The sequence below is a fragment of the Pelophylax lessonae genome (assembly GCF_965119305.1).
Source record: "Pelophylax lessonae genome assembly, chromosome: 7".
In the NCBI taxonomy this organism is placed as follows: domain Eukaryota; kingdom Metazoa; phylum Chordata; class Amphibia; order Anura; family Ranidae; genus Pelophylax; species Pelophylax lessonae.
In genome coordinates, this window is record NC_138774.1 from 54866665 (window position 1) to 55010843 (window position 144179).

Consider the following 144179-nt stretch of genomic DNA (forward strand, 5'->3'; position numbering starts at 1 on the left):
TTCAGTCTTCACAGGAAAGAGTTAACAGTGAACAGTGCAGTCTCCAGACAGTCTATTATGCCTCGTACACACGCATCGATTATTGGCCAGGAGTTTTCGGCCAACATCTGATCGCCCGATTTTCGGCTTGTTAGTATGATGCTTTCGACAGCCGACTCCGACTTTTCGGCCGAATAAAATCTGGTGTGCATGCTATAAAATTTTTGTTGGCCGTCAACACAACGGCTGATTTTCCGTCAGTCAGTACAGATTTTGGCAGACAAAAATCTGATGAGCAAGACTGGGCATGCTCAGAGAAGAAAAAACACACGGAAAGTAAACCAGCACATGACATCACTTCTGAAGTAGATTTTTGTTGGCCGAGCAAATTCGTGTGCAGTCTAGGCACATTCCAACCAACAAAACACCACTCTGGACAAAAGTCGGACGATCGGTCGGCCGATAATCGTTGCGTGTGTACGAGGCATTAGCTTGGAGGTGGGAGGAACAGGGGAGTCCCTTGCTATCTTAGGCTATGGGGCTATGAGCTTCTATTGAGTTACACAGTATAAGGAGATAAAACTCTAGCCCCAGCATGCAAGGGTGGCCCCATCGGACAACGCAGGAGAAAGGAGCCATCCTAAAACAAGAAACCTCGGGCAACAGTCACGGCACCAGCTTAAAACAGAAAAATATGAATAAAAATAAAGAAGCTGCATATTCAGTGATGTGATTGGTCAGTTCTAACTCCTAGATGCTGTACATCAGCTGCTGAAAGTGTTAAAAAAAAAACTGAGGGTTTAATGTCACTATAGCTAAAGCCAAACCTATTTTTTTTTTTTAGATTGGGATAGAATGGAGAGGGATAAAAACATCTTTAAGGTTTTTATTGCTGTTGTGTCCCCGTTAGGCTGGCTTACCTTCTAATTAGCATTGAAAGTCAAAGTGAAAAAAAATCCTAAATTGTGAGTTGTCCAATGGGGACACTAGTTCCGGTGACCTGGAGGGCCCCCAAGGGATAACTTACCAACCGCACTAAAGCCAAATGATGGCTACAGCACAGCCGGCTGGTTCTGGGACGCCGTCATATGACAGCGTCCCATAATCACACCCACTGCGGAGCGGGGCGCACTGTGATCACAGGGTCTAGAAAATACTGCTGATCACAGATTGAAGTAAAGAGCCAATCAGCAGCTCTTTACAATATAATCACCTGTGTCCAATCAGAGCTGATCATGAATGTAAATAGAAGCCAGTTATCGGCACCAGCGAGCGAGCAGGAGAGAGACGATAACCGGCTTCTCTAAAAAGGACGTGTACACTGATAATCAGGACATTGATTATTAGTGTTGCAATTATCAGTGCCTTCCCCACAGTGCTGCCAATCAGTGCCACCTACCTGTGCCACCTCATCAGTGAAGGAGAAGAATTACCCGTTTGCAAAATTTTATAACAATCTATGAAAAAGTATTTTTGTTTTTTCTTCCAAATTTTCAGTCTTGGTTTTTTTTTTTTTTTTTTTTTGCTAAATAAATGAATAAACACCCAGCAGTGATTAAATACCACCAAATGAAAGCTCTATTAGTGTAAAAAAATATATGATAAAAATTTCACATGGGTATAGTTTTGCATGAATTGTCATCCCAAGTGCGACAGCACAGAAAGCTGAAAATTGGTCTGGTAAGGAAGGGGGAAAAAGTGCCCAGTAGGCAAGTGGTTAATTTGCAGGGATTTCTCTCACTTCCTGTTTTGGCTATAGGACAGGAAGTGAGGGGGGATCTCCCCAATGAGACACAGATGGTATATATATATATATATATATATATATATATAACACCTTCCTTACTCTATCCAAAAAGAAAGGTCTATAGTTCTACTTTAAAGTTAGTATAGGGCAATAATCTGTTAATCTGTTTGCAAATACCATTCCAAGTATGGGAATATAACATGGACATTGGATGATCTTATGCATATAATTCTTGTAGCAAGTAAAAAAAAAAAAAAAAAAAAAAGAAGGAAGAAGGAGGAGGAAAGAGATTTGCAAGAAAGTATCTGATCTGTTTCCAACATGACATACCACAACATGCAGACCAATTGATATAATGCACAGATTAGAGTTAGAACAAATCACCAACACACTTCAAAAGGCACAACATAGTAGCTTGGCTCAGAATAAAAAACTTAAAAGTATAAAGCCCCGTACACACGTACCGATTGTCGGCCGTAAATATTCGGCCGACAACCGATCGGCCGATTGTAGGCTTGTTAGTATGATGCTTCCGACAGCGCATTTTCGGCCGAACAGAATCTGTCGTGCAGGCATTAAAATTTTTGTTGGCCGTCACCAGAACGGCCGATTGTTCGCCAGTCAGTACAGATTTCGGCCGACAAACAGCAGATTTGCAAGACTGGGCATGCTCAGAAAAGAAAAAACACACGGAAAGTTAACCATCACATGACATCACTTCTGCAGTCGGCTGTTGTTGGCCGACAATATCCGTGTGCAGTCTTTAGCACTTTTCAACAGACACGACAGCCCTGGACAAAAGACGGCCGATCGTTCGGCCGACGATCAGTACGTGTGTACGGGGCTTAACTCAAGGCGAAACTTTTTTTTTTTAGCTTTGGATAGATTGGAGAAGGAATTAGAGTCCCTGACAGTTTTTATTGCTGTCTGTGCCCCCGATAAGGAGATTCATCCTTAATTTTTCCTGTTTACCATTATCATTGAAAGTAAAAGAAAATCCTAAATTTGGGGTTGTCCCCAGAAAAGTAATAGAGGGGAAATCTTCCAATGGGGACACTGGTTCTGGTGACCTGGGGGTCCCAAGAAATTCCCTTAATGTGCAGGGATTTCCTCTCACTTCCTTTTTGGCTATAGGACAGAAAGTGAAGGGAAATCTCTGTAATGGGACACAGATGGCAAAATATAAATATATATCTTACAGGAGTTTTGCCCATTGTTCCACTTTAGGACCAATTACAAAAAAAACATAGAAGATGCTAATAGATAACCATTAGTTCTGACAGAGAATGGCTTTCTGGAATAGGTCTGCATATCCTATATCAATTCACTGCCATTGGGCCCCGTAATGATCTTCGCCCCAACTTGGCTGACATTAGTATGAAGCACATATGCTGAAACAGACTCATTCCTGGTGATAGAGTTCCAAGATGATGAACAGGTGCCCAATAGGTTTCCATTTACAAATAAAAATACATGTTAATACACTTGTTGATATGCTATCCAAAGCACCATCATAGTGTGAATCCATGCCCTCTATGGTGGCAGCCATCTTGGTAGAGGCAGGGTTTGACTTCCTCCAGTATCGAGGGCAGTAAGCAGCAGTGGTGACATCACCAAATTTCACTCCAAATTTCTGGAAACTAGCAGTCAGGGGCTGCAGTGCCCTAGATCTCACACTACAAATATATGGACGTAGGGAATCTCACATTCCAGGAAGTGCACGGCTAGATTTCATCAAACTCCAGACAACAGTTTACACTTTTCATGACTTCTTAGGCCAAATAAACATTTCTAAAGATTTTTTTTTTTTGGTTTTTTTTGGCAACACAATGGATCTTCAAGTCCACTTTAATAACACTTGGAGATCCTCCATTGAAGGTCCTTTCCTTGTTAAGGCACTTCCTGTTACGGGCGGACAATGCTCTGTCTGTATCTCTAAACTGTTCTCCCAAGGGCTTCCCATAGAGGTGCCATTTCATCACAGGTTTTGCAGGTGTGGTCCGCAGTGGTTACAATTGAGAAACTCATACTGAGAAGTGCCTGAGGTCAGCATTCTTTATAATGGTCTTTGTCCTCATTGCGAAGGATTTCCTTATACTCTGTCCCTGTGACACCAGGACAAGAAATGGTGGGAATGGATGTTCCAAAGCTCCTCACAGACAGGAGGGTCTAACATTTTCCTACTTTTTTTATCCTCAGCAGAACAAGAAGTGAGGGTCTGTGCGAGTCTGTAGACCGCACGGAGGATGGGTTAACATATAGATGTAGCACCCTCCAAGGTAGGTGCTAGGAAAAAGCATCTATTGCTCCTTATGCTTATCAGGATAGCCTGATCTATTAGGCTGCCTGTTGCATGTCTCCAGGTGTGATTCACTGGGTCTGAGGGAGTGTCCCCTCTGTATCCAATGGGCGAGCTTGTTGGACAGTGGAGGAAACCCAGCCAGTGACACATTGGCTTTTGTGGGAGTCCCAGTGGGAGGGCATTCTTGCAATGCCTCCTGGGATTGCTCATAAAAGCTGGGGGGGGAGGGGACATGTGACAGGGCATCTTTGGAGGGAAGCAGAGTCCCAGGAGGAGGAATATGGCTGTCTCTCCTCCTGCTGTGTGTGAGGAAGGTGGTCTTAGGCGGTCAGCCTAGTGAACTAGGTGTGGAGTTGAGCTGAAGAGGATCCAGTGGAGCTGCTGGCAGAGTCTCTCGGGAAAAACAGTATCCGTGAGTACCAGGAGATTTGCCAAAGGGTCTGCCCAGGAAGGGGGACCACTCCAGTGAAGTCAGGGGATCAAGGAGCCAGCTCACACAGAGTGTTACAGTAAAGGGGGTGCCGTGTAGAGAACCCTGAAGAATAGGGACAAAGGGGGTGCCAGGAAGGGCCCTGAAGAGTGTTCTACAGTACAGTACAGCTTATCTAATACAGTTCATTAGTGTCTTCTTCACTGCAAGTGACAAGGTGAAGCAGTGGCCTTGCCGCACTTAGTTATATTTAGTCATCCCAGCAAATTGTGCATAGTTTGTGCAAGTTGGAGTATCCCACTCATTCATTTTTCCTATCCAAGTTCTCAATAAAACCACGAAAAAAAAAAAAAAAAAACTCCTAGACTGTTTCCTGACTGAGCCAATGCACTTTGAAAATGCTAAACTGTGATGTTGTTGCTAGAAGTAACCCAGAGGAATCCGTAACCAGCAGCTCCCACGGGAGTAGTGCTACATATGCAAATTGGATGCTTTTTTAACTGGATTCAATTCCCATAACATGTAAATGTGACCGGCTTTCAAAGGAGCCGGTTCACACGTGCGGGACAGCTGCGGTTTTGAAAAGGGTCCTGTGTATTTTTGGGTCTGCTCAGGTGCAAACTAAGGAAAAACTTTGCACCTGAACCCGGAAATAGAAACGCACCGGACTCCAAAATGCAGGTGACAGCTCCCTCTCCGTTCTGTGTGCGGAGAGGGAGGTGTCAGAGCCCCATGCATCTCTATGGAGGAATCGGATGAGAGGGGACCGCCTGTCCGCTCTCATCCGATCCAATCCCCTGGACGAATGGAAAATAGGGTTTCCATCCCTCCGGATTTCACAGACAGTATCGGATGCGGATGGCAGCGGGTGTCAGGGGACATGTTTCTGCTGACATCTGCTGCCACATAGGGATGCATGGAGGATCCGATCAGATCCGCCTAAAAAACTGACAGGAGTGCTCGTGTGAAAGGACCCTAAGGGCTCTTTCACACGGGCGTTCCTTTTTTTTTGCCCGATCAGGTCCTTTTTTTTTTTTATAACGGACACGGATGACACTTGTGTCCGTTTTTCATCCCATCCGTTTGCGGATGAAAAACTGACATAATGCATGTCTATGTAAATACGGATGTCTGCGGATGACACCACTGACATCCGTTTTTGCTTCAGTTCCGTTTTTTGAAAGGAAGAAAAAATAGGATTCTCCTCCGTTCAAAAAAACTGAACTGAACTGACAAAAAACGGATGTCAGAGGATGATCATCCGATGACATCCGTATTTACATAGAGATACATTATGTCCGTTTTTCATCCGCAAACGGATGGGATGAAAAACGGACATACGGAACGCCCGTGTGAAAGAGCCCTTACTAAACATGGAGCACGTAGAATTTGGTGCAGCTGTGCATGGTAGCCAATCACCTCCTAACCTCAGCTTGTTCAATTAGGCTTTGGCTGTTCACATCGACGTGATTTGACAGGTCAAATTGCAGCCTATTGCCGGCAATGGGAGAGTCCCAATTGGTGCATCGCCAACTTTGCGATGCCGCACTGATTTCCAAAAGTAGTTCCTGCACTACTTTTGGCGAATTTGGGGGAGATTTCTTTTTTCTTATTTAAAATTTTTTGGCATAACAGACAGGTAACGTCATAGTAGGTACAAACAATCAAGTTACAAACATTTTCACTCTTGCAAGGGGGGAGATTTCAAATTACATCTGTGCATGAAGCTGCAAAGAGGTCTTTGAAGTTGCCCATGAAGGCAGACTGAAATGCGGCTTTGATACTGTGCGAGTTCAGAGGAACTCCCATGATTTTAAAGCCGCGTTCAGTGTGAATGAGGACTAAAACCTGGAAGCCGATTTGTTTCTATTCAGGGTTGCACTCTCCATCTTTAGTAAATAACCCCCCCCCCCCCCGATGGAAGTTCAGCTGGTCCAGCAGGGACTTCAATCAGTTGTTTAGTCATCTGTAACATTTTTGCCTCCACTGATGTATGCCCCACATCAGCACCAGCAGGGGGTTATACACACGCACCCAGCAGCTAAAGCCGCCCAATCGCTTCCACACACCCCAACAACAATCCACATTGATTCTAAACTGTTTCTACTCTTTAAAAACACAAATATACAGCATGTGCACACACAATATATGACTAGAGTATTGCATTACCACCAATTACCCAACCAAACATTTATTATATTGCAGCTTACCAATTCTTAGATGTGGTGGTTGCATTAGATTTCTATTTTAGGCTTTTATTTTTACCTGGTGATCTGGCCAGTAAGGTGTTTTTCAACAGAGTAAGCTGTCCTGCAGATGTAGGAGGGGAGCATACAATGGTCAGCATTTATTTAAAATCTTTATACCAAAAGGAACAAAACTGCTGTAACTGCTTATAATGTATTAGCTGGAGTTTAGCTTTAATTTGTTAGTGTATTTAAATCTGCTAGTCCATCTAACACTTCTCTCCCCCCAGGCTGACAATGCTGCTGTCCAAAAGGTGCCCTCCGTGTTCCTTCATCCACAGTGGAGGCACTCTTATGCCCCTTTCCCACAGGTGGACCGTTCAGATCTGCCTGTCAGTTTTTTTGGCGGATCTGAACGGTCCCCCCATGCATCCCTATGGGGCATCGGATGTCAGCGGAGACATGTCCGCTGACATCCGATCGGTCAAATCTGGATGGTTGGAAACCCTATTTTCCATCCGTCCAGCGGATCGGATGAGAACGGACCGACGGTCCATTCCCATCCGATTCCCGCATAGAGATGTATGGGGCTCTGACAGCTGTGTCTCCGCACACAGTGTGGAGAACAGCTCCGTCCAACAGACACATAGTGTGAAAGGGGCCGAATACAGGAGGTGTGTTACTGGCCAGATCAACAGGTGAAAAAACCCTAAAAAAAAAAAAAAAAAAAAAAAAAGGGAAGAAAAACTATCGCAGACACCATATTTATGAATAGAGAAGCTGTAATATATTACATTTTAGCTCCCAATGATGTTAGAGAGCAAGATGACCGCTGCGGACCAGGTGCGAGAAACAGAGCCTGGGATCTCAACAAGACTCCATTGGATTTGCTGGGTGTACAAAGATGCTTATGGAGCATAACCCAAAAAATCAGGTAAGAAGAAAGGGATTGGAAAAAAAAAAAAAAAAAACCACACACACACACACACACACATACACACACAAAAAAAGGAGGGGGGGGGAGGAGGAGGTAGAGTAGGACACGGTTTGATTGCCCACTGAATGGCCCAAGGGATCCTCTACCTGGAGTCCAGCTGTGACAGACATGGCTTGGCTTCCTAATTTCTCTTTTGTTTAGTTAGGCCGGCCATATGCCTGTAAAATTTTGTTTCAAAATTTCAGTTTTTGGAACATCTATTCCATTTTCTAAAGGTTATCGCGGGTCAAAAAAAAAAAAAAAGACATTCGTTTCTAACCATAGTGACAAGTACCAGAGAGCTTGCAATCTAAAACAAGTCTACCACATGAAAATTTGCTTAAGCCAAATGACACAATAAAATAAGCTCATGCCTCGAACACACGATCAAAGAGTCATATAGAAAAAAAATTAAAAAATGGCTTTCAAATTGGTCGCACAATAATCTGAAAGCTTTCGACAGCCGATCCCAACATTTCGTCCAACAAAATCAGAAGGGACAAACACGAAAACTTTTGTCATACAATAGCCTAGCGAATGACAAATCGTTTAATCAGTACAGTAAGCATTCACTAAAAACATTGATAGACAGACAAAGACAACGCATTATCAGAAACCCGAAAATAACCAGGAAATAGCCTGGCTGCCATTTTTTTTGTTTTGCACCGATACGTAGCTACGCAACCAAGAAGCTTTTCCAGACGTTTAGTACGCATACGTTTCATACGTTTAGTACGCATTGTTGAATTTTATATTAGTATCATGCAACAAAATGCGAACGATAATTATTGCGGCTGCGGAGATCGCATGTAATTCGGAGCGCACTGCTCCTTCATTACATGCGATCTCCTGTGCGGATGCGAATTCAGCCATACACTTTGTATGGCTAAATTCGCACCAAAGACGCACAGGACCCTTTTTTTCAGCCGCATCAGGATCGGATCGCACAGTGGTTCACACTTGTGCGATCCGATCCTGTGCGTACTGTCAGATCGCACTGCGGGGGGTGTCGTTAACATTTAATTGACACCCCCTGCGTATCGCATATGGCAGTGTGAACTGCCAGATGTGCGGATGCGATCCGGGAATTCGCAGCCTTCCCGCATCGCACAAGTGTGAACCGAGCCAAAGTCATCGGATTACCTGATCGTGTGTATGAGGCATTAGCCAAAACACTTGCACTCTGCAGAGCTACAATGAAAGGATAACAAGGTGATAGTAAAACAACAAGCTTATGACATCATAACGCAATTCTTTACAAAAACCCATTGATAAATCAAAATGAAGTCATCATTCCGTAGTGTCTGCAATCTAAATACTAAGCCACGATCTGTAAAAACAGTGTCCAATCCAATCATATAGCAACATATCGGACATCTATACCATAGACTGCAACCGAACCGGTCACTACCTGACAAAACTATTTCCACTTTGTAACAACATTGTCAGATCTCACGTCAACGCATCTGATTTTAAAGTGTCACCCTCCTACCAATAACCTGACCATCAGACAATAGTGTCTCGGTCTCCCCTATTAGTAGATAACATAGGTAAGTCCATACCAGGACACTTACCTGTAAAAAGTGAAGCACAATTTATTGATTTCCTTGGTCCTGATTATTCAAGTTGTGCACACTGCACTGCACTCATGTTCAGCAGCAGGGAAGCAGTAACCAGACACCCAGCTGGTACAGATTGGATGAAAACCTTGTTAAGATCATGTCCTCCTCCCCTTCTCCAATCCCCCAACCCATCCATGGCTCAGATCCTCCCCTCTCCCCATTGCTGTAGGCACCTCTTTCTGTCTCATGTTTAGAATGTTTGCTATTTAACCCTTCTCAGACCATGAAAAGTTGTTTGTTGAAATGGTAGAGAAGCAAAATGCTGCAGGGATGTCTTGGAAGCTCTGTGAGCCATAACCTGAAAGCAAAGAAGCTGACTTCCATATGTAATACAGACACGTTCAATTTTTTTTTTTTTTTTTGAATCAATACATTTTTAGTGAAAGTTTTCAGACATGTCCATTCACCAAGAAAAAAAAAATCCCCCCTGCAAATTAACCACTTAGGAGGATTTTCCTGCTAAATGACCAGGGGGTATTTTGCGATTCGGCATTGCGTGACTTTAACGGACAATTGCACGGTCGTGCGACGCTGTACCTAAACGAATTTGACGTCCTTTTTTTCCCACAAACAGAGCTTTCTTTTGGTGGCATTTGATCACCCGTGCAATTTTTACTTTTTGCGCTATAAACAAAAAAAGAGCGTACATTTTTTTAAAAAATAACAATATTTTTCACATTTTTTTATATGAAATTCCCCAAAAAAAAAAAAATGTAAAAATCAAAATTTTTTTAAATTTTCAGCCAATTTGTTTTATGCTACCTATGTTTGGTAAGAAAAATCACAAAAAGCCTATTTTGATTGGTTTGCGCAAAAGTTATCGCGTTTACTAACAAAGGGAAAGATTTTTGTCATTTTTGTTGTTTTTTTTTTTAACGTGTAATGGCGGCGATCTGCGATTTTTTTTTGCGGTACTGCGACATTGGGGCGGACAGATCGGACCCTTGACTGACATTTTTGACACTTTTGGGGTTACCAGTGACATTTCTACAGTAATCAGTGCTATATATATGCACTGTTACTGTAAAAATACACTGGTAGTGAAGGGGTTAACTTTATTTGGGAGGGAGGGGCTGTGTGTGTCCCTAGGGGCGTGCTTTCTACTGTGATTGGCTGTGGCTTGAGCTGTAAGGACACTGATCAAACGGATCTACATAGTAGATCCGTGTGATCAGTGTCTTTACAGCGAGGAGAATGACAGGTGGCTTGTTTACACAAGCTGCCTGACATTCTCCCTCTCCCCCGCCGATCGGCGAGTGACCGGCGGACATCGGGTCCGCTGGTCACATGCGCGGGGGGGTCCGTGACCGCGCGGGAGCGCGCCTCCGCGGGCGCGCGCTCGCTCCCCAGAGCCTCACAGGCGAGCGACGTAGACCTACGTCACTCTGCCTGTGAGGGGCTGACTGCCGCAGTAAATATACTGTGAGCAGTCGGCAAGCGGTTAAGGGCATAATGTGCTAGTATGCACTGCATACTAACATATTACGAAAGACAGGCTGGCCAAACAATAAAGCGGAGTTCCGGCCACAAAAACATTTTTTTACATAAAAATACCCCCCTAATCCTAAACTATCGCCAATTACCCTAATACTAACCCCACATTACAGTACATTACAATTATGGAATAAAAATAAATTCTTACCTTTAAAATTGATTGCAGAGCGTGGCCATCTCCGGAGTGGGCATCTAAAGCCGTTGTGTCCCCCGCTGTGTCCCTCTTCCTGGTTCCTGGCTACCCAGAATGCCGATCACAATCTCGCGCATGCGCTGTAGATTGCGATCGGCACTCAGAGTAGCGGCCGGCTGTTCCCATTGCATCCTGGGATTGATGACGCTCAACTCCCAGGACGCAATGCAAAGGAGGAAGTGACGTCGGGGGCCGCAGCCGCATAAGGAGGAAGAGGAAGGAAGGTACGTTAATTTTTATTAAAAACAAGGTAAGTTGAACAAAAAAAAAAAATTAATTATCCAATTCTTTTTCAGGTTTTTTTACTCTAAAGCCCCGTACACACGTACCGATTGTCGGCCGTAAATATTCGTCCGACGACCGATCGGCCGATTGTCGGCTTGTTAGTATGATGCTTCCGACAGCCGACAGCGCATTTTCGGCCGAACAGAATCGGGTGTGCAGGCATTAAAATTTTTGTTGGCCAACACCAGAATGGCCGATTGTTCGCCAGTCAGTACAGATTTCGGCAGATTAGCAAGACTGGGCATGCTCAGAAAAGAAAAAAGACAAGGAAAGTTAACCATCACATGACATCACTTCTGCAGTCGGCTGTTGGCGGCCGACAAAATTCGTGTGCAGTCTTTTGCAGTTTTCAACAGACACGACAGCCCTGGACAAAAGACGGCCGATCGCTCGGCCGATGATCAGTACGTGTGTACGGGGCTTAACTGATGCTGCAAAGTTCATTTTTAGTGTGGAACTCCGCTTTAATACAGTTTTCTTATTCAATTTTCCTTTAGATTTACCAAATCTAGGGGGGTTGCGCCGATATCGGTTCCGAAACTAAAGGCCCGTACACACGATAAGAAAATCGGAAGTAAAATTTAGTCCGACAAATGATCTGCCGATTTTCGGATGGTTAGTATAATGCTTTCCACAGCTGATTACGAATTTTCGGATGACAAAAACCTTAAGGTGCTGGCTATAAAACTTTTATATGCGAACGCAACATCTAATTTCCGTTTAATTAGTGTAGTTTTTGTCCGAAAAAAAAAAAAACTGTGAGCAAGACTACGCATGCTCGGAAACGAAAGAATACAAAGCAATTCACCACATTACCATAGTTGCCAACATTTGAAAAAAATTTCCAGGAACAGCTATCAATTACTTACCACACCCACTTCCCTGACGCTACACCCACTCCGCATAATTAATCTACGCCTACTTGTCATCAGATTTTGGGTCTACTGTACTCAAAGAGCGAATTACAGGAAATTGAAAAGGGAGGCGCACATATAATGAATTATATCATAAGTGACACATGCTCATTGAAAACACTTGATTACATTCCCCCCCCCCCCCTTAAAGAAGAAGTAAACCCTAAAAAAAAAAAAAAAAAAAAAAAAGAGGAGAAAATAAAAACCTGTAAAGAGAAAGGCATAATGAGCTAGTATGCATCGCATACTAGCTCATTATGAAATAATTACCTTAAAACGAAGCCTTCACAGTGCCGCTTGCTCAGCGACAGGGCGGCCAACATGTCCGGCCGCCCTGCTTCCTTGTTCGCGTCCTCTGGCCATCTGATTGCATGCGTGCGGGAGCCGCCGTTCACGGCACTGGGCTCTGAAAGAACGGCATGGGTGGCCGTTCCTTCAGAGCGCATGTGCCAATGACGTCATCGGCTGAATGCACTGTAAATATCTCCTAAACGGTACAAGTTTAGGAGATATTTATAGTACCTATAGGTAAGCTTTAATATAGGCTTACCTATAGGTAAATGTCAACAACCACTTTAAGGCTGACATTGTCATTTTAAAACGGTTCTTTCAATATATGCTTTTCCAAGTTTTAATGTATACCATTATTTTTTTAAGCGAAGCCTTGCACTCATAAGTCTCCATTCACACTACCGCGACTTGTCAGGCGACTTGTCAGCCTGACAAGTCGCGGTCCATGCAGTGCTACAGGACCGGTTCTAATAGCAGTGACACAAGTCGCTCCGACTTAGAAAAAGGGTCCTGTACTACTTCGGGGCGACCTCGGAGCGACTTGCATAGGCATTCATTGTATGAAGTCCGTGCAAGTCGCGGTGCACCCGACTTGTGAAGTCGTCCCCGAAGTCATGCCGCTTCAGTGTGAATGCGGTCTTAATCCTATGTTTATTTTTGATGAAGGGCAGTAGGTGCAGAATATAAGTTCCTAAAGGTCCTTGTAGTCCTGTTGTTTAATTCCAGGAAGTGCCTCTGCCTATCCCTTACATTTTCTCCTTTGAATGCTTCTACATGTCAGAGCTTGACCCCCAAACCCATTCAAAATTAAAGGCTTTCTCACCTTCCACAGAATATGTTCATCCCCTGCAAGGGGCAAGTAGTGTCCAGCAGCACTCCCGGATGACGGTCCTTCTCTGCTCTGCAGCTGACCGAGAATGAGTGCCTTTGATTTAAAAATGGCGTCAGGCGGCGCCATTACGTAACTGCGTATGCGCCCGCCCAGCTTGTACAAGCTTTTCCAAGCCCGGCAGGCGTCGGAACTGCACATGCGCAGTTACGATGTCGTCCCGCAACCATTTTTTTACGGGCACCGGCTACCCATAACGGTCATTTACAGACAGCCAGGACAAACTAAATTACCAGGGACAGGGTCCTACATCACTTCTGAAGTTGAATTCTGTCATATGAGAATTTTCATATGTTGAGTTACCTCTTTACTTTCCATATGAGACTAGCATGCAACAAAAAACTAAAGAAAATTTGTCTGATAATCTGATCGTGTGTACGAGGCTTAAAGCGGTTGTAAACCCTAAAAAATAAAAAAAAAATAAAAAAAACCTGCAAGACAAAGGCATAATGAGCTAGTATGCATCGCATACTAGCCCATTATGTGTAACTTACTTTAGAACGAAGCCCCGACACGGACCCCCGGACATCGATGCGGGCGCTGCCATGATCCCTCGCCGTCTCTTCCGGGTTCGGCGGCTCCGGCGCGGTGATTGGCCGGAAGAGACGGCTCCGGCGCGATGATTTGCCGGAGCCGCGATGACGTCACTCCCGCGCATGCGCGCGGGAGTGATTTTCCGGCAAGCTCCCGGCAAACTAATTGAAGGTCCCCCCGGACCTTCAGAGCGCATGCACCGCTCGCGCGAGCGGCTGCATGCACTGTAAATATCTCCTAAACCATGCCGGTTTAGGAGATATTATTTGTACCTACAGGTAAGCCTTATTATAGGCTTACCTGTAGGTAAAAGTGTGAAAAAGCGGGATACTACCGCTTTAAGAATTTTCACGAGTACTCGTGCAAATGCTTTGATACCTGAAACCGATACCTTTGCGGTAGAGATGTACTCGGACGTGTTCGGGATCCCATCTGCCCGATCCTGCCAGGAAGCCGACACTGCACACCGCTAATCACAGGCAGTGAGACATTTCCTGATCTGTGCAGCTGCGGACCCAGAAATGTCTCACTGCCTGTGATTAGCTGTGTGCAGTGTCAGCTTCCTAGCAGGATCGGGCAGGTGGGATCCGAAACATGCTCGAACCCATTCCTACTTACAAAATGAATGGGCCCAAATCGCACTGCAAAGAATCAGATGCGATTTGAACAGGAATATGTTGCAATTCCTGTCCAAATCACATTTGGTTTCCCCCACTGCTCCTGTGTGAAGCCAGGATTGTCATAGTGACTTCAGCCTGGGTTCACACAGGAGCGGTGCGGGATAATGCATGCGATTTGGACAGGAATTGCACCGCATTCCTGTTCAAAAAATATGCGATCTTTTGCAGTGCGATTTGAGCCCATTAATTTTGTACTCGGTATCGGCGAGTACTTGACCGAAAGTATCGGTGCAACCATAACCAAAACCATATATTATGAGGTCAAACCTAAACACATTCAATTTGTATGCAATCAGGCAGGCCCTTGCACTACAAAGCTGAAGGCAAAACTAAAGGAAACTAAGCAAGAAAATTGAATAATGTATCGCCAGCTTTACCTGTACACAGGATCCCTTCAGCAGCACGCTGTCACTGCTGGCAGGGATTCCATCTTCACCCAGCCTTGCTTCCAGGTTTACATGCTCCAGCCGCTTGAATGGCCGGGCCACAGTGACATCACTCTCGCACATGCGCACAGAAGCCACGATCGCGGCACAACTATAGGCAAAACGTTTTTTTTTTTTATTTTGGAAAGAGCAAGGAAGGGTTATAACCCCTGTCAGATTTTTTTTTTTTGCTATCTGTGTCCTAAGGAGTTGATATGATTTACAGGGATTTCCTCCAACTTCCTCTTTGGCTATGGGACAGGAAATTAAGGTAAATCTCCCCAATGGCAGCACAAAAAAATAAATAAAAACTGACTGACTTATAACTCTCTCACTTTTTGAAAAAAATAGTGGTTTGCCAGAAAAATGTTACCTACCTTATACCTAGTTCATTTCTGTTATTGGACTGTCTATGGTTGTCCTCTCTGTGAGATCAGTCAGCCAGGGCCAAGGATTCTGCTGCAGTTACACAGTAGGCAGTGACTGTTTTCACATCTGATTGAATTCAGATGATCATCTTATGGATACCTTTAGCGCCGGTTCACATTACCGCGGCGCTACTTCCCGGGGCGACCTCCGAGATCGCGGTGCGAGCAGCGCGCCGCGACCTCGGAGCGGCCGCCACGGACTTCATAACATTGAAGTCTATGGCGGTCGCCTCCTGGTCGCCCCAAAGAAGCTCCGGACCCTTTTTCTAGGTCGGAGCGACTTGTGTCGCTCCTATTAGAACGGGTCCGCAGCTTCCCTATGGGAGGCGACCTGCGGCGACCTGTGAGGCGACCAGATCGCCTCACAGGTCGCCCTAGTGTGAACCGAGCCTGAGGGCAGCTAAGCAAAATTTAAACATATAAACATATCATTAAAGTGTTTGTAAAGTCAGAAGGTTTTATCTATCTATCTATCCTTCTTTGTGTACCCCCGATTCATTAATACTTACCTGAGCCCCATCTTACCCCAGCGATATCCACGCGTGCTGCTCTTCCTCCTGATTGGCTGAGACACAGCAGCGGCGCCACTGGCTTCTGCCGCTGTCAATCAAAGTCAGTTAGCCAATCAGGAGAGAGAGGGGCGGGCGAATCACAGATCCGTTGTAACGTTAAAAAACCCTACCCCGTGAAAATTCCCTACCCTCGTCATTTCCTGTGAGGGTACATCATTCAACAGCTGAGCCGCTTCCCGGTGCGCATGCTCACAGCTGCGGCGGGTAGGGAATTTTCATGGGGTGGTGTTTTTTAACCTTACACCGCGTCATTTATCAGCTGTTGCAGCGTGTCCCACTGCACATGCCCAGCCGTTAAATTAAATCATCTCGGAGACATCCCTCATTAGCAGGTGCGGCATCACAAATGAGTGACTGTTACATTCTAAAACACTGTAGCCGTGATTTGTATTTTCATAGACTCGTTGCCGATTACATTTTCCTGGAGCAGAGATGAGGGGAGTCTGACGGGTTGGAGCCAAGATGATTTCACGCAGCAACAGCTGATTAATGAGGTGGGGTTCCGTGAAGAAACACTACCCCGTGAAAATTCCCTACCCTCTGCAGCTGTGCGCATGCACAGTGGCAAGTGGCTCAGCTGATGTATGACATACCCTCACCGGAAGCGACGAGGGTAGGGAAATTTCATGGAACACCGTGTCTGATGTGATACACAGAGCTGCGCCTCGGCTTGGTGCATCCCATAGCAAACTGCTTGCTGTAGGGGCAGTTGACAGGAGGGAGGGGCCAGGAGCACTGTAGAGAGACCCAAGAAGAGGAGGATCTGGTCTGCTCTGTGCAAAACCAACTGCACAGGGCAGGTAAGTATAACATGTTTGTTTTTTTAAAGAAAAAAAACGAGAATTTACAATCACTTTAAGTGCCGGTTCACACTAGGGCGACCTGTGAGGCAACCTGGTCGCCTCAGGTCGCCTCCCATAGGGAAGCTGCGGACCCGTTCTAATAGGAGCGACACAAGTCGCTCCGATCTAGAAAAAGGGTCCGGAGCTTCTTTGGGGCGACCAGGAGGCGACCGCCATAGACTTCAATGTTATGAAGTCCGTGGCGGCCGCTCCGAGGTCGCGGCGCGCTGCTCGCACCGCGATCTCGGAGGTCGCCCCTGCAAGTAGCGTCGCGGTAATGTGAACCGGCGCTAAGGGCTTTTTTATATTTATACATGTGCATTAGGGTTGCCAATCATCTGTAAATTTACTGACAGTTTGTAAAATCAGTGATTTTTAAAGTTATCAGTAAATGTCCATTAGAGAAATTTGATGTCAGTAAAAATTATTCCTTTTTTAATGCAGGTTAGTGTTGGCTCAGCAAGTGTTGGAAAGAAGCCCTGGACAGCCTGATGCAGCACCAGCAGCCACCTACCCAGGCATAGTTTGGAGCCAGTTGGGATTATTTTTAAATAGAAGTAGGCTGAAGCCAGTGGCAGAAGGATCAGGTGGCCGCATTTGCCGATCTCAACTGTGCTCCGCCTGCCGCCTCTCTACATAGATAGGTAGTTGGAACCTGGGTCTTATCTAATGGCAACAGCTCCTGAAGCCTGTGCCCATGGCCCCACATTTCCAGCAACTACACTACACTCTCCTTCTAAGCAACCTATCCTGCTATTCTGCAGCCAAGGAGGGGGAATTGGGGCAGGACTAGAGCACTGTACTGGGGAGGTGGCAATTTGGGGGAAAAGGGGGTACCCCTGTACTCTGCACTTTGTATGCAGCGCACGCCTCAACCTTGCACTCTGTATGCAGTGCACCCCTGAACCATGCACTCTGTATGCAGCGCATCTCTGAACCCTGCACTCTGTATGCAGTGCATCTCTGAACCCTGCACTCTGTATGCAGCGCATCTCTGAACCCTGCACTCTGTATGCAGTGCATCTCTGAACCCTGCACTCTGTATGCAGCGCATCTCTGAACCCTGCACTCTGTATGCAGTGCATCTCTGAACCCTGCACTCTGTATGCAGTGCATCTCTGAACCCTGCACTCTGTATGCAGCGCATCCCTGAACCTTGCACACTGTATGTAGCACACACCTGAACCCTGCACTCTGTACTTAATACACACTCCTAGTATTTAATGCCTCTTTAAGATCCACCCACTGTAGGTGCAGGAGGTGAAACTGCTGGCTCCTGAATGTGTTTTGTTTTACCAGCCAAATGGGAATTTTGCATTTAAACACCATGTCACAACCGCAAACCAATCATTTGGCTTGTGGCTGCTGCACAGCCCCATTGAGCTCAACGGGAAAGTTTGACAGGCGATGCTGCCTGTGAAACTTGACATGTAGAGTTACAATTGCCATATGAAGCTAAGCATCGAGGCCATGGCAATGTGTACTTACCCATCAGGGAGCGGTTTAATCCTTCTCTTTTAGGCCACTCCCACTATTAGACGCGGTCTAGTCATACCCATTGCTCTCTTTGACATGCATAACAGAACTTGTTTTTCAACTGTATCCCAGCAGGGTGGCTGATAATTTGTCATGCTGTGTTAACTTTTTAAATGTAAACCAAGCTAATTACCTGGTATGGGTGTTGTCAGTGTGTACAGATTGTATTTGTTTTAGTTTTGAATAGGAGTGATGTCATTTTATCGGGCTGTCAGTAAAAAAAGTGCTTTGTCAGTAAATTTTCCATGTTCTGTCAGTAAAAAAAAGATACAGGAGGTTGGCAACCCTGATGTGTATGCTTTGATGCATCAACATGCTATGTAGTACCCAACTGCATTAATTTCATGTCGGTCCTCAACACATGTCCACAGACTCCACACAACAAAAACTATACCTCCCTAAGAAGTAAACACGTTCGAATTACTCCTTTTGAAACCACTGCAAGGGTACACATGTGGAGACTCTATCTACTTATCTCCGTAAGATTGTACCCCTTTCATGACCAGAGCATTTTTTGCTATTCGGTACTTTGGTACCTTAACTGCCATTGACCAGTCATGCAATGCTATACACAAATTAAATGTACGTAATTCTTTTCACAGAACTAGAGCTTTCTTTTGGTGGTACTTAATCAGCACTGGGTTTTTATTTTATTTATTATTTTGTGTGCTATAAATGAAAAAAGACTGAAAAAATTAAAAAAAAAAAAAAAAAAAAACAAATTTCTACTTTTTGCTATAAAACATATCCAATAAAAAAATTTAAAAAATCTTCATAAATTTAGGTCAAAATGTATTCTGCTACATGTCTTTGGTAAAAAAAATCCCAATAAATGTACATTAATTGGTTTGTGTGAAACATATAGTGTTTACAAATAAAAGTATATATATTGGATTTTTTATTTATATATTTTTTTGACACTAGTAATGGCGGTGATCAGCAACTTAAAGCGGGACTGTGATAGTGCAGTGGCCAATCTGACACTAACGGACACTGAGCGAGAATTGACTAACTGCCACTGACATCTCCAGTGACGTGACACTAATACAGTGATCAGTAGGGATGCACCGAAATTTCGGCCACCGAAATTATCGGCCGAAAATGAGCCTATCTCATTTCGGCCAATAATGGGTTAACATTGCCGAAAATAAATATGGCCGCCGTGGGGAAGGAGGAGGGCGCAGCGCAGGGCAGGTTTTAAAAGTCCCGCCTCTGGCCGTCCGTCCGCCTCTCAATGACGTCCCTACTACGATCTGTGCATTAATGAATGGACATACCAGGCGGGGGGGCGGGGCGAGCGGCCGCTATAGATAGAACTATGTGATCCTTCCCTGTCAGGTCAGCACGACTATGTGTGAATGAGAACAGAACAGAACTGACCTGACACCGGGCGGGGGGGCGGGGGGAGCGGCCGCTATTAGCTGTAACTATGTGAGAGCTTCACTTCCCCGACAGGCATGTATCTCCGCTGACAGGGAAGTGAAGCTCTCACATAGTTACAGCTAATAGCGGCCGCTCCCCCCGCCCCCCCCCCCCCCCGCCCGGTGTCAGTTCTGTTCTCATTCACACATAGTCGTGCTGACCTGACAGGGAAGGATCACATAGTTCTATCTATAGCGGCCGCTCGCCCCGCCCTCCAGCCTGGTATGTCCATTCATTAATGCACAGATCGTAGTAGGGACGTCATTGAGAGGCGGTGCCGCTGGCCAGAGGCGGGACTTTTGAATAAAGGACACCCGAGGAGGGGGACGCTGAGGCAGTGGGGGGGGGGGGGAGATGGGGGGGAGCTGGGGCAGCTTACCAATGGTAATTGTATTATGAAGCATGAGGGGTTAATGTATTGTCACTGCTGGTCACTCATCTATTAGTGACCGACCAGTGGCAGGTAATTAACCCTTTTGTGCTGCATTAGTGCAACCAGTATCAGTGTTAATTAACACTGGTTGCACTGGTACTGGTTGCACTAATGCAGCACAAAAGGGTTAATTAACTGCCACTGGTCGGTCACTAATTGATCAGTGACCAGCAGTGACAATACATTAACCCCTCATGCTTCATAATACAAATACCATTGGTAATTAAATTAACCTCTTGCCAACCCATCACAGTACATATACTGTGACAGGGTGGCAGCGACAGGTGTACGTCACTACCTGTTTTAGGTGTATGCCCCTGTTCCATCCATTTTAAAAAAATTTGGGGGAAAAAGTAATTTTCGGTTTCGGTTTTCGGCCAAGGGCATCCTGCATTTTCGGTTTCGGTTTCAGTCCAAAATTTTCACTTCGGTGCATCCCTAGTGATCAAAGCTAATAATATACACTGTCACTGTACTAATGACACTGGGTAGAAAGGGGTTAACATCTGGGGCAATTAAAGGGTTAACTATGTGCCTAGTAATTTGTCAACCATTTTCTATGTGGTGCTTTTACTAAGGAATGTGACTTTTTTTATTCCCTGCTTTGCAGGTAGACAAAAACCGGCGCATCCCCACTGTCAGTAGAGAGATCTCTGTTGTTTACCAACAGAGATCTCACTCCAGTCATCCGCTCTGGCGTTTGACAGGCCCCCACCATGAATCATTGCCTGGGACCCGTTGATCAGCTTGTGCTGGAGCATGTCAGCACAAGTCTGATCACTGGAGGAGAGCAGGCTGAGTTCCCAACACAGCTAGAAAACTGACCACGCTGTGCTCTCATGCCTAATGTAGTCAATTGTTAATAGGAAAACAAACACCATGGATTTCACACAAAGGAAGCAATACAAAGAGAACAGAATACCTTTCCATACAAGTACATGTAGAGCAAGCATATATCGGGCATATAAAATGTTGGGGTAACATATTCTTTAAAATTACAAGATCAATGGATATTTCATGTCATTAGAGACTGTGGAGTGTCTGTTCTTTTCAGTCTGACAGGCCTTGTCTGGGTTCCACACCCCTGGTGTCCACTTGTACGGTGCTTTTTTCCCCCATAGACACCCAAGGAATTGTACATTGGACCTCCCAGACTGCCTTTGAACATACATATTCTTCGTGCAGTGAGGTGCCCAAAAAATTGTAAAAAAAAAAGCCATATATGTGTTTGTCTTAACCAGTTCCTGCCTGCCTACAGTACATTTACTGTACAGGTGGCAGCACTGTCACGCTGGATCACGTACATGTATGTCATCCAGACTGTTCTGTGTTAGAGGCTTGCCTGCTAACCTGCGCTGTCACTGGCTACTGCGGGATTTTGTCAGCAGGTCCCAATCAATGATTTATGGCTGAAACCTGCTGATCGGCTGCAGCCAATCACAGCACAGAGTGCTGTGTTTACAAACACACAGGGCTCTGTACACAGATCAGCAATCAGGCACACAGTTAACCCCTTGATTGCTCCTAGTTGTTAACCCCTTCCCAGCCAGTGTCATTAATACAGTGTACAGTATTCTATCTGATCATTGTCTTAGTGTCACTATTGATGTCAGTTAGTTAGTGATCCTCCCAGGCAGTGTCCGTTAGCGCCAGATTGCCCATCACAATATCACAGTCCCACTATAAGTCACTGATCCATTATCAGTATAGTATTATAGCTGCGAAAATTCCAGTATATATACACCATCGTTTTTAGACGCTATAACCTTCACACAAACCAAATAATATACACTTAGAGCCGGTTCACACTAGCACGACTTGTCAGGCGACTTGTCAGCCTGACAAGTCGCGCTCCCTTGCTGTCCATTGACCGCTACAGGACCCGTTCTAATAGGAGAGACACAAGTCGCTCCGACTTAGAAAAAGGGTCCTGTACTACTTCGGGGGGACCTCGGAGCGACTTGCATAGACTTCCATTATGTGAAGTCCCTGCAAGTCGCTCTGAAGTTGTGGTGCATGGTAATGCACAAGTCGCCCCCGAAGTCGTGTCGCCTTAGTGTGAACCGACTCTTATTGGGATTTGTTGTTTTTACCTAAGACATGTAGCAGTATACATTTTGACCTAAATTTATGAAGAAATTCGATTTTTTTTTATTTTTCTATTGGATATGTTTTATAACAGAAAGTAGAAAATATATATTTATTTTCAAAACTTTCTGTTTTTTTTTTTGTATATAATAAAAAATAAAAACCCAGTGGTGATCAAATACTATTAAAAGAAAGCTTTATGTGTACAGTGTTGAATGACCGTGCAACTGCCAGTTTAAGTAGCACAGTGCTGAAAAGCAAAAAAAAAAAAGGCCAGATGGGAGTTACAAGCCTCAAAAGGAAACACCACTATCATCTCCAGGGAATAATAGCGGTTTGCCAGAAAAATGTTACCTACCTCTTACCTAGTTTTCTGTTATTGGACTGTCTATGGTTGTCTTCTCTCTGACATCAGTCAGTCAGGGCCCCGGATTGCTGCAGTCTGTGTGACAGCACAGCGGCTGTTTCCAGATCTGATCCAATTCAGATGATCAGCTTTATGGATACCTTTAGGGCAGCTAAGCAAAATAAAAATATATAAAGATATCATTAGGGACCTATGCATTTGCATGCCTTGATGCATCAACATGAAGTGTAGTACCGTACTAGGCTGCATTCATGGTTCCCAACGTGTCAACCCAACAGAAAAACATATCTCACTGAGTTGTAAGCGTGTGTAGCACCCTCCTAGATAGGAAAAGCATCGTTTTTGCTCTGCCTGCTTATCAGGGGAGCCTGATCAGTAGTTAGGCCTGTTACATGTGTCCATGTGTGATTCCCCTGGTCTGAGGGAGTGTCCCCACTGTATCCAATAGGGAAGCCTGTTGGACAGTGGAGGAAACCCAGCCAATGCCACACAGGCTTTTGTGGCTGTCCCAGTGGGTTGGCACAAGAGTGGTGCAAAAAAGCCAAGGGCACATGTGATAGAGCGTCTTTGGGGTGGAAAGCCAGGTCCCAGCAGGAGGGTGACGGCTGTCTCTCCTCATGTCAGTGTGGAAAGTGGTCACAGGCAGTCGGCCTAGTGGACCGGAAGTGTGGTGCTGAGCCAGGAGGTCCAGAGGATACTGACTGTGGAGCAAGTGGCAGAGCAACCTGAGGAAAAACAGTGTCCGTGAGTACCAGGGAGCTTGCCAGGGGTCTGCCAAGGAAGGGGACCGCTCTGGTGAGAGTCAGTGGACAGGGACTAGCACACACAGCAAGAGAGAAAGGGGGCGCCAAGTTGAGATCCTGAATAGTACAAAAATGTTTGCTTTACAGGGTTAAATAGATTAGGTTTAGAATGTGGCATAGAGCAGGTTTAGCGTTAGTTAGGTTTTGCCTGAACTTCCACTTTAATGTGGAATGTATGTTCCTTGCTAAAGAACATTATTTTTTATCAAGTTGTTCTGGGTAAAGTTCTGCTTTAAAGCGGAGTTACGGGCACAAAATCTACTTTTTTTTTTTGTGCCCATCCGCTTGGTCTCCTTAACCTGAAAAGGAATTGGATAGTTAGGCATTTTTTTTTTTCACTCACCTTGTAATTGTAGATTGAAAATACTCACCTCAGTGTACTTCCTCCCTCTGTGCCGCGGCTCCGCCGTCACTTCCTGTCTTGCACTGATTCCTGGGAGCTGAACGTCATCGCTCCCAGGAATCAATGCGACGGCACCGGCCCCACTCGTCACTTCCGGTGCGACGCCGCATTCCCTGCTAAACAGCTTCTGGGAATGCCCAGAAGCTGTGGAGGAATGTGGCGCCGCACCGGAAGTGACGAGAGGGGCCGGTGCAGGCGCATTCTGGGAGAAGAAGACGCGGAAGAGGACGCAGAAGAGGATCGCGCTGGCTTCAGTTGCCCACAACAGAGATGGCAACGCTGGAGAAGAAATTTTAAAAGTGAGTATTTCTTCTTGTAGGTAAGTGCGAACCGGGACAGATCAGAGGCTAGCCATTGTGGAATGTACTAGCCCTGACTGTCCCGGGGGTATGTTTGTTGAAAAATGGTTTCTGTGCCCGGAACTCTGCTTTAAGTAAGCCATAGATTATGCAATTTTCTTTCCTTCAACCACAGGCTGAAGGAAAGAAAATCGCTTAATTTCCCCATCAACACAGTCAGTGTTAATGGGAGACTCCCTCCCGCTGCGCTATCATATTCTGACAGCGGGTCCCTGCTGAACCGGCTGAATTTCAATCTGTCTATGGCTGGCCATAGTGGAAAGTGAGATCTGTATATATAATCCCCCCCCCCCCCCCCCCCAAGGCTGACCCCACCCAGACCCAACAACGCACAACAAATTCAGTCAGCATGCATCTAAATCCAAAACAGCAGCTCAAATGACTAGCAGAGCACAATTATTTCCCCAAGCAGAGCTCTGCCACTGATATATAGAAAGGCTCCAATTTCACTACTTGCCCTCTTCCAGGATCCATCAGTGGGGAGGGGGATGTCAGAGGAATGCCAAATCCCTGTAATAGGGAACCTTCTACAATACATTTTCAGAAAAACATGGCTTACAGCTTTCAATGCAAAATAAATCTATAAACAGCTGCGCTAACCAATACATAAATTAATATTGCTCATATCAACATAAACACAAATATTCAAACCATAGATATACAACACCACTAATGATGTGTAGCAAACCAAAAATGAATAGTGTTATTAAAATAAAAAAAAATTGTCCATTAACAAATACATTTCGTGCCAGTACTGATATCTTGCATATAAATCACTTATATGGTGATTCACCCAGATTTAATGTGCCTATATCCACCACCTTCCAAAATTCACACTCACCAGATGGCAGTGTACTAAGAATCTGGTCAATAAGTGGGTCTTCATTCCCTGTTTAGATCTTTCCTGTGGTCCCAGGTGTTTAAATTGATGTTCCACCGGATTTTTAGTCACTTCAACACGCTCCCTTCTCATGCGCTCATGTAATCAGATAAATAGCCATCATTGCGCAACATCCAAATTTATTTAATTAAAAAAAAAACAATAAAAAGTTACACTCACATGCACAAGTGCCCTTAGACTGGCACTAAGTCTATCCAGCAATCCGCTAAACCTGTTTTGCCACCGCTCCGTCTGATTGCGTTCCAAGCCTCGGTTTCAGTGCGGGTCGGGAACCGCTATTCTATCAGAAAACCTCTACCTCAGTGGCGTAACTAGAGCATTTGGCACCCAGGGTGGATCCTATATATCTGGCACCCCCCTCAAACTTTAAAATGTAAAGACACCCACAAAAATTTGTAATGTTTTCAAGAATATTTATTGCACACATTGCACAGCCCCCTATCACAGTGGCCTTTGCAGTCTGACACCCCCCCCCCCCCCCCCCCGGTCAGAGACTGCAGACGTGATACAGGAGATGGTCAGGGACTGCAGACATGATACAGGAAATGGTCAGAGACTGCAGACATGATACTGGAGATGGTCAGAGACTGCAGACATGATACTGGAGATGGTCAAAGCCTGCAGACATGATACTGGAGATGGTCAGAGACTGCAGACATGATACAAGAGATGATCAGAGACTGCAGACATGATACAAGAGATGGTCAGAGACTGCAGACATGATACAAGAGATGATCAGAGACTGCAGACATGATACAAGAGATGATCAAAGACTGCAGACATGATACAGGAGATGGTCAGAGCCTGCAGACATGATACTGGAGATGGTCAGAGACTGCAGACATGATACAGGAAATGGTCAGAGACTGCAGACATGATACAGGAGATGTTCAGAGCCTGCAGAAATGATACTGGAGATGGTCAGAGACTGCAGACATCATACAAGAGATGATCAGAGACTGCAGACATGATACAGAAGATGGTCAGAGCCTGCAGACATGATACTGGAGATGGTCAGAGCCTGCAGACATGATACAGGAAATGGTCAGAGACTGCAGACATGATACAAGAGATGGTCAGAGCCTGCAGACATGATACTGGAGATGGTCAGGGACTGCAGACATGATACAGGAAATGGTCAGAGACTGCAGACATGATACAAGAGATGGTCAGAGCCTGCAGACATGATACTGGAGATGGTCAGGGACTGCAGACATGATACAGGAAATGGTCAGAGACTGCAGACATGATACAGGAGATGGTCAGAGCCTGCAGACATGATACTGGAGATGGTCAGAGACTGCAGACATCATATAAGAGATGATCAGAGACTGCAGACATGATACAGAAGATGGTCAGAGCCTGCAGACATGATACTGGAGATGGTCAGAGCCTGCAGACATGATACAGGAAATGGTCAGAGACTGCAGACATGATACTGGAGATGGTCAGAGACTGCAGACATCATATAAGAGATGATCAGAGACTGCAGACATGATACAGAAGATGGTCAGAGCCTGCAGACATGATACTGGAGATGGTCAGAGCCTGCAGACATGATACAGGAAATGGTCAGAGACTGCAGACATGATACTGGAGATGGTCAGAGACTGCAGACATGATACAGGGGACGGTTAGAGACTGAGGACATGATGCCAGAGATGGTTAGAGACTGCAGACATGAACATGATAGAAGATCACTAGGGGGGGGCCGGAGAGCACAGGGGAAGCAGAGAGCACTGTAGGAGCTGAAGGACGGGGGGGAACTAGAGAGCATGGGTGGGGGGACTGGAGAGAATTAAGGGGGAATTTGGAAAACATTGCAGGGGGGTTGGAGGGCTTGGGGGGTGGAAAGCACTGGGGGGGGGGGGGAACTAGAGAGAACTGGAAATCACTGAGGGGGGAGCCATGGAACCAGAGAGCATAGGGGGGATGGGACTGAAAAGCACTGGGGGGGGGGGCTAAAGAGCACTGGGAGGGCTAAAGAGCACTAGGGGGGCTAACGAGCAGGGGGGGCTAAAGAGCAGGGGGGGCTAAAGAGCACTGGGGAGGGCTAAAGAGCACTGGGAGTGGGTGCTGGACATGGAGATGCGGGCCGGCCCGGCAGCACCAGCCTGACACCCCCCCCCCCCCAGTGTGTGGCACCAGGAGCGGCCCGCCCTGGTGGTATGCCACTGCTTTACCCATCAGAAAATGCAATGGAAGTGACTTTGCAAACAAAATTGCTTATTGCGCATGCGCTCCAACATGGCCACTATGCGTTTCAATAGGTTTCCTAATCTGACAAAACATGAAGGCAGCAGCGGACATCTTCTTACACCCAAGTCTTCAATTTCACACTTTTTTTTAGCAGTTACTCACCTTATATACTGAAATAGACTATTTCACCGCAACCGAGTGAAATAGTCTATTTCACTATATAATCAGTTTGTCGCTGAGCAGTAGGGGGTGTGCCAAGATGGCCATGGCCACCTTCTGCCTGCAGGCTTGTTGCTGTATTTACTATAATAATAAAAATGTATTCATGTATTAATATATTTTATTATATGAGGAGTTTACTGCTAAAATAAGTGTGAAATTGAAGACTTGGCTGGGTGTAAGAAGATTTCCGCTGCTGCCTTCCTGTTCTGTCAAATTAGGGAAACTAATGCATAGCAGCCATGTTGGAATGCATGGCACATGTGCATTAAGCATTTTTTGCTCAGAAAGAGTCACTTCCGTTACATTTTCTGATGGGTAGCACTATTCTGACAGGACACCGGAAGTAGCGTCAGCATCACTCCACTAGCCTCAACGTGTTATGCAATAATTATGCTCATCAGGAAGCTTACACCTGAGTGTAAATATTTTATGTTTTTTTTTTAATTAAACAAAATTTGAATGTTGCGCAATAATGGCTATTTATCTGATTACATGAGTGCATGAGAGGGGAGCTTGTTGAAGTGAGCATAAAATCCGGTGGAACATTATTTTATAAACTTGGGGATCACAGGAAAGATCTAGACAGGGGATGAAGACCCACTTATTGACCAGGTTCTTACTACACTGCCATATGGTGAGTGTGCATTTTGGAGGGTGGTGGATATAGGCACATTGGATCTCGGTGAATCACCATGTAAGCAATTATTTGCAAGATATCAGTACTGGCACAAAATGAATTTGTTAATGGACATTTTATTTTTATTTTGGTAACACTATTCATTTTTGGTTTGCTACACATCACTAATGGTGTTGTATATCTATGGTTTGAATATTTGTGTTTATGTTGATTTGAGTAATAATAATTTATGTATTGGTTAGCGCAGCTACTTAAAGTGGAACTGCGCTGCATCTGAGCACCATAAACCAAAAAATGCTATTTAAAGAGGTTGTAAACCCACCTCACAAACTTTTACCTATAGGTAAGCCTATATTAAGGCTTACCTATAGGTGATATAAATATCTCCCAAACTTGCACCGTTTAGGAGATATTTAGAGCGCATACTGCCGATGACGTCATCGGCGCAGGCGCTCTGAAGGAACGGCCACCCGTGCCGTTCCTTCAGAGCTCAGTGCCGTGAACGGCGGCTCCCGCGCGCAGGCGCGGGAGTGATGTAATCGCGCCTCCGGCCAATCAGATGGCCGGAGGACGCGAACCCGGAAGCAGGACGGCCGGACATGTCGCCGTCCTGTCGCTGAGGTGGCGGCACGGCGGGGGCTTCGTTTTAAGGTAAGTACTACATAATGAGCTAGTATGCGATGCATACTAGCTCATTATGCCTTTCTCTTTACAGGGCTTTTTTTTTCTCTTTTTTTTGGGGGGACTTTACTTCCTCTTTAATTTGTTTGTATTAATATTATTATTATTATATAGGATTTATATAGCGCAGACAGTTTACGCAGCGCTTTACAACTTGAGGGTAGACAGTACAAATACAATACACTTTAATACAGTAGGAATAAGAGGACCCTGCTCGTTAGAGCTTACAATCCAAGAGTTCAAACCATCCATCCGTGTCTCCATGCTTTATTTTGCAGAGAAAAAATTTTGAAAAACAACCCTTAGCATTTCTGGTCTTGGCCATCTTAAGTAAGGGCAGATGATTCATGTACCATTTACTTCCTGGAATCCATCGGCCCTTAGCTCAGGCATAGGCTGAGCTGAGAACCATCTCTTCTGCCCTGAAGACTCCTGGGATGTATGACACTATTTGCCTAGGCATGGAAAAAAGGAAGTAACTGAAGAAACGTAACAAAAAAGTTTAAAGCAAGAAAATCTATCTATCTATTTACTAATGCTAGCAGCACAAGGATTAACAATAGTCCATGTTGATTGAGAGAATGAAGTTCAACTGTAAGGATTTATTTTGCATACTGTTCTGCCCACCAGACTTCTATTCAGTAAACTTGTGTTTATGTTGTTTAAAATACATTTTGGGTTTTCTTGATTCACACAAGTTAGTTATATGCAGAGCGCAAACGCCATCTACTGTTCTTTTCTGGTATAGCTTCAACCGTTCTGCAATAATGACATGTTGTAAAATCATAAATGTGTTTAATAAAGTTGTTAGGAATCAGGAGCATTCTGGGTAGGATTTCTACAGGAAATGAATCAGCCACCAATTTGAGACGATACGGCAGGGCAGCAAGGCATGTTTTTTCAATCTCTCGCCATTACGCCTGAGAGAGCTTAAAAGTTTCACCTGGCTTGTTCTAATAAATTTGAGATCAAAGAAATATGGTATCTGAAGTTTATGGAGCAAGAAGGTTTAGTTCTCTGTCCTAGAGACAACACATATACTTTTACTTTTTAGTGAAGTCACTTTAGCTGCAGCTAACCACATATTGGTTTCATTTTCACATATTGGTTTAATTTTCACTATTAGATATCATTTTGCCCCTGTACAAATCATTAGTAAGACCTCATCTGGAATATGCAGTTCAGTTTTGGGCACCAGTTCTTAACCACTTAAGCCCCGGAGGATTTGGCTGCTAAACGACCAGGGGGTATTTTGCGATTCGGCACTGCGTGACTTTAACGGACAATTGCGCGGTCGTGCGACGCTGTACCTAAACGAATTTGGCGTCCTTTTTTTCCCACAAACAGAGCTTTCTTTTGGTGGTATTTGATCACCTGTGCGATTTTTTGATCACGCGCTATAAACAAAAAAAGAGCGTCAATTTTGCAAAAATAGCAATATTTTTCCCTTTTTTTTATATGAAATTCCCCCCAAAAAAAATGTAAAAATCAAAATTTTTTAACATTTTCGGCCAATTTGTTTTATGCTACCTATGTTTGGTAAAAAAAAATCGCAAAAAGCGTATTTTGATTGGTTTGCGCAAAAGTTATTGCGTTTACTAACTAAGGGAAAGATTTTTGTCATTTTTGTTGGTTTTTTTTTAACGCGTAATGGCGGCGATCTGCGATTTTTTTTGCGGTACTGCGACATTGTGGCGGACAGATCGGACCCTTGACTGACATTTTTGACACTTTTGGGGTTACCAGTGACATTTCTACAGTAACCAGTGCTATATATATGCACTGTTACTGTAAAAATACACTGGTAGTGAAGGGGTTAACTTTATTTGAGAGGGAGGGGCTGTGTGTGTCCCTAGGGGCGTGATTCTAACTGTGATTGGCTGTGGCTTCAGCTGTATGCAGAGTGATCAACGGATCTATATAGTAGATCCATATGATCAGCTCTCATACAAAGGGGAGAATGACAGGCAGCTTGTTTACACAAGCTGCCTGACTTTCTCCCTCTCCCCCGCCGATCGCAGAGTGGCCGGCGGACATCGGGTCCGCCGGTCACACGCGCGGGGGGGTCCGTGACCACGCGGGAGCGGGAGCGCGCCTCTGGCGGCGCGCGCTCGCTCCCTAGACCCTCACAAGCTAGTGACGTAGCCCTACGTCACTTTGCCTGTGAGGGGCTGTCCGCCGACGTAGATAGTCGTGCGGCGGTCGGCAAGTGGTTAAAAAGGATATCGGAGAACTGAAGAAAGTGCAGAGAGGGCAACCAAACTGATAAGAGGCATGGAGGAGCTCAGCTATGAGAAAAGATTAGAGGAACTGAATTTTCTCTTGAGAAGAGGAGATTAAGGGGGATATGATCAACATGTATATGTATAACAAATACATAAGGGGTCCATACAGTGAACTTGGTGTTGAGTTGTTCACTTTAAGGTCAACACAGAGGACAAGGGGACACTCTTTACATCTAGAGGAAAACAGATTTTGTCTCCAAATACGGAAAGGTTTCTTCACCGTAAGAGCTGTGAAAATGTGGAATAGACTCCCTCCAGAGGTGGTTCTGGCCAGCTCACTAGATTGCTTTAAAAAAGGTCTGGATTCTTTCCTGGGTGTACTTAAAGCGGAGTTCCACCCTGGGACATTTTTTTTTAATAAAAATACTCCCGGGACAGTCAGGGCTAGTGCATTCCACAATGGATAGCCTCTGATCTGTCCCGGGTTGCACTTACCCGCAAGAAGAAATACTTACCTTGATAATGTATTGTCCAGCGCTGCCATCTCAGGTGTGGACAGCTTGAAGCCAGCGCGATCCTCTTCTGTGTCCTCTTCTGTCTTCTTCGGTCCCACGATGCACTGCACCGGCCCCGCCGTCACTTCAGGTGCGGCAGCGTCATCCCTGCACAGCTTCTGGGCATGCCCAGAAGCTGTTTAGCAAGGTATGACGGCGCCTACACCGGAACTGACGTTGGGGCCGGTGCAGGCGCATTGATTCCTGGGAGCGATGACGTTCAGCTCCCAGGAATCATTGCAAAGCCAGGAAGTGACGAATCGCCGTGGCCGCCCAGGGGAGGAAGATGAAGTAAGGTAAGTATATTATCTTCTAAACCAGGTAAGTAAAAAAAAATAAAAATTGCGATTATCCATTTGTTTTCAGGTGACCCGGAGCAAGAAGATGGAGGTAAGTTTAATTTTAGGGTGGAAATCCGCTTTAATATACAGTAAATGGGTACTAATATATATTTTTTTTTTTTAGGTAAAGTTGATCCAGGGAATATCTGATTGCCTCTCGGGAGAACAGGAAGGAATTTTTTTCCCTTGCTGTACCAAATTGGATCATGATTTGCTGAGTTTTTTCGCCTTCCTCTGGATCAGCTGCGGGTATAGGATTGTGTATATGGGATTGTATGGTTGGGTTTTCAATACTGCTTTTTTTTTTTTTTTTGGTTGAACCAGATGGACGTGTCTTTTTTCAACCTGACTAACTATGTAACTATTTGTTTTGTGCCGGTGACATACATAAAAAAGCTTTCAATGCAAACCATTTTAAAAATGGCAGAACACAGACAGCTCACCACCTAAAAGAAGGAAGATCCTAAAAAAATATCCAAATGTCAACATGATTCAGAAAAAAAAAAAAAAAAAAACACATGGCATTCTGCAGTTTTTTCTCTCTGCCCCGTGATGGATTGTATCCAACATATGACCTGTATGCACAGAACATCTGTATAGATGCAGAAAACATCTGTTCAATAAAAATGAATGATCGCTCAAAAAAGCAAAGCTACCGCAGGCTGAACGAGAGAAAATCAGTAGATTACACCATCTACGCTGAGCAGTGTGGAGGAAGGAATCTCCACTGTCAGCTATTGTATTCTGACAGCCACAACCTCTACGGCTGCCTGAATACCTGAACAGGGTATCCAGCTGAGAGGACACCATCACTGTTCAGCTAACAATTTTCCACCTGGCTCAGTTAATATTTAAATTGACTTTTGTCGAGCTGTGTGGTGCCGACTGATCTAAAAGTTTTGCTGATTTATCGAGAATCTGCTGAATTTTAAGCTGTGTATGACTGAAGCCTCCAGAAGGTAAGAAGAAGTTCTCTCATAGCTTCATTCACACGGCACATGCATATTTTCTGCAGGCAGCGTAGGTACTTGTGACCAGTGGTGGCTGGTGCTCCATGGGCCAGGGGGGCGGCAGATGGACTACACCATACCCCCCCCCTCCCCCGGTCGACGGCTCACTCACCGTGAACATGTAAAGGGTAGGCAGGTGGCGGCGGCAGCTTCTCCTCAGTCTCCTACATCTCTTCCCTCCTCCTCCTCGACCAATGGCATGGCTTCTCCTTTCAGCCAATCGGGAAACGGGTCTCAGGACCCGCTTCCTGATTGACCAGGAGGAGGATTCGTGTGACAATAGCGAATATTCATTCGCTATTGTCACACAATTGGGTGGGCTCGGGGCGCAGAGCCCACCCTTTTTTGAAGCCTGTTAGAGCCTCTGGCTCTAATTACATGCGTCTGGCGTCCTGCATGTAGATTAGGGGGCCAGACGCATGGATGGGGGGGCGGCACCCCTGCGCCCCCAATGAATGGGCCGTCACTGCATGTGACTCAATGAACACATAAAAAATGCAACCGCGGGTGCATTTTTGATGTGTTTTTGCCGCGTTTTCTATGCAGTTCAATAGGAAGGGGCATTTTTTTTTACCACACCAAAAATTTAGAAAGCAGGATTTTACTAAATTCAGTGCACCCGCAATGGATCAGTGTGAAGAGTTCAATAGGATTACAAGGTCACACTTTTTTTATCGCATTATTCATGGTTACCTCTGAACTGATGACATGTGGGGGTTTTTAAAAAAGCTTACCGACCGCATAACCTAGGTAGGTCCCACATGATGAATGCATGACTGCAGTATATATTGGATGTTTGTATACACTATGTAAGTGTAGTACCCTCCTAGGTAGGTGCTAGGTAAAAGCATCTTATGCTCCTTCTGCTTATCAGAGGAGTCTGATCTATTAGGTTGCCTGTCACATGTTTCCAGGTGTAATTCACTGGGTCTGAGGGAGTGTCCCCACTGTATCCAATAAGGGAGCTTGTTGGACAGTGGAGGAAACCCAGCCAGTGACACATTAGCTTTTGTGGGAGTCCCAGTGGGAGGGCACTCTTGCAATGCATCCTGGAATTGCTCATAAAGGCTGAGGAGATATGTGACAGGGCGTCTTTGGCGGGAAGCAGAGTTCCAGAAGGAGGCAGATGGCTTGTCTCTCCTCCTGTTGTATGAGGAAGGTGGTCATAGGCCTAGTGAACCAGGTGTGGAGCTGAGTTGCAGAGGATCCAGTATAGCTTACAGTGGAGCTGCTGGCAGTGTCTTCCGGGAAAAACAGTGTCCATGAGTACCAGGGGACTTGTCAAAGGGTCTGCCCAGGAAGGGGGACCACTCTAATGAAGTCAGAGGATCAATGGGTCAGCCCACACAGAGAGTGTTACAGTAAAGGGGGTGCCGTGTAGAGAACCCTGAAGAATAGGAACAAAGGGGGTGCCAAGTAGGGCCCTGAAGAGTTATCTACAGTACAGTACAGCTCATCTAATACTTCTTCACTGCATTGTCCAGGTGAAGCAGCGGCCTTGCTGCATTCAGTTATATTCAGCAGTCCCAGCAATTGTGCATAGTTTATCCAGTTGGAGTATCCCACTGATCCCTTCTCCTATCCTAGTTCTCAAATAAAACCACAAAAAAAAACCCTGGACTGTTTCCTGACTAAGCCAAGCACTTTGAAAATGCTATATTGTCAAGTTGTTGCTATGGGTAACCCAGGGGAATCCGCAACCAGCAGCTCCCATGTGAGTAGTGCTACATAAGCATTCAAATACATTGTAAAAATACAAGAAAAGTTCCAGCGCTGGCACTGCAGCACATGTACTGTGAGAGATCCCAAACCAAGTCAAGATAAGTACAGATAACTGTCCAACAAGCAACCAAATGGGGAGAACAGCGCTGTCCGGATGCTGGTATTATCAGGATGCTAAAAAACAAGCCGATGGATATAAGAAACCATTTATTGGAAAATATAAAAGTTAAATTACAATTGAAGTCAATAAAGCCAATAGAAGCTGTTACTGTACCAGACCGGTGTATTCCGATGATGATCGGTAATGACTGCTGGGTCCACTGGGTGAAATGTAGCCAAACCGCTGTGGATGGAGTGCTGGTAGGAAGAGCCGTGTACAGGCGGGAGCCGAGCCGGGCCTACCGGCGCTCACCACATGACATCACCGCGACTAAGAAGCACAGGGCGGAAGTCTCAAACCTGGAAACATGACCCAGCCTGGAACGCATAAAAGGGGCATTGCCGTGTCGACCCCTTGCTGTGACGACACGTTGCTGTGACGACGCCTGGCTGTGAGGGCGCGTTGCCGTGATGACACATTTTGCGCGCATGCGCTTTCTCAAGTCCTTGACAAAGCGCATGCACACGAAATGCATCGTCATGGCAACCTCCCTTTCACACGACGCGTTGCTGTGACGACGCATTTTGCGTGCATGCGCTTTGTCAAGCCTGTACGTGGCTCCTCCCACCAGCACTCCATCCACAGCGGTTTGGCTATTGTCCGCCGCAATGTTGCAGTCCCGCTATAAATCGCTGATCGCCGCCATTACTAGTAAAAAAAAAAAAAAATACAACAAATCTATCCCATAGTTTGTAGACGCTATAACTTTTGCGCAAACCAGTAAGGCCCCGTTCACATACAAGCGGCGCTACTTCCTGGGGCGACCTCCGAGGTCGCGGTGCAAGCAGCGCGCCGCGACCTCGGAGCGGCCGGCACGGACTTCATAACATTGAAGTCTATGGTGGTCGCCTCCAGGTCGCCCCAAAGAAGCTCCGGACCCTTTTTCTAAGTCGGAGCGACTTGTGTCGCTCCTATTAGAACGGGTCCGCAGCTTCCCTATGGAGGGCGAACCTACAGCGACCTGTGAGGCGACCAGGTCGCCTCACAGGTCGCCTTAGTGTGAACGGGGACTTAATATACACTTCTTGGAATTTGTTTTACCAAAAACATGTAGCAGAATAAATATTTGCCTAAATGGATGAAGACATTTGATTTTTTACATGTTTTTGGCCCCTTTCACACTTGTGCGACTTCAAAGTCACATGATGTTACTGGGATTTTGATGCGACTTTTTGCTGCCATTTTGGATGCGAATTTGACTGGGCTTATAATGTCTTTTCCTCAAAACGCATCAAAATCATGCCAAAAGTAGTGCAGGGACTACTTTGAAGTCGGTGCGACCTCAAGTCGCACAGATATGAATGGGGCTCATTGGAAATAATAGGGAACGACTTGCCATGCGATTTTGCAGTCCCAAATCGCATGACAAGTCGCACAAATGTGAAAGGGGCCTAATTGGATATGTTTTATATCAGAAAGTAAAAATTATTTTTTTTTCTTTTCAAAATTGTTGGTATTTTTTTGTTTCCATCCATCCATCCACAGCGGTTTGGCTATTGTCCGCTGCAATGTCGCAATCCCGCTAAAAATTACTGATCGCCGCCATTACTAGTAAAAAAAAAAACAATACAATAAATCTATCCCATAGTTTGTAGACGCTATAACTTTTGCGCAAACCAGTTAATATACACTTCTTGGAATTTGTTTTACCAAAAATATGTAACAGAATAAATATTTGCCTAAATGGATGAAGAAATTTGATTTTTTACATGTTTTTATTGGATGTTTTATATCTGAAAGTAAAAAATGTATATTTTTTTTTCAAAATTGTAGGTATTTTTTTGTTTACATCCATCCACAGCGGTTTGGCTATTGTCCGCTGCAATGTCGCAATCCCGCTAAAAATCACTGATCGCCGCCATTACTAGTAAAAAAAAATAAAAATAAAATAAATCTATCCCATAGGGCTCTTTCACACGGAGCGGACCGTATTTCGATCCGCTCCGGCACTTTTTTTTTTTTACGGACACGGATGACACTTGAGTCATCCGCTCCGTATGTCCGCATATCATCCCATCCGTTTGCAGATGATATACGGACATAATGTATGTCTATGGGGATTGCGGATGACACCGCTGACATCCGATTTTGCGTCCTTTCCATTTTTTTAAACTGAAGAAAAATAGGGTTCTGTTCCGTTCCAAAAAATGGAACTGATCGGAAAGGACGAAGATCGGATGTCAGCGGTGTCATCCGCAATCCCATAGACATACATTATGTCCGTATATCATCCGCAAACGGATGGGTTGATATACGGACATACGGAACGCCCGTGTGAAAGAGGCCTTAGTTTGTAGACGCTATAACTTTTGCGCAAACCAATTAATATACACTTCTTGGAATTTGTTTTACCAAAAATATGTAGCAGAATAAATATTTGCCTAAATGGATGAAGAAATGCAATGTCGCAGTCCCGCTAAAAATCACCGATCGCCGCCATTGCTAGTAAAAAAATAAAAATACAATAAATCTATCCCATAGTTTATAGACGCTATAACTTTTGCACAAACCAATCAATATACACTTATTGGGATTTGATTTTTTTAACCAAAAATTTGTAACAGAATAAATATTTGCCTAAATTATTGAAGAAATTTGATTTTTTACATGTTTTTATTGGATATATTTTATATCAGAAAGTAAAAAATATATTTTTTTTTTTCAAAATTCGCTATTTTTTTTGTTTCCATCCATCCACAGCGGTTTTGCTATTGTCCGCCGCAATGTCGCAGTCCCGCTAAAAATCACTGATCGCCGCCATTACTAGTAAAAAAAAAATACAATAAATCTATCCCATAGTTTGTAGACGCTATAACTTTTGCGCAAACCAGTTAATATACACTTCTTGGAATTTGTTTTACCAATAATATGTAATATTAATATAAACTTATTGGGATTTTATTTTTTTTTTGTTTACCAGAAATACGTAGCAGAATAAATATTTGCCTAAATTGATGGAGAAATTTGATTTTTACATTTTTTATTGGATGTTTTATATCAGAAAGTAAAAAATATTGTTTTTTTTTTCCAAATTTTCTGTATTTTTTTGTTTCTAGCACAAAAACTTACCACAGAGGTGATCAAATACCCCCAAATGAAACCGCTATTTGTGGGGGGAAAAGGACATAGATTTTGTGTACAGCGTCACATGACCGCGCACTTGTCCGTTAACCACTTGCCGACCGTTCACTGTGCCTCTACTGCGGCACAGTGGCTCGTTATCGTCCAGCGACGTAGACCTACGTCGCTGGACTCCTCCCCCTGTAGGCGCGCTCCCGCTGTTTTCATTCACAGTGGGAGTCGGGCCAGGGGAGGAGCGGCGGCGATCGCCGCCGTTCTTCCCCGATCGTCGGGGAATATAGTTTGGAGATCTGCCCGCTTGTGTAAACAGAGCAGGCGGATCTCCTCAGTGACAGGGAGTGACAGATTGCAGTGTTCAGCATTGCTGAACATGCGATCTGTCCTTGTGTCACTCAGTCACCTCCCCCCCCACACGTCAGTAAGCACCAGGCATACATTAACCCCTCCCTCTCCAATAAAATTAACCCCTTCCCTGCCAGTGTCATTATTACAGTAACAGTGCATATATATAGCACTGATTACTGTAGTAATGTCACTGGTACCCCCAAAAGTGTCAAAAATGTCAGTAAAAGGGTCCGATCTGTCCGCCGCAATGTCGCAGTTCCGCAAAAAAAATCGCAGATCGCCACCATTACTCGTTAAAAAAAAAACAATAAAAATTACATAAATCTTTCCCTTAGTTAGTAAACGCAATAACTTTTGCGCAAACCAATCAAAATACGCTTATTGCGATTTTTTTTACTAAACATAGGTAGCAGAAAACAAATTGGCCAAAAATTTAAAAAAAATTTGATTTTTACATTTTTTTGGGGGGGAATTTCAAAAAAAAAAATGTGAAAAATATTGTTAATTTTTCAAAATAAACGCTCTTTTTTTGTTTATAGCGCAAAAAGTAAAAATCGCACAGGTGATCAAATACCACCAAAAGAAAGCTCTGTTTGTGGGGAAAAAAGAACGTAAATTGTGTTTGGGTACAGCGTTGCACGACCGCGCAATTGTCAGTTAAAGTCGCACAGTGCCGAATCGCAAAAAGTGGCCCAGACGTAAGACAGCAAAATCCTCCGGTGGTAAAGTGGTTAAAGTAACGGAGTGCCGTATCGCAAAAAATGGCCTGGTCATGAAAGGGGGTAAATTTTCCGGAGGTCACGTGGTTAAACTGCCGCGTATGATAAATTTAGAGTTTGTTACGGTTTCATGGGTGCAAGTGATTTTAAGGCCTGACATATTGGGTATCTTTTTACTCAGCACGCCCTCATCTTTTATATTTTACTGAAATAATTTATTCAGCATTTTTTTCTGATATTTTGCGCTTGATAAACCATTGTCCTAATCCAGAAAATGTTGGAAATGCCACCATTTTATTCTCCAGGGTCTCTTCTTTCAGAAAGAAATGTTTTGGGGGATTTAAAGGGCCATTCCATGAGGTAATACAAAGCTTACACGTTGTGTATATCAATGAGAGGGAGAGAAGAGTATGGTGATAAGACATGACAGACACAATATACAGCTCAGCTACCTGAACTAACAAGTCCCTCACTGTACAATACATGTCACCGTCACCTCAGGGCGTAGCAGCATCCCTAGGCCTGGCTACACCACGTGACTCCTGACTAGCTCAACCAGGTCTCCGCTGAATTAGATGGGTGGGGTGATAAAGCCTTGCGATTGGTGGGGTGATAAAGCCATAGTAATATAAAAGCGGAAGCTGGGGGGGGGGGTGGGCGGGATAAAGCTTTGGGGAAAAACCATTCCAACCAATAAGAGAGGCAAAAACAGGCAAGGGCAGGGTTAAGTCCTGCATGACAGCCTTTATAGCCAATTAGAGATGAGGAAGCAGGGATGAGGCGGAGTTACAATTTGAGTGACCGTAATCGTAGCCAATGAGGGAATTGGGAGTGCCAGTTCTTGCAGCAAGCGAGAAAAGCAGGAGAAAGTGTAGGCGGGGTAACTTTTTAAGTAAGGGAAACTGGAGCAAACGTGGGAAAACCCTGCGTGATCCAGTGAAGGGGCGGGATCAAGGAATGGGTAAATCTTGACTGATAGCCAGCGCAACAAATGAGGCAAGCGAGAAAAGAGTGGGCGGGGTAAAAGTCCTGAGTGACAGCTGTCTTAATCAATGAGAGGATGGAGAATAATGGGCGGGGTAAATCCTTGAGTGACAGCCACCACAGCCAGTGAGAGGCACGGATGTCGGGTGTGTGGTAGTACGGTGTTGCCGGAAGTATGGTGGCTGTGTGAAGTGAGGGGCAGCGGCATGGCGGGGTCTGCAGGCCGGACCGGGGATGTGATCCATCTCAATGTTGGGGGGAAGAGGTTCGTATAAGAGATACATGAGAGGAAGGGTTGTCTGTGTAATGAGGGTCATTATGGGTCTGCTGGAGGTGTTATGAGGGAGAGGGGGATGGGTGGTGTTGTGTGTCTGGGAGGTGAAAGTGTCTGAAACATAAACTGTCTGTGTTGCCCATAGGAACCAGTTATCCTCTTTGTTTTTGTGTTGCAGTACTTCTGTCATTCTCACCTGGGTGACGTTTGCGCCCTCTTCTGTATTTGCAGAATCCTTCAGCGCCTGCGAATGCGCCAGTATAATAAAGATGGGGGGATAAATGGCCGTCACCAAAAGTAATGATTATACCTTTATAAAAAGAAAAATCCAAACATTGAGGTGTCACCAGAACAGAAATAGAAAGGAAATCTTCCAATGGGGACACTAGTTCTGGTGACAACCAGGCATTCTCTCACTTAGGAGGGACTTCCTGTCTTGGCTTTGGGACAGGAAGTGAAGGGAAATCACCCCCCCCCCCTCAGTTGGTGGACATGGTAGGTGTATGGTGTTATATCCACTTGCCTACTGGGCACTTTTACCCCTTCCTGCCCAGGCCAATTTTCATCTTTCAGTGCTGTCACTCTTTGAATTACCATTTCACATACAACACTGTACCCATATACATGGCGGCACTGAAAGGCAGCACAGAGTGGCATCACTGATGGGCACTGTTGGTGCCGCATTGTAATCAGTGCACTGATGAGGCAGCACTGATGAGGAGGTACTGATGGGCAGCACAGAGTGGCATCACTGATGGGCACTGTTGGTGTTGCATTGTAATCAGTGCACTGATGGGCGCTGATGAGGAGGCGCTGATGGGCAGCACAGAGTGGCATAACTGATGGGGACTGTTGGTGCTGCATTGTAATCAGTGTGCTGATGAGGCGGCACTGATGGGCACACACTGAAAGGCAGCACAGAGTGGCATCACTGATGGGCACTGTTGGTGCCGCATTGTAATCAGTGCACTGATGAGGCAGCACTGATGAGGAGGTACTGATGGGCAGCACAGAGTGGCATCACTGATGGGCACTGTTGTTGTTGCATTGTAATCAGTGCACTGATGGGCGCTGATGTGGAGGCACTGATGGGCAGCACAGAGTGGCATCACTGATGGGCACTGTTGGTGCTGCATTGTAATCAGTGTGCTGATGAGGTGGTGCTAATGAGGAGGCACTGATGGGCAGCACAGAGTGGCATCACTGATGGGCACTGTTGGTGCTGCATTGTAATCAGTGCGCTGATGAGGTGGTGCTAATGAGGAGGCACTGAAAGGCAGCACAGAGTGGCATCACTGATGGGCACTGTTGATGCTGCATTGTAATCAGTAATCAACTGATTACATTTACAAGTCTTCCCAGCGTGAGAGAGGAAAAGCCCATAAACGGCACTTCCTTGTTTACATGTGATCGGCTGTGATTGGACACGCCGATCACATGGATAAAGAGCCACTGCCGTGGCTCTTTGCTGAGATCAGGGTCTTGCTATTTCGCAAAGGAACACGACATGCCCGCGATTGCAGCTAAACTGGGCGCCGTCATATGACGTTGTCCCAGAACGAGAGCCGCACCGCTCTGCCGTCATTTGTCGGCGGGCGTGAAGTGGTTAACTGCTTGCTGACTGTATAACATGGATATAAGGCGGCTCTGCCGGATCGCATACTTACTACGTGATCTGGAACTTTTGGGTAGGGTCAGGTGCCCTGGCGACCCGGCCGTGCTGTGATTAAACACAACAAATGTTGATCAGTGGGTGCCAGCCAACGGATTAACACCGGCACTCGCTGATTGCCTGGAATTTACACCCTGTCCTGTCAGCGGGTCAGGGAAAAAAATCCATGACTTCCCTTAGTAAAAGCCCCTTACATAGTACACCAAAACACAGGCTAGGCACACATTTAACCCTTTGATCACCCCTGATGTTAACGCCTTCCCAGCCACTGTCATTAGTACAGTGACAGTGCATATTTGTAGCACTGATCACTGTATTAGTGTCACTTGTCACCAAAAAGTGTCAGTATGTCTGTCGCAATATCTGTCCCACTATAAGTTGTGGATCTCCGCCATTACTAGTAAAAAATAAATAAACATTCCAGTATATATCCCATAGTTTGTAGACACTATAACTTATATCTTTTGCACAAACCAATCAATATACGCTTATTGTTTTTTTTTTTTTTTTTTTATACCAAAATTATGTAGCAGAATACATATTGACTTAAATTGATGATTTTTTTTATTGGATATGTTTTATAGCAGAAAGTAAAAAATATTGTTTTTTTTTTTTTTTTAAATTGTCGCTCTCTTTTTGTTTATAGCGCAAAAAATAAAAAACGCAGAGGCGATCAAATACCACCAAAAGAAAGCTCTATTTGTGAGAAAAATATGATATAAATTTTGTTTGGGTACAGCGTCGCACAACCGCGCAATTGTCAGTTAAATAATGCAGTGCTGTATTGCAAAAAATGGCCTGGTCATGAAGGGGGGGGGGTAAATCTTACGGAGGTCTAGTGGTTAAAGGAGAGGTGCAATTGGAGACCATATCCATGCCCGTTTCCAAATTCAATTAAAGGTGTAATGGGTGGCAGGGAGTTTAAAGGGCACAAAACTCCAAATGTATATAAAAACATTTGACAAAACTTGATTTAATAGAGATTAAAAACGCAGGCCTGAAACATTCCATTGCAAATGATTGGTGGTAATCGCTTAACAGCGCCCGGATTCTCAGAATGTACATCCACATTACACAAACCCCCCTATTGTAAACCAACGAGGACTATACACAGTGTCGATTATATAACGAGTGAAGTCCAACTAGTTTTGAGACTCAAGTTCTTCCTTGGGGACACAGAGAGAATCTTCATGTCAAAAATCAAAGCAAATAAACACAAACCCATGTTCTGTATTTTAGCATGAACCCGAGAAACATAAAGTTGGTTATTTACAACACCCAAAGGTGTGATTACAAGTACCATGTATAAACTTGGGACTTGGTGTCACACCTTTTGGGAGTTGTAAGTAACCAAATTTATGTTTCTCGGTTAATGCTAATCTACAGATATAAAAACGTTGTAAATACCTTTTTTTTTTTTTTTTTTTTTTTCTTTCTTTTTTTCTTATTTTTAATTTATTTTTTTTTTTATTTTTTGTAAGTAGTCACATAATCTCTGTTCTCAGCTCCATGAGATGCTCAGAGAGCTGGGGGAGGAGGAACAGCAGCATACTGATCTTCCCAGTAAATGGGTGGGGGTCGGAACAAATCTGATCATTGGAGGAGAGCAGGCTGAGTTCCCAGCATAGCTAGAAAGCTGACCACAGTGTGCTCTCATGCCTAGTGTGGTCAGTTCTTAATAGGAAAGCAGAGGGACTGGCAGCACCAGGGATTTCACACAAAGGAGGCAATACAAAGAGAACAGGATACCTTTTTGTACAAGTACAGCAGGCACATAACAGGAGTATGAACTGTTGGGGTAACATATTCTTTAACCACTTGCCGACCGCCGCACGACTATTTACTGCGGCGGTCAGCCCCTCACAGGCAGAGCGACGTAGGTCTACGTCGCTACCATGTGAGGCTTCTAGGGAGCGCGCGCTCCCGCGCGGTCACGGACTACCCCCCCGCGCGTGTGCCCGGCGGACCCGATGTCCGCCGGGCACTCGTGATCGTCTGTGACACCGGAAGAAAGGCAGGCGGCTGATGTAAACAAAGCCGCCTGTCATTCTCCCCTGTGTAAGAATGGAGATCAGACGGTTCTACTATGTAGGACCGTTGATCTCTGTTCTTACACTAGTAGCCATGCCCAATCACAGTTAGCAGCACGCCCCCTAGGACACACTTAACCCCTCCCTCTCCAATACAGTTAACCCCTTCCCTGCCAGTGTCATTTTTACAGTAACAGTGCATATTTATAGCACTGATTACTGCAGTAATGTCACTGGTAACCCCAAAAGTGTCAAAAATGTCAGTCAAGGGTCCGATCTGTCCGCCGCAATGTCGCAGTACCGCAAAAAAAATCGCAGATCGCCGCCATTACTCGTTAAAAAAAAAAAAAAAAATGACAAAAATCTTTCCCTTTTGTTAGTAAACGCGATAACTTTTGCGCAAACCAATCAAAATACGCTTTTTGCGTTTTTTTTTTTTTTTTTACCAAACATATGTAGCATAAAACAAATTGGCCGAAAATGTTAAAAAATTTAGATTTTTACATTTTTTTTTTTTTTTTTTTGCGCCGGAGGATTTTACCCCCTTCCTGACCAGGCCCTATTTTGCGATTCGGCACGGTGACTTTAACGGACAATTGCACGGTCTTGCGAAGATGTACCTAAACTAATTTGATGTCCTTTTTTCCCACAAACAGAGCTTTCTTTTGGTGGTATTTGATCATCTGTGCGATTTTTTTTTTTTTTTTTTTTTTTTTTTTTTTTTTTTTTTTTTTTTTATCAAGCCCTATAAACAAAAAAAGTGCGAAAATTTTGCAGAAATAACAATATTTTTCCCATTTTTTTTAATATGAAATTCCTCAAAAAAATGTAAAAATCAAAATTTTTTTAACATTTTTGGCCAATTTGTTTTCTGCTACCTATGTTTGGTAAAAAAAATCGCAATAAGCGTATTTTGATTGGTTTGCGCAAAAGTTATTGCGTTTACTAACTAAGGAAAAGATTTTTGTCATTTTTGTTGTTTTTTTTTTTTTAACGAGTAATGGTGGCAATCTGCAATTTTTTTTTTTTTTTGCGGGACTGCGACATTGCGGCGGACAGATCGGACCCCTGACTGACATTTTTGACACTTTTGGGGGTACCAGGGACATTACTACAGTAATCAGTGCTATACATATGCACTGTTACTGTAAAAATGACACTGGCATGGAAGGGGTTAACTTTATTAGAGATGCAGTGGGTAAGTGTGTCTCTAGGGGTGTGCTTCTTACTGTGCAGGGATGTGGCTTTTCATGTAACAGCAGAGATCTACGATCGTACATAGCAGGACTGTATGATCTCTGCTGTTACACAGGGGAGAATGACAGGCGGCTTGGTTTACATTAGCCGGCTGCCTTTCTCCCTTTGTAACTGACGATTGCGAGTGACCGGCGGACATCGGGTCCGCCCCTTAACTCGCGCGGAGGTGTCTGTGAACGAGCGGGGGCAGAAGCAGGCCTCCGGCGGCGCACGCTTGCCCCTATTGGCTCACAGGCGAGTGACGTACCCATATGTCACTTTGCCTGCACGGGGCTGACCGCCGCAGTATATGTGCTTGCGGCGGTCGGCAAGCGATTAAAGTGATTCTAAAGGCTGAAGGTTTTGTTTTTTTTTTTTTTTTTACCTTCATGCATTTTATGCATGAAGATGAAAAACCTTCTGTGTGCTCCAGCCCCCCATAATACTTACCTGAGCCCCCTCTCTATCCGATTCTCCCTCATTGGCTGAGACAGCAGCGGGAGCCATTGGCTGTCAGTCACCTTTATTGAGCCAATGAGGAGAGAGAGGGGGTGGGGCCAAGCCAGGGGTCTGTGTCTGAATGAACACAGCGGCTTTGGAGTGCGCCTGCTTGGGTGCCCCTTATTGCAAGCTGCTTGCTCTGGGGGCACTTGAGAAGAGGGAGAGGCCAGGAGTGCCAGTGGGGGACCTGAGAGGAGGAGGATCTGGGCTGCTGCACAGAGCAGGTAAGTATAACATGTTTGTTAATTAAAAACAAAGCAAAAAAAAATGCCTTTTAATATGACTTTAATGTAGCCCTAGACTGTGGCAGCTTCGGTTTGGGATTGTGAATTCTGAGGTGGTCATGGAGGATCACTGAAATGCTGCTGCCTTTCACAGTTTGCAAGGCCTGTTCTGAACTGGGGTGCAGCATCAGGGAGTTCAGAATCTTTGGCTGTGACAACTGGTTTAAATGTTTTTCAAAACCCGGTCAGGATGAAGTGACAGAGCAAAACACATGTGAATGGAAGGTGCTATTCCTGCAGTCCCTGTCTATTTCTGGTGCATTGAGGGTCAGTGGTGACCAGCCACTGTCATTCCATTCCAGGGATAGGAGGAAGAAAAGACTCGGCTACAAGCTTTGCTGTGGGTCTATTTACCGGAAGCCAGGGGGGATTTCCTGCTCCTCACTCGGGATTCAGTACCATGTTGGTGGGGTGGCTTGGGAATCGCAGACACTTTCCTATATCCTGTATTAGCCTACTATTGCACAGCTGGCAGGCAGGTACTAGAGGGGAATGGCTGTAGTGACAGACCTGGCTGGAATAGGAAGTAGTAGTAAGCATGGTTTTATTTTCCAATTTATAACCAGCTAGACCAGATACCATCAGAAAATATATTGATCCGTGGCATGCTGCTAATGTCTGTCTTGAACAAGATAAAAGCTTTTCTTTGTTTTGTTCACAGGTTTAGCACTTCAAGACAGACCCTTACCTGGGCTTCTGACACATTCTTTTCCAGGTGAGTATTCTATTCTATATGTAGGAGTCATTTAGGGTGGCCATTCACTTTTAGATTTTTCTGAATAAAAAAAAAAAAAAATTAGTTGATTCCCCCATCCACACTAAGCCGCATGCATGGCAGAATCTCTACTGCTGCACTGTAGCTGCAAAACGTGGCAGTCTGAATATTGTACAGTGACTAAATCCCGGTTCACATTGGTGCGATGCGGGAACTCTGCGAATATGCACCGTGATCCCGCATCGCATCCGCACCCCTAGCAGTTCACACTGTCATATGCTATACGCAGGGGGAGCGTTGTTGAGCGCATTATTCACACATTTTGTTCACATATATCATGTTTTTTATTGCTGCTCGCAGTGAGGAAGAAATTCCCACAATCACATATTCATCAGTTGTTTATTTATTTAAGAGATTTTGCACTTTTTAGTGCTATATTGTCAAATATCACCCACTTTGCGCAGTTCTTTTTGGTTTGCACACCATTTTTTTCCATATATGCAGGGGGTGTCAATTAAAAGTTAACGACACCCCCAGTTGCAATCGCATCTTCAAGTTCGCACAGAATCAGGTCGCACTAGTGTGAACCACTATGTGATCCGATTCTGCTGCGGATAAAAAAAAGGGTCATGTGCAAGTTTAGTGTGAATGCGGTCCGAATTCAGCCATACAAAGTGTATGGGAGAAATTTGCACCGCACAGAGATCGCATGTAATTTAGCAGCAGTGCGCTCCGAATTTCATGCAAACTCCGCGATCGCACTAATGCGAACCGGGGCTAAATCTGATTCGTCAAATAATTTTCCACTTAACTCTGTTGATTTTTTATTTGACGTTTTTCAAGCAGAGTTGTGCTGACAGGGCCACCCATGGCTTGAATATTGGCTGATTTAACAGGAATCTGCCTAAATTCAAGCCATGTATGGCTATTTTAAAGGCTGTATTAGATATTTTTTTATAGAACAAAAAGTATGTCTGGACAGCCACTCTCCAATGCAAATATTTATTGAAAAGAGGATGAAAAAGCACAGCATACGGAGGTACAAAACAGCTGACGCGTTTCACACTACTAACAGTGCTTAATCATAGCTGAATATTTGCTTTGGAGTGCGGCTGTCTAGACGTACTTTTTGTTCTATATGGCTTGCACATTGAGCCTGCACCTAAGCTGTTACTGTGAGGATTTTTTATTTTTTTTAATAATCTTTATTTTTCAAAGATAAAGTACAGAGAAATATAACCAATAACAAGGAATAACATGTAAATCAGTACATTGCATTGGCAGATCATAAAACAGTCAGTGACCACAGAGATAGAGGGCAGTGTAGCTTGAGATGTAGAGTGTGCTCATTGGCCAAACGGAGGAAAAACCTCATAAAACTCCTGCCCAACTGTCCGGGTCTTTCCCACAGGGAAGAACCCCCACGGTGGCCCGGTAACTTCGTGACAGCTGACGTGGTGAAGTATAGAAAAAAAGCTGCCATGTTAGTAGTATACATATAGGGTGAGTAACAAAGGGATAGTCAAGAGATCAAGAAAGGGGGGGGGGACAACCGCTCCCTAAGAAGCAGGTAGACAGGGAGAAAGAAAGAGGGGAGTAGGGGGTCTGTGAGAGACACAGCCAAAAGGGAGGCAGCTAGCTGGGGGGAGGATGGGATGGGAGAATGGGATGAGAAGAGGTATCGACCTCGTCCGCTAAATCTAGCACGCTGTCCATGCACAACCATTTCAGTTGTCCAGAAGCTCATCAGAGTGGAACATCCAGCCTGTCCATATGTCCATGAACGGGTGATTGCTGACCCCTGAGAGTCATCACCCTCCGTTCCGCACCTATGACTCCATTCACCTCTTGTTTCCACTCTGCCAAAGTGGGGCAAGTGGCCTGTGTTTCGGTGTCTTCCAGTGTCTCGGAATCAAACATTTGGCAGCATTCAATAAAAACGGGGTGACACTGCGTTTGTATCTTTTGATAGAGGATTGCACATCATGAAAAAGGTATTGAAAGGATAAAAAATTCCTGCGAGCTACCTTCTAATCACAGATTTTTAAAATGCAGCAAACACTTCACTCCTCATAAAAAGTGTAAATATCCAAAATATATAAAACAGTGCTGCGCAAATTAAAAATCCTCCCAAATACAGATAAGTATCTAATTTAAATGAATGGTGTAAGGGTTAATAGTATCCTTCATAGATTGACTAAATATAATAATGTATTCAAAAAGATGTACCCCTAGTTTACCTCACCAAAAATAAATTATAATGCATATAAGTACTATCCCAAAATAAAGTAACTGGTGAATGATTGAAAGAATGCACTATTTTATCAATAGAGCTACGTTAGTCCTCATATAAGTGCATAGTGCAAAGAATTGTGCAAAATAAAGTCCTTTAATAAAAATATGTAGATCATATAATCCTTATAAAAGTGTGTGGTGCAACTAAAATGAAATAAATACTTATCACTAGTATGCAGATCACATAAAATTGCACTGTTTTCTCAATAAAATCACATAAACCCTCATAAAAGTGCGTAATTCACATGAATGTGCAGTGAAAAAATATTTCCATTATTCAAATCACAGTGATAAAAATAATCCACAAATAGTCCAACGTATATTAATTCAAAAATAGAAAAGGTTGTGTCAATAGTAGAAACATCCAAGTCTTTGTGACTGAGTGAACATACAAATTAAGATCAAAGTCTTCTATGATGTGCTCAAAACCACCAGAGGGTGGTAAGTGCTCCCCAAAAAAGTGAGTGACCAGGGTGTCACAGATCCTAGAACCACTGTGCACCCCCTCGTGTTTGTTTGTCTGTGCTAAGTGAATCTGTATGGGAGTGGATTTATAATTATCAATCCGCTGCTGCACCTGCAGGGCTCTAATGAGGAAAGTTGCAGGGTCTGCAACCCTTTAGACGTGATTTCCCTTTGAGAGTATCATGCCAAAAATGACATTTATGTTGCAAGGAATGCAAAACATCTGACTTGTATCCTAGTGCAGACTTCTGGGAAAATAAGTAGGCCAAACACAGAAGCAGGAAATTGCATATCTGTGTACGGAACACCCCCAGGTTGCCAGATTGCATTGCTTTTTACAGAAAATTACAGAGCTGCAGATTGAAAAGGAAAGGTAATTTTTTTTATATATATAAAATGTAATTACTTTTTTTTTCTATTTTTTTAAATTAATAATTTTTTCCCCACAAGAGTGGAGTCACACTCTACATTTTTGAACTTTAGGATGTCAGGTGGGTGGGGGCTGAGAGCTACCCAGGTAGCAAATTTCAGCCAATCCAAATGTGCTTCATTTAAAAAAAAAAAAAATATATATATTCTTGCCACACTTCTGCTGTGGTTTTCCAACAAAGCATATTTTTCATATGAAAGAGTGGAAGCACGTCTTAAATTCACCTTCTGGAAAAACATGGAGATGTTAATGTAATCCTAAGGTTAAAACTGCTGCTTAAAGTCGTTCTAAAATATATATATATTTTAACCTTAAATCGGTAGTAAGCAGACACAAATGTAAAAACATTGCCCCCCCTACTAATAAAAAGGTCATATAAATTTAGCCAACCCACAAGTCATATTGCCGGGGGTTTAACGTGCTCTGAATGCCTTTAACGAGACTCCTTATGCTATTTTCAGAGACTCCAAAGGTAAGATATCTACATCATGGTCTCCCAAGATAGGTAAATTTTAAAAGTAATAACCGAGCTAAGCCTAAAACAAAAAGCTGCAGCTGTAGTGGGAGTCACTAAAGTGGATATAAATAAAGAAGAGCTGTGCTAATTGATACTGCTTGATATGAGATCAAATAGATGTAAATAAACCAAAGATATAACATTCAATGAATAGCATTCAATAGGAGTCCATCAGACGATGATGATGTCCCAAAAAAGTAATAGTAAGCAAGCAGAAAGTGTCCGGTGTAGAAGGGAAGAAATCCTCCACCAATTCGATGTGTCTAAAACCACATATCGTGCTGCATGCAAAGGGATCACACCAGGCTTACCAGAACTCAATAAAGTGTAGGCATATAACATAGATATTCAGCAATGGATCCACTCAAGAGACTGGCACCTCTTCTCAGTCGATCACGTAACCACTCCTAGCGCAGCAGGAAGCTACACTATGCACCAACACCACTGGAGATCGTATGCAGCACCATACAAATCCTAGCTCGACCTCTCACTGATCCTCGCAGCAGATGTAAAAGAAAGGGGAGCAACAATGGTGTAGTACGTATGGACAGTTTATTAATAATACCAGTAAATCATTCACATGTTAGGAGATTCAAAAGCGCTTTCAGTAAAACGTTGTGTACACGCTGCCGCCCGACTTCCGGGTTCCTCGTGGTGACGTCGGCACGCCTTCCCTACGCGTTTCGTCACAATTGACGTCTTCCTGGGAGTGCGGGCGGCATTATTTATTCCCAAGATAGGTGTTGTTTTTTTTTTTTTTTCTTCTTGAATTTCCTGCTGAATTATTTGCAATGCAAAAAAAAAAAATAAAACATCCAACAAGAGCGATTCTTTTTTTTGTATTGGCTGCAGCGTTTGTATAAAGCTTGGATCTTAAGTGCAGAGACCTCCCAAAAATTTCAAATCCTGGTTGCTTCAGGTTGCTGCAAATTTCCTTTTTAGATAGAAGTAACTGAACTGATTGTCATTGAAAGCTTATAAATGATAGCCAGAAACTGTTTTGTTCGATCAACTTTTTTTTTTCTTTTACCAGCTTGCTTAGTGGCCGAATATCCTCCTTAAAGGATGAAACCGGAGCGGTGAGTTTCTGGCTAAATCTGCTACAAATGTTTTTTTTAAGCACAAATAATAAATAAGAGATTACAATCCTAAAATGATGAATGTGCTGAAAAATACCTCCATGTGTAACTAATCAATGTGTTAATCTGCAATATGCCGCAGAGTTTTAAAATATCACTATATCCATTACAAGTAAGAATGTATTTTAATATTTACCCTTAACCACTTGACCTCCAGAAGATTTACACCCCCCCCCCCCCTCCTGACCAGGCCACTTTCTGCAATAAAGCATTGCGTTATTTTAACTGACAATCGCACGGCCGTACGCCACTGTACCCAAATTAAAATTGTAATTTTTCCCCCCACAAATAAAGCTTTATTTTGGTGCTTTTTGATCACCACTGTGTTTTTTATTTATTGTGCTATAAACTAAAAAAGATCGACAATTAAAAAAAAAGAAAAAAACCCTTTCTGCTATAAGGCACATCCAAAAAAAATGTTTATATTAATTTTGATTTATGTGAACATTATAGCATCTGCAAACTATAGGATATATTTATGGAATTTTTTTATACTAGTAATAGTGGTGATCAGCGACTTGTAGCGGGACTGCGATATTACGGCAGGCAATTGAAAACTGACATTTTATGGGAGCCAGTGACACTGATACAGTGATCAGTGCTAAAAATCTGAACTATCACTGTACTAATTACACTGGCTGGGAAGGGTTTAAACGGGCGATCAAAGGGGTTAACTGTGTGCCAAGCCAGTGTTTGTGTGTACACAGTGTGCTGCTTTTACTAGGGGAAGAGATCACCTCTGGTCCCTGCTTTGCAGAGACACAATACGTTCCTTCCCCGCTGTCAGAACTGATTATATAGACAGATATCAGTTCCCTGTGTATTACTGACGATTGCTGGGTGCCGGAGGACATAGATTGCCCCACACCCGCAGATCAGCTTCTGCTGTGATTTTTATCACAGCAGAAGCGGTCCGCCGGTGGCCCATGCAGGCGAAAATACAAAATTGCGTATAAATACATAATGCTGCGCACAGCTGCCGCCCTGTAGCAGTAAATGTGCTATACGGCGGTCAGCAAGTGGTTAAAGATGAATTCCATTTATGGATATCTTATACATAGTTACATTGGTGCAGCTTGGACCAATGTAACTATGTATATATCGTCCCTGGCCGATGCCCCTGGAAGCTAGAAAACTCTGGGGTAGACATTGCTACTCCAATGATCTCCACTTCCAGGTCTTATGCCGAGTGGCCGCCCTGCTGCATTCTGAACACAGGAGGTTACCGATCAAAGAATGCTTTACCTTTTCTGACTGGACAAAGTGGAAAGGAGGTGATGTCACATTTACATGTCTGCCGTGCCATATTTCCTTTATTTCCAATCCGTTTGGCATTCTGCATTTCACTGCAGCCTTGCCGTCTCGCAGCTGAAATAAAACCTGGGTCACAGAACTTATTTTTAATCTGTTGGAAAGCAGGGACTGCATATGTAATTGGCAAATATGATTGATCACATATATAATTACAAAACTGTACGTGGAAATTATATTCCTAAAGTAACGCCTCTTGGTATCTCAAAAGATCACCCTTAAAAAGCTTGTCATTTCCTGTCGGGAAAAAAAAAATGTGAACAATATTCTACTTTTTTTTTTTTTTTCCAGATTTTTATTGATAGAGACCCTACAGTGTTTGCTCCTATACTGAATTTTCTACGCACCAAAGAGCTTGATACCAGGTTAGTGGTGGTGAATAAAAATGTGTCATCGATGTACTACTACTAATATGTTTCTTAAAGGTGTCACTAAAGCCAAAACCTTTTTTTTTTATTTCTATTTGGATGGACAGTGTAAGGTTCCATTCACACTTGTAGGACTCCAAAGTCTGCGTGACTTTGGAGTGCAAATTTGACCCAACTTTTGATGGGTGCAAATTGGATGTGACTTCTTGCCAAGTCGGACCCACTGTTGCATGTAAAACATTCAGTTACAACTTTCATGCAGCTTTTGAGGGTTAACATTGAAGTCTATGGCCCTCAAGTTGCATGGAAGTCAGACCATAAGTAGTGCATAAACTATTTTGAAGCCGTTGTGACTTTTAAGTTCCTCATATGTGAGTGGGTATTGAAAAACGTAGGGTACGACTTGTCATGCGACTTTGATGTCCAATGTTGCATGACAAGTTGCACAAGTGTGGATGGAGTATAAAGTTAAAACTCCCTTTTTTTTTTTTTTTTGCCATCTGTGTCTTATGCCTCGTACACACGCAACGATTATCGGCCGACCGACCGATCGTCCGACTTTTGTCCAGAGTTGTGTTTTGTTGGTTGGAATGTGCCTAGACTGCACACAAATTTTCTCGGCCAACAAAAATCTACTTCAGAAGTGATGTCATGTGCTGGTTTACTTTCCGTGTGTTTTTTCTTCTCTGAGCATGCCCAGTCTTGCTCATCAGATTTTTGTCTGCCGAAATCTGTACTGACTGACGAAAAATCGGCCGTTGTGTTGACGGGCAACAAAAATTTTATAGCATGCACACCAGATTTTATTCGGCCGAAAAGTCGGAGTCGGTGGTCGAAAGCATCATCCTAACAAGCTGAAAATCGGCCGATCGGACGTTGGCCAAAAATTCACGGCCAACTATCGACGCGTGTGTACAGGGCATTATTGGGGAGATTTCCCTTCACTTCCTGTTCCATAGCCAAAATAGGAAGTGAGCGGAAATCCCTTCAAAGTGAGGAAATCCCAGGGTGTCACCAGAACTGGTGGCCCATTGGAAGATCTCTCTTCTCTATTTCTGTTCCGATGTCAACCCAAAAGTTGGGGTTTTCTTTTACTCTCGATGACAATGAAAAACAGGACACAGTGAGAGGGTGAATCTCCCCAACCGGGACATAGATAATAGAGTTCAAATCCCTCTCCACTCTATCCAAAACTTAAAAGAAAAAGAAAAAAAAATAGTTTTGCCTTTAGTGAGACTAGAAAATTGAACATTTCATGTTTTTCCATCCTGGGAGCTGGAGTGGCTGCCAGGCTCCTACTGTATAATAGCCAGCTGCCTTCTTTCTTGTGTGAATGAGGATGGACATTCAATGTAGTAAAAATTATACATATTCTGCTTTATCATTATTCTTAAAAGAGGAACTGGAACCGTATTTTTAGGATGCCAGCTCCCGGGATTAGGAAGCCCTGCCCACTCACTCACTCACTAGCCAGGCCAGGCAGTGAGCAGCTAAGAATATTATGTCTGAGGTGTGACACTTAATTTTTGGTTTGCAAAGTTTGGTCATTTTGAGCATGGTGATTTAAAATACACTTCTCCTTTAGCAACACAATACAGCCTACTGCAGCGGGGTGCATCATTTCATAGAAACTAAGATGGTTCTGGCATTCAGTAGTCTAGAATGGATAGACTAATGGATACTCTGAATTTCAGTATAACATTGTGCATGCTTTGCTGCGTATTGTAAAGTGGAACTCCAGACGCAAACACATTTTATAATTTCTTAAAGCTGAATTCCAGGAATTCAGCCACGTTGAAAGAAATGCAGGCACACGGGTTAAGTCCAAAGAGGTGCATGATATCTCCTGAACTTAACTATATTATGTATATCTGACAGGTTTCTGCCGGGACATACACTGACACTTGGGGCTGTGAGAGAGGAGAGAGAGGCACATAGAGCAGCTATGCTTGCCTCTCCCATCTGCCCCCCCTTCAGAGAAGTCTTTGTATTTTGTGAATGAGTTCAGGAGGAGGGAAGGGGCAGGCATAGCAGATGTACCGATTCTGATGCTGAGGATGCTTAGACCTGAAGCATCAGCGTCGGGCTACCGGAAATACAGTAGCCGTCTTCTGTCAGATGTAAGTATTATAGATAAGTCCAGGAGATTTCATGCAGCTCCTTGGACCTATCTCTAGTGTGTGTTCACTTTTTTAACCACTTAAGCCCCGGAAGATTTTACCCCCTTCCTGACCAGGGGGTTTTTTGCGATTTTTTTTTTTTTTTTTTGATCATGCGCTATAAACAAAAAAAGAGCGTAATTTTTGCAAAAATAACTATTTTTCACTTTTTTTATATGAAATTCACCCCAAAAAAATGTAAAAATCAAATAAATTTTTTAACATTTTTGGCCAAATTGTTTTACGCTACATATGTTTGGTAAAAAAAAATTGCAAAAAGCGTATTTTGATTGGTTTGCGCAAAAGTTATTGCGTTTACTAACAAAGGGAAAGATTTTTGTCATTTTTGGTGTTTTTTTTTTTTTTAACAAGTAATGGCGGCGATCTGCGATTTTTTTTTTTTTTTTTTTTTTTTTTTTTTTTTTTTTTGCGGCACTGCGGCGGACAGATCAGACCCTTGACTGACATTTTTGACACTTTTGGGGGTACCAGTGACATTACTGCAGTAATCAGTGCTATATATATGCACTGTTACTGCAAAAATGACACTGGCAGGGAAGGGGTTAACTTTATTGGAGAGGGAGGGGTTAAGTGTGTCCTAGGGGCGTGCTTCTAACTGTAGTGGGACATTCCTATTGGTGTAAAAAAAAAAAGATCAACGGTTCTACATAGTAAAACCGTCTGATCTTCATTTTTACACAGGGGAGAATGACAGGCGGCTTGTTTACATAAGCCGTTCTGTCTTTCTCCCGCTGTACCGGCGATCGTAGTGTGACTGGCGGACATCGGGTCCGCCAGTCACACTCCCGCACTCCTCCGTGAACGAGCCTCAGCGGGCGCGCGCTCGCCCGCTATTGGCTCTAAAAGGAGTGACAGGCGAGTTACGTTAATTAACGTCACTCTGCCTGGCCGGGGCTGACCGCCGCAGTAAATTTACTTGCGGCGGTCGGCAAGTAGTTAAAAAGGGCTGAATTCCTAGAATTCAGCTGTAATTTAAAAAAATAAAAATAAACAAATTAAGTTACCTTTTTGGACGTGTGCATTAAAGCGGAGTTCAGGCCTTAAACATTTTTTTTTCAATAACATACCCCCGGGGTCAGTCAGGGCTAGTGCATTTCAGCAATGATGGTCTCTGAACTGTTCCCGGGTTCACTTACCTTTTTAGAAGAAATCCTTACCTTGAAAATGTCTTGTCCAGCGCTGCCATCTCAGGTGTGGGCAGCTGAAGCCGGAGCGTCCTCTTCGGTGACGTCGGAGTCCCAGAATGCCCTTCACCGGCCCCCGCTCGTCACTTCCGGTGCAGACGCGTCATCCCTGCACAGCTTCTGGGCATGCCCAGAAGCTGTTCAGCAGGGAATAATGCGCCTGAACCGGAAGTGACGAGCAGGGCCGGTGCAGGCGCATTGACTCCTTGGAGCGATGATGTTCGGGTCCCAGGAGTCAATGCAAGCAGGAAGAGACGGCGCGGGCCGCGGCCGAAGAGGGAGGAGGAGGAAGGAAGGTAAGTATATTTTCTTTAATAACAAGGTAATCAAAATATAAAAAAAAAAAAAAAAATTGAAATTATCCAATTCTTTTTCAGCGACAGTACAGCAAGCGGATCGTGTAAAGTCGATTTTGAGGCCGAAACTCTGCTTAACTGTGAAATATGCTTCTTTTTACATTCCATTTCATACTTTGTATATGCCGGAAAGTACAGCTTTCTATATGCTTCCGGTGCACTGTAGCTGTCATACAGGAAAAGTGATCCTGACATTAACCGCCCCCTCGCCTTTTGTTGACTTGCAGAATGTCTTGTGTTCTGTGAATTATTCACAACATGCAAGGCATTCTGTGAATGGAAAAGGGGAGAGGAGGGGCAGATAAAAATAGCAGGCTCACTTTCCTGTATGAGAGCCACATCGCTCACACCAACAGTGCGCCAAAAAACAGGAATAACTCTACTTTCCAGCATATGGACATGTATGACCTAAATGCAACGATTGATTTTATTTACAATCCCAACACCTGCCTGGAGATATTTTATTTATTTGTTTAATAAGTTCTAAAGAGTTGTTTGTGTCCTGAGTTCCACTTTAAACAAGCTTCCTGTTACTCAGAGCCTGTTTGTTTTTCCTGTCTTATAGAGGTGTGAACAGCTCCCTTCTGTTACATGAGGCTGAGTTTTATGGCATCACTCCGCTAGGTAAACATTCTGCTCTTTCTGTTTGATCCATTGTGTTGTATTTTGGTAACGAACTCTACCCATTTTCATTTCAGTGAGACGCTTACAGCTGTGTGAGGAGTTGGAGCGCTCTTCATGTGGCAGCGTGCTGTTTAATGGATACCTCCCACCCCCTGGTAAGAGATTCTGACAGATGCAGAAATATTTTGACCTCTAAAACTTTATTGATTGTTCAAATGGTGCGCCTAATGAAAAACATTTATTTTCAGGCTGCCACCATTAATGTTTTCTGGTACAAGATAGACTGACCTATTACCATGTCACTGTCACTCAAGTTCCCAGAAGGAACTGACCTATTATAGTTTTCTCATAATATGCTCTGGTTCTAGGGGGAATGACTTATTACAATTTTGTTGTCATTAATACTGTCTGGTGCTAGTAGCGGCTAGCCAAAAAAAATGCGCAGACACATTTAAATATTTTATTTTATTATATCTTTATCAAAAAGTATTTTAAATGTTTCACTTTTTAATTGCTGAAGTATTCATTTTTTTTTTCTAGTCTTTCCAGCTAAGAGAAGGAACCGTCACAGTGTTTCTGGGCTGCAGGTCGGCTCTAGAGGTGGAGGAAGTGAGCGGGCTCCTGTACGAAGGAGTAACACAATGCCCCCAAACTTAGGGGGTGCTGGTATCCTGGGGCGCTTGTTGGAAGAGAGAAATTATGGAAATGTAGGAGGTCTGTATCATACACATACTATAGGTATTACTAACTCGTAATGGAAGGGTACGCCTCTCTGTTCTGTTTTGAAAATGTTTCATAGTCTAGTGCATTGGTCTCCAAGCTGTGGCTTGGGGGCTGGATACATACCTTTGCTTGCCTTTATTAGGCCCTTTGAGTCATTATTCCTGCCACTGACATCAACAATGGGACACTTTCCCTGCCACCGACACCTATAATGGGACCCAGATTCTGCCACCAAAACCTATGATGAGACACTATTTCTGCTACCAACACCTATAATGGGACACCATTTCTGCTACCAAAACCTATAATGGGACACCATTCCTGCCACCGACACCAACCATGGGACACCATTCCTGCCACCGACACCAACCATGGGACACCATTCCTGCCACCGACACCAACCATGGGACACCATTCCTGCCACCGACACCAACCATGGGACACCATTCCTGCCACCGACACCAACCATGGGACACCATTCCTGCCACCGACACCAACCATGGGACACCATTCCTGCCACCGACACCTATAATGGGACATAATTCCTGCCACCGACACCAACCATGGGACACAATTCCTGCCACCGACACCAACCATGGGACACAATTCCTGCCACCGACACCAACCATGGGACACAATTCCTGCCACCGACACCAACCATGGGACACAATTCCTGCCACCGACACCAACCATGGGACACAATTCCTGCCACCGACACCAACCATGGGACACAATTCCTGCCACCGACACCAACCATGGGACACAAATCCTGCCACCGACACCAACCATGGGACACAATTCCTGCCACCGACACCAACCATGGGACACAATTCCTGCCACCGACACCAACCATGGGACACAATTCCTGCCACTGACACCAACCATGGGACACAATTCCTGCCACCGACACCAACCATGGGACACAATTCCTGCCACCGACACCAACCATGGGACACAATTCCTGCCACCGACACCAACCATGGGACACAATTCCTGCCACCGACACCAACCATGGGACACAATTCCTGCCACCGACACCAACCATGGGACACAATTCCTGCCACCGACACCAACCATGGGACACAATTCCTGCCACCGACACCAACCATGGGACACAATTCCTGCCACCGACACCAACCATGGGACACAATTCCTGCCACTGACACGAACCATCTGACACAATTCCTGCCACTGACACCAACAATGGGACAGAATTCTTTCCAATGTAAGCGAAAAGAGGTTTGACCACACTCCAGTGGATGAAGATAAAATGATCCTTTATTAAGATTGTAATTCCAACAAAACCATACAATCGAGCCACAAACAGTTGACACGTTTTACGATTCAAGATCTCCTAATCATAACTGTTCTGATTAGGTGATCTTGAATCGTGAAAGGCGTCACTGTTTGTGGCTCGATTTTCTTGTTTTGTTGGATTTACAATCTTAATAAAGGATCATTTTATCTTCATCTACTGGAGTCCCGTCAAACCTCTTTTCGTTTTACATTGAGTGGATCCAGACCATGGACTGGACTTGCACCTAGTTGCTTGAGGGTTGGATTGTCCTCACCTGGAGCAGTGTACATTTCCTTTCAGTGACACAATTCTTTCCACCACCGACACCTACAATGGGGCACATTTCCTGCCACTGACACCTACAATGGGGCACAATTCCTGCCACTGACACCAACAATGAGGCACAATTCCTGCCACTGTCATCAGCTGTTTCTCCCCCAATACCATAGATGGGGCATTGATTACTTCAGGCCCCCCCTAACATCTTAAGGGACAGTAAGCTGGCCCTTTTTTTAGAAAGTTTGGAAACCCCTGGTCTAGTAACACATACTAGGTAGGAGTTTTGTATTTTACGCTATGGCCATATGCATACTACTTGAATATTAGCAGGTGTACATAAGGTAACGTTTTAGGTTTTGTGTGTATGTGTGTATATATATACATATATATATAATGTGCTTTTTTTTTCTTTTCTTTCATTGGAGGACACAGCAGGCACCGGAGTTGTATATATTGTGTAATAGAGGGGCCTATAGACTTTTTTTTTTTTTTTAACATGCAGGTTCTATAATTTTGTGCTGTGCTCTGTTACCAGTGAAATCAACAAGAGATGTATTATATAGCAGATGAAGACATAAAAGGGGAAAAATTACTTTATTTGTCTTTCCTTTATCTGCAAGAGAAGCATTGCTTAACCTCCCTGGCTGTATTCCCGAGTGTGGCTCGGGGTTAACTTTTCAGTACCGAAAGCGGTAACCCCGAGCCACACTGGGGACTACCCCAGAATGTTACTCACCTTCCCTGCGATCCCCAGCCATCCTCCCTGAGGGCACTGGAAAAGTCACCAGGTGAAATCCTGTGGTGAAATGGCATGATGCAGTGTAATCCGTTAGGATCACAACTTTGTATCATGTCATTTGTGTATTTACATTTTTGAAATTGCCGCCAGTTCCACAAACCCCCCCCCCCCCGCGCGCGCGTTGCAACGTTCGCAGGGAAGGGACCCGGAAGACAGGTGCTGGCATCGTTTAAGCACAGCATCTGAGGACGGCGTGGGATCGCAGGGGAAGGTGAGTTTTAAAATATAAAACAGCATATTTCCATGCAAAACAATATACCACTTTTAGCACAGAAATCTGTACATAATCGGACCGCTAGGGAGGTTAAAACCTGGAGGAAGGAGGCTCATCTTATGATTCTCAAACACCTTCAGATCAAATCTATTGCAGCAATTCATTGCTCTTCGCCTGAAATATATTGAGCTACTGATAACTCTAAAGCTGGCCATACAGTGTATCAGGAAAGTATGCACAGCACATCACTTTTTCCACATTTTGTTATGTTACAGCCTTATTCCAAAATGGACTACAGTCATTATTTTTTCTCAAAATTATTCAAACAATACACCATAATGAGTAATGACAACGTAAAAGAAGTTTGTTTGACATATTTGCAAATTTATTAAAAATAAAAAAGGAAAAAAATCACATGTACATAAGTATTCACAGCTTTTGCTCAATACTTTGTTGACGCACCTTTGGCACCAATTACAGCCTCAAATCCTTTTGAGTATAATGCTGCAAGCTTGGCACACCTCTTTTTGGACAGTTTCTTGAATTCTTCTTTGTAGGACCTCTCAAGCGCCATCAGGTTGGATTGGGGAGCGTCGATGCACAGATATTTTTAGATCTCTCCAGAGATGTTCAATTGAGTTCAAGTCTGGGCTCTGTCCCATAGCCACTCCTTTGTTATCTTGGCTGCGTGCTTTGTGTTGTTGTCCTGTTGGAAGATGAACCTTCGCCCCAGTTTTGAGGACCAGAGCGCTCTGGAGCAGGTTTCATCAAGGATGTCTCTGTACATTGCTGCATTCATCTTTCCCTCAATCCTGACTAGTCTTCCAGTTCTGCTGCAGAAAAACATCCCCACAGAATTATGCTGCCACCACCATGCTTCACTGTAGGGATGGTATTGGCCATGTGATGAGCGGTGCATGGTTTCCTCCAGACATGACGCTTGCCATTCAGGCCAAAGAGTTCAATCTTTGTTTCATCAGACCAGAGAATTTTGTTTCTCATTGTCTGAGAGTCCTTCAGGTGCCTTTTGGAAAACTCCAGGTGGGCTGTCATGTGCCTTTTACTGAAGACCTCAGACTGGGGCGATGGTTCAACCTCTGGCCACTCCACCATATAGGCCTGATTGGTGGAGTGCTGCAGAGATGGTTGTTCTTCTGGAAAGTTCTCTACTCTCCACAGAGTAATGTATGACCAGCTTAACTTGTTTTTTTTTTTTTTTTTTAATATGGTGACATGAATTTAGTATTAAAGAATTATGTATGTTGGGGAGGTCATATGACCTTTATTTAGGTAAGAAATAATGGCCTTGTCATACCCCACATAGGTAACATGTTCTTTACCTTCCTTCCACTCAGGAACACTCGGTGACCCTGGGATGGTGAGGATCATCTGTGGACATCATAACTGGATTGCAGTGGCATTTGCTCAATTCATTGTCTGTTACAGGTATCTATAAGACGTCAATCATTGTCTCTGGTCTGACTTCTATATACAAAGCTGCTGTACTGAATAAAAAAAAAAAAATTTCAGTTACTTTTGTAAATCAGAATGAAAAACTGTTCTATTTCAGTGGAACATAGTGACTCATGCATAGATAACTTGTAGTTAAAGTAATTTTTATCATTATTTATACAGAGCGTTCTGAATAAGGATTGTATGGGAGAACTTGCTATTGCTTGATAAGTCTTTGTTTCCTAACGCATTTCAGTATCTGGTTTATTAACCATTTAAGCCCCGGAAGATTTTACCCCCTTCCTCACCAGGGGATATTTTGCGATTCGGCACTGCGTGACTATAACGGACAATTGTGCGGTCGTGCGATGCTGTACCTAAACTAATCTGACGTCCTTTTTTTCCCACAAAAAGAGCTTTCTTTTGGTGGTAAATAATCACCTGTGCAATTTTTTATTTTTATTTTTATTTTTTTTGATCATGCGCTATAAACAGAAAAAGAGCGTCAATTTTGCAAAAATAACAATATTTTTCAAATTTTTTTTTATATGAAATTCCCCCCAAAAAAATGTAAAAATAAAATTTTTTAACATTTTCGGCCAATTTGTTTTATGCTACATATGTTTGGTAAAAAAAATCGCAAAAAGCGTATTTTGATTGGTTTGCGCAAAAGTTATTGCGTTTACTAACAAAGGGAAAGATTTTTGTCATTTTTGTTGTTTTTTTTTTTTTTTTTTTTTTTTTAATGCGTAATGGCGGCGATCTGCAATTTTTTTTTTTTTTTGCGGGACTGCGACATTGGGGCGGACAGATCGGACCCTTGACTGACATTTTTGACACTTTTGGGGTTACCAGTGACATTACTGCAGTAATCAGTGCTATACATATGCACTGTTACTGTAAAATGACACTGGTAGTGAAGGGGTAAACTTTATTTGAGAGGGAGGGGCTGTGTGTCCCCCTAGGGGTGTGTTTCTTACTGTGATTGGCTGTGGCTTGAGGTGTAGGAACAATGATCAATGGTCCTACATAGTAGAACCGTATGACCACTGTTCCTACACAGGGGAGAATGACAGGCGGCTTGTTTACACTAGCCGCCTGCCTTTCTCCCGCTGTCACAGACGATCGTGAGTGAGCGGCGGACATTGGGTCCGCCGCTCACACGCGTGGGGGGGGGGGTTCCGTGACCGCGGGAGCGCGCCTCTGGCGGCGCGCTCGCTCCCCAGAGCCTCACAGGCTAGTGACGTACCGGTACGTCACTTTGCCTGTGAGGAGCTGACCGCCGCAGTATATGTACTTGCGGCGGTCGGCAAGTGGTAAAGGATGTTTGTAAACCCGTACTCTGTATAAGCCCAGTATATTCCAGAAACGGTACATTATCAGTCACTGTTACATTTATGCACTGCAAAACAGTGGGAAGTGCAAGCATGGTAAAAGGCATAGGTACTTGAATAACACCTTTTTTATTATGAATTATAGGTTACACATTCAAGTACAAACTGCAACATGTACTTATTGCAATGTACAGCAGAGGTGTGCATGTCTGTTACCGAAAATCACTTTATGGAAGCTGAATTTCTAAATATGTGCAGGTGAAGAATATCTGCCCGTACTATCAGTCTTCCTATAATAATGTCCTGGAGATCTCTGTCTGGCTCTGCACAGTGTACACAGCCTGATCGTTCCTCTCCATACAAAATAAAAATAAAAATTGTATCTTTACTTGTACTTTAGGCTTATTGGAGTAAATGATCCCCTATAATGGGGGACATTAATGTAAAATGTTTTCCAGCTAAAGTTGTAAGAAGATCTTATTGACTGAATAAGCTGACATATACTATATTACAAAAAGTATTGGGACACCTGCCTTTACACACACATGAACTTTAATGGCATCCCAATCTTAGTCCGTAGGATTCAATATTGAGTTGGCCCACCCTTTGCAGCTATAACAGCTTCAACTCTTCTGGGAAGGCTGTGCACAAGGTTTAGGAGTGTGTCTATGGGAATCTTTGACCATTCTTCCAGAAGCGCGTTTGTGAGGTCAGGCACTGATGTTGGATAAGAAGGCCTGGCTCGCAGTGTCTGCTCTAATTCATCCTAAAGGTGTTCAGTCAAGTTGAGTTCAGGACTCTGTGCAGGCCAGTCAAGTTTCTCAATCCCCAAACTCGCTCATCCATGTCTTTATGGACCTTGCTTTGTGCACTGGTCCAAATCATTTGGTGGAGGGGTGATTATGGTGTGGGGTTGTTTTTAAGGGTTGGGCTTGGCCCCTTAGTTCCAGTGAAGGGAAATCTTAAGGCGTCAGCATACCAGGACATTTCAGACAATTTCATGCTCCCAGCTTTGGTGGATGGCCCCTTCCTGATCCAACATGACTGCACACCAGTGCACAAAGCAAGGTCCAAAAAGACATGGATGAGCGAGTTTGGGGTGGAGGAACTTGACTGGTCTGCACAGAGTCCTGACCTCAACCCGAGAACACCTTTGGGATGAATTAGAGCGGAGGCTGCGAGCCAGGCTTTTTCGTTCAACATCAGTGCCTGACCTCACAAATGCACTTCTTGAAGAATGATCAAACATTCCCATAGACACACTCCTAAACCTTGTGGACAGCCTTCCCAGAAGAGTTGAAGCTGTTATAGCTGCAAAAGGTGGGCCAACTCAATATTGAACCCTATGGACCAAGACTGGGATGCCATTCAAGTTCATGTGGGTGTAAAGGCAGGCATCTCAAAACTTTTGGTAATATAGTGTATGTTTAAAAGCATGACTGCCCTAGCTGCTGGCTGCAGTCTGTCTGCCCATCAGTGAATGGACATTGATACCGCGTAAGAACATAGAATATGATAGAACTCCGGAATTCTGCCCATTGTCCTTTCCTATTACTACTGTCGTGTATTTTATTTTTTCTACAGAATGAAGGAGACCTCTGGCTGGCAGCTGATTTTCTCAAGCCCCTGTCTCGACTGGGTGATTGAACGGGTGGCCCTTAATGCCAAAACTGTTGGAGGATCACTGGGGGACCATGATAAGATGCTGGCTGTCTCCTCCTGCAGTGAGATTATCCTGTGGGCCATCTCCGGTGATGGAACCGGGAGTGAAATAGGTGAGATCATCATGAAAACGAATGTACAGTATATAGAAGTGGCTGGGAGAGGCATACCATTACTAGGTGGTATATAGAAGCCTGAAGCAAGCAATGTCAAATTTAGGATAATGGGTTTTTACCTGTTAATGTCCTTTCTGATTATTGCAGGAGTCTTTACCCTTGGAGTTCCAGCAGAAGCTTTGTTTTTTGTGGGCAATCAGTTAATAGCCACAAGCCACACTGGAAAAATTGGTGTGTGGAATGCTGTTACCAAACACTGGCAGGTAAGATACAGTATTCTGTTCTCTGTGCTACACCCTGAACCCTATTTATGTCTGTATGCTTGTATTGCCTAATCATGTATGCTCCTGCCTTGCTTCTGGTTGTGGTCAAGGCAGTTTGTTTTAATACTAAAAGACCACCAAACATTCAGTGGTGGTGACACAATCACTGACATTTAAAATGCATGAATCAGGAAGATTCACCTGTGGTGAATGTTTAGTGAATGTCAGATTCATTGCTTTATAAATATGCCCCATAACCTATGTATTTATTGGTAGTGTTGTGTATTTCGCAGTGGATTTGTGCTTGATCGGTATCTGAAAATAACATTAGGACAGAATATGATATAATTCTGTATTGTGGTGAAATTTAAGGCATGGTGTGTACATAATGGCTTCCGAAAAGGAGTGCAAAAAAAAAAAACAAGAAAAGCTTTATGAGAAGACCTGATGAAGTGATGAATGGAGAAGAGAGTTTGTCCTGAGCAGAGGTTGCAGCTGGGGTAATAATGCCTGGGAGTGAAGACATAGAGATTGGTTTTTACTAAAGGCAAATGTTCTTTCCACAGAGAAATTTGCACTTTGCAGGGGCATATTCCCTGTGCAAAGTGAATTTTCACCACATTAACCGGTTGCCGACCGCCGCACGACTATATACTGCGGCGGTCAGCCCCGGCCAGGCAGAGTGACGTATCGGTACGTCACTCGCCTGTCACTGACTTGCGAGCCTATAGCGAGCGGGCGCGCGCCCGCCGAGGCGCGCGCCCGCCGCGGCTCGTTCACAGGCAAGTCAGTGCGTGTGACCGGCGGACTCGATGTCCGCCAGTCACACTGCGATCGCTTCTGTGAAGGGAGAAAGACAGAGCAGCTTGTGTAAACAAGCTGCCTGTCAGTTCTCCCTGTGTAAAAGTAAAGATCTGACCGTTCTACTATGTAGAACGGTTGATCTTTGCTTTTACACCAATAGCAATGTCCCTACACAGTAGAAAGCACGCCCCTAGGACACACTTAACCCCTCCCTGTCCAATAAAGTTAACCCCTTCCCTGCCAGTGTCATTTTTGCAGTAACAGTGCATATGTATAGCACTGATTACTGCAGTAATGTCACTGGTAACCCCAAAAGTGTCAAAAATGTCAGTCAAGGGTCCGATCTGTCCGCCGCAATGTCGCAGTACCGAAAAAAAAATCGCAGATCGCCGCCATTACGCGTTAAAAAAAAAAACACCAAAAATGACAAAAATCTTTCTCTTTGTTAGTAAACGCGATAACTTTTGCGCAAACCAATCAAAATACGCTTTTTGCGATTTTTTTTACCAAACATAGGTAGCATAAAACAAATTGGCCGAAAAATGTTAAAAAATTTTGATTTTTACTTTTTTTTTTGGGGAATTTCATATAAAAAAATGTGAAAAATATTGTTATTTTTGCAAAATTTACGCTCTTTTTTTGTTTATAGCGCGTGATCAAAAAATCGCACAGGTGATCAAATACCACCAAAAGAAAGCTCTGTTTGTGGGAAAAAAAGGACGTCAAATTCGTTTAGGTACAGCGTCGCACGACCGCGCAATTGTCCGTTAAAGTCACGCAGTAAAAAATCGCAAAAAAACCCCTGGTCCTTTAGCAGCCAAATCCTCCGGGGCTTAAGTGGTTAATTAGGCTAACAATAGCCACTCACATTCAAAGAAAATAAAACTGTATTTTTGCTTGCAAATGATTGGATGAGGGGCGCAAGCAGAGTTCTTCACCTCATTCATTAAGCTAAGGGAAAACTCCCTTGCAAATTTCAATGCAAAAGGAACAGCCTATTTGCCTTGGTAAATCAATGCTATAGTAACTAGAGGCATGGAGGCAGGAAGTGGTCTAATAGAAGAAAATGAATAGAGTGTGATAGGATGCAGTCATTTCTGGTGAAAGGGTTACTTCTGGATCTTAAAGTGGAACTTCACCCAAAAGGGAAAGTTCCACTCTTCCTCCTCCTCCCCCTCCTATTTCACATTTGTCATCCAACCATAGGTGAAAATGTATCCCTTTTTCTTTCCGTGATACCCAATGTTCTATCTACTCACAGATCCAAGATGTAGTTCCGATCAACAGTTATGATACAGCTGGCTCCTTCCTGCTGCTGGGTTGTAACAATGGATCCATCTACTATGTAGGTAAGTGTCAGGACCCGGGTCTGATCCAGCGACCCCCTGCTGTGACTTGTGATGTCTCTTCTTGCTGAGCCACCTGGGATGCTGGACAGCTTCTTGGACAATTCCTTAAAACTATCTTGCGTTGAACTCTTTGCTCCTCTCATAAACTTCCTATTTTTGCCATGCCTTTCCTATTTGCCAGATTATTGTGCTCTCTCTAGCCAATATCTTGCTCTTGTCACTCCTCCTGCTGCCGTCTGTATATTTGCTACCACTTGTAAATTACTTTTTGGTTTGTTCTTTGACTGCGCTTCTGCTTGATACCAACCTGCAACCACTTGTTACTGACATTTTGGCTTGTTCACTGATTACTCTTCTGCTTGATCCTTACCTGCTACTGAACTCCGGCTTGTTCACCTCCTGATGGGGTGATCCTAAGGACCGCGACCTGGTACTAACACACAGCAAAATCCATCTCCACCTTCAGGAGCTCTGGTGAATACCAGCTAGGTCTTATGCCTGGAACACACAATGAGAATATCGGATGAATGATCATCCATCTTTTTCTTTTTCGCATGCTAGTCTCATATTAAAAACAAATACGGTACTAGAGTTCCGGAAATTCTCATAAGACAGAATACAACCTCCCGCGATGATGTAATGTATTCTTTTGTTTTTGAGCATGCGTGTTCTTGGTCTCTTGATTTTTAGTTATTTTTTTCTATTGATAAATACTGTATTTAATAAACAAAAATTGTTAGTTCTGGTATCTTATGAGAATTTTTCGTGCATGTCCCTTATGATAATTTCGCATGAATTGTCGTAATTGGCTCTCAAAAGCAAAAAGATTATCAGGCGATCACTCCGAAAGCGTTATTTAATAGGCATTAGACTCCACACCTCGGGTGAGCCCTTGTCATCCGCAATGGTGACCTGATTCTGTAGTTATCCAGCTGGTCAGTGATAGCCTCTATACTGCTATAGCTACTGACTCCTGACTAGAACAGTAGAAGTAACAGACTGCCAGGTCTGCTAATAGCTGCATATACAATGAAAATGAACAGAATATCATGCATTGTATGTGCAGAGGCAGAAAGATGGCTATTGGAAAATTTTTTGGTATCACATGTTTTTTTTCTAGAATAAACTGCTATTTGTGTTCTTTGTCTTGTTGCATATCCTTATTACTCTGGACCTCAGGAACATTATCTTCTTAAGCTTGATTCATGAAGTGATAGTAAACCACACATCACATACTAGCACATTATGAAATACTTATCTTTGAACAAAGTCTTTCAGCGGTGCGCTGTCACCACTGAGAGGGCTTCCATCTTCACCTGGTCTTCCTTCCGTGTTTGCGTGCTCTGGCCATCTGATTGGCTGTGCCACAATGATATCACTTCCGCACATGTGCGCGGGAGTCACGGACTGCGGCACGGAGCTCTGAAGGGACAGCACGGGTACGCTGTCCCTTCAGAGCGCATGAGTCGGTGACCTCACTGGCTGCATGCAGTGTGGATATCTCCTAAACAGTGCAGGTTTAGGAGATATTCACGGTACCTACAGGTAAGCCTTTATTCTAGGCTTACCTGTAGGTACAAGTGCAAAAAAAGTTTACTTCCACTTCTAAAGTGCTTGTAAAGGTTGAAGGTTTATTTAATCTTTATGCATTCTATGCATGAAGGTAAAAAGCCTTCTGTTTGCTGCTCCCCCCACACCCCCCTAATCACCTAAGCCCCCTCCTTATCCAGCGATGTGTCTCCCTCTCCTCATTGGCTGAGACCGTAGTGGGAGCCATTTGCACTGATCCAGGCGGAGGAGAAGAAGAGGATCGGGGGTGCTTTGTGCAAAACCACTGAGCAGAGCAGGTAAGTATAACATGTTTGTTATTTTTTTATTTATTTTTTATTTTTTTTTAAATTAATAAGCCAAACCTTTAATACCACATTAATTTCTCTGCTTCCGATCTTTCTTCACACTCAACCTATTTTTTTCAATTTGTATGCAGATGTCCAGAAATTTCCTCTGCGCATGAAGGACAATGACTTGCTTGTTACAGAGCTTTACCGAGATCCATCTGAAGATGCTATCACTGCACTTAGTGTCTACCTCACACCAAAAACCAGTAAGAGTCCTGTCACTGAGCACAAAGAGACATTTTCCCCTCCTGTACAGACTTGTTCTCTCTCAACCTATAAACAAATGTGTCTGGAAGTGATCTCCTATCTAAAGAAAGGTGTTTTTGCATACCGCAGTTTAGTAAACTTAGTCTTCTTTCTATAGGTGACAGTGGTAACTGGATCGAAATAGCCTATGGAACAAGTTCTGGTATTGTAAGGGTTATTGTTCAGCATCCAGAGACTGTTGGGTCTGGTCCTCAACTTTTCCAGACATTCACTGTACACCGTAGCCCTGTGACCAAAATAATGCTGTCAGAAAGACACCTAATCTCAGGTAATGGATGTTTGTATGTGCACTTTTGTGGTCATTCCCTAGTTTCTATCCACTGGCATTTCTTAGCAGTCACCATTTACAAACATGTGGTCAGTGTTTACAAACGTGGGCGGGGCCAGTCACTATTAACAAAAAATGTGGTCTGTGTTTACATACGTGGGCAGGGCCAGTCACTGTTTCCAAACGTGGGCGGGGCCAGTCACTGTTTACAAACCTGTTACTGTTGACAAAGTGGTCACTGTTTACAAACCTGGGCGGGGTCAGTTACTGTTTACAAATGTGGGTCGGGCCAAACCTGTCGCTTTCAAAATCAAAACCTTTCACTTACACAAACAGGATGTTACAGAACACACCCTGTGATTTAGATAAGGGGGGAAAGTTTGGGGGTTGGTTTTTAATGATAAATATAGGTCTAAAGCCGGCCATAGATGGTTCGAACCTCAGGCGGTTCAACAGGAACCGGTCGAGATTTGAATCATCAATGGACAGGCTGATTGTACCCAAGTCGGTTGACTTGGATACAATCGGCATGTCAGATTTCTGCACGCTATCACTGCAGCCACTTACTACATGGCATTTCTCAGAGCTGATTTTCTGGTTGTGACTCCAATAGGCCATCTTTACAATTTGTGTTGAAACTGCTATTTGTTGTCTGCACTGTAAGTCTCTGTGACGGGGCGACAACGCAGGAGCGAAATTATATAACAGGAGGATCCTAAACAAGGACCTCCATGGCAGGAACATTGGGTATTGGCAGATTTAAAATTATTGAACATTTTTGTTTTTATACAATTTTAATATTTAAGTTTACTTTAACTACTTGCTGATCGCCCACAATAGATTTAATGCAGATAGACGGTACAGGCAGGCTGGAAAAGTTAACTGTACATCACCGCCTGTGTTCTGGGTTTAGGGCACGCTTGCGCACGCCTCTTGCCTACCCGTGCTAAGATTGGACACAGCAAAAGTTTGGCAGCGGATTTCAGTCCATGTTAAATGTTTTTAAAAAGCAAGAAAGAGAAGGTGCAGTGCTAAAGAACATAAAAACCAAAGTCCATTTATAAAAATAGATCATAAAGAACCAAGGTCCATGATATAGTCCATAATAATTTTTCAAATGGGGTGAAAGATGATCAAGCTGAAACGCTGTGGAGAAACCTTCACCAGCATTCAATCCCACAACTGATTAGAGCTAATCATGTGCAGTATATGGTGATAGAACTGAAGCACTGTGGGGGAACCTTCACCAGCACCCAAATAGACAGCTGCTTACAAGAGGACATAGACCCCCGTCATAAAGATCTATATCAGCATGATGAAATCCCGTCTCAAAGGCTCAATCAGGATCCTGGGGAGATGGGACTGTGTTCCCATTGAAGTGAATCCGTTTGCGGCTCTCACAGATATCGTTCCACCTTCAGCCAGATATGTATGTGAAAATACAATAATTGCCCCTCATAGTGTAGTAGTAAGCAACAATTTTATTAAAACAAACAATAGCCACTCACAATTAAAATCGTAGCTCCAAACTCTGGCTTCATGCATAACACAGGTCCTTATGTTACACTTGTGCGGTGTGTATAAACATGAGGGAGACAGCCAGATCCCAGCCAGCATGAACAGCAGGAGTGTTTCGAGTCCCGCCTGTTCCCCTACCGGTTTCGTCATGAAGTGACGTCGTCAGGGGGCCTGGTGTGCGCAAAAGTTATAGCTTCTACAAACTATGGTAAATACTGTATACTGGAATTTAGGCAGCTATAGACGCTATACTGTAGTGGTGTAGGTTTTCTGGCATTGTAACTACAGCCTTTTTAAGCTTTGTATTTGTTTGTCATTTAGTATGTGCAGATAACAACCATGTGCGTACCTGGACTGTCACTCGCTTCCGTGGTATGATCTCCACCCAGCCTGGATCCACTCCTTTAGCATCATTTAAAATCCTTGCTCTAGAAGATATTGATGGGCATGCTGGATGCAGTGCTGGGAATGATATTGGTAAGTATTTAAAATGAGCGGTGAAGTGATTCAGCTTTGTTTTGAATGTATTATTTTTATGCAGTTTTATCTTTTGTTTTCCTTACATTGATCTTCCTGGCTTTCTCTTCAGGCCCCTTTGGAGAGAGAGATGATCAACAGGTCTTCATCCAGAGAGTGGTTCCCGATTCTAACATTGTCTATGTCCGCTTATCTTCTACTGGGAAGAGGTGAGCAGTCATGTCATTGTGATACTTGGTGATTCGTTTTATCAGCAGATACATGTTTGCTTCCATGCTGCTTAACTACTAGACCACCCAAATGTTTTACCACCTTCATGACCAGGGCATTTTTTGCTATTCAGAACTGCGCTATTTTACCTGGCAATTGCAGGGTCATGTATCCTTGTAAAGAAATGAATTTATATAAGTTTCACACAAATGGAGCTTTATTTTGGTGGTATTTGATCACCGCTAAGTTTTTTTTTTTTTTAAATGTTTATTATATAAATGAAAAAAGACCAAAAAAAAAACCTATCCAATAAAATCAAGTGTAGGTTGAAATCTATTCTGTAAACATAATAATTCCAGTAAGTGTATATTGGTTTGTGTGAAATCTTATAGCATTTACAAACTATGGTGTGTGTGTGTGTGTGTGTGTGTGTGTGTGTGTGTGTATATATATATATATATATATATATATATATATATATATTTGTGTGTGTATGTATGTATGTATGTATATATATATATATATATATATATATATATATATATATATATATATATATATATATATATGTTTATTTAAATTTTGAAAATTGATCAGTCCTGATATACCGACGACCTATCTCATTTCATGAGGCCCCAAAATGCAAGGTCAGTACAAGTACCCCCCAAATAACCCCTTTTTGGAAAGTAGACAGTCTGAGGCATTTAGTAAGAGGCATGGTGAGGTTTTTGAAGTTGTAATTGTGACAGACGCGGATCACAGATCCCTGCTCTCCTCACTAACTCGTGACAAAGGACCGGCCAATCTCACACCATGCTGTCACTTAAGTAACAATGCCACTCTCAGCTGCACCCTGCACAAAGATTTTCCAGCACGCGGGACCACAATCTAGGTGCCAGCAGGCTGAGAGTGATTGTCACTGGGCTAATTAAGCAATTAACCCTTTAAATGCCACCACCCCCATTTTGGTCCGAGCAGGAGGAAGCTCGTAATTCTAGCAATATCAATTATGATTTTAGAATAATCGTCTGTAACACACACTGTCACCACAGACAGGTATGTTCATAGGATTTATTCTATACGGTAGCACTCTTCAAGAGACAGGTTCGTTGTTAGCTTGCATTAAAAGCTTAGGGACAAGGTTAACACCTTTTCAAAATAAGGTTTTAATAATGAAAAGGTCAAAGTTGGTGCAAATAAAATATTTACAGGAAAAATGTGTTTCAAAGAAATAAAGACATAATTCAGTAATAGAAAAATAAGGTAGAATTGTGGAGGAAGAATATTTACAGGCAATGTCCTGGGTGTTATCAGAGTTCAGTCGATGAGCCAGGTGTTATCAGTTTTCAAACTTGACAGATGTTCCTGCTTTGATGATAAAGGAGGACTCCCAACTGGTTAGGCATCTCCCTTTTTTTTTCTCTGGGATCAAAGGGATGTAGACAGATGCCCCTGACCAATAAAATGGGCTGTTCTGGGTTTATGACAATATCAGGTCCCTCCTCTACAGACCGTTTTATACCACTATTCATATCTTCCAAAATGTACCGGTTGCATTCTTGAAACTTGTAGATTATTGTTTAGCTTTTAATTTTGCATCCAGGGATACTAAACAAAGTGTAGCTCAGATAAACTTGTCACCCAGGGAGTATCTGACAGCTATCTTCTAAATGTGCTAGTGTGGTCATGTATGACCTTAATTCCTTCAGTACAACATTTCTCATCCAAATATATACTTATTAATGTGTCATGTTCTTGTCTGAGTTTATGAATCGTGTGTGTATTTGTTACGTTTTGAATTGGGCATAGCTCTCTGATGGCCTTTTACAATCCCCAATTAGTCCTGGGTATCCTTAATGGATTTGGTCATAGTTTTACAATTGGGCCTGGACAGCAGAAACAAACATCCTGCCAGGACTCAATTAGCAGGTTTAGTTTAGTGCTGGTTTCTGATGTCTCGGAGTTGAGATAACGGCTTTTTTGGAGTGTATAACCTAGGAATTCCATGAATTCGAGGAGGATGGAAGGTGTAATCACTGCGGCAATGTGTAACTGTTCTGCAAGACTGTCATGGCTGACCTATAATGACTGAACAAAATGGCCGCTTGCTACAGCTTTTCGTGTGTCCAGTATGGGATATCATTACAGTAATTTTTTTGTCAACATTTTTTGGGAAAATGGAATGTAAAAAAAAAAAATTTCTCTTCAGTTTTTTTTTTTTTTTTTTGACATACTGTCATCAGGGCAGAACAGCGTCATCATATGACTGGTGTAGCGGTGATCAGGAAAACTGACTGTGTTTTCTTTTTAAAACATGTTTCTTTTTTTTTTTTTTTTTCTTTTTTTCCATCCTGTCATCAGAGTAGCTGTCACCATATTACTGTATTACTCTGAGAGGGTGATCAGGGTTTTTTTTTTTTTTTGTTTAGACACGGTTATTGTTTATACAAAGCAATAGCTTTAGCTGTTATGAATGGGTTAACCTTTAATGAACAAGCTTGCTCATGGCTTTGATCTGTGATTGGCTACAGATAGTCACATGGTACATGTAGCCATATACCATATGATTTGCTTTAGGCCAATCACAAATAACCGCAAACTGTTCATGAATGGAAAGCCATTCATGACAGGATGTTTACATTATTATCATGTGATTGCTATGATTAATTGTAGCGATCACATGATACCCGGTTTCCGATTACCAGTAACCAAACCCAGCAGGCACAGGAGGGGCACTCTGTGTGCTCCTAACCCAGAACAGGCACAATCGCACATATATATATAATATAGTGTGTGTGGTGTGTGTGTGTGTGTGTGTGACTAAGCCTGCCCCTGCCTCCCTGCCGCAGTAAATGTACTGTGGCGGTGCGGCAAGTGATTAAACCAAAAATAAAACGTTGTTCTGCAAAATAAAAATCAGTGGTCTCATCTCTTTTCAATTCTACTGCCTTTTTTATTTATTTTAGAATCTGTGAGGTCCGCTCTGTGGATGGAACCCCCATTACCTCATTTACTGTCCATGAGTGTGAAGGATCCAGCCGTATAGGCTCCCGCCCGCGGCGCTACCTCTTCACTGGCCATGCCAGTGGCTGTCTTCAAATGTGGGATTTGACTACTGCTATGGAAGTGGTAAACAAAGGGGAGTCAGGAGGTGAGTGGGCGCCTAATTTTGTGTCCTTGGTTTTGACTCAGTGTTCACCTGGCAAAGTCTTTCTGCGCCCTTTAACAAAACTTCAACAACATTTTCTGGGACCTTTCCAAGTTTTGCTTAGTGTTTCCTTACCTCTAACACATGCCCATTGTGTGTCTATAGGTACTCGTGGGTTTAAAGCTTAAGGTTCACCTTTTAAAAAATATACCTTTTTTTGCAGATAAAAATATATGCATTTTTTTTTTTTTCTAAGGAGCCTGCAGAGCATTTCTCAGGCTCCTGCAGACTCTCCAAATTCATGTACTATGAGATTACTCACAAGCACCCTCGCAGCTCATTGAGAACTTCAAGCCGTCATGCACAATGGCTGAGGGTATATGTAGGCATTTATTCACCGAAAACTGTAAATGAATGACGCAGCCATGTGGGCAGGGCCCCGCACAGCTGCGCTGTTTATAAATTGTGACAGCAGGGAGAGGATCCTCCACCCACTGTCGCAAAGGAGGGGGGGGAGAGGCTACAGATGCTGGAACATGTTACATGTTCCAAAGGTGAACTTACCCTTTAAGATGGCTGTTGGGTTTTTACAAAAAAAATTTAAGTCCAACTAAAGATCTGCTGTTGTGCACAGTGAGCAGGCAGGTTTTTTTTTGTTTTTTTTTTGCAGAAAAATCATGTAATGTCTCTTCTGTATTAAAATACACTTCCCGTCCTGTTTGCATTGTCCCCTACCATGTAAACTGAGCTGTGCACGCGATACTCCTCTTACAGCGGCCAGCCTGATCTCCAGTGTGCTGGAATGATGGCCTCCTGTGCATTCACAGGAGTAACCTCATCCTACACTGGCCAGTGAAGATGGCCGAAAATCGGCACATAGGAGAAGATGCTAGCGAGGGATGGGACCATTGGAGGAAAGGGGAGTATAAGCACACCATTTTACTTCTGCTTTAACAGCTTTTTGCCTTTTTTATGAAGCGCCACCAAGTGCTTTTATGTGGCGTCTAAAGTGTTGATAGAAAATGCTTCATCTGCTGATGCTGTCCTATCTCTTCTCTGGGTAAACAATCCCCTCTCAACTCACCTTTGTATATTTGCGCATGGCAACAACAATATCATTCTCTACTTAATGTATCATTGTGTTCATCTACTTTGTAGCAGAACAAGGGGGTCTCACTCAGGAAGAGCTGCTGGAACAGCTGGAACAGTGTGACCTGGCTCTCACCCGCACCCCTGAAATAAGCCCTGCCGCATCATTCAACCACAGTGCCAACCCTCGCGCATCACTAGCCAGGTACTTTCTTTTCCAAAATGAAAGTTATACAGAAAAAAAAAAAAAGCTGGCATGGCATGGTTACACTCTTGAGAACCTTCCTCTTGCTCCGCAAATCTCTAATGTGAAGGCTCAGTGTCCAAATGGAAAGTGCAGGGGTAGAAAGATGAGGCCAGTGCATGCCCATACTAGCCTGTCTGACATTCCACATTTTGTTTATTTTACAGTTCCTTGCGAAAGTATTCGGCCCCCTTGAACTTTGCGACCTTTTGCCACATTTCAGGCTTCAAACATAAAGATATAAAACTGTAATTTTTTGTGAAGAATCAACAACAAGTGGGACACAATCATGAAGTGGAACGAAATTTATTGGATATTTCAAACTTTGTTAACAAATAAAAAACTGAAAAATTGGGCATGCAAAATTATTCAGCCCCCTTAAGTTAATACTTTGTAGCGCCACCTTTTGCTGCGATTACAGCTGTAAGTCCCTTGGGGTATGTCTCTATCAGTTTTGCACATCGAGAGACTGAAATTTTTGCCCATTCCTCCTTGCAAAACAGCTGGAGCTCAGTGAGGTTGGATGGAGAGCGTTTGTGAACAGCAGTTTTCAGTTCTTTCCACAGATTCTCAATTGGATTCAGGTCTAGACTTTGACTTGGCCATTCTAACACCTGGATATGTTTGTTTGTAAACCATTCCAATGTAGATTTTGCTTTATGTTTTGGATCATTGTCTTGTTGGAAGACAAATCTCCATCCCAGTCTCAGGTCTTTTGCAGACTCCCATCAGGTTTTCTTCCAGAATGGTCCTGTATTTGGCTCCATCCATCTTCCCATCAATTTTAACCATCTTCCCTGTCCCTGCTGAAGAAAAGCAGGCCCAAACCATGATGCTGCCACCACCATGTTTGACAGTGGGGATGGTGTGTTCAGGGTGATGAGCTGTGTTGCTTTTACGCCAAACATAACATTTTGCATTGTTGCCAAAAAGTTCGATTTTGGTTTCATCTGACCAGAGCACCTTCTTCCACATGTTTGGTGTGTCTCCCAGGTGGCTTGTGGCAAACTTTAAACGACACTTTTTATAGATATCTTTAAGAAATGGCTTTCTTCTTGCCACTCTTCCATAACGGCCAGATTTGTGCAGTATACGACTGATTGTTGTCCTATGGACAGAGTCTCCCACCTCAGCTGTAGATCTCTGCAGTTTATCCAGAGTGATCATGGGCCTCTTGGCTGCATCTCTGATCAGTCTTCTCCTTGTATGAGCTGAAAGTTTAGAGGGACGGCCAGGTCTTTGTAGATTTGCAGTGGTCTGATACTCCTTCCATTTCAATATTATCGCTTGCACAGTGCTCCTTGGGATGTTTAAAGCTTGGGAAATCTTTTTGTATCCAAATCCGGCTTTAACCTTCTCCACAACAGTATCTCGGACCTGCCTGGTGTGTTCCTTGTTCTTCATGATGCTCTCTGCGCTTTAAATGGACCTCTGAGACTATCACAGTGCAGGTGCATTTATACGGAGACTTGATTACACACAGGTGGATTCTATTTATCATCATTAGTCATTCAGGTCAACATTGGATCATTCAGAGATCCTCACTGAACTTCTGTAGAGAGTTTGCTGCACTGAAAGTAAAGGGGCTGAATAATTTTGCACGCCCAATTTTTCAGTTTTTTATTTGTTAACAAAGTTTGAAATATCCAATAAATTTCGTTCCACTTCATGATTGTGTCCCACTTGTTGTTGATTCTTCATAAAAAATTACAGTTTTATATCATTATGTTTGAAGCCTGAAATGTGGCAAAAGGTCGCAAAGTTCAAGAGGGCCGAATACTTTCGCAAGGCACTGTATTTCCTTGATAGATTTGTTAACCACTTGACCTCCGGAAGGCTTTTCATCTTCATGACCAGATTGTTTACATTATTGAAATATTTTTTTTCACACAAATAGAGCTTTCTTTTGGTGGTATTTGATCACCACTGGGTTTTTTTTATTATATAAGCGGCGAAAAGACCGAACATTTTGAAAAAAAAAAAAAAGAATATTTTATAATTTCTGATCTAAAACCTATCCAGTAAAAAAATCAATTTCCTTTATAAATTTAGGCTATATGTGTTTGGTAAACAAAAATCCCAATAAGTGTATAATAAACTGATTGTTATTTATTTTTTAAACAAGACTTTACAAAAGTTATACTACTCAGTGCAGTTGGTTTTGCACAGAGTGGCCCGGATCCTCCTCTTCTTGGGTCCCTCTTCTGTGCTCCTGTTCCCTCCCTCCTGTTGAGTTCCCCCACAGCAAGCAGCTTGCTGTGGGGGCTCCTGCGCCGAGTCACCACTCCCTGTGTCCTTTCCGACATGGAGCCGCGACCCGGCCCCGCCTCCTCTCTCCTCTGGCTGACTGACCGCAGCGGGAACCAATCGCGATGCGCTGCTGTCTCAGCCAATGGTGAGGGGAGTCCCGGGCAGCTCAGAAACTCCTGCAACATCGCTGGATAAAGATGGGCTCAGGTAAGGATTAGGGGGGCTGCTGCACACCGAAGGCTTTTTTATCTTCATGCAAAGAATACATTAGGATAAAATAAACCTCCTGCCTTTACAATCCCTTTAATTGGTTTGTGTGAAAGTTTTAGTATCTACCAACTATGGTATTCTATATATATACTAGAATTTACGCAGGTATAGGTGCTATACTTTAATGACGGTGATCAGCGACTTATAGTGTGTCTGTGATAAGGCACTAACAGACACTATCTGGGAGGGTCACTAACTGACAATGATGTCACTAGTGACACTATTACAGTGATCAGTGATATTACTTTACACTGACGGTATACTGATGACACTGGCTGGGAAATGTTAACATCTAGGGGCAAACAAGGGGTTAACTGTGTGCCTAGTAATGTGTGTAATATGTGCTGCTTTTACTTTACTATCTGGCTGTTTATTCTCCCTGCTTTGTAGGTAGAAGAAACAGCCAGATCGCTATTCCCTCTACACAGAATTCTGTGTGTTATCGCAGAACTCTGTGTGATTGGACACAACCAGTCCGGCTGACGAGCCAAAATAATTGGCTGAAATCAGCTGGCAAACTTGTGCTGTGTCCAAACACAGCCCTAATCGGCAGGGGGCGCCACTGAACCAGGTGATTTACAGGTACGTGATTGTGCCTGCACCTGCCATCCGCTCACAGTAGTTGGCAGGTAGTTAATGTTTAATCTAATGGTCCCTCTTGCACATTCACATATTTCCATTGGCCCATCACTAATATGGGATGCACCGGTGGTCAAAAACAATGTGTTGGGCACAGAGGGAGTAAGGCAACTTTGATGCTACATGAACTTATTGCAGGTTTGCCTGTGTGTATCGAGATGTTGAGCACAGAAATTTTAATATAATCAAATAACTTTGTGTTGGACTTTTATTTTGCAAAAAGCTTTCAGTTTTTAGTTATTTACCCATAAACTGTATATGTATGATTTTAGCTCCATAGAATTTCTTTTATCTCAGCTAGCCTTGTCTCTGCTACCATTTCACAAAGAAGTGCAGCAATAACCCCTCTTATGTTTTTGTATTTCAGCTTGCAGTCCCAGCTGAGTGACAACATGCGAGATCGATTCTCCAGGCTTATGATCACCTCCTCTCAACGCCCCGCTGCGTCTACACGACCCACAGAAGGCTGGGCCTCAATGTGCAGCTTGCAGCCACACATATCTGGGAGTTTCAGCTCTTTAAACAAGTCCGACTCTCTCCCTCGCTCCAGCATGAGATCTAGTAAACCACAAAACTGCCAGTTAAGGGCAGAAGGCCAGGCGTTTTCCGCAGTTTCTGATCCACCATCTCCCCGTGCCAGTGGCAGCTTTGTGGAGCGCTGCCAAGAGCTTGCTCGTAATACAGAATCACACCAGTCAGACACACGGCGTTCCAGCATGGAAGTGGCCGCCACCAGGATGAAATCGCCTCGATCCTCTGCTCCAGTTAGACGGCCAGTTTCGCCTGCTCCTCCTCCACCCCCACCTCTTTGTGTAGCACCGTCATCACCTTCTTTACCCTCAGCAGCAGCAGCAGACACCTCCACATCTTCACCATCTCCTCCCAGAGCTCCACAGAAGCCTAGGCTAAACGAGACATCATTTTGACAGCGGCTGTACAGCAGAGGGTTACCCTGAATAATAGGCTGGAGATGCGTTGGCACAAGCATAGCTATTTTAACCCTGATCTTACAAAGAGTATTACTAGCCAGCATTTGAGTTGCATGCTTATTAACCCCTTGGCGCTGGCTGCACGCAAATATTGCGGCCTCTCAGTGGGTGGGCTTTGGCACCGAACAGCTGCATATTTGCGTGAAGTAGTGTAAATACAGCTGTGCCGAGAGTGCGCTCCCGGGGACAGTTACCAGCAGCTAACGGAAAGCTCCCGAGCGCTACTACGATCTGGAGCATTCCGATCATGTGACAGCCAATGACAGCAGTCACATGATCATAAACCCCGCCTCCTGGCATCCTAACCCCCTTAAAGGGCTGGGAGGTGCCAAGAGGTTACAGCTCAAGTCCAGCCAAACCTTATATTTTTTTTTTTTTTAAGCTGCCACTAGGGAAGGATATCAGTCGATACATCTGTCAGATATTAGGCTGCATTCACACCTTGGTGTTTTGAATCGCCGGCAGATTGCCGCACTTCTGTTTGCAATTTCAAAGCGCCTAGGTATGAATGTCAAATCGCAGAAAACGCATTTGAGATGCCATTCATTTGAATGGCACCTAAAATCGTGGTGCAGTTCTGCAACTGTCGCATGATAGATCGCACTGCGATTGTCGCATTGCTTGAAGTCCAAAATAAGTTCAAGAGCTACTGGGTTGCCGCGATTGCAGCACGATTTATTGTGGGATAATTGCGGCAGAACCGCACCACAATTTTAGTGGCCATTTTACATGAATGGCATCTTAAATGTGCATTCTATGATTTCTCATTCACACTTCGGCGCTTTTAAATTGCGGGCAGAATCGTGGCAAATCTGTCTGCGATTCAAAACGCTGAGGTGTGAATGCAGCCTTATTGCTGTCTGTGTCTTGGTTGTGGAGATTTCCCATCACTTCCTGTTCTAGTGACAACTCAACAAGAAATGAGGGGGGGGTGTGCATCACTGGGACAGGAAGATTCATAAAGCAATATAAACTTGACTGATATTTCACCCCCTCCCCACTTTTCTAAATAAATGTGCTATTGTTGCTTTCTTTGCATCAGAGAGACTTTCTGTCCTTGTGACACCGGGACAGGAAGTTATAGTGAATCTCCGCTAAAGAGACAGTAAAAACCTGACAGATTCAAACCCTTCCCTATCTATACTCTATACAGAACTGCTTGACTGCAGTTGGACTTTACGGTTAGGTGTTATAACAACATTGGGACTTGTCTCTAAAGCAAGCCATTACATAGTGATCCATTCCTCTATTTATTTTGGATTTCATTATAATATATATGTTTACTTACGTGTTTTGCCAAATCAGTTCATAGGTGGGAAGTAAAAGGGACAGTTCTTCCTTAAAGCACTGATTCAGGAGCAAACAACAATTTTTGTGCCTTGTTACAACTCTGATCCTGAATGGGAATACCCAACAGTGCCTTTTACAAGTGCCATCTTTGTTCTGGGCATTTTGCCAACATGAGTAGCGCTTTGTTTTATTACTGTTACATTGTGTGTTAGTCTTGTTCTAATGGGATATGGACATTCTTCCGTTCTCTGTGGAGTAAAGTAACACCAGCCTTGGTTTGAATATTTGTGAGCTAATCCACTTTCCAAAAAATCTATTGACCCTTTTAAAGCGACACTGTCAGTCGTCAAAGAAAATCTTAATGGCTGTTCCCTGTAATAGAAGAGATATACTTGCCTCTCTACGATAGCCCATGAGTGCTAACTACACTCCATTCCAGTGCTGCGGCCCCTGTAAAAATCTTTAGCATTCAACAGCTTTGGGGGATTTGGATGCCTTTTTACTCTTCTGAATGCTGTGGTTTCACCTTCCAGCACCGACTTCACTGCTGTTTCCTGTAGTGATGTAAGAGTTGGAGGATGTAAACACCGCACACATTGAGGGACACAGGCATTCGACATGTTCAAAAATGAATAGGCACTGGGGTCGACTTACTAAAACTGGAGAGTGCAAAATCTGGTGCAGCTCTGCATAGAAACCGTGTTTTTTGTCAAAAGTTTAAAGTGATATTAAGTCACTTTTTTTTTTTTTTTTTTTTTTTTTTAAATAAAATATTAAACATGTCATACTTAACTACTCTGTGCGAGGGTTTTGCAAAGAGCAGCCTCGATCCTCTTCTTGGATCCCTCGCTAGGGTTCCAGGCTCCTCCTCTACGGCAAGTGCTCTTATAGGAAGCTGCTTCCTATGGGGGCACTTGTGCAGGCTCCCTCCCAAGCTGCCCTGTGTGCATCTATTGACACAGACTGGGCAGCTTGGCCACGCCCCCACTCCTCATCACAGCATTTGATTGATAGCGGTGGGAGCCAAAGGCTCCTGCTGCTATCAATCTGCCCAGAGCCTTGTCTCATGCACAGCTCTCGACCATGAATAGGCTCAGGTAAGTAGAAGGTGGAGATTCTTGTATACAGAAGGTGTGTGGTTTTTTTTTTTTTTTGTTAACCTTCATGCATAGAATGCCTATCTGCTGGCTTCCAGTCTTCTGTAGAATGTACTCTGAGATGCACATGTGCAACTCTGTTTACATTCTGGCACTGTGCCTTTGTGTCGGGATGACCACACTCCTGTGCATGCACAAGAGTGACATCATCCCACGCCGACACGTCAGGACGCCGTGAAAACTTGCACCTGAAAGAAGCCGGTGTAAAAGCTCACGGGTAACAGGCCATTGAAGCTAGGGTCAGTATTGCAAAGTTTAGTTCCTCTTTAAGATTTAAAGTGATTGTAAAGTCTTGTGTTTTTTTTTTTCTTTTACCTAAAAAAATAAACATGTTATACTTACCTGCTCTGTTGCAATGGATTTGCACAGAGCAGCCCCGATCCTTCTCTTCTCGGGTTCTGTGATCCTGGCCCCTCCCTCCTGGTGAGTGCCCCCACAGCAAGCAGCTTGCTATGGGGGCACCCAAGCTGAGTCACATCTCCCTGTGTCCCTTCAGACACAGGGCCACCACCCGGCCCTGCCCCTCTCTCTCTCCTGATTGGCTAGCTGACTTTGATGGACAGTAGCCAATGACACTGCTGCTGTGCCTCAGCCAATCAGGAGGGAGAATCTCGGACAGCTGAGATACTCGTGGACATCGCTGGACAGGGAGGGACCTCAGGTAAGTACTCGAGCGGCTGAGGGGGACTGCTGCACACAGAAGGCTTTGTATCTTAATGCATAAAGATAAAAAGTCTTCTGACTTTACAACCCCTTTAAATGGTTGACAGTGTGACTGACACATTTTGTTATGTTGGTATCATCTTTTGTTAAAGGGATTGTCCATTTTAGGAATACCACTTTCCCATCAAATGTATTTATTTATTTTTATTTAAAAGAAAAAAAAATCCTCAACATAAAAAGCTACTGATATTTTTGGGGGGATTTGTTTTTTAGAAGCATAATGTAGTTACATTTAGGCCCCATGCACACGGGGCGTTAGAAAAAACGTGCGTCAAAGTTAGTTCTGACGCCGGAAAAAGCAGCTGTAAAAACGTGCTCTCAGTAGCTTCTTCCATTTGCGTTTATTGCACGTTTTGCCACGTCGCTTTTAGCAGCGTTTTTTTCTGCCTCCATTCAAAATCAATGGTTCCCTATGGGAGCCTATTGATTTGAATGGAAGTCGCACCGCAAGTCTATTATAATAGTCTTTTACCTAACCTGTATAGACCCAGCTAAGTTCTTTCAACACACTATGCCAGGGTTTCTCAACTAAGGTTCCTCTTGAGGTTGCTAGGGGTTCCTTGAGAAATGGGCAATTTCTGCCTCTACGGTAAGTTCCCAATGACACCATTGTTCCTTTTAGCTATCTGTAAGGGGTAATTCTTCCCAATGATGACAAGAGTAAGGAGCATTCTTCCCACTGACTGTCACACTATTGTGTCATGAGTTTGTAGATTTTTAGCAGGGGTTCCCCGAGACCAGAAATTTATTTCAAGGGTTCCTCTGTGTTGAAAAGGTTGAGAAAGACTGCCCTAGGGTGGATTTCCTTTTTGTTACTTTGATAGATGCAGTCTAGTTCTGCCACTGCTAGTTTGTGTTTTCTTATGTGCAGGTCTCTTGTCTTTGTTCTAAACTCAGCACCACCTGTGAGTCTTGCTTCCCTTTCTCCATCTGAAATCTCAATAAAGTACAAAAAAACAGCATGACCAATAAAAAGACTTAGTACACATCAGAAGATGAAAAGTCTGGCTGCTACAGTGGCAAGAGGCAAACGCAGCCAATACGTGGTTCAGCTAGCCAGCATCTACTTAAAAAAATAAATTCTGGTTGTATGCGGACTGATTCTTTAAACAGGACCTCCATCCAGTTTTTAGAGGACAGGGCGCTTCTTCTGGGAATTGGTATTCCAAATTGGGTTGTGAATCCACCCAGTCCTCTTTATTGGAGAGGAGTTGGATGGTCTTGGCACATAGACCCCACACATGATAGTTCTTACACCCTGGAAGTAACATTGCTTGAGGGAATATTTAATAATGTATGGTGGAGTGTCCTTTATTATATCAGATTATTGCTTAATGTGTCCTTAGATTGCCTGTCAATCTCTACAGTACTACACAGTGAGATAAGAGGGGATTAATGCTTATTACTGGCTGGATCCAGAAAATCAAGTGGTATGTAGAGTTTTCTGCTGGGAAATGGACATGTAGTCCTCGGACTCTCCTTTATTGTCTCTGAACACTTGATGAATAACTGGATCTAACATGTATTGATTTCAGCACTTTCCAGCTTGTTTATGACTTTTCCTTTTGGCCAAAGCTCATCCTAGAGCTAATAATGGAACAACCGGAAATCCTGCACTGTTCTGAACCTTTGATTGTCTGGGAGAAGTTAGAACAGTGAAACTTTTTTCTTTTTCTCCTTAAGAGTCAGTTCACACTGAGGCGATCCGACTTGCCGCGGCGACCTGTGAAGTCAATGCAGGTCGCTCCAGGTCACCATAAAGAAGCTCAGGACCCTTTTTCTAAGTTGGAGCGACTTGTGTCGCTCCTATTAGACCGGGTCCTGTGCTAATCTATGGCAGGCGACCCATGGCGACTTGTCAGGTGACCAAGTCGCCCCAGTGTGAACCAGCTCTCAGCCAACACGTATTTGTTGTTCTTTGTTAGCAGAACATCATAAAACACATTGGTAAGAACAATAATGAATCAGGTGAAAGTTTCCAGTCTAATCTATTTTTCTTCCATTGCTAATGTGTAGAAGCTACCTTTTTGTGATTGTACCACAAACCCCTTCCTATTATCACTTGACATCTTGACTTTCTTTTTAAAGTTGTCCATTATCAGTTTGAAAACCGGAGGATTACAGGTATGCATGAACCTCTACTGTATTTGTGTGTGGTGGGTACGTTATAGCGGAGCTCCACCCAAAAGGGGAAGTTCCCCCTTCTCCTATGCCACATTTGGTATGTCATTTTTTTTGGGGGGAAGCGGTTACCTAGTTTAGACAGGTACCTGCTCCCACTTCTGCTTGGACCGCCTAGGCGACCCGAGCGAAAGTTTCCCCCCCCCCACCTCCCTCCCTGCAATCTTCAGAGACATGTCTTAGGACCCAGAAGATTGCCCAACCATTAGGGAGGCGCTGCACTGCTTGTGCATGCGCAATGCCCCCCCCCCCCCCCCCGGCTTTGAAGCTGCAAGCTGCCACAGTCAGGTGCCCACATTTGTAATGCTGGGGAGAGGGGAGGGAGAGAAGCGATTGTTCGGGTGGCCACATCGCTGGATCCTGTGACAGGCGAGTGTGTTTATTAAAAGTCAGCAGCTACACATTTTATACCTGCTGACTTTTAATAAAAATAAAATTGACTGGAACTTTCCTTTTTAATGGGAACCAATGATCCAAAATTAACTATATAGCAAAGGGTTTGTGGACATCTGACCATCACACCTCTAAGAACTTATTGGATATTTGGTTTCAAAATATGCAGTTGGCCTTCCCATCCCCCACTACCATCCTTTTTGGAGTATAGCATCCTCCTCTTCTGGGAAGGTGGCTTTGTGCACAGGGGCACCCTCATGATGGGCCTTACCCAAGCTGTTACCACAAGGTTGGAGGCCCACAATGTATTAATGCTGTAACACAGGATTGGACAAATTTTCTTTGACTTTAGGAGCCAGCTAACAAAATTGGGCGCCATTTTGTTTCCTCTTTTTATATATACACACACACACACACACACACACACACACACACACACACACACACACACACACACACACACACACACACACACACACACACACACACACACACACACACACACACACACACACACACACACACACACACACACACACACACACACACACACACACACACACACACACTATGGGGGCAATGGGCTGTCAGTAATGCATTTGAAAGATATATATTAGAGAGAGACCAGCTGACCGAAATACCATGTGTGCATACACAGCGGCTAAATTGTCATTGGTTGCTAGGACATTGGCAGTCCTAGCAACCAATGACAGCAAGGGAGAGGGGGGGGGGGTCTGACAAAGCCCAGGCACCAGGATGCAATTTTTAGTCACCATGACGCCTGGGATTTGTTGAGCCCTGCTGTAACATTAAAGGTATTCATCACTGAAAGCCCTGGAACTCAATAATTTGGAGGGGGGGGGGGTCCACGTACGTTATCCATATAATGCTGGAGTGATGGTCAGGTTTCCACAAACTTTAGAAGATTCATTCTACAATTCTCAACCTCCTGATAATTCCATTTATCTGCCTGTTGTGCTAATCCTTTGGCTTTGTGCAGAGAGTTCTGATGTCACTGATCGTTTCCGGTTATTGACTCACTAAGGGCTCATGCACACAGCTGCCCATACACAGCAGTTTACAAGATGAGGCAGTTTCATGTATGCACCAGTGGGCACATAAAGCATGCGCACTGATGTATGCCCTGAACACAGATTGCATTTGGGTCATACATCCATGCATGTGCTTTACGCAACCAGCGGCAGCTGCATCTTGTATTTGCAATCTATGGGGGGGGCTGTATTCAGCAGGTGCGGGTCCTGGTGAAGTTTTTAAGGAGATTCTGGATGCTGTATGGGCCTTTTGAGGCTGTGTGTATAATCCAAACAGCAAAAGGTAAGGTCTAACGCTTTATGGCCCATGCTACACCCCAGCAGACTAAAGGCCCGCACACACGAGTCTAAATTCGGCCGGGAATTTTCGTCCGACGACCGATCTGCCAATTTTCGGCTTGTTAGTATGATGCTTCCGACAACCGACTCCGACTTTTTGGCCGAAAAAAATCTGGGGTGTAGGCTATACAATTTTTGTCCGTCAAAACACTTCCGATTTTCGTGCAGTCAGAACAGATTTCGACAGGGAAAAATCTTATGAGCAAGACTGGGCATGCTCAGAGAAGAAAGAACACAAAGCAAACCAGCACATGACATGACTTCTGAAGTAGAATTTTGTCGTGTGGGAAGATTCGTGTGCAGTCTAGAGCACATTCCAACCAACAAAACACCACTCTGGACAAAAGATGGACAACCGGTCGGCGGAAATTTGTTGCGTGTTCTAGGCTTTAGGCTGGCCATAGACAGATCAAAATTTGGCTGGTTCAATAGGAACCAGACGAATTTCAATCGGTCTGTGAGCAGGCTGGTTGTACTGAGGTTGATCCATTGATTGAATTCAGAATAACCAGCCTGCCGGTTTTTTTCTTTACATTTTTTATTTTTTTTTTTATTATTTTTTTTTGTGCCATTACTGCCTGCGGCTATAGCTGCTGGCAGTGATCATTGGATTTTGATGGCTGGGAAACCTCCTGCTGTTAGAATACAATAGCGCAGCGGGAGGGATTTCCCCATCAACACTGACTGTGTTGATGGGGAAATCGTGCAATTTTTCTTTCCTTCAACCTGTGGTTGAAGGAAAGAAATTTGTATAAAGTATGGCCAGCTTAAAGTCTGACACCTTATACCCCATGCTGTTCCCCAGCAGACATAGTTTCTGATATTGCTTTACTGTAGTGTCTCCTCTTATATCTCCGCCATTTTCAGTTTTTATGTTCGTGAATTCTGGAGTGAGGGCTCTAAAGACCACACCCTATTCAATAGGGATTTTAGGTTTTTTCTTTTATCATTGTATTGCACATCTATACTATTTAACTATTCCACGTTTCATTGTGCTCATATACAGTATTTTGTTTTCATGGTTTTATGTTGGCCAAACCTACTCTATTATATCTATAGTACAAGTGATAAAGAGCAAACGCGGTTTAAAATAGAAGTCCGTCTTTCCGACCACGTTTTATGTCACACCCATATTTAGGGTATACCATGAACCATACCATAAACATGGTTACAATCTGGAGCACCCCCCCTCCCCCCCTTCTCCTTACAGTATCTAGGCGAGGGGGAGGTGGTGTTCTCTCCGCTGCTTCCTGTAATTATTTTATTTTAAATATGGCTCCGCCCACACACCCATATAATTTATTCACAGTAATTTGTGAATGAGAGAACAACAAGTCTCATCTGGCACCACAGCAGAGGGACTTGTAGTTATTAATAGAGCACAAACGCAGTGACGTCTCTGCACTTGTATTTCATTGATTCTTTTCTCCATCCCCCATAACTGAATGTCTGTACTCTGGTACGGACCTACAGCTTGAGATATAATCTGCAGAAGCCAGGGCATTGCACCCATGATCCACTGTTCGCGGGTTGCAATGCTTTGCAGGTTCCAAAATTGCAAAAAAAATAATAAATGCGCATTTTTTATCAATAAATATAGGTGCATATTTTTTTTTTTGCAAAAAGGTAGAATTTGGCATTAAGGAAAATTTATAAAAACTGGTATGAAACCCCTTGAGAAGAAATGAAATGTAAATAATAGTATAAACTGTGTATATGAAACCATTGTAGGTGTATTGAACAGAGAAGCAGTAATCTGATTAGCCCCTGTTCAAACTAGAATGTCCGCAATCCATGCGCGTTTCCTGTACCGCATTCAAAATGCACTACCAATGCAACGTTAACGATACCCCAAATTCAGGGCGCAAACGGTTGGCTGCACCGGATTGCATGGTACAAAACTAGCATGCAATCCAGTTGCAGTTAGTTTCCAAAAGTAGTGCATGCACTACTTTTGATGCGATGCAGTGCAGTTTTAACCCATTCAAAATGAGTGGGTTCATATCGCACTGCACTGAATTGCACAGGAATGTGTTGTGCATTCCTGTGTGATTCATAGGCGATTCATAGTGTGAACCTTGGCTAACAGATTACTAGTTCTCTTTAAAGAAAGACCACAGTAGATATGTAATAATTCTGTCAAAAAGTCAAAACTGCTTTCTTGTTTGAGTATTATTTTTGGCTATTCTGGTGAAAGCATAATGCATTAAGACATTGTAATATGTGTATGATACTATATGTAACCTTTTTTTTTTATGTTAATAATAAAATAAAAAAAATCACTTGCATAATATCTGTTGACACCAGCTCTTGTCACTATTAGTGTATCCAAACTCAAGTACAAAGAATAACTCTATTGCAGCGTATCATTCCTTAGATGAGATGGCTGCATTATTTTTTTCATGTTTGAGTCTAAAAGTCCAAATGCCAATCTAAAGTTTTTTTTTTTTTTAAGTAGGATTTTATACCAAACATACACTATATTCACAAAAGTATTGGGACACCTGCCTTTCCACGCGCATGAACTTTAATGACATCCCAGTCTTAGTCCGTAGGGCAGGGGCGTACCTAGAGCATTTGGCACCCGGGGCGGATCCTATATCTGGCACCCCCCCCAGGCGTGCAGGCGACGAACCGCTCATTGACGTGTCACGTGTAGAGCCTCCACGCACTGCAGCAAAATGTAGGAAGGCCCCCTTTACATTACACAGCCCCCGGACCCCTTTAAATTACACAGCCCCCGGACCCCTTTAAATTACACAGCCCCCGTACCCCTGGACCTCTTCACATTACACAGCCCCTGGACCCCTTTACATTACACAGCCTCCGTACCCCTGGACCCCTTCACATTACACAGCCTCCGTACCCTGGACCCCTTTACATTACACAGCCCCCGTACCTCTGGACCCCTTTAAATTACACAGCCCCCATACCCCTTTAAATTACACAGCCCCTGGACCCCTTCACATTACACAGCCCCTGGACCCCTTTACATTACACAGCCTCCGTACCCCTGGACCCCTTCACATTACACAGCCTCCGTACCCCTGGACCCCTTTACATTACACAGCCTCCGTACCCCTGGACCCCTTTACATTACACAGCCCCCGTACCTCTGGACTCCTTACATTACACAGCCCCCGTATCTCTGGACCCCTTTACATTACACAGCCCCCGTACTTCTGGACCCCTTTACATTACACAGCCCCCATACCCCTTTACATTACACAGCCCCTGGACCCCTTTACATTACACAGCCCCAGTACCTCTGGACCCCTTACATTACACAGCCCCCGTACCTCTGGACCCCTTTACATTACACAGCCCCCGTACCTCTGGACCCCCCAATAGAACCCCTTTACAATAAAAACCCGCCCAATAGAACCCCTTTACAATACAAAGCCCCCGCCAATAGAACCCCTTTACAATACAAAGCCCCCCCATAGAAACCCTTTACAATACATCCCCCCCCATTAGAACCCCTTACAATACATCCCCCCCTCCTCAATAGAACCCCCTTACAATACATCCCCCCCTCCCCAATAGAACCCCCTTACAATGCAAGTGCCCCCCCAATAGAACCCCTTTACAATACAAAGCCCCCGCCAATAGAACCCCTTTACAATACAAAGCCCCCGCCAATAGAACCCCTTTACAATACAAAGCCCCCCCATAGAACCCCTTTACAATACATCCAATGGACATCTGTGCATTATATCATATATTGGTTTTTCGGAATATTGGTTTATTATATGATATACTTATTTATTTATAAGGTCACAACACTTGCACATATTCATTATATGTATTTATCTATTTATTAATATTTATTATTGGGCATTTGTGCATTGCACCACATACTAGCTTTTTAAATATTGGTTCATTATATTTATATGACATACCACTCCCTAATTTTTTTCCCTTTACTTACTGTGTAATTAAATCTGGCAGCGCCAATTACCTCCCTATTCACTTTACACTTGGGCACTCACCTTCTCCCAGCTGAGGCCCCGCCCCCTTCTGCCCACCGAGGCCAGGCACAGATTTTAGATGAGAAGGCCTGGCTCGCAGTCTGCGCTCTGATTCATCTCAAAGGTGTTCTATCGGGTTGAGGTCAGGACAAGTTCCTCCACCCCAAACTTGCTCACCCATGTCTTTATGGACCATGCTTTGTGCACTGGTGCGCATTCCGGTTGGAACAGGGAGGGACCATCCCCAAACTGTTCCCACAAAGTTGGGAGCATAATATTGTCCAAAATGTCTTGGCATGCTGACGCCTTTTGGGTCCTTTCACACCAGGCAGACTCAGTTTTGCTCAGCGGGGATTGATCCGTTGACACTGCAGAGATGGACCTGTCAGATCCCTGCTTTCCTCCATGGGAGATTGGATGAAAACGGACCACCTGTCCTTTTTCAGCCTATCTTATCCTCCAGACGGATGGAAAAAGATAATTTTTTAGTAGAACAGGGATGTGGGACCCTCCTTTTACACCTATTATGATCTTTTTTTTTCTGGTTCTGGACATGCTACAGAGCTGAAACTTCACAGGTACACCTTTTAGACCCCCCAGACACAAAATCACACAAAAAAAGTTCTTAAATATTGTCATTTTTGATAAAAAAGCCAATTATTGAAAACATTAAAAAAAAAAAAAAAAAAAAAAAAGATTTTTTGATTTTTACTTTGGATTTCAGATCTGGGGGGTCTAAAAAGTGTACATGTGAAGTTTCAGCTCTGTAGCATGTCCAGAACCAGAAAAAAAAGATTGTTTGTATTAGAACACTTTCAGCTCAGGGGGTTGGCTTCTCTTCTCACACCTTGCCGGTTTAATAGCAGGCATTTTTTTGGGTTCTTTGCAGTCAGGAAAAACATCTGAACTTGTGTATAGTGGTACTGTGCACAAGTTCTGATGTTTTGCCTGCCTCCAAAAACTCCCAAAAAATGCCAGCAAAAACACATCTGGGCATTTTTTTTTTTTTTTGACGCTAGCGTTTTTTTGGCATTTTTTGGGGTTCTTTTGAGGCAGGCAAAACATCTGAACTTGTGTATAGTGGTATATATACACACATAATTATATGTATATAGACACCTAGCCATATATAGGTGTGATAGTAGCAGAAATATATTACTGTAAATGATTTCATTAGCGCAAGCATATATTTCTGCTACTATCACACCTATATATGTCTAGGTGTGTATATAAATATATGTATGTGTGTATATACACCACTATACACAAGTTCAGATGTTTTGCCTGCCTCCAAAAAATGCCAGCAAAAACACACCTGGGCATTTTTTTTTTTGATGCTGGCGTTTTTTTGGCATTTTTTTGGGTTCTTTTGAGGCAGGCAAAACATCTGAACTTGTGTATAGTGGTATATATACACACATAATTATATGTATATAGACACCTAGCCATATATAGGTGTGATAGTAGCAGAAATATATTACTGTAAATGATTTCATTAGCGCAAGCATATATTTCTGCTACTATCACACCTATATATGTCTAGGGGTATATATACAGACATATATGTGTATATATACCCCCTATACACATGTTCAGATGTCATGTCTGACATCAAACATGTCCTCAAAAAAGCACTGGCAGTGGCAACCACTGCAGCATGAAAAATGCTTGCTGGTGAGAAGCCATATTCCTGTCCCGAAGCAACTCAGAGAAATGATCATTTCTCTAGCGGTTACCCTGCTATGGAAGGGTTTTGTCACCCTTCCATAGCAGTCACTGTCAGTTAACCCTACACTACACTACGGTCCCCTTACACTTAACACTTTCCCTACAGAAACTCAATTTTTGAAGCTAACTTAAGTGTAAAGGAGCACTCTAACTACACTAGATATCCCTTTCCTCACACTAATAAATGCTAAATGACACTTTTAAAGTAAAATTAACAGAACTGCTTCCACTCTCTTCCTTTGTCCAGTATGACAATGCTAGGAATATGGCGGGGGCTATCTTATAAACTGGGGGGCGTATTCACTAATGATTGGTCTAGGGACCCCCTAGTCACTCCAATCACATTCCTAGCATTCTCCTGCCCCCTCAATTGGCTTTTGCTAATGGTTCTGGTCCAATCACAGGCTTTTAAAGCCCATTTCCTGAAGCATTGCATTTTGGTCGGTTCTGGTTGCCGAATTCCAAACTTTTTGGGCAAAAGTTCTAAATTCGGCCGAACCTCGAACACCCAATGTTCGGGCCGAACCGATGGTGGACCCGAACCGTTCGATCATCCCTATGGATGAGTACAGAGTTCTGACCTCAACCAGATAGAACACCTTTGGGATGAATCAGAGCACAGACTGCGAGCCAGGCCTTCTCTCCAACATCAGTGCCTTACCTCACAAATGCACTTCTAGACGAATGGTCACACATTCCCATAGACACACTCCTAATCCTTGTGAACAGCCTTCCAAGAAGAGTTGAAGCTGTTATAGCTGCAAAAAGTGGGCCAACTCAATATTGAACCCTATGGACAATGACTGGGATGCCATTAAAGTGCATGTGCGTGGAAAGGCAGGCGTCCCAGTACTTTTTGTAATATAGTGCATATTAAGTGCGCTACCCAACACATTTCTAGGGCCATACAAGTCCTGCTTTATCAGGATTACAATAGGTTTGGAATAAAATCCTACTGTAGGACTCGGCTTGTACACAGTATACGAAAATCGGGCGAGAATTTTCGTTCGGTTTTCATACAGTGTGTACACAACTTTTAACAGCCGCTTCCGACCTTCTGAATGAAAATTACCGAAGGGACAAGCTCCAAAGTTTTTCTTACATGGGAACAGAACAAACTATTTTCATTTTAATGTGTACCATTTTTATACGAGAAAATCAGGTACAAAAGACTGCGCATGTTCAGAAACAATGAACAACGAAAAAAAAAATACCTTTTGTTGTATGAGAATTTTCATACGAATTTTCTTTCATCTGTTCTGAGATGCTGTGAAACCACAATGAAAATCGGACGATCATCGCCTGATTTTCTCATAGTGTGCACCCTACTTAAACGCTGGTGTGGCGCTTCGACTTTCAGACTCAGCCGTTGCATTCACACCCCGAGGCTTCTGTGGTAGTTCCTTGGTGGATGGAAGCAGCACACATATCACTTTGTTACCCATTAATTTATCATCCGCACAGTTGTGATAGAATCAGTTTACAAGAGGGGGGGGGGGGGGTGGTTTAAACACTGGCAAACACTTTAAAACCAAGACCGGAAGGATTTGCCCCCTTCCTGACCAGGCCCTATTTTGCGATTCAGCACTGTGTTACTTTAACTGACAATTGCGCGGTCGTGCAATGCTGTACCCAAACAAAATGTACGTCCTTTTTTTCTCACAAATAGAGCTTTCTTTTGGTGGCATTTGATCACCTGTGCGATTTTTTTTTTTTTTTTTTTTTTTTTTTGTGCTATAAACAAAAAAATAGCGACAATTTTGAAAAAAAAACCCAATCTTTTTCACATTCTGCTATGACATTCCCCCAAAAAAAAAATGTCAAAATCAAAGTTTTTTTAAATTTTTAGGCCAATTTTGTTTTCTGCTACGTATTTTTGGTAAAAAAAATCCCAATAGGCGTATTTTGATTGGTTTGATTGCTTTGCGCAAAAGTTATCGCGTCTACTAACTTCAGGAAAGATTTATGTAATTTTTATTTAATTATTTTTTTTACTAGTAATGGCAGCGATCTGCGATTTCTTTTTTGCGGAACTGCTACATTGCGGCGGACAGATCGGACCCCTAACTGACCTATTTGACACTTTGGGGTGACCAGTGACATTACTAGAGTAATCAGTGCTAAAAATATGCACTGTTCCTGTACCATTGGCAGGGAAGGGGTTAACCCTGTGGGTGATCAAGGGGTTAAATGTGAGCCTAGGGGAGTGATTCTAACGGGGGGGGCGTGGCTTCTGAAATGACCATAGAGACATGTGATCCTATATAGCATCCCAGGGAGAAGAACGGTTGGCTGTGTTTACAACAGCCAACCGTCCTCTCCCAGCGGGGAATGATCGTGGGTGTCAGGCAGCAATCAAAGCCGCCGGATACAGGCATCGGCTTCCCCGCTGATGAGCGGGGGCGGGAGCGCACGCGCCCCCTAGACTCCCTAGTGCGAGCACTGTACATGTGCGGCGATTCGCCCAGGAGCGGCTGCCTACCGCAGTACATCTGCGGCGGGCGGTTGTAAAGTGGTTAAAAGGTAAAAAGTGCATTTGAGATACAACTTTATAGATCAGACAAAAATAAGGAGGAAAGCGGGACAGAGGGACCTCGAAATCAGGGACAGTTGGGAGCTGCAGTTCTTTATTGAACTGTGTAGGGCTAATTACACTGGCTGAGATATCGGTGCAACACAGTAAAAGTGAATAGGAAGTTAGGAGTGCATTGGCTTTCTGGCAGGATCCACAGGTATTTGTTTGAATGCTTTCCATAGAATGTTTAACAACTAATATGGGGTAATTAAGATACGTTCAATGTTAGGCTTTATATACCATTTAATCTTTGCATGACAAACTACACACATCTAAATACAGAGCAAAATACATTACATACAAGCAGCAAGAGAATACCGACACCCAGTGCTAATTATCTGTAGTCAACACATTCAGTTTGACACCCAGAGTGCACGGCCTTCAGAAGGTGCATGCGCATACCACCCCCAGAACCATGATGTTTCCCACTGTGGCCAAAATTGCAATCCACAAACAGACCGTATCGCTTGTCCGATGTCCTCTGTCTGTCTGATCTGACCTCTGTCCTGGTCCTGTGCTGAGAGTGGACAGGGAAGTCTGGAAAGACAGGTCCCCATTGTAGGAGGCATACAAAAATATCCCGCTCATTGTTGATAACTGCTGGGGACAAAAGAAAAGGAAATACCAAGAAAAGGAATGCCAAAAACAAATAAAATATTACTTAAAGTGGAACTTCACTCTCTCAGTCAACACTGACTATAATTGTAATCCTTATGCTGCTAGTATTAGTAAATAGATAGGAAAATATATCATATTTACTTGTTTTGAATGCCTGAGCTTAGGGCAGATGGATTCCAGGAAGTAAATGCTACAGGAATCATCTGCTCTTACTCAAAATGGTCACAGCCAGAAATGCTAGGGGTGTTTCTCAACAAAATAAAGCATAGAGACAAATGGATGTAAGGGGTGGGTTTGCATTACATATTAAAAATTGTTTAAATAGTGTTTTTGGTGGTCAGATGCAGCGTGGTGCCACTTTAAACAAATATAAAGGTCATTTGTTACCCTAAAATAGTAATTTTATGTGTTTTTTTTTTTTTTTCCCTTAGTTCTACCAGTGTCTCCACTGAGGAACACCACACACCCTACTACTACTAGTTTGTAGTTCTTTCTCTTTATGGTCCAGTAACTGCTCCATGACACCTGTCTGGACCCTTTACAGCGTCTCCTGGAGACTGAAACGCAACACTGAACTAAAGAGCCTGCAGATCTGAATTTGCTCTCTGCTCTCTCATTTTAGCTGCCAGTGCATCGTAAGCCTTGTTTACAATTTCAGCTAGTGTTGATGATAATCCTATGAATTTTGAGTAAATATACCATCCCACTTCTTTGGAAATGTTTCACACGTACAGAAGTGTGCCTGTTTGTTAATTAGGTTGAATATGGAAGTGTGTGCTGGTGCATTGATGGTGAGTATACCAGTGTGGTGGTGCAAGGGTAGAAGAGCAAGTCAGTACAGTTATGGTCAGTGCAAAGGTGTGCATCGTTGCAATGTGAGCAAGTGCAGAAGTTTGCATTGTTGCAACGATGGGAAGTGCTTAAGTGTGCGTCAATGCAGTGGCAGAGAGTGCAGAAGTGTGCGTTGGGACTGTGGTGGCGAGTGCAGAAGTGTGCGTTGGGACTGTGGTGGCGAGTGGAAAAGTGTGCAATATTGCAATGACAGCAAGTGCATAAGTGTGCATCAATGCAGTGGCAGTGAGTGCAGAAGTGTGCCTTGGGGCTATGGTGGTGAGTGCAGACGGGTGCGTTGGGGCTGTGGTGGCAAATGTAGAAGTGGGCATTGGTGCTCTGGTGGCGAGTGCAGAAGTGTGCGTTGGGGCTGTGGTGGCGAGTGCAGAAGTGTGCGTTGGGGCTGTGGTGGCGAGTGCAGAAGTGTGCGTTGGGGCTGTGGTGGCGAGTGCAGACGTGTGCGTTGGGGCTGCGGTGGCGAGTGCAGACGTGTGCGTTGGGGCTGCGGTGGCGAGTGCAGACGTGTGCGTTGGGGCTGCGGTGGCGAGTGCAGAAGTGTGCGTTGGGGCTGCGGTGGCGAGTGCAGAAGTGTGCGTTGGGGCTGCGGTGGCGAGTGCAGGCGTGTGCGTTGAGGCTGTGGTGGTGCGGTGGTGGCGAGTGCAGAAGTGTGCATCGTTGCAATGGCGGCAAGAGTAGAAGAGCAAGTCAGTGCAGTGATGGTGAGTGCGGAAGTGTGGATTGTTGCAATGGGAGGAAGTGCAGAAGTGTGGGTTGGTGCGGTGGTGGCGAATGCAGACGTATTCATCGTTGCACTTATGGGATGTACAGAAGTGAGCCACGGTGCAATGGTGGCAGGTGCAGAGGTGAGTGTCAGTGCAGTGGGGGTCGAGTGCACAAGTGTGCATCATTGCAAATAGAGGTGAGTTCAGAAGTGTGCATCAGTGTAATGGGAGCAAGTGCAAAGGTGTGCATTGTTGCAATAATGACGAGTGCAGAAGTGTTCCTCATTGCAAGGATGGTGAGTGCAAAAGTTCATGCCCGTTCATTTATGACAAGTAAGATCATCTACATCACAATGAATGTACTAAAAAGGTAAAAGCACATTTGTAATAATAAGCTAGGAGCTGGTCAGATCTCGTCTTCCATTGTTGTAGACTGCATAAAGCTGAGCTACGCTGCAGCCTATGCAATGCACTGCGAATAGCTATAGATCGCATTACATTGAGAGACTATAAAAGTAGTGCTGTTGCCTAAAGCTGAAGCAGCCCCTCATAGGCGTGCGCACAGGGTGTGCCGGGTGTGCCTGGGCACACCCTAATCACCTAGGGCACATTAGCATTATCGCTCTGTTTGGCAGTGAGGAGATGGGAAAGATCTCCCTCGGACCTGCTCTGCCATAAGAGAAGTGCCACACACTTCTATTTCACTTTGCCAGCAGGGAGAGTAATGTATCGGGGCCATGTACATGTTGGCAAACACATGCATGTGTATTTAAACTTTGGGGTGCACACCCTAATGCAATAGGCTGCGCACACCTATGCAGCCCCTATTCTCCCCAGGCAGATCAGAGAATGAAATCAGAGACCTAACTGGGTACACGACAAATGGGGACAAAGCTTTTCACACATTAAACCCATGTAGACATTTAATAAGTGAACAGCCGGATCTGTCAGCCGGATCTGTCAATCCCACAATGTATTTAGTTATTTGAAGTTATTTTTCTTTCTTTAGTTTTTTTTCTTTCTCCTGCCTTATAAAATGTGCCCAATTATAAAACCCCATTAACCAAATAAATGGCTTCCTTTGGCTGTGCCCTTCTCTATGGATTCCCTGTACCTGCTCATCCACCAGAGAGAAGTCCATTGTGGTATCCACTGCTTGGGACCTCAGCCACGGGTGAAGGGATCGTTCATCAATCCACAATGGGTAAATGTATGTCCATTATATCGCTCTCACATGAAGGGAATCCGTCTGCTACAGTGTAATCGTAGTCTGTGTCAGCGGGGAGCGAGAGGCTCTTTAATTTGTTAAATCTCTCCAGATGTTCAGGGGCTGATTGCATTTGGTTTGTCAATAGGATTAGAAGGAATATTTCTGGCCCTGGCACAGAGTCCAAAACAGAGAGGGCACATCCCAGAGGACACGCAGCCCGCCTAGGAGCTCACAGTGACGTGGACATCTCATTTTCATATGATATTCATACCTGATGGAAACATGGGGGCTGCCATTGGTAACCTCCAAATATTGTTGCCTGGCTGTCTCTGGTGTCAATACTTTCCCAGTGACTAGCCAAGAATGAGCATGCAGATCAGAGTCCATGTCTCAATGTATTAAAGCCATTGGATCGTTATGACGGCCAGGATATTACTTTTTTGATCAGTACAGGCAGGAGGGGTGCCTAGATTAATTATACCTGCGGCTGTTTTTGCCACCCCTTCTCCTTTGGTTGATGGAACAATGGCCAGCAATGCAATGGCCAAGCCAACAATGTCCTAGCAACCAATGACGCTGTGTGGCTGTACATCATTGGTTGCCAGGGAGCTGGTGGTTGGGCTCACAGCATCACTGGTTGCTAGGATGCAGGCAGTTTGGCTGCACACTGTCAGTGTTTGTTATGGAGCAGGCACCCCCCGTCTCCTAGTGCACAACTCAGTAAAGCTGCCCTTTGTATACAAGGCAATATTACTGAGATGCAGGGTCTGGTATGGACACTAGGTCCTTAGTGCCACCCAGTGCTGTATTTTGGCCCAGGCCTAAGGTGGCACTTTGCAGGGTTGCAGCAAAAAAGCCACCCCCCGCCTTCACCTGAGACTCTATTGGCCACTGGTTACTAGAGCCACCTGGCATCTAGCAACCAGTGACATCACGGCCGTGACTCCCTGGCCCTGCCCATAATTCAAAATGGAGGAGGATTTACCTTCCTTCTCCTCTGCGCCTATTGCTCTTGGGGCCCAAAGAGTCCCGCCAGTCCGGTGATGGTGGGGTGCAGGGCAACGGAGCAAAATCCACCAATCCGATGCTGAGCTGCGGTGTCTTCACACAGCGAGCAGGCAGCCGGCCGGCCCTGGAGGCTAGCTAGAACCGAAAGCCCGGGAGGGAAAAGACCTCCACTGCCACGCCGCCACCCTGTCCTGAGCAGCAGTGGGTGCAGCATCCCTGGCGCCTACCAGAGCCTGCACTCCTTCTCAAACTTCCTCTCCGCTCCCAGCTGGGATATCAACAGTAAGACAGGCTGACCAAGGGTCCAGAGGATGAGGACGGGCGGGAGGTAGGTGCATCACACCTACCAACCCACAGGCAAAGGGGCACAGGAGGGACTGCAGGCAGGGATAGGGGGTCTCCCACCCTCCTCCCATTCTCTCCCACCCCCCTCTCCCTCTTTCTCCAACCCCCCCTCTCCCTCTCTCTCCCCCCTCTCTGTCACCTACCCCCCTCTCTCTCCCACCACCACCTCCTCTCTTTCTCTCACCCCCTCTCTCTCTCTCTCCCACTTACCCTCTCATTCTTCATTCCCCCCTCTCTCTCTCTGCTACCCCCTCACTCTCACCTCCAACCCCCTCTCCCTCTCTCTCCCCCCTCTGTCTCCTACCCCCCCTCTCTCTCCCACCACCCCCTCCTCTCTCTCTCTCTCTCTCTCACCCCCTCTCTCTCTCTCCCACTCACCCTCTCATTCTTCATTCCCCCCTCCCTCTCTCTCTCTCAACCCCCCCCTCTCTCTCTCTCTCTCTCTCTCTCTCTCTCTCAACCCCCCTCTCTCTCTCATATCCCCCCTCTCACTCTCCCACTCTCCCTCTCTCTCTCACCCCCCTTTCTTTCTCATCCGTCCCTATCTCTCTCATCTCCCTCTCTCACCACCCTTTTTCTCTTTCTCTCCCACCATCCTCTTTCTCTCTGTCACATCTGTTAAAGAGGAAGGGGTGGGGCAAATTTACATAGGAGGGGGAGGGGGGCGCCAGATTTTAGTCTTGCCTAGGGCAGCACAAAACCAAAATACACCACTGGCGCCGCAACCCCCCCCCCCCCCCCCACTGAGTACTGGTAGTGGGGTGTTTTTTTTTACCTTATTAAAGAGAATTCATTATGGTAAAAAAATGCTTAGACTTTAGTAATACGTTAAGCTGTAAAACATTTTCAAACAAGCCATTTCTTACTTCTCTAGCTGCATGTACTGTAATGTCATCCAGTCTTAAAGATCCTCAATGATCACAACCAAGGCTTTAGGCCCCTTTCACACTGATCAGTTTTTTTTCTGCTTTGCCTTACCAAAAGCAAAAGAAAAATGCATGACCATTGAATCCTATGGAGCTCTTCACACTGGTCAGGTGAGGGTCAGTTGCATTTTTAAAAGTCCTGTTTGCTGCACTTTTGGTGCATATTTGGTACACTAAAAAACTGCAGCAAAAATGCACCTCTCCATTGAAATAAATAGAACACGTGGCAAAAACACACCTGCAGTTGCGTTTTTGGTGCGGTTTTTAAGTCACACTGAAAAGAAAGGGTCCTTTTACTCAAGCGGTTCACTTGACGGACTCCGCTCTGCTCAGGGGGATCGCTCCCCTGATCCCCACTGAGCAGGCAGATGACAGGTTTGTCTCTGCTGTAGAGCAGAGACGGACAGAGTCCTGCTCTCTCCTATGGGGAAATCAGGTGAAAACAGGCCACCTGTCTGTTTTCACCCGATCTTATCCGATCCGATCTGATCCTCCAGACGGATGATAAATAGGGTCACCATCTGTCTGGATTTGGTGAACAGGATCAGATCGGATAGCGGCGGGTGTCAGCGGACATGTCACCGCTGACATCTGCCAATCCATAGGGGTGAATAGAGGGTCCGATCAGGTCCACATGAAAAACTGACAGCCCGTTCGTGTGAAAGGACCCAAACACTGCAAAAATGCATATGTGTTTTTACAACAAAGCAGTGTGAAAGCAGACAGATCTTAATTGGTTTCTAACCGCTTAGAAAACACCTGCTGTACAGTATGTATACATTAGAAGGCTGGCAAGCTACCACAAATTTTGGTGCAACCAAAAAGAATAAGCAAAGCGCTAACATTTCAGTACCTCTGTTATGAACTTTAACTTTATTTATTTTTCCCCACAATGCCTAAAGCTACAGAGGTGAATGAGGGCTTGTGTTAAAGTGGAAGTAAACTCATTTTCTAAAGTTGTTCTTACAGGTAAGTCTATATTGAGGCTTACCTGTAGGTACTGTGAATAGCTCCTAAACTTGCACAGTTAAGGAGACATTCACACTGCATGCAGCTGGTGATGTCATCGGCGCATGCCCATGCCATCCCTTCAGAGCTCCGTGCTGCCATCTGTGACTCCTGCGCGCATGCATACCAGCACATTATGCAATTGTCTTACAGGGTTTTTTTTTTTTTTTTAAAAAAGGGGTTTACTACAGCTTTAAAGTCTCTGCTAGCTCAGAATAGTGAGAGTGGATTTATATCTTTTGTGGCTATTGAGGATTGGATTTCAGTGAAAAATTGTGTGCCTGGAGTTCAGCTTTAAATAAACACTCAAAAACCTAATACTTATCTTATAGATAGATAGAAGAATAAGAAGAATAGAAGAATAAAATTAAAAAATTTGATACAGTACGTATACCTCAAACTAATTTTGTGTATCGATAAATCAGTTATATATCCTCTATGCTGTGCATTCCTTTGTTGAAGTACCATTTATCCACTTGTAATTAGGAAAATGCCCACAGGGTGGCAGAGCTTGCTATAGGACTTGTGTTTAAAAAGATTTGATTAGTGGTTCTTTCTGTGGCTTTTATTACCAGGAACATCTTTTTGGAAGTTTATATGTAGGGTAACTAAAAAAATATTGCACATGTATATTATACATGTTCACACTTGCTTTGGTCTCTAAAGAGCGGCCCGTGTTCGGATTACACTTGAGGTTGCATTCACACCTACGGATTTCCTAATTGCGCAACAAAACAGGAATGTGCGTTTTCTCTGCATTTTGTAAACACACTGCATTCGTGGGTAGCGTTGCAGTGGCATTTTTTAGTAATGGCACTCCAAGGGCGGGTAGCAGACAAATGCTGAAAAAATGCCCGACCCTCCACGGTTGAAATTGTTCTGGAGCTCTATTGGGAAAAAACCTGCAAAAAAAACAGGAGCAGCAATGCACATTCCTACTACACTTAGGTGTGAATGGGGCCTCAGAGGGCACTTAACAGGTGGTAAGGAGGCTCCTCACTGCCTGCTTTAACCCCTTGAACCCCACACCTAGTAAGGGCAACCGCATTTGCTGCAAGCGGTTGTGGGGCACTTGCAGAGCTGTTCCTCAGAAAAGCGAGTCTTGGTGGATCCCTCTTCAGATTGTGGTTGACAGCTTCACCGTTTGCTTTACACCCAAAACAAATCGCATGCAGTTGCAGAGCAGCGCTGTTTACTTGAACAGGTTTTGTTCAGTAGCGGTACTGCTGGCTGAATGTGACATATGGTATCATTTTTCCTTCAGCCGTGGAGCAAAGCATCACACCCGTGGCATGTCTACAACCTCATCCATCTGTTGTTGCAGGTCAAACTGCTGCCACAAAAACAGATGCATTAGAATTAGAATATCGTCAAAAAGTTAATTTAATTTAAGTTCATTTTTTTCAATAATTCCATATAAAAGGTGAAACTCCTATATTTTATATAGAAGTGTTAGACACAGACTGATATATTTCAAGCATTTCTCTCTTTTAATGTTGATGATTATGGCTTACAGCTAGTGAAATCACAAAATTCAGTATTTCAGAAAATTAGAATATTACATGAGACTAATAAAAGAAGGATTTTGAACACAGAAATGTTGGTTTACTTAAAAGTATGTTCATGTAAAGTATAGTTGGCACTCAATACTTGGTTGGGGATCCTTGACTGCTGAGGGACATAGGCCCGGAAACAAAGTTAACGTAGTAACCCAACACCCCCTTGCCCCCTCCCCATATAAAAAAAAACACGCTTACCACGATTAAGTTATAAAGGGCAAGGCCACAGCTTTTATTTAGTTTGCAATAACAAACCAGTACACATCTAGACCAGTGCCAGTCACAGCTGTACTGTGAGCACTCTTAGTCATTAACTTAACTTCCAAAAAGGGGCCTGACAGACAGCCAGTGGCGGCTGGTGCTCAAAATTTTTTTTGGGGGGGGCGCAAAAAGAAAAATGTAATAGTTATTGCTTCGCGGCAAAAAACGCGGTTAAAAATTGCGGGACTTTGAGGTCATGGTACAGGCATGGCACAGGTGATGGTACAGGAGATGGTATAGGCATGGCACAGGTCATGGTAAGGGCTTGGCACAGGTGATGGTGCAGGCATGGCACAGATGATGGTATAGGCATGGCACAGGTGATGGTACAGGAGATGGTATAGGCATGGCACAGGTCATGGTAAGGGCATGGCACAGGTAATGGTACAGACATGGTACAGGAGATGGTATAGGCATGGCACAGGTCTTGGCACAGGTGATGGTACAGGCATGGCACAGATGATGGTATAGGCATGGCACAGGTCATGGTACAGGCATGTCACAGGTCATGGTGAGGGCATGGCACAGGTGATGGTACAGGCATGTCACAGGTGATGGTAAAGGCATGTCACAGGTCATGGCACAGGTCATAACACAGGCATGGCACAGGTCATGGTACAGGCATGTCACAGGTCATGTCACAGGTCATGGTACAGGCATGTCACAGGTCATGTCACAGGTCATGTCACAGGCATGTCACATGTCATGTCACAGGTCACGTCACAGGTCACGTCACAGGCCATGTCACAGGTTATGGTACAGGCATGTCACAGGTCATGTCACTTACCTGCTCTTGGGCTGGCTCACTCGACCGGACCGACTGCTGTGCTGTGGGCTGCTGAAGACGGGAGACACGTCGCTCCTGGGTCCGGAGGGACAGCTCCCTCACATGGTGCTCCCCCCCGCAGGTTCAGGCCGACACCCCGACACCCCGACTTCTCCGGGCACTGCGGGCAGCTCCTCTTTTGCCGATTCCTCTCTGAGTCTGATCGCAGATTATCTCTGCACGATCTGATCGAGCTGACCAATCATTCACAACGTGAGGCCGCCCGCCCCGCTGCAGCTGCTGGCACAGAATAACTGGAAGTCTGCGCTCTGCAGGAGGATAACATCCTGTCATTTCACCTCCAGGCTCCTCGGTACTGCGCTCTGCTCTGGTACTGCTCCGGGCTCCCTTTCAGCGGCGGCTTCTCCGGCGTGGCAGCGACTGGCTACTCCTCGGTCCTCCCGGCTCCCGCCTTCGTCCTCCCCAGAGTCCCCAGCCAATGGCATCGGGTAGGTCACCGATTGCGAAGTTCCGATCCATCCGACTAACTCAGGTCACGCAGCGGCGGCTCTCGCTCTCCTGTCCTGTGTCCTCTCTCTCTCTCTGTGCCAGGCGGGAACGGAAGGTGATCGTGACGCCGGGGCAGTGCACCTCCCCCACGCGTCAAGTCACCAGGTCCATGTCCTCCTGTGATTGGTCCAGGCTGGAGTCTGGACCAATCACAGACCGGACATCAGTAAAGTGGGGAGTGTCGGGGCGCATTGCTCTGCGCCCTGATGATCCCCAGAAGAGCGCCAATCGGCGCCTCTGCCAGCCGAAGGTGGGGTCAAACCCCCCCATACCCACCACTAGGTCCGGCGCCCCTAGTGGGCTAAAAATAGACAATTTTTTTTTAATTTAATCTTTTTTTTTTTCTTCTTTTTATTTGGGGGGGGGGGGGGCGCTGCACCCCTGCGCCCCCTATCGGCCAGCCGCCACTGCAGACAACCTACCCCCAATTTACAAACAAGGGCGTAACCCATTACCAGAACTTTAGCTGCTGGCAAGGTCAAAAACCGCCACCCGCACGTCAGGGTTTAACTGACGTGTGCCCAACCGAAGCCAGCACCTGCTCCACACCTTGTTGAAGGCCAAGGTGGAAAATGTCCAGGCCAATATTATTAAGGTGCACCCCGTCCGGGTGTAACAAATCACTATTATCACCTTACAAGTCCCTGTGTCGTACCACAACTCCACCCAGTTGCCGAACAAACTTTGACACCTGGGCATTAATCTTCCGGCAGGAACCTTCCAGGCAAGGGCACGGAATGTCACGGGCCCAAAGTAGGCGAGGCACAATCTCGGACCAAACGAGAACCAAATCGGTGAAGATCTCGTAACAATGAGCCATATCCTGTTTAACAGCCGAGATGAGGTCAACCAACTGGGAATAACAGACATTGTCCTCCCCCCTGCATGCAGGATCAGAATAATAGGGCCAGAAACATGCAAATGAAGCTTCAGACGCTCTGGGAGGACTTAGGACCAGCGTAATCCACCTAAACCATGCCAATGGATTTGGCAACAGCATCGTCAAAGCCCAAGTTCTTTCCATCGCACCGAACTTCAGACCGGCGGGAAGCCCAATAAACAAAGGAATCCCCGATGGTCCATATTAAGGAGGGGTAGTAGCCTGAAATCCAAACAAAAGGTGTGGACGAACATATAAGGAAAAACCTGCCCAAGCGCTGACGTTTTGCATCGGAAAAATTCATGCCAGACGCCGAGGTAGCAGCACTGATACGAAAAGAGTGCGTCGAAAAATCCAACGCTGGGAGGCCCAACTTGCTAAGGCAAAGTCGATAAACCCTCAAAAATTGAAACCTGCTGAGAGAAGATGAATCAGCATGAACAAGAAAATTGGGAGACAAGGGGCGGACCAACTGGAAGTGCAATGACAACGACCATCTGAACAAAAGGCCCTCCCCATGGGGAAAACCCGGCAGCCAAAGACAAGATGACCCAAAAGGGACTGCAATTGCTTCAACTGGAGCTTTTTGGCCCCTTTGGCCAAACAGATCAGGAAGCGTAGCCTATCCAATTTGTCGACGCGGCAAACAAAACACCATGGCATCGTGTCAATTTTGATGCCCAAGAAAGACAACACAGTGGTACCAATATTTAAAAAGGGGCCGAGATATATCCCAGGTAACTATAGGCCGGTCAGCCTAACATCTGTAGTCTGCATGATTTTGGAGGGGATGTTAAGAGACCACATACAAGACTTTAGTAATGAAAATTATATTATTAGTAGTAATCAGCATGGATTTATGAAAAATTGTTCTTGCCAAACCAATCTATTAACCTTCTACGATGAAGTGAGCTGCCACCTAGATAAAGGAAAGCCTGTGGATGTGGTGTATCTGGACTTTGCAAAGGCCTTTGACACCGTTCCCCACAAGCGCTTACTGTACAAACTAAGGAAGGTAGGTATGGACCATAAGGTGAGTACCTGGATAGAGAACTGGCTCCAGGGGAGAGTACAGAGGGTGGTGATTAATGGGGAGTACTCGGATTGGGCGGGTGTGGAAAGTGGGGTCCCCCAGGGTTCTGTCCTGGGACCAATCCTGTTTAATTTATTCATAAATGATCTAGAGGAGGGGATATCTAGTACAATCTCAGTATTTGCAGATGACACCAAACTAGGCATGCCGATATCTTCTAAGCAGGATGTAGAAACCTTGCAAACGGACCTGAACAAAATAACGGGGTGGGCAACTACATGGCAGATGAGGTTTAATGTTGATAAATGTAAAGTAATGCACTTGGGGGCCAGAAACCAGAAAGCAAGCTACTCACTAGGGGGGGAACCTCTGGGTGAGTCTAGGATGGAAAAGGACTTGGGGGTACTGGTAGACAACAGGCTTGGCAGTGGCATGCAATGCCAAGCCGCTGCAAGTAAAGCCAACAGAATACTGGGATGTATAAAAAAGGGGATTCACTCCAGAAATAAAGAGATTATTCTCCCACTCTACAAGACTCTGGTCCGGCCACATCTGGAGTATGCTGTCCAGTTCTGGGCACCGGTCCTCAGGAAGGATGTGCTAGAACTGGAAAGAGTCCAGAGAAGGGCAACAAAAATAATTAGGGGAATGGAGAACATCAGCTATGAGGAGAGGCTACAGGCACTGAACCTGTTCTCTCTGGAGAAGAGAAGATTGAGGGGGGATATGATATCAATGTACAAATACTGTACTGGCGACCCTAGCATAAGGAACAAACTATTCAGAGTAAGAGAATACAATAAGACACGTGGCCACTCACTAAAACTTGAGGAAGGGCGGTTTAACCTTAAAATGCGTAAGGGGTTCTTCACTGTAAGAGCGGTAAGGATGTGGAATTCTCTTCCACAAGCAGTCGTATCAGCTGGGAGCATTGATAGTTTCAAAAAACTGTTAGATGGACACCTTAGAGACAGCAACATACAGGGGTACACAATGTACAGTTAAAAGCAAACACACACACACATCATAGGTTGAACTGTATGGACTGTTGTCTTTTTTTCAACCTCACTAACTATGTAACTATGTAACTATGTCACAGGGCCCTCAGTTTTGTCAGCCGACAGCGGAATGGCAAACTGCTTGCATGTAGACTGAAAAACGGAAAGGAGCCGCTGGCATTGGCCACTGCCAGCCGGGCCAACAAAAAAGGAAGTCGTCCAAATAATGCAACAGGGAATGCAGACCAGCCGACTGGGCGACCACCCATTCGAGGAAGCTACTAAACAACTCACAGTAGTAACAGGAAATTGCACAGCCCATGGGGAGGCACATATCAAAAAAGTAGCTGTCTCAAAAGTAGTAGCCCAGCAGGTGGAAGCACTCCGGGTGAACGGGGAGAAGGCGGAAAGCAGACTCAATGTCCGCCTCGGCCAACAAAGCTGACGGGCCAGCAGACCTCACCAAACAAAGTGCCTTGTCGAAAGAGGCATACTGGACCCAGGATTCCTCCATATCAATGCCGTCGTTGACCGAGGAGCCCGAAGGATGGGAAAGGTGGAGAATGAGACGGAATTTACCCTCCTCCTTCTTGGGAACCACACCCAGAGGTGAAACCCGTAGGTTGTGAAACAGGGGAAAATCGAACGGGTCTGCCATACGCCCAATTCCAGCTTCTTGCGGAGCTTCTCGGCCAGGACAGACTCAAACTGTAAAGCTGACTTTAAGTTCATTGCCATGGTAGGCTCGTCCGAAAAAGTAAAAGGAATCCAGAATCCATGGTCAAGGCCGTCCCACAAGATCAAAGCCTCCCTATGCAGAGGGTAATGGTCTAGCCAGGGAAGCATCCCTGATACGTTCACCGGGGTCCTCCAGCTTAGAAAAGTTGGGATTGGCCCCGGGTTTGGCAAGCGGTTGCCTGCCTCCTAGAGCACCTCTGCAAAGCGAGCATTAATGTTTAAAGCAGCACGCGGTGTACCACTTGCAGTGGTTTTCATTAAAAAGCCAGCAGACACCTTTTTTGGGGGCAGCCAGGGATTGAAAGGACGACGGCCTGTGGGGGCACATAAGCAGCAACCACAGGCTCCCATTCTGACAATCAAAACAAAACTCTTTTTGCACCGCCATCTTTTGGCGAAACTGAGAATCTTAGTGGAACCAACACTGGCTCCCATAATCCTTGTAGGCACCCCAAATCAGGTCCAGGTAACAGAAGAGGGAAGGGCCTAGCTTGGGAAAACGCTCACAAAGTACCCCTGTGTAAGCACAGAAACCCTGCAGCCAGTTCCCAAACGTGTGGGGAAGCTGTTTGGGTTTGTCACCTTGTACCGTGACGTCAACCCGCCAAGATTTGTCCACCGTCTCCCGGTCAGGAGGAACCAGCGCTAGTAAATCAATGAATTTGCGATGCCAGATCTTATGCCACACCTCGGCAGGAAGATGAACACCGATCAACGAAACCGCCAACAAAGGGCCGCCAAAAAAAACATACAGGAAGATCAGAAGGGGTGGACAACTGGCTCAGTAGCACAGGATAGGACAGAGCATTCAAATCTCCTGCCCTGCAGGGAGCAGGGAGATGCGAGGAGGTGCCATGCCCCGACCAGCCAGCAGTTGGCGCTGTCTGGTCAGCCGGGAGACACTTCACACAAGTAGAGCAGGCAGAAACAGCTGGATACCGCACTGTGACCGTCGATCCCAGCCAGGCACCTGAAGGGGGGAATGAGCAGCGGCAAGAGACCCAGCACCCGCCCGGGAGGGCGCAGAGAGCAGTGGGAACGAAGAAGGGGGCGGCGCAGAGGGCAGCGGGGAAGATGTAGGAGGTTGCTCAGACCCGACAGCCGCAAGTACAGGGGGGACCGGGGGGGACCTAGGCCTCCTGGAGCGGGCAGCGCGAGCAGGCTGCTGCGGGATGAGCCCCGCCAGGGGCGGATGGATGTGCAGGGAACCAAAAGATCAGTGCCAGCCCCAGCAGGGCCAGTAATATCAGGATCCAGGCAGGAACCCCCCTCCCCGCGACGAGACCGCGGAGGACTGGGGCTCAAACAGGATGGGGGGCGGGATCACCTCCGGGCCCCAGAGGCCGCACGCCTCCCCTCGGGGGCACAGGTGGAGGGGTAGTGAGAGGGGGAGATAGCGCAGGGGAAAGGAGGGAAGCCAGCCACTCAGCCTGACCCTGGTCCACCAGCTCCTGCACCCTGGATAAGAGGAATGCAATGCCCATGCTGTCAGCTCTTCACCGCGATTCTTCTCAAAAGACCCAGAATTCCCGGGGAAGGTCCTCTTAACTAAGCTCAGGCCCATCCCCATACCCAAGGCTCCATCCAATCCTTTTGTCCCATATATCCTCCTGCTTAAATCCCAACTCCTTGATGCCCCCATCAGTCAAGGCTCTCTTTCCCTACAGGGGTCAAGAGGCCTTCATTTGCATGATTTACTGCATCAGTCCGGCGTGGCATGGAGGTGATCAGCCTGTGGCACTGCTGAAGGTTTATGGAAGCCCAGGTTTCTTTAATAGCGGCCTTCAGCTCATCTGGTGTCACTCATCTTCCTCTTGACAATACCCCACAGATTCTCTATGGCAGGGGTCTTCAAACTATGGCCCTCCAGTTGTTCAGGAACTACAATTCTAATCATGCCTAGTCATGTCATGAATGTCAGAGTTTTATAATACCTCATGGGATGTGTAGTTCAACAACAGCTGGAGGGCCGTAGTTTGCGGATCCCTGCTCTATGGGGTTTAGGTCAGGCAAGTTTGCTGGCCAATCAAGCACAGAGATACCATGATCATTAAACCAGGTATTGGTTCTTTTGGCAGTGTGGACGGTGCCAAGTCCTGCTGGAAAATGAAATTAGCATCTCCACAAAGCTGGTCAGCAGAGGGAAGCATGAAGTGCTCTAGAATTTCCTGGTATAGAGCTGCGCTGCCTTTGGACTTGATAAAACACAGTGGACCAACACCAGCAGATGACATGGCTCCCCAAATCATCACAGACTGTGGAAAATATTGCTTTTCATTTGGAAATCAAGGTCCCAGAGTCTGGAGGAAGAGTGGTCAAGGTCCCAGAGTCTGGAGGAAGAGCGGTCAAGGTCCCAGAGTCTGGAGGAAGAGCGGTCAAGGTCCCAGAGTCTGGAGGAAGAGCGGTCAAGGTCCCAGAGTCTGGAGGAAGAGTGGAGAGGCACAGAATCCAAGTTGCATGAGGTCCAGTGTGAAGTTTCTACAGTCAGTGGAATTAAAAGAAAGAAATGCTTGAAATATATCACTCTGTGTGTAACGCATCTGTATAAAATATGAGTTTCATTTTTTGAACTGGATTACTGAAATACATTAAAGTGATTGTAAAGTGTTTTTTTGTTTTTTTTAATAACAAACATGTTATACTTTCCTGCCCTGTGAAGTGGTCCTATACAGAGTGGCCTGGATCCTCCTCTTCTCTTAATTGCTGCTCCTAGCCCCTCCCTCCTGTTGAGTGCCCCCACAGCAAGCAGCTTGCTATGGGGGCACCCGAGCCAAGCTGCAGCTGTGTGTGTTCTTTCAGACATGGAGCTGCCGTTCGATCCCACCCCCTGTCTCTCCTGATTGGCTAACTGACATTCGATTCCTGCCGGTGGCTATAGCAGTACTCTATTACTATAGTATTACATTACTATAGCAGTATTAAGTTCTACTGGCTGGCAGAACACAATAGTGCTGTGGGAGGCATTACCCCATCATCACTGATGGTGTTGATATGGGAATTGAGCGATTTTATTTCCACCTGTGGTAGAAGGAAAGTAAATTGCATAATCTATGGCCTGCCTAAGGGAATTAGACGAGGGGCAATAAAACTGCAGCTCAACTGCCTATTTTTACTGCCCTTTGGCCATCCTTGTGAACGAGCCCTCAGGATTTTTACTGATTCCTTGTGATAGAATGAAACAGAAATGTTATATGTTGTGACACTAAAGCAGGCCACAGATTATGCAATTTTCTTTCCTACTGCCACAGATGGAAAAGCCTCTAGCAGCTCTATTGTGTTCTGTCAGCAGGGAGCCTTCTTGGCCAACAGAACACAATGATTTCTGCTAGCGGCTATCACATGTAAAATATCTGACAGGCTGGTTGTATAGAAGTTGATCGATGGATACAACCAGCTGTTTGTTCCCACCTTTTCTGATCCTCCCCTTCTTGTACAGTCCCCAATTCATCTGCTGATAGAAGAGCCCTAGGAGGCACTCTGCACATGCTCAGTTTGGTGTATATTGCTAAAGAGTTTTTTTTTTTCTTGGGAGGGTGCATGTGATCCGAACGGGGGCCAATCAGCACTGTTTAGACAGAGGGTCAGGGGTCATGCAGCCTCATTGGACTGTCAGAGGAGAATAAAAACTCTTCCTACAAGCTTCAACCAGACACTAAGTCCTGGTTCACTCTATAGCGCTGACAGACCTTGCATGTGATTCGGAGCGCACTGCTCTGAAAATCACATGCAATGTCTATGCGATGTGAAATCAGCCATACAGATTTTATGCCCGAATTCACATCGGATTCGGACAGAACACGCACAGGACCCTTTTTTGGGTTCCCAGCAAAATCAGATTGCATGGTGGTTCACACCAATGTGATCCGAACCATGTCCGAACTGTCAGTTTGCACTGCGATATACAAACTGATCTGGGGGTGTCGTTAACTTTGTATTGATACCCACAGCGATTCGCATATGGCAGTGTGAACTGCCAGCGATTTGAATGCGATGCGGGAACCCGCAGTGGATTTGCAGGGTTCCCGCATCGCATATATGTGAACCGGCACTAAGTCCCAGTTCACACATATGCGATGCGGGAATCCTGTGAATCCACTGCGGGTTCCCAAATCACACTCGACTCGCAGGCAGTTCACACTGCCATATGTGAATCGCTGGGGGTGTCAATACAAAGTTAACGACACCCCCAGATCAGTTTGTATATCGCAGTGTAAACTGTCAGTTCGGACATGAATCGGATCGCATAGGTGTGAGCACCCATGCGATCCGATTCTGGTGCTGACCCAAAAATGGGTCCTTTGAGAGTTTTGTCTGATTGCAATGCAAATTCAGCCATACAATCTGTATGGCTGAATTCGCATTGCATAGACATCACTTGTGATTTGCATAACAGTGTGCTCCGAATCACATGCGAGGTCTGTCATTGAATATGTGCCGGGGGGGGGGGGGGGCGGCAGATGGACCACACCATACAACCCCCCTCCCCCCCCGACCACACCAGCCCGCACACCGGTCGCCGGCTCACTCACCCTGGACATGAGGAGGGTGGAAGGCAGTCAGCAGCAGCAATGGTGGCGGCTTCCCCCTCGCTTGGCCTCCTTCATCTCCGCCCTTCTCCTCCTTGGCCAATGGCATGGCTTTGTCTTTCGGCCAATCGGGAAACGGGTCTCAGGACCCACTTCCTGATTGGCCAGGAGGAGAATCAGTGTGGCTAATAGCAAATATTAATTCGCTATTGTCACACAACTGGGTGGGCTCGGGGCGCAGTGCCCTGTGCCCGAGCCCACCCCTTTTTGAGGCCTATTAGAGCCTCTGGCTCTAATCACATGCTTAAAAAAAAAAAAAAAAAAAACCATTAGAATCCATGCGTCTGGCGCCCTGCATGTAGATTAGGTGGCCGGGTGCATGGAAAGGGGGCCCCTGCTCCCCCAATAGATGGGCCGCCCCAGACTAAAACTATGGCATTTTCATGTTCTGTGTACTGTGGGAGACCAGATAGAGTGAATGTAAGCTCCTGGGTTCAGCAACACTTTAAGTAAACCCTTTAATATTAAATGAGGTCAAATCAATGATCGTTTTCAACCATTAGTGATGAGGAAAATCGATAGGGAAGGATGGAAGAATTTTTTTAGAATAAACAAAATTTTAAGTGTGAATATGTTTTTATTGTGGACCAATCATGATGCACCCCGAAACAACGGAGAATGCAGAACACTGGAATGACCATCAGACAAAAATGTTCAGGGCTCTCATACAAAATGAGTGGAGTCCATAATGGTATCTGAATGTTCTGAGAAATAGATTTTTCTGAATGTCTGTAGGAAAGGAAATTCTGCTGGAGTCTGGCCAGTGTGTGTCCCTCGGGGTGTCCTATGTGATGTTCCTCAGCTGATAGCGGGGTGTCCTATGTGATGTTCCTCAGCTGATAGCGGGGTGTATTGGGGGACATCATCTACCATGGAAGCTCCATCTAGATTGAGGTTCTCCTTCCTCTAATCAGCATTTAGATTTATTCATGAACAGGTGGCCCCCACGCCGCTCAGGAAAGGGAAACGTCATGTTATTATTCCCACCGCAGTATCCATGGCTCTCCAGCTCCAGTAATGATTAGCGGCCGGCCTAACGATCTCTGCTAATTAACAAACACATCATCTTCATTTGGGGCCTTCGATTTTCTATCAGTTTTCACTCTGATTCTTAATGCTTGGCTCTCCCCCCACCCGCTCTTACATTGTTCCGGGATGGGCCACTGTGTTACCCTCGTGTCTTATTTCATTCACAGGACCCATTATTTTGATGATTATAAAACACAAAGATTTTATAAAATGATCTAAAAAGAGCAAAATTATCCCACAAACAGGTGTAATAAATGCAGCTTTCTCCAAACAGAAATCTCCCATATCCAATGTTTCAGATATAGGCTGTAACTGGTGAGATGATCCTCCAACCGGCTACCCAGCTCTTCATTTATATCTCACAATGCAGAGTCTCAGTCCTTTTGCTGCATTCTCCATAGTCTACAATCAACAGAACACCCAAGCAGTTTAAAGGGTAGCTCCAGTTTCATTGGAAAAAAAATAGCAAAAAAAAAACAACTAAAGTTAAAAAGCATATATACTGTAATTATTACTTAACCACTTTACCACCGGACGATTTTGCTGTCTTACGTCCAGGCCACTTTTTGCAATTCGGCACTGTGTGACTTTAACTGACAATTGCGCGGTCATGCAACGCCGTACCCAAGCGAAATTTACGTCCTTTTTTCCCCACAAACAGAGCTTTCTTTTGGTGGTATTTGATCATCTGTGTGATTTTCATTTTTTGCAATATTAATTAAAAAATGCGACAATTTTGAAAACATAACAATATTTTTCTACTTTGACGGTTAAAAAATATCCAATATATTCAATTTTTGTCATATATTTAGGCCAAAATGTATTTAGCTACATGTCTTTGACAAAAAAATTCTCAATGAGCGTATTTTTAACCGCTTTATGACCGGAAGGTTTTACCCCATTCCTGACCAGGCCATATTTTGCGATTCGGCACTGCATTACTTTAACGGACAATCACGCAGTCGTGCAACGCTGTACCCCAATTAAATTTATGTCCTTTTTTTTCCCCACAAACAGAGCTTTCTTTTGGTGGTATTTGATCACCTGTGTGATTTTTACTTTTTGCGCTAAAAAAAAAAAAAGAGCGAAAATTTTGAAAAAATAACAATATTTTTCACATTTTTTTATATGAAATTCCCCCCCAAAAAAATGTAAAAATCAAAATTTTTTATCATTTTAGGCCAATTTTTTTTCTGCTACATATTTTTGGTAAAAAAAATCGCAATAAACGTATTTTGATTGGTTTGCGCAAAAGTTATTGCGTTTACTAACTAAGGGAAAGATTTCTGTCATTTTTGGTGGTTTTTTTTTTAACGAGTAATGGCGGTGATCTGCGATTTTTTTTTTGCGGGACTGCGACATTGCGGCGGACAGATCGGACCCTTGACTGACCTTTTTGACACATTTGGGGGTACCAGTGACATTACTGCAGTAATCAGTGCTATACATATGCACTGTTACTGTAAAAATGACACTGGCAGGGAAGGGGTTCATTTTTATTGGAGAGGGAAGGGTTAATGTATGCCTGGTGCTTACTAACGTGTGTGGGGGGAGGTTACTGAGTGACACAGGGACAGATCGCAGGTTCAGCTATGCTGAATCCTGCAATCTGACCCTGTCTGTCACTTAGGAGATCCGCCCGCTCTGTTTACACAAGCGGGCGGATCTCCACACTCGATCCCCGACGAACAGGGAAGAGCAGCGGCGATCACCGCCTCTCTTCCCCTGGCCCGACTCCCGCTGTGAATGAATACAGCGGGAGCGAGCCTCCGGCAGGCGGGAGCGAGCCTCCGGCAGGCGTGCGCCGCCGAGAGAGGGGAGTGCCTGGTGACGCGTCGCCAGACGATAACGAACCACTTTGCCGCAGTACAGTCAACTTGACTGGTCGGCAAGTGGTTAAAGTGGAATCTCACTCTCCCAATCAACATTGATTATTTTTAGTCTTTATGCTGCTAGCATTAATAAATAGATAGGAAGGTATATCATATTCCCTTCATTTAAAATATATATTTTTAAAAATGTTTTAAATTACTTCCTGGTTTCTTACCTAGGCAAATTATGTCATACATCCTAGGAGCCTTCAGGAAGGGAGGAGGGGCTTTCTCAGCTAAGCACACTCTTCTGCCTGCAGGCGTGAGCTAAGGGCAGATGGATCCTAGGAAGTAAATGCTACATGAATCATCTACCCTTACTCAAGATGGCCACTGCCAGAAATGCTGGGGGGGGGATTTGTTTGTTAACAACTTGCTGACCGCCGACAGTATATTTACTGCAGCAGTCAGCCACTCCTGGGCAAAGCGACGTAGTACTACATCGCTCGCCCAGGAGCCTGTAGGGGGCGAGCGTGCACCGCTCATTCACAGGGCATCCCGGCGCGAGTGACCGGCGGCCTCAATGTCTGCTGGCCACTCGCAATCTCCCGCTGGAGAGGGAGAAAGGCAGGCGGCTGATGTAAACAAAGCCGTCTGTCATTCTCCCTGGTGTAAGTGCAGAGATCATACAATCCTGCTATGTAGGATCGTATGTCTCTGTGGTTACATCACAAGCCACGCCCCTTTACAGTTAGAATCACGCCCCTAGGGACACACTTAACCCCTTGATCACTAATAAAGTTAACTTCTTCTCTGCCAGTGTCATTATTACAGTAACAGTGCATATTTATAGCAGTAATGTCACTGGTACCCCCAAAGTATCAAAAATGTTAGTCAGGGGTCCGATCTGTACGCCGCAATGTCGCAGTCCCGCAAAAAAAATCGCAGATCGCCGCCATTACTAGTTAAAAAAAAACAATAAAAATGACGTAAATCTTTTCCTTTGTTAGTAAACGCAATAACTTTTGCGCAAATCAATCAAAATACGTTTATTGCGATTTTTTTTACTAAAAATATGTAGCAGAAAACAAATTGGCCTAAAATGTTAAAAAATTTAGATTTTTACATTTTTTGGGGGGGAGGGATTTCATATAAAACATGTGAAAAATATTGTTATTTTTTCAAAATTGTCGCTCTTTTTTTGTTTATAGCGCAAAAAATAAAAATCGCACAGGTGATCAAATACCACCAAAAGAAAGCTCTGTTTTTGGGAAAAAAGGACGTAAATTTTATTTGGGTACAGCGTCGCACGACCACGCAATTGTCTGTTAAAATCACGCAGTGCCGAATCGCAAAATAGGCCCTGGTCTTTGAGCAGCCAAATCCTCCGGGGCTTAAGTGGTTAAAGTGGTTTCTCAACAAAATAAAGCATGGAGACATGAATGTGGGAGTTTGCTTTGAATATTAAAGAGTTATTAACCACTTCTGGACCGGAAGGTTTTACCCCCTTCCTGACCAGGCCATTTTTGCGATACGGCACTGCGTTACTTTAACTGACAATTGGGTGGACGTACGACGCTGTACCCAAATAAAATGTATGTCCTTTTTTCCCACAAATAGAGTTTTTTTCTGGTGGTGTTTGATCACCTCTGCGGTTTTTATTTTTTGCACTAGAAACAAAAAAAAGACAGACAATTTAAAAACAAAAAAACAATAAACTTTACTTTATGCTATAAAACATGTCCAATAAAAAAATCAAATTTCTTCATCATTTTAGGCCAAGATGTGTTCTGCTACATATTTTTGGTATATTGATTGCTTTGCGAAAAAAGTTATTGCCTCTACAAACAATGGGAAATTTTCATGGCATATTTATTTATTTTTTACGAGTAATGGCGGTGATCAGTGATGTTAGCGGGACTGCGACATTGCGGCAGACAATTTGGACACCTAACTGACACTTTTGACACTTTTTTGGGAACATTATTACAGTAATCAGTGCTAAAAAAATATACACTGTTACTGTACTAATGACACTGACAGGGAAGCAGTTAACATCAGGGGTCATCAAAGGGTTAAGTGTGTTCCTAGGGGGTGCTTTCTAGCTGTGTGGGGGATGGACTCACTGGATGAACACAGAGATCCCTGTTTCTGCTTAGCAGGAACTGACAAAACGGTGGTCTGCCTTGTTTACAACGGTAGACCAGTGGTGTATTTTGCTTTTGTGCTGCCCTAGGCAAGACTAAAATTGGGCGCCCCCCCATGTAAATCTGCCCCACTACTTTTTTAACGGATGTGACTCCCTCCAAAACTGAAGGACTACAAGTCCCAGCATGAACCTCTGAGATCTCACGACGAGAGGAGGGGTGTCAGGGGGTGGGAGAGAGAGAAGGGTGGTTGAAGAGGGAGGTGGGTGAGGGAGAGAGAGAGGGGGGTGGGTGAGGGAGGGAGGGAGAGAGAGAGGGGGGGATGGGAGAGGGAGAGAGAGAGGGGGGTGGGTGAGGGAGGGAGAGAGAGAGAGGGGGATGGGAGAGGGAGGTGGGTGAGGGAGGGAGAGAGAGAGAGGGGGGATGAGAGAGTGAGAGGTGGGGGATGAAAGAGGGAGGGGGTGAGAGAAAGAGAAAGAGAGAGAGAGGGGGGATCAGAGAGGATGAGAGTGAGAGGGGGAGATGATAGAGAGAGGGGGGATGAGAGAGAGAGCGAGAGGGGGATGAGAAAGAGAGGGGGGAATGAGAGAGAGGGGGGATGAGAGAGAGAGGGGGGATGAGAGAGAGCGAGAGAGAGGGGGGAATGAGAGAGAGAGAGGGGGGATGAGAGAGAGAGAGGGGGGGTGAGAGAGAGAGGGGGGATGAGAGAGAGAGAGAGGGGGGATGAGAGAGAGAGAGAGGGGGGATGAGAGAGAGAGAGGGGGGGATGAGAGAGAGAGAGAGAGGGGGGATGAGAGATGGGGATGAGAGAGGGAGCGAGAGAGAGGGGGGATGAGAGAGGGGGATGAGAGAGAGAGAGTGAGAGGGGGATGAGAGAGAAAGAGAGAGGGGGTGAGAGAGGCAGCTCTAGCAGCTAGTGGACAATAGAGTCTCAGGTGGGGGGGTGGCTTTTTTGCTGCCCCCCTGCAAAGTGCTGCCCTAGGCCTGGGCCTTGTTGGCCTAGGCCGAAATACAGCACTGCGGTAGACGGCCATTCTACCTCTCTGGGGAGCGATTGCAGGTGGCCAGCAGATATCGAGTCCATTGGACCCACTAATTGGCTCCCCCTGTGGCCAATCAGCACGTGATCGTGCCACTGGCGGTGCGCGTGCGCCCCCTCTGGCTATTGCACGAAACAATGTACAGGTATGTCGCTTCGCGTAATAGAGCAAACCTGGCGCAGTATATATACTGTGGCTGGTCGCCAAATGGTTTAATAGCGTTTTCAGTTTTTTGTGGTGCTCAGATGCAGTGAAGATCTGCTCTACGTTATATAATTTACAGTGATTCTAAATGCATTTTTTTAAAAAGAAAACCAAACGTCATGATTACCTGCTCTGTGCTGTGGTTTTGCACAGAGCAGTCCTGATCCTCCACTTCTGGGGTCCCCTGCTGGCGCTCCTGCCTCCTTCCCCTGCAGAGTGCCCCCACAGAAAGCCGCTTGATTTGGGGGCATTTGTGCGGGCTCGATCCTGAGCTGTGCTCCATATGTCCATTGATACACACAGAGCTCCCAATCCTTAATCACTGGCTGTGATTGACAGAAGCAGGAATCAATGGCTCCCCCCTGTAAAACCACTTTAAAGGTATTAAAAATGTATCTTTTCTTTAAATCTGCAGCACTGTAATTTTCTGTAAAATTCAATGCAATGTGGCTACTTGGAAGCATTCTGTACACAGTTAGTGTTCATAACGCCCCCAAAAATGTAATTTCCTTCTTGTGTGATTGTCTCTCTGATTTTCCCAGAAGTCTGCACGAAGATACAAATCAGCTTTTAGGCATCCTCTGCAATCGGAATTTCATTTTTAGTGTGATACTTCTAAAGGGTCGCTGACACTGCAGCTTTTAGGTGTATCAGCTGATTATAATGAACCAGAATCTCCCATTCAGATTCAGTCTTGTGGAAGAAACAGGAAACTGCTACAAAGTTTGCTAAAATCCCTGCAATGTACATTGAAGTGTATTTTGGTTTTTTCAACATAAGTGGAGATACTCTTTAACCCTTTGTCACCACCTCACTCCCCCCTCCCATAACCCCCTGCCCTTTAAGGAAATTTGAATGCTGGTAGGAGGAAACACAGATGCTCTTTCAAATCTTAGTGATTGTCTCAGCGGTCGCATGATTGGAAGCTATTAATCACAAGTATTCATCGGGAGCTGCCCGTTACATCTTAGTTACTATGCTGGGAGAGCACAGTGAGTGATTTGCCTATGTACAATTTCAGTCAGTAGGGAAGACATGGATCCTGTGTTCCTGCAAAGCAGGGACATGGATCCATGCCTTCTCTTAGTAAAAACACCCCCGCCCCCACAGTTAGAAAACACAGGCTAGGCACACAGTTAACCCTTTGATCACCCCTGATATTAACACCTTCCCAGCCAGTGTCATTAGTACAGTGACAGTGCATATTTTTAGCACTGATTACTGTATTAGTGTCACTGATCCCCAAAAAGTGTCAAAAGTGTCAGTGTCCAATCTGTCCGCCACAATATCGCAGTGCCGCTATAAGTCGCTGATCACCGCCATTACTAGAGAAAAATAAAAATTCCATAAATATATCTCGATTTTTTTGCACAAACCAATCAATATACACTTATTGGGATTCTTTTTCCTACCTGCAGCAGAATACATATTAGCTAAAATTCATGAAGAAATTTGATTTTTTCCAATTTTTTTATTGGATGTGTTTTATAGCAGAAAGTAAAAATATATATTTTTTTTTCAAAATTGTTGCTCTTTTTCGTTTATTGCGCAAAAAAAATAAAAACCGCAAAGGTGATCAAATACCACCAAAAGAAAGCTCTATTAGTGGGATAAAAAGGACATCAATTTTTTTTTTCAGTATATTATCGCACGACCGCGCAATTGTCAGTTAAAGTAACGCAGTGCCGTATCGCAGAAAAGAAAAGTCCTGGTCATGGAGGGGGGTAAATCTTCCGGAGGTCAAGTGGTTAAAGAGAATTTGACAGAAAGCAAAATCGCTGTCAGAAATGTGTTATGGATTTTACCTTCCCCTTATACCTCATAGTAGCTTCAGATTGTAGCTCCACATGGTTCAAGGACAGTGACCTCAATGAATTTGTTCAGCTTCACTGCTCTGGAACCGTTCTTTGGCTTGTACTGAGCAGATTGGTATTTTGCTTTGTGAAAGATTTTCTTTAGATTGTATGTAAGGTCAAATTCATTTTTCTAGTTTTGGATAGGGTGAGGAAGGGTTAGGCCCTCTGCCGTGTTTTTACTGTCATCTTGTACTCCCTAGGGAGATTCACCTCTTGACTTGGTGACTGGTATCCTTGTGTAAGATGGGAATTCCCCTCACTATGGGGAGATTTTTCTCTTACTTCCTGTTGCATCTCCAAGACAAAAAGTAAAGGAAAATCTCCCTAGCAGAACAAATGTAGCAAACAATATTCTGATAGGGGTTGTAACTCTTCCATAATCTATCCAAAATTACAAAGAGAAATTTGTGCTGTAAATACACATTAGGCCCAGACTATACAGGCCATTGTCCACTGTTTCAGCTGGCTTGTCATAGTGTCTTTGAAGCAGAACTTTACCCTCCCTAAAAACTTTGCATAATAATTCCTCCTGTCCCTCCTGTAAAAGAATGCTATTTTTTATTTTTTTTTCCTTCGTGGGGGTGCAGAAATACCTTTTTGGGTGAACCACTAATTGCATTTGCCTTTTTCTGTCCTTGAAACCCACATCATGGGTCCCAGGGGGCTGCGGGTACACTACGGCAGGTGCAGTTAGCAATTTTGCCACTAGGTGGCTCTGTATCAGAATAGTGTCTGGTACAGCAGGTAGTTATACTAGGTGCTAGGCCCTTTTAGGTAGAGTCCTCTCACAAGTGATGTCAGGGATGAGTCAGCACTAGGGATCGACCGATTATCGATTGCCGATATATCGGGGGCCGATATGTACTTTCCCCGATATATCAGAATCGGCCCCAGAGGTTACCGATATTGCCGATATTTCGGAAAAAGTGCTGTACCGGAGTGGTGCCTGCAGCTAGAGGCATCACCCCGGTACCGGCGTCCATAGCCGACGGTCGGCTGTCTTGTAATGACAACCGATACGGCTGAGAAGCCGCTCGGCTGTCATTACAAGGTGTTGGAGGGGACGCCCCCCCCTTCCGCTGCCTACTGTGGCTCGCCCGGGTCTCCCGTCCCACCAGGAGACCCAGGCAACCAGCCTGGAAGGCCGCCGAAGAGAAGACCTGATCAAAGCCGCATTCGGCCAGGATCGGGTCTCCATGTAAAAATGGAAATTAAATCACTTCCGGGTACTCGGCACCAAATTCCAAAAAATTACAGCATTCAAAAAAGCCAAACTTGGCGTTTTGAATGCTTTTAAGTGCAGAGGAGGGGTTTGGGGTCTTTAAGACCCCCATATCCCTCCACAAGAGTACCTGTGAAAAAAAAAAATTTAAATGTCCGAAAATATCGTCCGATACCGATATGTGATGACCACAATATCGTTATCGGTAATAAAAAAAACAATATCGGTCGATCACTAGTCAGCACCCATATATAAGCTAGATGGGGAGGGATACAGAGAGTCTTGGGGCATGGGAGCCATTTACCCTTATATCTGCAAGAATGTAACCTACACATGTGGGCCCTGGACAGGACAGGTGGCCGGGTGGAGTAGACCTGCATGCAGGAGGGGCAGGCTAGGGCAGAATGCAAAGGGCCTTTTAGGCCAGGCTGGAGATCTTTGAAAGAGGCTGCTTCCCTGGAGGGTCCCGGGGGAGATGTACCCAGCTAGGAGGTGTCTACAAAGAACACAGTCCTGTGAGCACTTATGATCCTGGGCAAAGGAGAGACTAGAGGAAGATGGCTGTGAGGTGCTGCATGTGCTTTCACTTGTGACTACTGCGGATCATCCACTTTTTGTGACTAACTGTGTATGTCAAGTGACTCCGGAATGTACATAGCTCCCAACTGTCCCTAATTTGGAACAAAATCCCTCTGTCCCTCTTTCCTCCTTATTTGTCCCTCATTTTGGTCTTATCTGTAAAGTTCTATATCAGTGATGGTGAACCTTGGCACCCCAGATGTTTTGTAACTACATTTCCCATGATGCTCATGCACTCTGCAGTATAGTTGAGCATCATGGTAAATTTAGTTCCAAAGAATCTTGGGTGCCAAGGTTCGCCATCACTGTTCTATATAAAATGCAATTTTTATCTTTCAAAAAGTATTTCCCAGTGATAAACCTTTCATCCAATTTCTAAATTGCTGGAAATTTCAAAAGCCAATATAAAAGAATAGTAGTGGTAAAAAAAGCACTTGTGGGTTTAATCAATCATTTTTTTGTATAATTCTCCTTTAAGTGGGCACGGCATGGGGTATGTGTCATACGCCTATATACTTTTGCTAATAGGTGTCCCTCGTTCCCATCTCAAAATGTTGGGAGGTATGAATGTATGTCATAGTGATGGGACTGTCAACAACACCAGCAAAGGGCAGTGAAGCTAACCATGGTGTGGACATTTCTTCTTCTGGCTATAAAGGTCTATGTCCAGGAATGTCATGAGGAGGTCTATGGTAAAAACCAGGGCACAAGATGGCAGGGGTGTTGGGCTCAAAAGAAGGGATTGTGTTCTAGCAGGGCTGGAGCAGGGTAAGGGACTTGTGCTTGGTGCCAAAATCGACCACGAAGCCCTCTTACAGCCATGCCATGGGGGGGGGCTGTCTATCCATGGTTTTTGCAGCCAGTCCCCTGATGATACAGCATGTCCACTTCATCACGGAGCTGCTGCACAGTTTGGAAGAGGCAGCTAGCCCTCTGTTGATGTCCTAAGAAGATGGTGGTGTGGGATCGTGTATGATGCGGCATAGAGATGGATCCTTAGGATACATTGCTGGATCTCCAGGTCTGTATCGCTTTTCCACTGCATGGAACCGAACGGTTCGGCTCGCTTTTGTGCTTTTCTACTGCTGGTACCGCATGGTACGGTGTAGGAACGGTTCGGTACGGTACAGTACGGCGGCGCTTTTCCACTGCATGGAACCGAACAGTACGGCTCTCTATAATGGCACTTTTCCACTGCAAGTACCGGCTCGGCTCTACTCGGCCCTGCTTGGCTAGGTTTGCTTTTCCACTGCTGGTACCGCATGGTACGGTGTTGGAACGGTTCGGTACGGTTTGGTATGGTTTGCTTTTCCACTAAAGTAGTACTAAAGTTAGGTGGGTGGGATAACAATTATTCTCTGACCAATCAGTGGCTAGTAGTGACTGCATGCAAAGGATTGTGGGATATGGTACCGGTATGGTACCTCTTGGAACCACAATCAAGGTGGTACTGTTTTATATCGCTTTTCCACTGCATGGAACCAAACGGTTCGGCTCGCTTTTGTGCTTTTCCACTGCTGGTACCGCATGGTACGGTGTAGGAACGGTTCGGTACGGCGGCGCTTTTCCACTGCATGGAACCGAACGGTATGGCTCTCTAAAACAGTACCACCTCGATTGTGGTTCCAAGAGGTACCATACCCGGTACCATATCCCACAATCCTTTGCATGCAGTTACTACTAGCCACTGATTGGTCAGAGAATCGTTGTTATCCCACCCACTTAACTTTAGTACTACTTTAGTGGAAAAGCAAACCATACCAAACCGTACCGAACTGTTCCAACACCGTACCATGCGGTACCAGCAGTGGAAAAGCAAACCGGGCAGGCAGGGCCGAGTAGAGCCGAGCCGGTACTTGCAGTGGAAAAGTGCCAAGTACTGTATGCTTTTGGGGAATTGCCCGGTTATACAAGTAGGTGGAGAGGGAGAAGAAATAAGAAGAGGGGAGCAGAGTTCCTCTTTAAAAATATGTGAGACAGAAGATCAGATTATGCTTTTCAAGGAATATAATATTTATATACATTATAAACATTAGTATTCTCTGCTTATACAATGGAGATCTCACAATACAACACACATTTTTACAGCTTTCATTATGTGTTTGTGGCAGCAGCTGAAATCCATTCTTCATGGGCCACCTTCCTCTCGAAAAAGACTGACAGCATTATGTTCTGTAATCTAATCTACATTTGGATGATGGGGAACAAGCATGTGGTCTTCTCACTTCCTGGAAGTAAATCATTATCTACAGTGTGTTCCTTGTATGTAGACTATAATGTGCGGACAATGGCCCATCACAGCCCTAGCACCAGCCCAACAGCAGATCTCCAAATGTTACCAATGGCTGAAGATTCAATCATCAGACCAATCTGTAAAATCCCAATGGACATGGGCATCCATTCAGTGTTTGTGAAGAGATCCCTGGTTATTTCCATTCTTGGTACATACAGAAGCTGCCGTACATTGTCCAGATATTTATGGTTCATGGCTCATCCATTGGGGCTCCTGTACAGTAGATGGAGCTCCATCAGTCACATCTTGGCCTCCAACATTTCCAGGAAAAGTTTGTGCATTGGGATTCTCCCCTCCAGTCTTATCTGGCAGAAAGTGCGCACGGCTTCGTTTGCTGTCTGGCGGAGTAGTGGCAGAGTCATGAGGAGTTTGCCAGACCGGTGGGGGTCCTCGGGGTGGTGCTCCCTTTCATAGTCCTGAAGGGCCTCGTGAAGACGGTCTTGTAGGTTCAGAACAGCCTCCACATTCTCAATGCTGCTGGAATCTGGGAAAAAAACAAGGAAAACCAATGTTATGTATTTCAAACAAAAAAAAAAAAAACATTTCAGATCAGAACAAATCTTTTCAACTCATTTTATTTCCACTACTACAGGCATGTAGGTAAAGCCGTATTAAACCCAAAACCAAACGTTTAACCACTTAAGCCCCGGAGGATTTGGCTGCTCAAAGACCAGGGGGTATTTTGCGTTTTCGGCACTGCATGACTTTAACGGACAATTGCGCGGTCGTGCGACGCTGTACCCAAATTAAATTGACATCCTTTTTTCCCCACAAACAGAGCTTTCTTTTGGTGGTATTTGATCACCTGTGCAATTTTTACTTTTTGCGCTATAAACAAAAAAAAGAGCGACAATTTTGAAAAAAATAACAATATTTTTCAAATTTTTTTATATGAAATTCTCAAAAAAAAATTTAAAAATCTAAATTTTTTAACATTTTAGGCCAATTTGTTTTCTGCTACCTATGTTTGGTAAAAAAAATCGCAATAAGCGTATTTTGATTGGTTTGCGTAAAAGTTATTGTGTTTACTAACTATGGGAAAGATTTTTGTCATTTTTATTGTTTTTTTTTTAACGAGTAATGGCGGCGATCTGCGTTTTTTTTTTTTGCGGGACTGCGACATTGCGGCGGACAGATCGGACCCTTGACTGACATTTTTGACACTTTTGGGGGTACCAGTGACATTACTACAGTAATCAGTGCTATACATATGCACTGTTACTGTAAAAATGACACTGGCAGGGAAGGGGTTAACTTTATTGGAGATGCAGGGGTTAAATGTGTCCCTAGGGGAGTGCTTCTAACTGTAAAGGGGCGTGGCTTTTCATGTAACCACAGAAACATACGTTCCTACATAGCAGGATCGTATGATCTCTGCTGTTACATCAGGGAGAATGACAGGCGGCTTTGTTTACATCAGCCGTCTGCCTATCTCCCTCTGCAGCGGACGATCGTGGGTGGCCGGCGGACATCGGAGCCGCCGGTCACTCGCGCGGTGATGACAGTGAACGAGCGGGGGCGGGAGTGCGCCTCCGGCGGCGCGCGCTCACCCCCTATTGGCTTGCGGGCGAGTGACGTATATATACGTCACTTTGCCCAGGAGGGGCTGCCCGCTGCAGTATATGTACTTGCGGCGGTCGGCAAGTGGTTAATATATTGCAAGCTTACCAATCATTAGCTGTGCTGGCTGCGTTCATTTTCTTTTTTTAGGCTTTTCTCCATTTCTTTTGCCCTGGTGATCTGGCCAGTAACACACCTCCTGTATTAGAGTGCCTCCACTCTGGATGAAGGAGCACAGGGGGCACAGCAAATAGCAGCATTGTCAGTCTGGGGGGAGGGGTGTGTTAGATGTACTAGCAGAATTAAATGCACTAGTAAATGGAAGCTAAACTCCAGCTCACACTTTATAATCAGTTACAGCAAACAGTTTTTTGCCTTTTGGGATGGAGGTTTTACATGAGAAAATAAAAGCTGAGCATTTTAATCACCAGTGCCAGTGTTAAATGGTCTGTCTCATCTCTGTAACTGCAAGAGTGCTTTTCTGTTCAAAAACAACAGACTTACTGGCCAGATTACCAGATGAAAATAGAAGAAAGGAAGCCTAAAAAAGAAATGTAATTCTGGTAAGCTGCAATATAAGGCTTGATTCACGCATATGAAAGAGAAAAGGAGGCGCAAGCAACCTAGTGCATTACCCTTGAACACCTTTAAAATGTTTATTAAAATGCCAAAAACCTACTCGCAGACATGAAGAGCAAAAATCGCATAGAATGAGTCCACCACATGTGGAAATGAACATGTCCCTGTATTGGGACCTCTGACGTGTTTCGGGAGGCACGCTCCCTTCCTCAGGGCTCGATTCACACCTATGCATGTTGCTTTTTACTGCGATTTTACTGCGATTTGCGTTTTTATGGGGGTTTTTTTTGAAAATTTGTTGGGCAGATTTAAAAGAGCGAAACGCAAATTGCTGCAAAATTACGGTAAAAACGCAATACTTGCATTTTGGATGCAGGTTCATTGAAGTCTATCACATGCAAAACGCTGCATTTTGGGGATAAAAAGTCTCCGACCATTTCCAAAAATGCAGAGGCACAAAAATGCATTGATCTGAAGCTGTTCCATAGGAACCCATGATAAAAAAATTAAATGCATTCCTGCAAAAAGCAAAACGCATGAAAAAAACGCATTAGTGTAAATCCAGCCTAATAAACATTTGCTTTTGTGTTTATTACCGCTTTACATATTTCTTATTTTTTTTTACACATTTTCAAAATTAATTTTCTTTATTCATGGTCATGACAAAAGGGCAGTGTTATCATGGTCATAAATTCATTTTAAATACAGTAATTTGGAACCTTTTTGTTGCCCTGTCTCAACTTTTTTGAGATGTGTTGCTGCCATCAATTTCCAAATGATCTTATTTTTTCCTTTCTTTCTTCCCTTTAGTAGGCATCCTTTGTCCTGTCCCCAACACTAGTCTGTTTTAGGGCACTAGGACTGCCAGGCACTCCCTGGCTTGCTTAAAGTGTCACTAAACCCAGGAGCCTGCAGTCACTATATCTGGTTTCCCTCAGTACACAGAACATGGAAATGCAATTATTTTAATAAATATAAACTGCTAAATTCATTTTCTCGTCAGCAGTATATAGCAGTCTTGTGACCTCTATCAGTGTCTGGTCAAAGCTTGTAGGAGTAGTTTTTATTCTACTCTGACTCTCCTATCAGGATGCAGGACCCCTGACCCTCTGTCTGGACAGTGCTGATTGGCCCTGTGCCGATCACATGCACCCTTCCAAAAAAAAAAAAAAAACTCTCTAGCAATACACACCAAACTGACCATATGCAGGTTGTCCCCTAGCCTCAGTTTTCTTAGGAGATGGATTGGGGACAGTGGAAGAAGGGGGAGATCAGAGAAGACAGGATCAAGCAGCCTTTTAACCCAATGCAGGGGATTACCCCTTAGGTTCCACAGTGAGTATAACAAGCATGCTTTACTGCATATACTGACTGATTTTACTGTTGTGGGTTTAGTAACACTTTAAAGGCTTCATCATTCCTAGAAAAGCCCCATCTACTCCCAGAGGGACCAACTCCATCCTCAGTCTCCTCTCTTAAACTTTCTGCCTGGACTCCCTTTATTACTACACAACTCAATATGTATAGCTTAGGGGAGGGCGCCACTTAGGCCCCTTTCACACTTATGCGATGCGATTTTACTGCGATTTTGCGGCGCGATTTTGACGCAAGTTTGCCGCGATTTTGAAAACAATGGCTATGGATATGGCTCAAAACGCGTGGCAAAATAGTGCAGGAACTACTTTGAAGTCGGTGTGACTTCAAAACGCACTGATATGAATGGGGCTCATTGAAAATAATGGAAAACGACTTGTCATGCGATTTTGCGGTCCAAAATCGCTGGACAAGTCACACTAGTTTGAAAGGGGCCTTAGTGGCAAAACTATAAACTGTCTATACCTCTAACTATAAACTATAACTATAAACTGTTCTAACACCCCCTTACAAGTCTGTAATGGGTGGAGCTCCTGAGCCCCTCCCACAGCTCTGCTCTCTGCACAGGCTCTGCACAAGTGTGTTTACAAGATAATATTTGGGTTTGCAAAGTAATTTGTCAGTTTATATCCTTTTTGGTTATTCAGGAATGTAAATGAAAGCTTTTGTGCCTGGAGTTCAGCTTTAATCATTTTTAAAAGAAACCTGTACTAAGAAATAAGGAGGCTGCCATTGCAGAATGCCTTCTGCTATTTTCCTGGTGATTCCCAGCTTTAATATCCCTTTGAGCCATTGACCTGTGAAGTCAGAATTCCTGATCTGCATACTTCTTTTCTTCAGTGACTCAGAAAGGATTGAAGCTATTGGATCAGGATGACAGCCAGGCCGCTAGCAATTCAGATAATCACAGATTGGGGTAAAGGGACAATCACAGCGGCCCTTTACCACATGATCAGCTGTATGCAATGACAGCTGATCACAATGTAAACAGAAGCTGGCTATCGGCGCTCTGATAAGAGCCAATAACCAGCTTCTGTTAAAGGGACATGTACACTGATAATCAAGACACTCATTATTAGTGTCCTGAATATCAGTGCAGTTCCAACAGTGCCCACCAGTGCTGCCCATTACTGCCCACTAATGCTGCCTATCAGTGCCCATCAGTGCTGCCCATCAGCACCCACCAGTGCTGCCAATTAATGCCCAACAGTGCTGCCTATCAGTGCCTACCAGGGCTGCCAATCAGTGCCCACCAGTGCTTCCATTCAGTGCCACCTATCAGTCCCCTTCAGTAGTGCCTATCAGTGCCCACCAGTGCTGCCTATCAGTGCCTACCAGTGCTGCCAATCAGTGCCCACCAGTGCTTCCATTCAGTGCCACCTACCAGTGCCACCTATCAGTCCCCTTCAGTGGTGCATATCAGTGCCCACCAGTGCTTCCTATCAGTGCCGCCAATCAGTGCCGCTTACCAGTGGCACCTATCAGTCCTCTTTAGTGCTGCTTATCAGTGTCGCCTATTTGTGCCACCTATCAGTGAAGCCTCCCTAGTGTCCATCAATGCCACCTATTAGTGCCCATCAGTGCCACTTTATTAGTGCCCATCGGTGCCCATCAGTGCAGCCTCATTAGCGCACATCAGTGAAGGAGAAATATTACCTGTTTGCAAAATTTTATAACAAACTTTGACTTTTTTTTTTTTTTTTTTTTTTTTAGATTTTTCTTCTTTTTTTGTTTGTTTAGCAAAAATAAAATCCCAGTGGTGATTAAATACCACTAAAAGAAAGTTCTATTTGTGTGAAACAATGATAAAAATGTGATATGAGTACAATGTTGCATAACTGTGCAATTGTCTTTCAGCGCTGAAAGGTGAATATTGGCCTAGGCAGGAGGGGGGGGGGGGGTAAAAGTATGCAGTAGGCAAGTAGTTAAAGTCAAGCACTTACAGCTTGCATAGTTCACTCATTGGAAATTTCCTTTAAAGTGCGTGTATAGCCAAAACGTATTTCTTTCATTTGGGTAAGAGGGTAGGGAAGGATTGGAAGTGCTGTCAGGTTTTTATTGTTGTCTGTGCCCTCACTAGGAAGAGCCCCCCTTTATTAATCCTGGTGACCATTATCACTGAGACAGAAAGTGGGGGGCAAATCCAACTCTTTACCATCATCACAAGAACAAGAGGTGAAAGTTTTTTTCTATTCTGGAACATCTAAGAGAGAAATACCCTAATTTTGGCTTTAAAGTGGAACTCTGGGCACAATAGCTTTCAGATTAAATAAATTCCTCAATAGCCCCAAAGGATATAAATCCACTTTGTGTGTAATAAATGCCTTTACAAACCCAGTTATTACCCTAATAATAGCAGTGGTGACATCATCACTGTGCTGTACATAGCCAGTGCAGACAGCAGAGCAATGGGAGGAGCCCAGCAGACCCCACCCACTACAGGTTGCCTGCAGAAAACTATAGGAGGGGGCGGAAACAAGACCTGTCTCCCTGCACAAGGAGAGAGAGCAGCAGTGAGAGGTCTTTATTACAGGAAGCTCCTGCACAGAGGGGGAAGTCTCACACTGGATTACTGAACAGAACTGGAAGAAATTCACAAAGCACACCAAGATTCAAGGAAGATCAATGCATCCGGCCCCCTAATCTACATGCAGGGTGCCGTAGCACTGCGCCCTGAGCCCACCCAGTTGTGTGACAATAGCGAATAAATATTCGCTATTGTCACACTGATTCTCCTTCCAGCCAATCAGGAAGAGGGTTGTGAGACCCCTTTCCCGATTGGCCAAAAAGAGAAGCAATCTTACTGGCCACTAGCCAGGAAGAAGTAGGAGACACACGGCAGCGGCTCAGCCATCCAGCACTCCCCGGCTCGGACAAGAGGAGGTAAGGAGGCAGGCCGGTCAGCAGACCGTTCGGGGGGGGCCCCAAATTACCCCCCGAATTGGTTTTTTGCCCCCCCCCCCCGAATTACCAAGCACCAGCCGCCACTGTTAAATATACTGTTTTCTTCCATAACTCACCACTGGACAGGTCCACCAAACACCCACTCTCCGTCCTCAGTCCTCCTGTCACTCTTGTGTCTGCCGTGGCCACACCCTAGAAAATCCCGCCTGGCCTGCGTGAGATGGAGTGCGCTGATGTCTGACATCATTGCGCACAACGCAATCACGTGAGTGACGTTCCCCGGAGGAGACCCTCCGCCTTCTCATACTCATCAGTTTGCACTACAGGCGGCAGTATGAAAAAAAAATCTTGGGCATCAATTTGCTGCCCCTCTCAAAGTTCTGCCTGGTCCAATGGACCAGCAGGACCCATGGTAGGGCCTGTCCTGGTGAGCATACCGATAGAAGGAGAGAACAGGGTGAAAGTAAAATGAGCCCATCAGTCATTGTGTTTGCAATACTGCCAAGAAAACATGTGTACCACTCCCTTCAGCCACTGTGTTAGTTTAAGAGGGGCAATAAAAACTCAGATCAGCCGTCTGTTTATACCCTTCCCCCTGGTCACATGTGTAAAGGAGGCTTAACTGACCAGTCACAGGTGGACAAGATACGCAGCAAATTAAAATCATGTCTCCTACCCTGTCAAACAGAACAGTGCTGTGTGGCAGTGCTGTATAAATCTCAGAACTGTATGGACAAAAAATTGAATAGGCAAGTAAAACAGTTCTCACATGCAGGATGTATTTTATCTATGTGATTAGCTGTGTGCCTGGAGTTCGGCTTTAAGGTTTAATTTTCAGTTTTGATTGGAGTGTGCTGTTAAAGAGTAAGCCATTAGAAATTCCCTGATCAATACAAGTGATGGATTATTTAATAATGAGATGATCAGTCTTGTGGCTGTACAAGCAGTAATCACTTCTGCAGCAGGACAGACGCAGAGGTCTATTGTAACATGACCACAAATCTCTCTCGGATTTTCCCATTCAACCCACAAATCTTACATTCAGACAAGCCATGTACAATATTACATCAATTATGGTATTAATAGAGGAAAGCTGCCATGCAAAGAACATCAACATTGATGCCGGGAAAGGGCTTTCATCTCTGCATCTCACAATTACGATGATGAAAGTTTTTAAGGCCATGTTGTGTTGTGAATAAGAGGTCCATGGTCCTACAACAATGAATAATTACTCTTCCTGCCCCTTTTATAAGATGATGAGCATTGTGGCTAATCTCCATAATCATCACCACAATAACATAGAAATGTCAGATAAACCATCATGACCCGGACACTGAGCTATTTTTTTTAGGAGAAATACATAAACATGCATATATACCAGTGACGGCCTGTCCATTTGGGGGGCAGGGGTGCCGCCCCCCCCTATCCATGCATCTGGCCCCCTAATCTACATGCAGGGCGCTAGACGCATGGATTCCAATGGGGCCCCACTGCGCCCCGAGCCCACCCAGTTGTGTGACAATAGCGACGCTATTGTCACACGCATTCTCCTCCTGGCCAATCAGGAAGCAGGTCCTGAGACCCGTTTCCCGATTGGCCAAAAGGAGAAGCCATCATATTGGCGAAGGAGGAGGAGACGCAGGGGAAGCCGGACCCATGGAGGAGACTGAGGGGGAAGCTGCCGCCGCTGCCCTCCTCATGTCAGTCCAGGGTGAGTAAGCCGGCGACCGGGGGGGGGTGGGGTATAGTGTGCGGGCTGGAGCTGGTGGGGTTCGGGAAGGGGGGTATGGTGTGCGGGCTGGAGCTGGTGTGGTCCGGGGGGGGGGGGGAGTATGGTGTGCAGGCTGGAGCTGGTGTGAGCCGGGGAGGGGGTATGGTGTGCGGGCTGGAGCTGGTGTGGTCTGGGGGCAGGGGGGTATGGTGTGCGGGCTGGAGCTGGTGTGGTCCGGGGGGGGTTATGGTGTGCGGGCTGGAGCTGGTGTGGTCCGGGGGGGGTATGGTGTGCGGGCTGGAGCTGGTGTGGTCCGGAGGGGGAGTATGGTGTGCGGGCTAGAGCTGGTGTGGTCCGGGGGGGCGGGGTATGGTGTGCGGGCTGGAGCTGGTGTGGTCCGGGGGGGGGGGTGGTATGGTGTGCGGGCTGGAGCTGGTGTGGTCCAGGGGGGGTATGGTGTGCGGGCTGGAGCTGGTGTGGTGCGGGGGGAGTATGATGTGCGGGCTGGAGCTGGTGTGGTTCGGGGGGGTATGGTGTGTGGGCTGCAGCTGGTGTGGTCCAGGGGGGGGTATGGTGTGTGGGCTGGAGCTGGTGTGGTCTGGTGGGGGGGTATGGTGTGCGGGCTGGAGCTGGTGTGGTCTGGTGGGGGGGTATGGTGTACGGGATGGAGCTGGTGTGGTCCGGGGGGTATGGTGTGCGGGCTGGAGCTGGTGTGGTCCGGGGGGGGTATGGTGTGCGGGCTGGAGCTGGTGTGTGCCGGGGGGGGGGGTATGGTCTGCGGGCTGGAGCTGGTGTGGTCCGGGGGGGTATGGTGTGCGGGCTGGAGCTGGTGTGGTTCGGGGGGGGGGGTATGGTGTGCGGGCTGGAGCTGGTGTGGTCCAGGAGGGGTATGGTGTGCGGGCTGGAGCTGGTGTGGTTCGGGGGGGGGGGGGAATCGTGTGCGGGCGGGCTGGAGCTGGTGTGGTCCAGGGGGGGTATGGTGTGCGGGCTGGAGCTGGTGTGGTTCGGGGGGGGGGTATGGTGGGCGGGCTGGAGCTGGTGTGGTCCAGGGGGGGGTATGGTGTGCGGGCTGGAGCTGGTGTGGTCCAGGGGGGTATGGTGTGCAGGCTGGAGCTGGTGTGGTTCGGGGATGGGGGGGTATGGTGTGCGGGCTGCAGCTGGTGTGGTCCGGGGGGGGGGGGGGGGGTATGGTGTGCGAGCTGGAGCTGGTGTGGTCCGTCTGCCGCCCCCCCCCCCCCCAGCTCATGGAGCACTGATATATAGACTGAATAAACACAACTATGTGTACCAAACCCCCTTATGGCCCACACAGACAATCAGAAAATCATACCGCTTTTGAAGCGATCGTAGGATAATCTGATCCTTAGTCCACAACTTCCGAGAGCCAATCATGACAATTCCTTCAAAATTCGGTGGGACAAGCACAAAAATTTTCTCGTACGATGCCAGATCATACAATTTTCAGTTAATCAGCACAGTTGTCATTCGAAAATACAAAACAAATATAATACAACACATTACATCACTTCCAAATTTTTATTTTTATTCTGTCGTACGAGAATTTTCAGAAGTTTAGTAACCTCTTTATTTGCGATATGGAGATTGGCATGCAAAAAACCCCCCCCAAAAAACATTCGTCCGATAATTTAATCGTGTGTACCAGGCATTAACCTTTTTACCCCAGAGGAACCCTGAAAATAATTTTCAGGTCTTGGGGAACCCTTACTAAAACTATTTAATTGGGAGGTGAATGGGAAAAAAAGCCCCTTAAACAAGCCATAGATTATGCAATTTTCCATCCTTCAAAAGAAAATTGCTTGCTTCCCCCATCAACAAAGTCAGTGATGGAGGAATCCTTCCCCCTTATTGAGTTCTGACAGCTATAGCTGCCGGCAGTGATTGCAGGAAAAAAATGGACAGGCTGGTTGTACTAAAGTTGATTGATAGATCGACTTCAGTACAACCAACCTGCCCATAGATGGATCAGTACCTGCTAAACGGGCTGAGTTTGATCCATCAATGGGCAGTAGTGTTTACCGTACAGAGTGCAACATGCAATGTACCGAGGTCAGTAGTGTGTAATGCAAAGAGTGCAGGGGTCAGTAGAGGGCAATGCACCAAAATCCCAGCAACCCATATCAGATATTTACACCCCCCAGAACAGAAATTGTCACTCCCACAGCACTGATATCAACACTCCCCAGCACTGAAATCACCCCCTAACACAAAGCTCCTCATTTCTCCAGCATCCCTCTGCCATATACTTACCAGACCACATGCAGAGCAGTGCCTGCACAGAGTGAGGTAAGTTTCCCCTCAGCTGTCATATGTAGCACCCTCCTAGGTAGGTGCTAGTGAGAAAGTATAGTTTGAGCTCTGTCTGCTTACCAGAAGAGCTGCAGGTAAAATCGGATTTTTGTAAGATCTTACCGTAAAATCCTTTTCTCTTAGCTCATTGACAGACGTAGTCTTCTTGATTCACAAGAGCTGGGTTATGTTGTCTCCGCAGGAGCAGGACTAGGCAGAAAGAAAAAACGTTCTGGCTCCACCTTAGGGGCAGTCCCTGAGGGTATATCCTCCCTCTCTCTGCTACAAGGCATCAGTTCTGTCACAAAGCAGCAACAGAGAATTTAACCCAACCCAACTCAATGATAGAGGGGCGGGTACTACGTCTGTCAATGAGCTAAGAGAAAAGGATTTTCTCTGTCGCTCATTGACAGACGTAGTCTTCTTGATTCACAAGAACTGGGACATCCAGAAGCAGTGCCACAAATGAGGGGTGGGATTGACCGAAATCAAAATCCAATCTAGAAGGCCCAACCGGTGCCAAACTAGAAGTTTTAAAGGCTCATTATAAACAAAGAATGAGACTCAAATGAAAATTTCCAACGGAAAAAAACCCTCGAGGCAGACCACTGGTCTCCTCAAATGGCGGCCTGCAAAACCTTGCGGCCAAACGAGGCATCAGACGATGCCATTACATCAACTTTATAATGTTTTGTAAAGGTATGCACCGACGACCAGGTAGCCGCCTTGCACACCTGGACCACTGACGCCTGATGGCGAAAGGCCCATGACGCACTAAGTGCCCGAGTGGAGTGCGCCTTAACAGGGAACGGGGGCTCCCGACCCTTAATAGAATAAGCCTGTACCACCGTCTGTCTGATCCATTTGGAAATGGTCGCGGCAGATGCAGGCAACCCCTTTTTGGGTCCATCCGGGATCACAAAAAGTGAATCCGTCTTGCGAAACGAGTCTGTCGTTTTCAAGTATACCCTGATCGCCCGGACCACATCCAAGGAGTGTAAAGCAAACTCCCGAGGATGACTGGGCTTAGGACACAGGGAAGGTAATACAATTTCTTCATTCAGATGAAATTCTGAAACCACTTTTGGTAGGAAGGATGGATTCGGACGAAGAACCACCTTATCTCTATGAACCACCAGATATGGGGAACGACAAGATAAAGCGGCCAGTTCAGACACCCTGCGTGCAGAAGTGATAGCCACCAAGAAGGCCACCTTCTGGGACAACGTAGGTAGAGGAATCTCCCTAATATCTTCAAAGGGAGGTTTCTGAAGAACCGACAATACTAAATTAAGATCCCAGGGTGGTAACGGCGCGCGCACTGGCGGAGCCAGATGTCGCACCCCCTGGATGAAATTCCGCACCAAGGAATGAGTAGCCAAAGGCTTCTGAAAGAAGATAGCTAATGCTGAGACCTGACCCTTGATAGTGCTCAAGGCCAGTTTCTGCTCAACCCCTTGTTGCAGAAAAGCTAATATTCGGCTAACCGAATAAGACCGTGGACGGAACCCCAGAGGTTCACACCATGCAATGTAGGACTTCCATGTACGATGATAAATCTTTCTGGAAGTCGCTTTCCTTGCTTTAACTAGAGTAGGAATAACTGAAGCTGACAATCCCTTGTCCTTCAGCACCTGGGTCTCAATAGCCAGGCCGTTAAAGCCAGCGATCGTAAAGCAGGATGGAAGATCGGTCCCTGAGACAGTAGGTCCTCCCTGAGAGGAAGTCTCCACGGGACGTCCGCCACCAGTCTGACCACGTCGGCGTACCAAGCTCGGCGAGGCCAGTCCGGAGCTACCAGGATTACTGGAATTCCTTCCTCCTCTATCCTGCGAAGAAGTCTTGGCAGTAACCCGAGAGGAGGGAAGGCATACATTAGCTGGTATTGCCCCCACGGGCGATCAGTGCGTCTGCGGTCTCTGCTAGAGGATCGCGGGAGCGAGCCACGAATCTCTGTACTTTCCTGTTGAATCGTGATGCCAACAGATCCACATCCGGGGTGCCCCACCGTAGGCACAACTGGTGGAAAACTTCTGGATGGAGGGACCATTCCCCTAGATCCAGAGTCTGACGGCTGAGATAATCTGCCTGCCAATTCTCCACCCCCGGAATGAACACCGCAGAGATAGCTGGAACAAATCGTTCCGCCCAGCGAAGAATGCAAGCCACTTCTTTGGCCGCTCGGACACTCTTGGTGCCCCCCTGGTGATTGACATAAGCCACGGCCGTGGCGTTGTCCGACTGGATCCGAACCGGGCTGCCCTGGAGCTGCTCGGTCCAGTGAATCAGACAAAGTTTGATCGCTCTCAGTTCCAATACATTTATCGGCAACCTGGATTCTTCCAGGGACCAAAGTCCCTGGACAGATAACTGACCGAGAATTCCTCCCCATCCGGATAGACTGGCATCCGTGGTCACTATCGTCCAATATATTGGCAGAAATGACTTTCCCTTGCTGAGCATCGGAGACCGAAGCCACCAGACCAGAGACTCTCTGGTCTGTTTGCTCAATCGGATCCGATTGTCCAGGGATTCCGGATTCCGATTCCATCTGAGAAGAATCTCTTGCTGAAGAATTTGGGTATGGGACTGGGCAAATGGGACTGCTTCTAAGGAAGCCACCATCAACCCCAGAACCCTCATGCAAGTTCGAAGAGAAGACCAGCTGTTGGATAGTAACAACTGGACTGCTGATTGAATCTTCCGGAGTTTCCCTACCGGAAGGAAAACTCTTGTCCTGACTGTGTCTAGAATTAGACCCAGATATTCGAGCCTCTGGGTGGGAACCAGAAATGACTTTTGCTGGTTCACCAGCCACCCGAATTCCTGTAAAGAAATTATAGTAATTTCTATGTTTTGTAGCAGGGTCTGAGGAGACTCTGCATGAAGCAGGAGATCGTCTAGGTAACCTAGAATCGATATGCCTCTTTGGCGCAGTAGTGCCAACATTGGGGCCAACACCTTCGTGAAGACCCGAGGAGCCGTGACGAGACCGAAAGGTAACGCCACAAACTGATAGTGGTTCTCTTCTACGGAAAAGCGTAGAAACCGCTGATGTCCTGCGAAAATGGGAATGTGAAGATAGGCGTCCTTGATGTCTATGGACGCTAGGACATCCCCTGGATGCAGGAAGGCTGCTACTGTGCGAATGGATTTCATTTTGAATTTCCTTATGTTGAGAAAGGAATTGAGTGCCCTTAAGTCCAGAATTGGACGCACTTTGCCCTCTTTCCTGGGTATTGTAAATAGGTTTGAATAAAACCCTTGAAAACGTTCTGTCCAAGGAACGTGGACTACCACTCCTTGTTGTAGTAAATCCGTGACTGCTCTCCGCAGATCTTCTAAACGATCCGGGGACGAAAAAACTTTTTGTGAGCAGAGAAAGAAGGCCCTCGTCTTTGACGAGTTCCTTTACCCTTAACATTTTGCGGTAAAAAGGTGCTCTTTCCACCCGTGAGATCCTTAATGATCTCATCTAAGTTGGCTCCAAATAGACGCTCTCCTAAAAAGGGGATATTAGCCAATGCTTTTTTGGAACCTTGGTCGGCCAACCAACCTTTTAGCCACAGTGTACGCCTGAGAACCACTGCTGAAACTGATGCTCGCGCCAATAATGGAGTGGCGTCTAACGCCGCATCACACACAAACTGTAACCCCTGTATCATTTGTTCCAACAAATCTGATACCGCCTGAGGGACCTCTTCTAAGTCCCGGCGTAACCACTTGGTCCATTCAGTTACAGTCTGCGAAACCAGACCAATAGCAATTATTGGTCTGAAAGCTGATACAATCAAGGAAAACATGGTGCGAGACATAGCTTCTATCTTGCGATCCACTGGATCTTTAAAAGACGGAGCGTCTTCTAAAGGAATAACCGTGGCTTTATTCAATCTAGCAATTGGTGAATCCACCACAGGTGGTTCTGTCCATTTCTTAATGAGGGTTTCCTCAAACGGATAACGCCTGTTAATGCGTTTAGAAATAGCAGAGGTGCGTTTTGGCAGACTCCATTCTTCTTTGATTGGATTGCCAAAACATTTGGGCAATGGAAAAACCTTCGCCACTTTCATGCGTTCTTTAGTCCCAAAAGGGATTTCAGTTTCAGCTATTTCCGACGGAATACCCTGTAATCTTAAGGTTTCTTGAACAGATACAATGAGTGCGTTTACCAAAGCTTCCTCTTGGGCTATGGCTGATGCCGAAACATCCTCCTCACTGTCTGAAGAGACAGTACCCGAGACACCAATCCCAGATGAAGTACCTGCAACTGCAGAAATAGGCTCAGAGTCTGAATCCGAAGTTTCAGATAATAAGGAGTTAGGCGGGGGTCGCTTTCTTGCGCCCTGTCCCTGACAAGCCACTTCCACCCGGGACACAAAAGTTTCCATAATAGCTGACAATGATTCAACCATCAGTGGGGTGCTGGAGGATCCTGCAGACACCTCGAGGGGATCCGGTGGAGATACATGAGTGGCAGGGTCCATGTTAATTCAGGACACCTCTGCCAGAAAAAACAAAAAACTTTTTTTTTTTTTTTTTTTTTTAAATCAAAAAAATACCTCTTTTTTTTTTTTTTTTTTATGTGTCTCCCCCTAGCGCAATAGCGCCCCTCAGAGTACCTGCTTCTCGATCCCCACAGAGAGAGAGAGAGGGACCCCCAAGGCTCACCACCCGATGCAGAGAAGTTTCCAACCAACTGCAGTCAGCGTCTGTCTTTTACAGACTGGAAAGAGCTGTGTTCGTTTTCCCGGGTAGAAGGACGTGGCTCTGCCCCCTGTGTACGCCTTCCGGCGTTCCCAGCTCTCCACGAGGTAGCTGGGCTCATCAAACATGGCCGCCCCCATACAGGAGACAATAGACTCCAAAAACATGGCGGCCGGTGTGACCTGAGGACATACATGCACCCGGTCTACGGCAAAATGGCGGCGGACCGCCGAAATCGTTTTTCCCAGCACATCCACCTGCATCTCTGCTAAGTGGCGGTTTATCGATCTGCAGGAGGTACACTACAATTAAGGTAGGATTATACCTCCTATGTCTGCTGTAATACTACAGTCTGCTGGGTAGAGTGTTAGCTCTCAAACCAAGTCCACTTCCCACCAAACACATATTGTATTTACAAGGGGGACTTTTAGTGTCAGACAGATACTGACCATGTATGGAGGGGCCCATTATTCATACTGCCTCATAACGAGGAAAAAAGGGAACGTTTACTCACCATACCGAACCGACAGGCACCCTCTCTTCACAATACCCTCTCCACCGGGGTGGGGGGTTGTGGACCACTCCGGACGCCTCGACTCTCTGGTTCCTGGCGTCCAAGCGAGACTTTTAACTCGCAAGGTCAGTCCCTCCAATGGGACTCTGTCGCGGCCGACCCAGCGCGGAGCTCTGGTCTGCACGCGCTCGTAGGCAGAAACCGGGGTGACCACTGGATCTCAACATCCAGCCCGTCGCCCGGCCCCGCATACTTACTTGAATGTGTCGCGGCCGACCAAGCGCAATGCAATGGTCTGCGCGAGCTCGTAGGCCGGCTGGGGTGACCACTAGTGTCGCCCAGTCCGGCATTTTTGCTTGAAGATCTCACAGGAAAAAAACACTGGAGAAAACTACCTAAAAAATATTTTTTCTAAAGAAAAAATCTTGCCAGGACCAAAAAGATCCCAGCAAGGAACTTAGGTCCTTACTCCTGACTAGACAGAAAAAAACTGATGCCTTGTAGCAGAGAGAGGGAGGATATACCCTCAGGGACTGCCCCTAAGGTGGAGCCAGAACGTTATTTCTTTCTGCCTAGTCCTGCTCCTGCGGAGACAACATAACCCAGTTCTTGTGAATCAAGAAGACTACGTCTGTCAATGAGCGACAGAGAAATCTACATTGTTCTCTGCCTACCAGAGAGCAGGATCTGTTAGTGAGGTCTTCTCAATGTGCTCAGAGTGCACCTCATTCTTTCTAGAGAGAATTTCACACTGGTATAATAGGGAGGCATGTTGGACATGGCATGGCATGTTGGCATGGGAGGAAACATGACGAATGGGTGCATGGGCTTTTAAATACAGTCCTGATGATTGGCAGAGGGAAAGTCGCTTCGGTGCATGTTGGGATACTGTGTGGAGGCCAGGAGCACATGTGCTTTGGGGCTTTCGTTGGGGAGCGGAGTCCTGGAGAAAGGGGGAGACTACCTCCTCCTCTGTAGAGTCATCCTGAGGGCTGGAAGAGTAGCGGAGAGGAGCTGAACCCAGAGGTCCAGGGAAGCTGGCTGAGAGGGGAGACACTGGAGGATCCGGTTCTGCAGTACAGTGAGTACAGAAATCTTGTGTCAAGGGGCCTGACCTGAGGGGGGCCACCCCTGCTCCTAGGATAGTCAGTGGATGGGTGTCAGCAGGAAGAGGATGCTAGTGAGAGTATCCTGAAGATAAGATATCGTTCACCAAGTCGTCTTGTCAGAGAGTAAGAGAGCAAGAGACTTAATCCATACTGCCAAAAGTGTAGATGGGGTTAACAGCCTGGCTGTTCCTGATCACTAAAAGAAGTTCTGAAGATTGAAGTCCTCAACCATGGGAATAGTTCAGTAGGAGTATTCCACTATTCCCTTCTCCTATTCCAATTACAAAATAAACAACAAAAAAAAAAAAAACAACACCCCTAGACTCTTTATTTCTGTGAAGAGCCAACAGGAGCAAGGAGGGATTAAGAGCCGGTTCACACTGGGGCGACTTGTCAGGCGACCTGGTCGCCTGACAAGTCGCCGTGGGTCGCCTGCCATAGATTAGCACAGGACCCGTTCTAATAGGAGCGACACAAGTCGCTCCGACTTAGAAAAAGGGTCCTGAGCTACTTTGGGGCGACCTGCATTGACTTCAATGATATGAAGTCTGTGCAGGTCGCCCGGCAAAGTCGGGTCGCGCCTATGTGAACCGGCTCTTAGGAACTTTATCTACTTATAACTGTGTGTTGGTAACCAGGGGAGCCCG

The 144179-nt window shown here is 45.0% G+C and overlaps 2 protein-coding genes across 2 annotated transcripts in view; one reads left to right on the forward strand and one right to left on the reverse strand.

Moving 5' to 3' along the window:
* Positions 1-40125: 40125 nt before the first annotated feature.
* SHKBP1 (SH3KBP1 binding protein 1) lies at positions 40126-81161 on the forward strand. The gene is made up of 18 exons (XM_082262866.1): positions 40126-40246; positions 46640-46693; positions 51434-51479; positions 53142-53215; positions 57504-57562; positions 57637-57717; positions 58103-58276; positions 62230-62320; positions 65245-65435; positions 65586-65701; positions 67767-67854; positions 69842-69958; positions 70117-70287; positions 72127-72282; positions 72395-72491; positions 75459-75643; positions 76799-76934; positions 80500-81161. The coding sequence occupies exons 1-18, from the start codon at positions 40188-40190 to the stop codon at positions 81056-81058; spliced, it is 2454 nt and encodes an 817-aa protein (XP_082118992.1). The 5' UTR covers positions 40126-40187; the 3' UTR covers positions 81059-81161.
* A 45267-nt stretch (positions 81162-126428) lies between these two features.
* The window catches only part of LOC309559561 (estrogen-related receptor gamma-like), a 94938-nt gene continuing 77187 nt past the window's right edge, over positions 126429-144179 (reverse strand). The window contains exon 7 of the mRNA XM_082262867.1: positions 126429-127254. Coding sequence (XP_082118993.1) covers positions 127010-127254 — 245 coding nt within the window. The 3' untranslated portion in view covers positions 126429-127009. The remainder of the gene's footprint in view (positions 127255-144179) is intronic.

Excerpts from the sequence above, each read along its gene's own strand:
- SHKBP1 (XM_082262866.1), top strand. The coding sequence starts at position 40,188 with ATGGCGGGGTCTGCAGGCCGGACCGGGGATGTGATCCATCTCAATGTT. Across the intron at positions 72,283-72,394 it reads CAGTGCTGGGAATGATATTG|GCCCCTTTGGAGAGAGAGAT; the intron begins GTAAGTATTTAA and ends CTTTCTCTTCAG. Across the intron at positions 75,644-76,798 it reads AAACAAAGGGGAGTCAGGAG|CAGAACAAGGGGGTCTCACT; the intron begins GTGAGTGGGCGC and ends TCTACTTTGTAG.